The following is a 144,179-nucleotide window of genomic DNA, read 5'->3' as shown; positions in this document are numbered from 1 at the left end:
TGTGGTGGAGCGGAGATATACTCCGTGTCCCGGCACCATAAAAATTTTTGAAACTTGATCGGTTCTCCTTTGCCATCGATGTAGGGAAACCACCTGGTCGATGGCAAAAGTATTCAAAATCGGCCATAAACCATCGATGATTTGAAATCATTGATGGTCGATGGGCATCCCTAGAACTGGAGGAGGGTGGGGGAAAGTATGCAGTTCCTGGTAGTGGGTGAGCGTCTCCTCAAACTGGGAGGGAGTGAGGGTGCATGAGAGCAGGAGGCTGTATAATAGTGGTATGTGGGCAAGACATTGATAAAAGTTGTGGCGCTGGTGCAGAGTGGCGAATGGCGGAAGGGGGGGCGCGGGGACCCGCTAATCGCAGGAGGGGGCCTCTGGGGGGGGGGGGAATTGTGGGAGGGGGCGCCGTGAATCGCAGGAGGGGGCCGCGGGGGGTCCGCGAATAGCAGGAAGGGGGGCGCGGGGGGTCCGCGAATCGCGGGAGGGAGGGTGGCCTGCAAATCGTGGGAGGGGGACGCGAATCGGGGGAGGTTGGGTGCGGGGGGCCTGCGAATCGAGGGAGGGGGGGTTGCGGGCATCTGGGGTGGGGACCTGCCGCTCACCTGGTTGCTGTGGAGTAATGGTGGATGGTGGGTGTATACTGTAGCCCTGGCTGGGCAGGGGAGGTGATGTCAAGGGGGTGGTGGTGTGTAGAACACTGGTCTTTTCCCTAGGGGGGGGGTTTGTGTATCCCATTGGCGGGAACGTTATACGCATAGAACACTGGTCTTTTCTCTAGGGGGGGCCGGTTTTGTGTATCCAGCTGGACGGGAACGTTATATACACAGGGGGTGAGTGACAGATCTGGCTAAATATATAAGAGATGATTTTGATTTTCTGTCCCTGGTGAGACAATTGTTACACAAACAATTGTTACACTAAGAATTTTCTATACTAATTATACCTGTAATATACCTTCAGTTCTCTCTTTAACGCACACATGTATTTTTGTTTTTCAGTCACAACTAGCACTTCAGCTGCTGCACACCTCTGTGTTATGTTACTTTTCTTCCCAACATTGATGGTGAGATTATTGGGACAGGGGGCATGCTGCCCTCTGTGGTATATTCACTCAGCACGTCTGTCTACTCACTCTGGGCCAAATGTGCTAAGCCTGAAAAGTGAAAAAACTTGAGGGTGATAAACCACCAACCAGTCAGCTCCTAACTGTCATGTTACAGGCTGTTTTAAAAATAAAAGTTAGGAGCTGATTGGTTGGGGGTTTATCACTCTCCATTTTATCACTTTACCACAGGGGGGCGAGATGTAAGCCTTGAAAAGTGATAAAATGGAGAGTGATAAACCACCAACCAATCAGTTTCTAACTTATATTTTTAAAACAGCCTGTAGCATGGCAGTTAGGAGCTGATTGGTTGGTGGTTTATCACTTCGCCTGTAAAGGTAGCATAAACCTTTCCACAAGTCATCTTTGCCCAGCACTGACCAGGTGCCTCCTGATATCACATCATTACCAAGTAATCTAATATTGTAGGTCATCTTATGTTTACAATGTGACTTATTTTCTTTTAATTAATAAAAGAGCAGCACCCCTGGATTGATACCGCAGATTTAGCAGCACCCCATGGCACAAATGGCTCACCCCTGGAATGATACTGCACCCTTGGACTGATACAGCACACTTAACGAGATGTACTAAGCCTTGAAAAGTGATAAAATGGAGAGTGATAAACCACCAACAGTCCTTGCAGTAAAACATAAAATAACAAAAAACGGTACTTATGTATTATCTGGGCTCCCATGTTAAATGCACTCCATTTTTTCATAACCCTACTATCCAACTACGCATGGAGATGATTTTATATAGTGTGGCGAGCGCAGCGAGCCACCGTGCCCGAAGCGTGGCGAGCGCAGCGAGACCCGCGAGGGGACGCGGTCTCATAAGAAAAACGGGAGCCCAGATATTACATAAGTACCCAAAAAACACCTTGGACTGATACAGGACACTGAGCAACACAGCTGGACTAATACGGCACACTGGGCTATACAGCTGAACTGATACGGCACACTGGGCAGCACAGCTGGACTGATACCGGGCAGCCCTGCAGTAAAAATAAAAAACTTTTTTTTTCAGAGAGCCCCTTAGTTGTCCCTCACAGCAATCCCATATATCCGCCCCCTTAGTAGTTCTACCTTCAGAAGTTCCCCCTTAGTATAGTTTCCCCCACAGTTGTACCCTGGCCATTAACCCCTTCAGTGGTTATCCCGAGAATTTTCCGGACTATGCTTCAGTGCCCAGACTGGCAAGCCTGGAAAATTTTCGGGATTGCCACTGGTTAGAGCCAGTTGAAATCAGCTAGCTTCAGCACTGCCCGGCTCCCTCTGCTCGGCCGCGCCTCCTCTTCCACCCCCCACCCCCCCCCCTGGGCTGTTGTATTACAGTCTGCGACGGACTATAACGTTGCACCAGGTTGCCAGGGGCAGAGGCGAGTTGTCGGGGGCAGGGCTGGGCAGCGGCCGACATAGTGCTCAGTGGTGCTGCCCTGCCCTGGGAGACAGCCTCGTGGGCGGGTTTTAGGGAGCGCTCCCCATAAAATACTCGCCCAGTGGGGAGCGCTCCCTAAAAAAAACACCCCTGAAGGGGTTAATATAGTTTCCCACTCAGTAGTTCTCCCTTAGATTTCCCCTTTCCTTTTCCCCATCAGTAGTTGTCCCCCTTAAGCAGCCCCCATTAAGTTAGACAGCCTGTTCGTTCCCCCATTAGTTTGTCCCCCCGGCAGCCCCAATAGCTCTCCCCTCTGCAGACAGCACAGACACTTCCATGCTGTCTGAATATCACATTCGAACTGAAGATGGCGCCGGAATCCAGAATCCAGGTTCTTGAGAATCTGAAAGCAGGAAGTTGACTTCGGCCTAGTTTTCGGCTCGGAAAAATGGCGGGACAGAAGCGAAGAGCTTGGATGCGCCTCGGTTCAGGTAAGTTTGGGTGCCTCCAGATCTCTGAAGAAACCTGATATAAGGGTGTTGCAGAATAAAAGGTTTAAATGAAATAACAACACAGTTTACACACATGAAAAAGTTTTCTACTGTTGGTACTGGGGTTGGTAACCCAGCGAGGCCGCCTTGGACCACTGCAGTAGCATAGAACCTAAAATCATCTGAACATGTTTTCGTTTATCCTATGGGGAGCTTATTTGATACCTATACATGCTCGGGGCCGAAACTAGGGTTTCCGGCGCCCGGGGCAAGGCAGTAATTTGGAGCCGGGGGGGGGGGCAAATGACCGCCTTGCCCCTGGTGCCGGAGACCCCCCCTCCCCGCTGACAACATCGCCGTAGACGACCCCCCCCCCACTGACAACACCGCCGGAGATACACACACACAACCCCCTGCTGACAACATCGCCAGAGCCCCCCCCCCCCCTTCCCCGCTGACAACATCGCCGGAGACCCACCCCCTCCCCGCTGAAAACATCGCCGGAGACCCACCCCCCTCCCCGCGGACAACATGCATACCTCCTGTGTGCAGCCAGGGGTCCGGGGACAGGCAGCGGGGTTCCGGGTACAGGTGTAGCCGCTGTAGCGGCAGCGTGACTCTGTCCGCCTCCTACTAGCGCGGCGGGAAGCGCTGATGACTTTGAAAAGACTTGCCGGACGCTGATTGGCTGAATTCAGCCAATCAGCGTCCGGCAAGTCTTTTCAAAGTCATCAGCACTTCCCGCTGCCGCGCTAGTAGGAGAGACGGACGGAGTCACGCTGCCGCTACAGCGGCTACACCTGTACCCGGAACCCCGCTGCCTGTCCCCGGACCCCTGGCTGCACACAGGAGGTATGCATGTTGGCTACCCGGAACCCCGCTGCTTGTCACCGATCTCCGATGGCTGTCCCCGGACCTGACAGTGCCCGGACCTGACAGCGCCCACCCCCCCTCCAGCGCCCGGTGCACGTGACCCCCCAGCCCCCCCCCCTAGTTACGGCCCTGATATGCTATATATACGTTATACGGGACAGTAGAGAGCCTGGCTGGGCCTCTGTACTTTTCAGGGGGCGTGGTCTAATCACGGAAGGCTTGACCATGCACCGTTAGAATTAGACGCTGCTTCTATTCACCAGACAGAGGGGACTCCCAACTGCCCCCCCCACGAGACAATGCCGGCACCAGGCGGGACACGGGAATGTCCGCAAAAACCAGGTCGTTCCCACGGAAAGCGGGACAGTTGGCGTTCAGTCAGTAGCGTTCAGCCATCATTTTCTTTCATGAGTGATATAAAACATAAATGGTAGAAGGAGCTTCCACTCGGTAATGGAACATTTCTGGTCTGATGGTAATACTGTAATTACAGCAATGAAGTGGAGTCTATTATTGCAGGCGTGTGGATTGTCCAATGATGTGTTATTATACATGTCCCATGCCTCCTAGTATAATATACTGTAACTATTTCTGGAATTTTCTGTGTGATTATTAATCTTCTATTTATTCAATAATAACAATTACACGGCATTGTACAGCTCCCAGTAACCCAGGATCCCAGCCTCACTCACCTTTTGCTCAGGCCTTGTAAAACATGATTATTTAGTATTCTGGAATTACAAACGATCCGAATACATTTGTACATGGTGACTAAGCTTTGGCAGACATGATTACTTAAAGAAGAGCTAACATGCCTGATGTTAGTAATTATAAATAACTGACGTACCTTCAGCTAAACAAATATCATCCACTAAGATTGTGCCACTGTCAGTCTTTGGCCCTTATTCTGATCGGTGCGGCCCGATCAGAATATGCGGCCACGACCGTGCAGGCGAATCCCCGCCTTCCATACGGATCGCCACCTCCGTCCGTACGCGGATATGTGGCGATCCGCATGAAAGTGGACGGGGATACGCCTCCTCCGTCTTGGGAGCAGCCCCTGCATTCGATGGTCGCCGAACATCGAATGCAGGGCCGCACGCTCCACTAGGTCCCGCCACCCAAGACCACACGGACACTTGTCCGTGTGAAATCATGTATGGGGGCGGGCAGCTGACATCCGGCGATGTCAGATGCCCGCCCCTTACACACGCGTCACGGCTTCATTACCATGCATACGCCCCGCGTTTGCATGGGAACGCCCATGAAACGCGGGGCGTATGCATAGGGTAATGAGGCTAAGTAGCCCCTCTACCCCCCCCTGTGCGGCGTGTAAAGAATACGTGCGGCGAAATCGCCTGCACATGCGCAGAGTGACCTCTGCACATGCGCAGACGATAACCATCGGCGGGACGAACGCATGCGGAGAAATCCGCACCGATCAGAATAAGGCCCTTTGTCTTCCTTCTCCTAAAACAGACAATGACCATAATCACATTTAATATGGTCGCATATAGAAACATAGAATTTGACGGCAGATAAGAACCACTTGGCCCATCTAGTCTGCCCCTTTTTAAACATGTTACCTCAAACCATATTTGATCCTTATAGCTTTGTATGGATATCAATATGCCTATCCCAAGCATGTTACTGTATTTGCCTCTGCCACCTCTGATGGAGGCTATTCCTCTTAACCACTACCCTTTCTGTGAAGTAATTCTTCCTCAAATTTCCCCTGAATCTTCCTCCCTCTAGTTTCAGTGCATGTCCTCGTGTTCTGCTGCTCCTCTACCTGTGGAGAATGTCTCCCACCTGTACCTTGTTAAAACCCTTCACATATTTGAAAGTTTCTATCATGTCCCCCCTTTCCCTTCTCTGCTCTAAAGTATACATATTAAGATCTTTTAGTCCTGGTACGTTTTGTGATGTAGGCCATGCACCTTCTTTGAACAGTCTCTAATGTATTTATATGCTTCTGGAGATATGGCCTCCAGAACTGGACACAGTACTCTACATGAGGTTGTACCAATGACCTATACAGTGGCATTATTACTTCTTTCTGTCTTTCATCTGACTTGCCTTCTTCATTGCTTTGTTACATTGCCTACCTGCCTTTAAGTCCCCTGAAATAGTGACACCTAGATCCCTCTCTTCCTCAGTAGTTTCCATTATAGTGCCATTTATACTATATTTAGTCGCTTTTTGAGACCCAAGTGCGTGGTTTTGCATTTTTTTGGCATTAAACTGTAGTCGCCATGCTCTTGACCATTCCTCTTATCTACCTAGATCATCATTAATTTGTTTTACCCCTCCTGGTGTGTCTACTCTGTTGCATACCTTTGTGTCATCTGCAAAAAGATCTGCATATTTTAACCTCAATTCCATTTGCAATGTCTCCAATAAAGATATTAAAATCCCTGGTCCAAGTACAGATCCCTGGGGTACTCCACTTCTAATCTTTCCCTCCTGTGTCATTTACTATAACTCTCTGTTTTCTGTCCTGCAACCAAGATTTTATCTATTTAACCATTTTAGAATCAAATCCCAAGATTTCAAGTTTATTTAACAGTCTGCGATGTGGAACAGTGTCAAAAGCCTTACTAAAGTCTAAATAAGCTACATCTACAGCCCCCCCTTGATGTAATACTTTAGTCACCCAGTCAAAAAAGTAGCTAAGATTTTTTTGACATGATCTCCCCCCAGTAAACCCATGTGGTTTAGGATCCTGTATGTTGCTATTTTTTTAGATATTCTACAACTCTTTGTTTTAAGAGTGTTTCTATCAATTCCCTACTACTGATGTAAGGCTCACTGGTCGGTAGTTGTTTACCTCTTCCTTGCTTCCACTTTTGTGCAGTGGGATTACATTTGCTATTTTCCAGTCCTCGGGTATTACTCCAGTAGCTAGTGACTGGTTGAATAATTTTGTTAATGGATTTACCAGCTCCTGTTAAAGCTCTTTTAGTATCCTCGGATGTATCCCATCTGGCCCCATTTATTTATCCACTTTCTGTTAGGACTTTCTCCTCTGTAAATATACTTGTTTCTCCCTCATTTTTCTGACTATACTTGCAACGTAACTGTTCCCCTCTCTTTCAGCAGTAAATATTGGGCAGAGATAAATATTAATATGATCTGCTATTACATTGTCTCCCACAAGAATACTTCCACTCTCTGTCTTTAGTCTTATTACTCCACTTTTTGTTTTTTTGGTACAATTGTTGGGTGCGATGAGATGCGCGCTCCCGTCACACAGCTCAAAAAGTATGTGCTGCACCTACTTCTTGTACTAGATATCATCTCATTGCATTGCAAAACCTATGCAATGCGATGAGATGAAATGCGATCTAGTCCAAATTGTATACAATAATTGTACCGCGCACACCACCCAACTTTTCCATTTTCAGAAGAGGGACACTCGTGCGGCGGGGCTTATGCAAATTATGGCGTGGCTTATGCAAATGAGGGTCGCGTCCCTGTTTTCGCCCAGTGCGCATCTAAATAGACGCTGTGCGCGTCTATTCTGTCAGATTGGGGGGACACTGAACTCCCCCCATTCCGCAGCGGGACACTGCCGACCATGGGAGGGACACGGGAACGTCCCAAAAAACTGTGACGTTCCTGCAGTATGCTGTGCGCGTCTATTCTGTCAGATTGGGGGGACACTGAACTGCCCCCCCCCCTGCAGCGGGACACTGCCAACCATGGGAGGGACACGGGAACGTCCCCAAAAACTGTGACGTTCCTGCGGTATGCGGGTCTGGTGGAAGGTATGCCGTGTATGGGTACCTTAGAACCCATTTTATATTTGGCATGCTGCAAACACATGTCCCTGGCGACGTATATGTTGTAAATTCAGAGTCATTAATAGATGTAAACTGATTAGTTGGTATGGGCAAAGCCACAACTATCCTCTCCTCTGGCTTATTTATAATGGGTACAGTTTGTGAGGTGCACACGGGCACCAGCAAGGCCCCCATCAAACACCTTGCAACAATTTTTTTCAATACTTAAGGTGCCCACACACTAGAACGATTTTTGGGCCGATTGGCCGATTTTCGATAAATCGGCCGATATATCGGCCGATATTTACCGATAATCGGTCAAAAATCGGTCGAAAATCGGCCGATGCTCGCTCCAGTGGATCTTTTGCTAAATCTTCTGATCTTACGTGCTGCACAAAAGATCAGAAGATTTAACAAAAGATCCATAGGAACGCACACGGGATCTTAAGAAAAATCTTTGGTAAAGATGTGCGCTTGCCTGAAATCTTTTGTCCAGATCGGACAAAAGATTTGAAGGCTAATTTATGCGCACATCTTATGATCGCAGATCTTAGTCTGGCGTCAGCAGTAGCAGCACTGCAGAAATCACCAGCAAAATGGCGTTGTGACCATTTTCCTGTCCTTTCACACATGCGCAATAAGAAAATCATTCGGCAAATGGCTATTGCTCCGTTTTCCCAGAGACCTGTGCATGCACAGTAGACACTGAGACAGCACTAGGGTCCCCGAATTTACAGCAGTGCCGGCTAGAGAGGAGGGGATCCAGATGGAGACTGCACATGGGCCTCCAACCAGGGCTGGCAACAGAAATCTTGGGGCCCTGTACACTGATATTTCTGGGCCCCCTTCCCCCCAATCCAAAACCTTAATTTCTTCATTGCTTCTGGCCAATAAACAGGACATCCTTAAAATAATAGTTTATTCAAATTATCCTCTGTTTTTCTGCTGACCTAAAATCTGCCACCAGTCTTTTTTTGCCAGTAACCGTCCTCACAGCCACCACACCACCTGTCCAGATACAGGAGTTCACCATTCTCTCTGCTGCCAGTGCCGCCCTTCACAAAAGCGGGTTGAGCAGCCAAGGCGGAAGAGACTGGCGATCCACTCAGCTGCGGAGTACAGGCAGTCACGGCAAGGGTGGAACAAAGGTGTCCGCCACAGCCATGCTCTGCCTCTGGGGACCCTCAAATCGTTGAGGCCCATCACAATTGTCCCCTTTGTCACCTCGGCTTCTCCCCTTTACATCTGCCCAGCAAATGTCATAATTTTGTAAGTACAAGCTCCTAATCTGTGTACCGTTGAAGCAGTCAGTATAGAATATTGGTTTGTGGAATTTGGATGATAAAATGCATAGGAAGGGCATATAGAAGGAGTTTGTCATTGCATTATCTGAGGATGATGAGGGACAAACCATAGACCTCTCATTGTTCTCTGATGGAATCATGTACTTTGTTATAAACTGATGCGTATTGTGTCCTTCACATGCAGAAAGTGTCTGTTTCATGAAGCTGTCATTGTTTCTGGCCATATTTAGAGGAAAGGCCACTAGAAACTTGTTGTTTTCTGTTTTGATGCACTCACAGCCTGCAAAATGTATGATAACCACATGGGAAAGAGCAAGCGACATACCCCCTACCCCCAGGGGACACAGGTCAGAACTTCAGGTCCTCCTTGTTTGTCACAAATGAGTTCAATTAATGCAGTAATTATGATGATTGATGCAAATGTGGAGAACCAGCTTAATCCTGTTTGTATTCATGTTCAGCTTAGTCATTTGTGACAGGTGGACTCAAACTAATACCCCTTTCAGACCGCAGTTTTTAAAAAGTAAAATGCTGTTTTTTTAACATTTCAAAACAGTAATATGTGCAGTGTGAAAGGTCCGTTTTGAATTTACCGGTTCAAGAAAACCAGTAATTTAAAACTGTTAAAAAGCAGGGTCCTACCCGTTTCCGTGTCCCTGTGTAATAATGCGATGGGACAAAATGGCATTGAAACGGTAATACCATTTTCAGACCTCACTTAAACGGATAATATACCATTTAAGATATGCAGTGTAGAAGGGGTTAAGGCTGCCTGACCCATTTTTAAAAACGTTTTAAAATTACCGGGTCAATGCCGTTTATGCGGTGTGAAAGCAGCATAAAATGAAACAAGTGTGATGTGTTGTATATATATATGGGCTGAAACCACAGGCCACTGCATTCCACAGGACCAGCACATCCGTCTGCTAAAATATTATGCGCTGCTTTGTGCATACCGGTGACATGGTACTGCAGAGATGGCATCAGAAGGCCCAGGGCTGTGGCCCATGTAACCTCACTTGTGGCCCATGGCTCCTTCCTGTAAAAAGAGATGCACAGCTCCAGCCCTACAGAAGGGTATACTCTGTAAAGCGCTGCGGAATATGTATGCACTATATAAGACACTGATAAAAAATAAATAAATAAAGCAGACCTGTCAGTTACCATATTTATTGTCACATCTCTTTACTGTGTAGAGGTAATACAGTACCCCCCCCCCCCCCCCCCCCCACACACACACACACACACACACAAAAAGTAGATAAATATCATCATCATGGCAGCTTCTAATCAAAATACATGCATTATGCAACTCACTATTTATCATACTTGTGATGTGATTTGCATTTGGAACTAGGGCCCTTATTCTGGTTGGTGCGGATATGTCCGCGTGCGTTCGTTCCGCCGATGTTTTGTGTCTGCGCATGTGCAGAGGCATATCTGCGCATGTGCGAAAGGGACATACGTCCAAATTCCGCATGAATTGTTTACACTACGAACAGGGGGAGGAGAGGGGCGTGAAGGGCTGTTTGGCCTCATTAACATATGCATACGCCCCACGTTTCATGGGCGTTCCCATGAAAATGCTGGGCGTACGTATGGTAATGCGGCCGTGACGCACGTGTAGGGGGCGGACATATGACATTGCCGGATGTCAGCTGCCCGCCCAGATCCCTGCTTTTGCACGGAGAAATGCCCGAGTGGTCTGAGCTCGCAGGAGCTGCCTAACCACTCGGTCCTGCATTCAATGGTATGCGACCATCGAATGATGGGGGAGGTTCCCAGAGATGGAGGAGGTGTATACATGAGAAATCCACTCGTGCTCCGTGCGGTCAGCGGCTTACCGCATTCGGACGGAGTGAGCGATCCGTACGGAAGGCGGGGTTTAGGACGCACGGTCCTGGCCGCATATTCAGCTCCGGCCACACAGACCAGAATAAGGCCCTAGGTAATTGACGAGAAGTGTGTTTCAACTCAGGTGCTGGCAATCCTACATTACCAGGGAAGTTCAGGAACAGAGCATTGTGTACCGAATGCAATGGGTCATGTTGGGGGGTATGCTATACCAGAGCCGGCCCTAACCAATTTGATGCTCTATGCAAGATTTTTGCTTGTACCCTCACATTGTTCATCTACTACCCAGTACCCCTCTCCTAGCATAGCACCCATCACAAGCAGATCACAGTAACTCTCATTCCCCTCACTCCAGTGGTGTAACTATCAGAGCTGCAAGGGATGCAACAGCTATGGGCCCTGATGCTTGTGGAACCCCAAGGCCCAGCAGGCATTTTCCACTGCAATGTGCTGGGTTGGGTGCCGGACGGGGTCCCGACAGTCGGGTTCCCGACGTCCACCGGCTATTTTCCCTCGTGGTGGTCCACGACTCCCATAGAGGGAGAATAGAATAGGTGGCTTGCGTAGCGAGCCACTGTGCCCGCAGCATGGCAAGCGTAGCGAGCCCGCAAGGGGCTTAGTTGCGCTCACCATACTGTCTGAGTCAGGCCAGTCGGGATCCCGACTGTCGGACCCCTATATCACACCCGCTGAGTTTTGGGTGCCAGCGGTTTCCTTCCTGCGTGGTGACACTGAGCAGCAAACCATGTCAGTGGGAGAACTCATAAAGAGACCACATGGTAGGTCTGTCCCTGTCCCAGTAGAGCTCTTATCCCCTCCTGATACTGCACCTAAAACTAACATAGTTGCTGGATGCCTGAGCTCCCCGTGCTGTATGTGTACCTGCCTCGCAACTTACCCTCATCCCAACAGACTGATGAGAGTAATTATTTCTCCAGTCCAGTAAGTCTGACCCTTCCACAACTCTGCGACAGAGATAAGCTGATTGATGCTGGCGCTGATGTCACATGCCCTCCCCTAATACGTCTAGGCACCAGTGCAATATTAAGCCTTCGGGGGGCCCAGGGCACTTTAGACAGGGGGGCCCCTTGCACTTGTCATTACTGGCCGCAAACTGCATGGGAGAATATTACACTGTCAAAACACAGAGTAAAGGCAGTATAAACTTGGTCAATGGGTAACTGCAGGGGATATATATATATATATATATATATATATACACACACACACACACACACATAAATACACACACACACATACATACATACATACATACATACATACCGCATAAAAAGCCTGTTTGTCCCTCTGCACCTTACTCTGCAGGAGACCTCACAGTCCCAGTGCTGCCTCTGATTAAAAACCCTCCCATGACTTGGCTGCTGCTGTTCTTCATGGCCTGAGAAACATGTAATGAGCTCCACCAATCAGAGCTCAGCACAAATGTCTCAACCTCTGCCATCTGGTACAAAGTGTCATGGGACTTAGTCAACTCCCAGTAATGGGGTGCACTCTGAAAATATGTTATAGAAGACGTCCAACTAATAATGTCACAATCTCTAAAAAAAATGTTTTATTATCATGGTTAAAAGGAGGTGTATATTTTACATCCTCTCAACTAAGACGATAGTAGAGGTGTGCACAAAAAATAAAATAAACTGTGGTTACAGGCTACATTACTGATACATTGTATGAATTTAAGTACCCTGTATAAAGAAAATGATACAATGCATGTAATAAAATACACATGAAATTACATTGCAATTATAACCAAAACTAGCCTTGCAAGCAATTATAATAAGCCCTGGGAACATAGAAATTAATCCCACAGAATAAAATAGGGGTCCCACAGACATTAATGTATTAATATTGCTAAAATACCAGTATCCACATCCTGGTTTTAACCACAGTTTCTTTTCTTTTTTTTGCACACCTCTACTATCGTCTTATTTGAGAGGATGTAAAATAAGCACCCCAAGAATCTCCAATCTGTCTTCTTTTCTCATATCAACCAATTACTACATAGGAGAGGGGTAACACCATATTCTTAAAAATACACAAAAAATTTGAAAAAAAAATATCTTAAAAACTGGAAGCAACAAAGAAAATGAAAGTATGAAAAATAGGAAGACGAACAAGTAAGAGCACCCAGTGCGGAATTAAAAACCCCTTTCTCCAATTACCTCCCAGTAATGCCCTGCACACTTGTACAATCAGTGTGCCTTGGCTCCCGATGCTCAGCACCATTAATCATTGTCACATTGGCAGATAGGTGAAGCTGCAGCACTACCCCACTCCCATGCACAAAATCTTTAGCTAAAAAAAATAATTTTTTTTAAATACATGCCAACCACAGGGGGGCCCAGGGGTACTGACCCCTTGTGCCCCCATTATAATCCATCCCTGCTAGACACGCCTGCATTTGTTTCATGACACTCACAGAAAATGGCAAGTTACCACCCCCAAATGCTGGGGTAGAGCGGGGTAGACAGCTGCCTGCTCAGAAGTGATTGCAAGGGTTCCGTTGGTGTCTGGGAAGTAGCCGGACTTTACCTGTAGAACAGCAGAATCCCTGCAGCTCTACTTTCCGCTTCAACACATTACAGAAGAAGGATTGTAACTGAAACCATTTTCCTTTTAGGCTCCAATGCAACAAACAGACTTGTTCTCTGTGACATTCTCGGCCTAAGGCCAATCATTTCTGCTGCGTGGTCTGTTCTTCTGAAGATCTTATCAGGATGTGACACTGAAGTCTTCATGCATTTCTGGCCCTTCTTCAGTTTCCGAAGCTCTTACGTTACACTGCTGAAGACGATGCAAACTAAAGGCCCCTTACCGGCCCCATACACTACAATGATTTTGCAGGATTTCAGGCGATTCCGACCTTTTTGGGATGATATATCGCTTGTAAAGTGGCAAATTGTAGGTGTTTTCCATCCATCGCTCGTACGGCACCAGTGATTTATCAGAATAGGATGGAAAAAGGAATGTTTTTGTTCAAGAGATATATGGCCTGTGATGTATCGCTGGAAGTTTGACTGCATTTTCAGCCCCCATAACCCCCTTATCCAGCCCATCAGATATATCTTATGGTACAATTGTAAACCATAAGATATATCGCAAAAAAGACGCCAAAGTACACAATCGGATGGAATCACCCTGGGAAGGTCCATTGAGAGTTTAAGAGAAATCGCATGTGACTTCAGCGTTAGACATATCGTTGTAGTATATGGGGCCCTATATACTATGCCCAAATTGCATGTGTATGACATCTGATCCTATGCGTTGTCCCATGCACATCAGAGCTGGAGGTCGGACGGCTGCACATACTGTAAGATAAATCTAAACAGCACCCACGATGAATCGCATAAGATGTGGGGGGGGGGGGGGACTCCAGAGCTTGGCAGGGGGATGCTGAGAGCCTGGCGGGGGGAGGGAGGCCGTGAGCCGGTGAGGAAACACAAAGAGGCGGCCGGTGGGAGCCTGGCGGCGGACGAATGGAAAAAAACAAACCATACAAATGAATGGGCAGCCTCACATGCGATTTATCCCATGCAAAACTTAGCACATCAAGTACCTAATCATATTTGAGCTTTCCCGGGGAGCAGTCGTTGACAGCAGGTCCGACTAGTACTTTTTTTTCCCCCCACACTTTTTTTTTTATGGAAGTAGAACTGGAAGCCTGCTTCTTGCATGCACATATCCAACCTGGCTAGCCAGACATCACTGAGCTGTAACTTGCTTCTTGCGCACACATGTCCAGCCTGGCCAACCAGACACCACTCACACTTTTTTTCGTGGCTCCCCCATCTGGATAAGTGGAACCCCGATAGTCTCCATATATCAGATTGTTTGATTTTTTATTAATGTTTTATGCTTTTTTTATATGTTATTCCAATAAACATCTTTTGGTACGGAGGATTTGACTACACCAGTGTTTTTCTCGGATCCCCTGTTGGAAGGCTCCAAAAGATACCTTTCATTGCATATAAGGCCTTGTCACTAGGCGAGTTCCATATATAAGGGGAAGTGACTGGTGATTCTTTCTTGTTTGAATCCACATGGGTAATTATTGGTGGTATAGGTCATTGACACAGAAGATCAAAGAAACCTATATGTGCATATAGGGTACATTTAGAAGGTCAGTGTGGCATTATATTCAAGAGAAACTGTGGTCGTTATACACAGACACTGGAGTTGGTCTTGGGAAGATTCCATATACCATCCTACAAAGAAACCCCTATGTGAACATAGGGCTCTGACCTAAGGTCAGTTATCAGTTTCTGGGTTTAACGACCAGACAGACGAGAGGACACATTTGAAGTGTTTATCATTTATATTTATTTTGGTACTTGTGTATTATGACGTCGCCACTGCGCGCAACATAGTTGGCGCAGTCAGAGCTACGTAGTCAGCGTCAGCCAGCGTAGTCATAGTAAGTCAGCATAGTGTAAAGTAACAAGTAAAGCTGCCGGCGTCCACAGGGTTGGGTGCGCTGGCAGGCACCGGAACAGCATCGGAGTATGCGCTTCACATACAGCACGGGAACCGCCAGATCTCCAACCCTGGTGGACGCCAGCAGAGAGGCGCTTCATATTAGTTGAATGCATGAGCGTCTCAGGCACTCTGCGGCTGTGGACGTAAACCCTGCCCGTCTCCACTTCAGTGACACGGACAGGGTTACGGGGTGTGGCGCACGTGCGTCTTGTGCACAAAAAAGGGAGGCATTTGCCAGTGCTCCATGTCAAATTCTGTCAAACCCCCACTATCCACGTCAGCCCGAAGCGTGGCATCCTCCGACCTGTTCATACCCCCACTATCCACGTCAGCGTGAAGTTAATTTTATAAAGTGTGGCGAGGTCATTGAGCCCCGTGAAGGGACGTGTAAAACTAGCCCAAAGCGTGGCGAGGGGACGCGGATTACTTCACATGTATTCCGCGTGCGCTCGCCACGCTTTGGGCTTGTTTTCCATGTCCCCTTGCCACACTTTATAAAATCAACTCCAAGCCGACGTGGATAGTGGGGGTATGAAAAAGTCAGGGGGACGTGTTCCGCTGCGGTCGACATGCTTCAGGCTGACGTGGATAGTGGGGGTGTTTAAGGAAAACATTCACACCTGGCATATCATCCATCTGAAACAGTAATGACGACATGTGTTTACTGGCAACAGGATTTTATTGAACAATATTGTCAGTGGTTCAGCAGCCATTCCAAATTAATTTTAGCAAGGAGCTTCTGAAATACAGCCGCAGTCACAGTCGCTTCACCTTCACCTCTGACTGACTACGCTGACTGCGTAAGCGTTCTGACTGACTACGCTGACTGTGTAAGCGTTCTGACTGACTACGCTGACTGTGTAAGCGTTCTGACTGACTATGCTGACTGCGTAAGCGTTCTGACTGACTACGCTGACTGTGTAAGCGTTCTGACTGACTATGCTGACTGCGTAAGCGTTCTGACTGACTACGCTGACTGCATAAGTGTTCTGACTGACTATGCTGACTGTGTAAGCGTTCTGACTGACTACGCTGACTGTGTAAGCGTTCTGACTGACTATGCTGACTGCGTAAGCGTTCTGACTGACTACGCTGACTGCATAAGCGTTCTGACTGACTATGCTGACTGCATAAGCGTTCTGACTGACTATGCTGACTGCGTAAGCGTTCTGACTGACTATGCTGACTGCATAAGCGTTCTGACTGACTACGCTGACTGCGTAAGCATTCTGACTGACTACGCTGACTGTGTAAGCGTTCTGACTGACTACGCTGACTGCGTAAGCGTTCTGGCTGACTGTGTAAAGCTCCGTACACACAGTCGCAGTCAATGTTCCGCTATACACTACGCTGGAGGGACTGCCGCCGCCGTGCTGAAGGGACACTATGCTGAATAGGACAGTACGTAAACTACTTAACGGGCGCCGTGATAATAGACAAGTACCTTTATTTGTAATATTGTACATTTGTATTGTGTGGAATTGGTAAATCCTTGGATTTGTTCACAGGCTGCAGTGTTTGGAGTTTTTTTCTTGCGCGCGCATATCCAGCCTGGCCAGTGAGACATCACTAAGCTGTAGCCTGCTTCTTGTGTGCACATATCCAGGCTGACCAGCCAGACATCACTGAGCTGTACACATAGAAACCCTTAATATATAATAATCTAATAATGAATATGTTTTTTTTAAGAGCCTATGATATTGGGTGATGGGCTATGTAATGCATTTGGGAAGCAGAGAGATTGAGATGTGTATATATCAGAAACATATTATTTAAGGAATCGGGTTAGCTTTACTCCAACATCTACACTAAACCCCCATATATTTGTTTTAATATTTTTACCTAAATGCTCATTGCCAGGGGTTACATGCATGTCGCTAGGGGTTTCATGCTCATTACCAGGGGCTACATGATCATAGCCAGGGGTTCCTTATTAACTGCCAATGTTCTTTTGGTTATTACAGGGGCATATATAGTGTCACAGGGTCACTGGTATAGTAGGGGTAGGCAGGTATATTTCCCCCAGATTTATCATATATTTGTGTTAAAAAAAAAAAAAAAAAAAAAACAGGAGTTTTGCTTGTTCTGTTTGGGGCTCTTTATAAGAACCTGTATAGGGTCCTGGGGTTGGATGGTTGCAGAGAGGGAGGGTTTACCCATAGTTACCTACCCTCCTGCATTCTGCAGGAGACTCCCTAAAATAGCAGCAATCTCCCTCTCTCTCTCATTACTCCAGCAATATCCCTCATCTCACCTAGCCCACATTACACTGTTACATTTTTGGGGGAAAAAGAAATGAGAGACAGAAACATTTCCATTGAATCATCAGCACCAATTCCCAGCACTTTACCAAGTATAGTAGCTCTTACTAACTGCTTTGGGGCTCATCTACATTTGGATATGTCATTTTAAAAGATTCCTCACAGATGTAGCAGTACACACCTACACTTCTAGGTGCCACGTGCACAATCACTTCATATATGGAACAAGACACGCCCTTTGGGTGGAGCCTGACACACCCCCTCAATAGGGTGTTGTGCAAAATTCTACTACCAACTATAATCTCCCTGAAACTAGTTTTAAAAAGTAGGCAATTATGGGTTTACTATCCATTAGGCCTAATTCTGCTCTATGTGTTGTTAGCCTGACAGAAGGCTGCCAGACTGGGAGACAGAGGTCTCTGCTTGGGGAAAGCAGACACTGTACAGGTCTTTATGTGGGTGACAACCTTCTACCTTTAGAAAATACAATATCTTACTGGTATACCTCTGCTATTGTGTTCTAGTGAGTTAGGAAACTATCCTGTGCTTAGTTAGAGCCACACGGCAAGGATTTATTTTGATGCTCTGTTTCTGTTTTCGTTTGATTCACTAATAAAACTGGTTGAGGCCAGATGCATCAAAATACTGGAGTGATTTATGATCTGACCATATACTCGAGGAAATGGAATCTGTTCCATTGACCCTCTTACTATATATATATATAGGTAGGTGCAGCACAATTCCAGACAGCGATATATATGCTACCCAGTTGGACTGCCGGCATCTATCCACCTGTCCAGCAGGACCTCTAGCATCTGTCTTCTCCAAGACGGTGCCCATTTTTTCAAGAAGATTTTTAGCACATTCCATATGGATGGCCAAACACATTGGAGACTGCAGAGACCATGCGCCCCACAGTGCCAGCTACCCCAAGCCACCACTTGGGCTGCAGTGCCATTGTTACACCACTGACTCGTGGGTGTAGGGGCACACGTGCGCCCATGCTACATGTACACCAACAAGCTCACTCTGTATTTCTCTACAATTTCTTTCTCAGCCCTGGGCAAAGAGATGTGTAACAAGAAGAGTGTGACCTACTGCTAGTATCCAAAGTCTATTGTTAATGTTCCGTTCCCAGGCCATAGTGTCCTCTCCCTGTTGTTCTCATAACACGTGAGCTTCGCCTTTACCACCCTTGGCAAATACAGTCCTGGCACCAATTAGAGGACATCACCACTATGTGATTCAGCTACTGTAATGGCAGGATCACTCTTGGTCTTCTGCGCTGAAGCTGGGGACCTGTGCCACTAGTGACACTGCCACAAATCACATTTGTATAGATCCTTGGCTATCACAGGACAGCAAAGAGACTGTGACGATCTTTACAGACTTTCTGTATGAGATGTCAGCACCTACTGTTAATGCTGTGTACACACAGTGCGATTTGCACTATCAATTTTGACTATAGTCAAAATCGTATTTCACTATGCAGCACCCAATAACGGATTGATATCAATGCGCGGCCCAGCGGCATCGGAATCGAATGTAGAAACAGACTGCGTAGCACAGTCTTTTGCTACTATTTCAGAACAAGGGCCATGATGCTCAATGCTCAATACTACTATTTTATCTGGGGCGTGGTTCCTGATAATGGTAAAACTAGCCTTAGGTCACGAGGCTGGCCAAGAAGAGCAGAGAAGAGCCTTCATGGAGAGAGGAAGATGGGACTGTCAACATGCACCAGAAATGAGCTCGAAAAGGCAGGGGTTAAAGTGTGTGGGGGAACGAGATGTGACGGAGTTCTACCTACTAGCTCCGCCTCCATCATGGCCCTACACAGTATTTGCAACAGAAAAGCCCACAACCATAATCAATAGATGATGCAGGTGGAACTAGTGACTGAACACCTGCAGCCATCTCTCCCCTTCCCCAGGCCCTGCCAGCTTCGTGGTTTTCCACCTCTGGCACACCCCTCCTGGTACACCCACACACACACTGTGTCTGTCAGATGATGGTCCTGCCCTCTCCTGGTTCCAACAGCCTCCTTTTCTGGCATGGCGTATGTGATGTCATGCCATGACCGTTGTTGGAGTGCAAAACAGCAGCACACAGAAGCAGGCTCTGTGTATCCTGAAGACAAGGAAAGAGGTGGCTGGAGGGACCCAGAGAGACTCAAGACCTGCTAGAGGGAAGCTGCTGGAGAGACAGAGGTTATGGAGTTACAGGAGGGACATGGGTGGTGATTTACTGGAGTAACAGGGGCAGAGATATGTATAAGGGACAACTGTGGGCAATATGTGTGTTAGCTGCACTTTGTGGGCATTTTGTTTTTAAACTGCATTACTGTGGGCATTATGTGTAAGAGTCAAAACTACTGTGGGAATTGTGTATAAGGGGTACTACTGTGGGCATTGTGTATAAGAGACACTACTGTGTGGAATAACATGTATATGGGGTACTACTGTGTAGCATATCCTGAATAAAGGGCACTACTGAGTAACTTAAAATGAATAAGTGGCACTACTGTATGCTGTAAAACAAATAAGAGGCAATATGTGATGTAAAGTGAATCAGGGGTACTACGTGCAGTGTCATGCAAATAAGATTGTGCGACTGTGTGGCACAATTTAAATCATAGTAACATAAAGACAAAAAAAGTCCATCAAGTTCAACCTATAGATGATCTCCTGCGGTGTAAGTGACACAGATGAGGTAACTGCCTAACCCTGTATACTTTTTCAGCCAAAAATGTGTCTAACCCTTTTTTAAGTGTATAAATTGAGTCAGCCATCACAACCTTCACAGGCATTGTATTCCATAACTTAACTGCCCTTACTGTAAAGAAACCCTTCCTTTGCTGGGTGAGAAACTTCCTCTCCTCTTACCTTAGGAGGTAACTGCATCTCCTGTGTATAGTCCTCCTATTTTACAGATACATGAATCCCATTTGAACATCTGATGCTTTTCATTTAAAGAACAGTCTGCATTGTAAATTGTTTTGGTACTGGGAGCCTGCATCTTCCCCCACCATGAATTAGCTTGCTGAGCAATTTGTTCAAACACCAGCCCCACCCCCTGTACCAGCTGACTCAAACTTTCCTTTAAAATTGGAAATATTTGGAAGCCTACTCAAGGCTTGCCTGCATCTCAAGCATGTCATCTGAAGCATGAGTTTGGACTGGATTTGGACTTACACCCACACATTGCATCATTTTATTTTTATTTTTCACCAATTACCATCTCTCCCAGCCTCTAAGCCAGGGGTGTCCAAACATTTTGGGACGAGGGCCAGATTTGGTGAAGTGTAAATGTGTGGGGGCCGACCATTCAGCCTGACATTCTTTGAATCATTAATCACATCAGAATGGTCCCCCACTCTGCCCACATTCACTCTATGTCCCCCAGCCTGCCCCTTCACTATCTTTCCCCCAACCTGCCCCCATTCACTGTATGTCCCCCAGCCTGCCCCTCCTTCACTGTTTGTCCCCCATTTACTGTATGTTCCCCAATCCGCACCCATTCACTCTGCCTCCCTCCTTCTCTGAATGGCCATCACTGCCTCCATTCACTGTATGTCCCCAGCCTGCCCCTCCTTCACTGTATGTCCCCATTCACTGTATGTTCCCCACTCTGCACCCATTCACTCTGTCCCCCAGCCTGCCCCCTTCTCTTAATGTCCATCAGTGCCTCCATTCACTGTATGTCCCCCAGCCTGACCCTCCTTCACTGTATGTCCCCCACTCTGCCCACTCCCTTCTCTGTATGTTTCCCAGCCCCTTGTGTGAGCCAGAGGAAGGAGAGGCAAAACAGGCACTGCAAGGACAGGAGATGCTTGGGCTCCCGCTGCCGCCCTCTTCCGCACTGCATGTTACAGGAGCAAGCTTCCCCCTTGCTGCCCCCCTCCCCAAACACTGCTGTCACTGTGCTTGTGGAGTAGGGTGATATACGATTGCAGCAGCAGGGGTAGGACGCCAAACACATCTGAATGTGGCGGTCGGCACCTCCTCACTGCAGCAGACAGCAAGGTAAAGGCGCGCTCGCCGGGGCCCCACCTTTAGGGGCGAATTTATCATTCATGTGCGATGCCGGCGTGGTGACATCGCCGGGCATCGCATTGCGGTTGCTTTTAATACCGCCGGGATGTATCATTATGGGGACACAGTGACAGGGCTCCGAGAGGAGCACGTCCCTGCGATACCCAGAGCCGGAAGCCGGGGGGTCTGCGCATGCGCGGTTATGCGCTGACCCCCACGACCCCTGTGACCGCACTGCCCCGCTCGGCAGTGCGATCACGCAGCCATAGGCTGCAATGGGCTATCGCTATATCAGAATGGCGATAGCCCAGGGATGCGAAGCCGGGCTTCCCGATGTTAATACATCGGGCAGCTTCGCATCCCCCATAGAAGCCTATGAGGGATGCGGCCGGCGGCGGTACAGGGGGGATCGCAGCAGGGATCGTAGATCCCTGCTGCGTTCCCCCTTTGATACATTTAGGAGATACTTAATATTTGCGGCTAAACCCCGAAAACGGGTGTTTCGGGGATTTAGCCGCAAATATGGTTTGATAAATGGGCCCCTTAGTGTCCTGTGCTTCCCACATCTGATGCTCTGCCCATTTCCAGCTGGAGGTTGCGGGCCGCTTGAAATGACAGCACGGGCCGCAATTGTCCCCCGGGCCTGACTTTGGACATGCCTGCTCTAAGCTGATGAACGCTATGTATTGTTTACTGTTTCTTTATCATGATTTGTACCATGTACCTCAACCCCCACTGTATGCAAAGCCTGTATGCTAGGGTGACCAACTCATCCCTTTAATCCGGGACACATATTAATTATACAGGTTCTGTGGCTGGCTTTCACCTGGTTTTAAACTGCCACACCTCAAGACTCCAATTCACCTGGTTTTAAACTGCCACAGAACCTGTGTAATTAATATGTGTCCCGGATTAAAGGGATGAGTTGGCCACCCTACTGTATGCTGTACCATCACTGGATGCACACCCTGCCAGCTATGGAAGAAAAGTGCTATATAAATAAAATTATTATTTTTACTTCTGCCTTTGAGCAGCATGATAAAGATGGCGCCGCAAATAGCTGCCTAGGAATTGTGCCACTAATCCATATGTACCCCTGTGTCTCCCCTGTCTCGCACACTCCATAGCAACCTAAAACTGTACTGTCCCTGCTTAACTGTTACCTACTGTACCTGGCTGTTGCAATGACCAGTGGCGCCGCTGATGGCTGCCTAGGTGCTGTGCAGCTCTGCGAATATATGTTCCCTGTGTCTACAATCCCCAGGGCACATCGAGCGTATACCTGTTTGTGTTATGTATATCTGTACGGTCACTGTTTAACTGTTACCTGAACGGCTGTTGCACAGCAATCCAAACCAAATTCCTAGTATACGCAAGTGTACCTGGCCAATAAAGCTGATTCTGATGACAAACAGATCACATGATAGTTCTCTGTATTGACCCGTTATGTTTTTATATATAGTATATTAATCATTTCCCCTCTTAGACACCTCTTTTCTAACGTAAAAATTCCTAACCTGGCCACCCTTTCCGCCTAACCAAATTACACTAAACCCTTAATTAATTTTGTTACTCTTCTCTGAACCTTTTGAAGTTCCAAGATGTATTTTTAATGGAATAGTGCCCAGAACTGTGCACTGTATTCCAGATGAGGCGTGGCCAGCGATTTACACAGTGGCAGGATTACTATGTCTTCCCTCGCCTCTGTGCTCCTTATAATGCGTGCCAATACCTTATTGGCCTTTGTCAGTGGTGTAACTATAGAGGGTGCAGGGGGTGCAGCTGCTATTGGGCCTGGGGTTTGGAAGGGGCCGAGGACCCAGAAGACAATCCCCTGCACCCTCTTGATTTTTTTTATCAACCTGTGCTGCTGGTGGTAGTAAGCTCGAGCAGGGCTGCAGTCCGTCCCCTCCCCCCACATCCGGCGCTGCTGACAGTCCCTCGTAAGCTGAAATGAAGACCGCCCACCCCTGGTGCTGCTGGACTGGAGATACCTGCATCCCGCTGCTGCATCCCCACTTCGGCATCGACGCCCGCACCCCGCACGCTGATCGGGAGCAGGAGACCTCCACATGGGAACGGACCCAACTCCTCAAGCAGCCTCATCAGTTTTTCCTCCCCCCTCGATTTGTACCACACAGTCGCCAAGCAGCAGCATGTGCATGGGCCAGGTCAGTGCTGCCATCCCCCATCACCCCAACCCAGTGTCCCGTTATCTAACAATCCCCTTTATTTAGCACAGTGCCCCCCCCCCCCTCCCCATCCCAGTGTCTGTCACCCTGCCACCTTGTCCCCCTCCTTCTTTTCCCATTGGGACAACTGACCCCATCCCACTGCCCTGATCTAACCCACAGCCACAGTTACAGTGCCCCACACACAGTGTCCCCTCCTTTCCAGACTAGTGATTGCCCCTCCCACCCCCATTTTACTGCCCCTCTTCCGCTCCAGGCCAGTGCCCTCCAAATATATTACCCCCTCCCCCATCCAGTACACTGGCCCCATCTGCTCAAAGACCCCCATCTGACTCTGCCACCCAGTGTTTCCTCTCTTCCCATTCAAACCAACCCACTGCCCCCCCGTATAGAACCCCATCCAGCCCAGTGTCCCCCTCATATATCTATATATCTATTCCCCCAACACACACACACACACACACACACCACTTTCCTGTCTGTCCTGCCTTCTATTCTGACCCTAACACGCCCCCCCCCCCCCATCATTCTGTAGGATTGCTGGGGGGCCCTTTCAAAAATGTTGCTATGGGGCCCACAAAAGTCTAGTTACGCCCCTGGCCTTGGTCACTGCTCAATGTACAGGGGCAGCAGCAAAGGGCCTGATTCAGGTTTGCTCTGTAAGCTGGAAACATCACAGCTTACCGAGCACCTGAGAAGCTGCCTTGCCGAATACCCCCCACCGATTCCCCTCGGTAACATGCAAAGGGATGTGTAAATAAAACACATCCCCTCGCATGCCTCCGCCAGCCACTGAATGATTTCTCCTGCCTTCGCAAATAGGAGTCAGGGAAAGCATGCGGCTGGACAAAGACAGGGCGGGCAGCTGACGTCCTGTGATACACTGAGAGACTGCCAGGCTGCTGCAGGGAGCTTAGGACAACCTGGGACCTATTTCCTAAGCCTCGCATGGAGACAAAGAGGGAAATTTACTAAGAATACAAATACGATTGTTCGTATTTGTATTCTTAGTAAGAATGAATATGACTGCATACAGCTATTTTAGCCGTATCCAAAGTCGTGTTCCGGAGGGGAATCTACAAAGCAGTCAAATAGGTTACTGCCGTAACCAGCACCAGGCTGAAAGAGCCGGGCTGGTATTAAAAATCATGAAACCAACCAGATAGGGGTTCCACGATTTTTTAAAACCAGCCCCAGGCTCCAGGTCCGGAAAATAACTAGGGGTCCCCCGTATTTTAAGAACCAGCCCCAGGCCCAACCAGCCAGCAGGGTAATGCCACAGCCGGGGGGAGACTTTTTATACAAGTCCCCAAAGCATTAACCCTACCGACCAGTCAGCTTGGCCAGGGGTCTTATTGTGTGTTTATTTAACTATTTATTGTACTGTGGAACTACAAGTGTCAGATATTTTTAATACCAGCCCCGGCTATTTCAGCCTGGTGCTGGTTACGGCTGGGGGGTGGACCCCACGCCGTTTTTTTAAATGTATTTATTTTTATTTCTATATTATTATTTTTTTACACTGAAGCCTGCACAGATCTGACTAATCCCTGCAAGCTAAAGCCAAATACGCTAGGAAAGTGAAGTCTATTTTCCTGGCGTATTTGGCCGACCAATACGGCCGCTTAGTAAATTAGGAATCACCATTCTTTTGATTAGTAACTCCTATTCGTATTTTCCGATGATGTACACATTCGTATTTGTAAATACAAATACAAATGTGCCAGAAATACAAATACGAATATGTGTATTTTTGGCATAGTAAAAGGCAAAAATACGAATATGCCTAAAAAATTCATATTTTACTATGCAAATACGATTTTTTTTAGGCGTATTTGCCATAGTAAAATTCCCCCAAAGTATCAACCAATCAACTACTAACGCCCCATACACACTAAGTGATATTACGGTATCGCTCATTTTGGGCCTTGTGAGCGATATTGTTTATACTATCATCCAGTGTATACGCTCAAAAGAGTTAACGATGCACCCTCCCAGGCAATGTTCCCTCTAATTTTACGAAGGCTGTGTGCGGCAAAAGATTGTGGCTGTGCAACTTTTGTGCGTCACTTATATATAACTGGAAAAGGACATTCAGCATTTGTGTTAACTTTACTTCAAACTGATATTAAACATTTAAACATTCAAAACACAGCACACAATGTAGTTAATGGGTGAAACACACATTAATTGAGTCCACAACTGCAAAAAGGGACCACTGCTGCTTTGTGCGCTCTGTTGTAATGTCTGTGCGCACACTCGTCGAGTTGTGTGCGCGCGCACGCGCGCACAGCTTAGAGGGAACACTGCTCCCAGGGGTCATTAACAATGTCCTCCAATGACTATACATGCACTATATTGTCAATGACTGAATGTACAAAGCGGGGACCGATGACATCACTGAACAATATCATTAATGGTAATGTGTGTATCTGCTATATCGTTCACCTGGGAGTTCAAGGGAAATCGATAATGATATTGTTTGTGATATCATCTAGTATGTGGTGTCACTATACCTTCACTCCATCTCCTTCTAAGGTTTAGTAAATAGACCCCTATGAGACAGGAGGAGGAGTGGGAGTGTGGAGAGCGATGTGACTGGGGGAAGAACACATCCATGTGGTGTCAGTCATAGATCATAGCTCTGTGCCACAGAGTCTTATTGCTATGTATAATACAATACATCTAGTGCTGCTTAAGGAAATACTGAGAGAAGAGTGGGACAGAGCATTTGGCTGTGAAAATGGAAATACGCAGATGGCAGCCATGTAACTGGGACGGAGCAATAACAGGACAGGTGATGGGGAGTATACATAATAGGTGTCTATACTGGCTGCTATGGGCAAGGGCTCCAAGAGGGGGAGTGTACTAAAAACCTGGTAAATACCTGGGCCCAGTCAGGCTCTCTGCTGCCCTGTCTATGGGACAGAATGTGGGCAAGGGATATGTGCTGGAAATGCAGACACACCACATAATGCAAAAAGGTTTGATGTCAAGATATTGGTAGGGGGCTAGGTAGAAAGGAGTGGTATTACTCGAGCAGCAGCAATCGAAGGGGTGCCCAAGCCCTTGTCACGATCCGGGTGTTAAAGCAAGTCATCTTACCGGCTAAGTGCTTGCGCAGGCTCAGCTTGCGCTACAAGTCCCGATACAGCCGGCATCCTGAGCGCTGTGCGCCTCCATGTCAGTCATCCGTCAGTCATCTCAGCATTGCTGGGTCTGCGGCTGCGTGGTGCACTGCTCTCCTCACCCGCAAAGACAGTATCCTTTACTCAGCAATTCCGTGTCCGCCGCCATTGCTTCCGACCATAAGCATGGTGTTTGCAAATACAGTTTCCCGCCTTAGCCAGACATGGTGGCTGCCATCATGTTGTCAGTTACATGTCTGGTTCATCCAATCCAGCAATGAGTTGATCTCCCAGGTTACCTGCCTGGCCAAGCCATGGGTATAAGTATCCTGGGAGCTTTCATCTCATTGCTAGTGCTTCATTTGTCATTCTGCTAAGCAAGTGTTGTCTGCTGGTATTCTCTCCTTCCTGCAGTGTTCCATCCAGGTGCTCCAGTCGCTGAACCATCCGGGCCTACCATCGCCTGTGTCCATCCAGGCTCACCATCGCCTGTGATATCGGGTTCACCATCGCCTGTGTCCATCCGGGCTTCCCTGTGACATCACCTGTGATTCCACCTGCTGCATACCTACCTACCAGCTCCAGCCTAGCTCCGATGTTCCACCATCGATCCTGACCGATATTCCGGTTATCATCTACAGCTGTCTCCATCCATTCTATCTGGATTCCACAGCTCATCTTCACTTCAGTATCCATCCGATGTTTCACCATCGATCCATCATCAGTGCAAGTAGTATTGCTTTATCTTATTCATTCCATCATCTAAGCATACTGCTTGTACCACCAGCATATATTTCAATAAACCTGTTATATTTTACCAATCGTCTGCTCTTCTCTGGGTGCACTGTCGTGCTCATATGCACAAGGGTCTCCTACAGCCTACCCGGTTCCAATACCGATCCAGACCCCCACCAGAGGTCTTTGTCTCGTCGACTCAGACCCCTGGTGTGACAGCCCTTTTTAAACAATATAGTGAAACAAAAGAAAGGGGGGTATGCTGTGCTTAAACAATGAAAACTGTGTATAATAAATGTTAAAAATATTCCTTTTTAATAAACATACATGTATGATTGCATGTTAAGCATGCTGGATTATATTAAAACACATTCATATACATAAAAAAAGAATAGAAAAATGACAGCGGCGCATATAGTGTTTATAGTCACCAATGTCCTCTGACTTGTCCAATGTAAATGGGGAGTCCCATAGCGGAGATGGTTATAGGGATGTGCAAGAGTCTGTTGGTACCAACAAAATTGTAGATTCCTCAAGTTTGTGGCGAGGTGGCGTTCCTCTAGTAAGATGGCCGGAACTGTATGGTTGCAGCAGGCTGGATAAGCCGGTCTCACTGAATGCCCATATGGTGAGGAGGTACTTGTGAGTTATCCGGGCTGCCGATTTTTTCATCGCGCCCGAAATCGTGGGCATCGCGTCGGTCGTGGCCGTTATAAGGAGCCGCGACGCGATGCCCGCGATTTCCCATAGACAGTAATGTTAAAAGACACGATGGACCCGATTTCCGACCCGATTTCCCATAGACAGTAATGTTAAAAGACGCGATGGACCCAATTTCCCATATACAACAATGTTAAAATAAAATGACAATGTGAAATTGGCCAATATGGGCATTTCACATTGGATATGTTTTAAATGGCCCCCCACCACCGTTAACGCCACTCCGCTATTGACGCCAACCCGAAGCGTGGCGAGCGCAGCGAGCCCGCGAGGGGCAGCGGTACGCGTCCTCCGACCTTTTCATACCCCTACTATCCACTAGGGCGTGGAGTGAGAATAGAATAGTGTGGCGAGCGCAGCGAGCCACCGAGCCCGAAGCGTGGCGAGCGCAGCGAGCCCCGCGAGGGGACGCGGACACCTGTGAAGCCCGCAAGGGCACGCGGATACCTGTGAAGGTATCCGCGTCCCCTCGCCACGCTTCGGGCACGGTGGCTCGCTGCGCTCGCCACACTATTCTATTCTCACTCCACGCCCTAGTGGATAGTACAGGTATGAAAAGGTCGGAGGACGCGTACCGCCGCCCCTCGCGGGCTCGCTGCGCTCGCCACGCTTTGGGTTGGCGTCAATAGCGGGGTGGCGTTAACGGTGGTGGGGGGCCATGAAACATTTTTTTTTAAAACATATCCAATGTGAAATGGCCATATTGGCCAATTTCACATTGTCATTTTATTTTAACATTGCTGTCTATGGGAAATCGGGTCCATCGCGTCTTTTAACATTACTGTCTATGGGAAATCGGGTCCATCGTGTCTTTTAACATTACTGTCTATGGGAAATCGCGGGCATCGCGTCGCGGCCCCTTATAACGGCCACGACCGACGCGATGCCCCCCGATTTGGGCTAAATCGCGGGCATCGCGTCGGTCGGGTGTCCTTAAGTTAACTAAACTTAAGGACAAAATCGGCAGCCCGGATAACTCACAAGTACCGGTGAGGATAAGTTCCCAGATGCACAATCTCAGGGGTGAATACCTAATCACCGACGCGTTTCGCTGTATAAACAGCTTTTTCCACATAATGCACACACAGTACACTTTGAACTTTATAGCATGAACATGAGGCTGGGTCAACTGGCCTCACTCTCTCAGAGCGGGATGTAGTAACATACATCGCCGCCCTCGCCACGCCTCCACCGCGATACCAGCGCATATGTACTATATATGCGGCTGGCATCACGGTGCGGTGACACAGACCCCCGCGATACCTGTAATGTGGTTTGCGGGGGGTCTCCGTCACCTCCTGGGCTCTGCGGCATCCCCGGAATCTCCTCCTCCCCCCTGCAGCCAAAAGGACATCCCCGGCTGTGACATGCTGCTGGGGGAGGAGGAGCAGCACGGAGGACATGGGAGGGGGGTGCGGATGGCAGGCAGCGATAGAAGCTCATAGACTTCTATAGGGTATCCAAAGGTGGCGATACCCTGCCCGCTGAAGACGGTGCGGCCGGGTTTTAGTAAGTTTTAAAATGCGGTAAAACGGGTTTTACCGCATTTTCATCATAGTACATCCCGCCCTCAGGGAGATAACTCTGGCTGGTACTAGCGTACGTCATTGACCGTTGATGCTTTAAAAACATTAATGGTCTATTACCAATGGTGACTACTTTTTATTTTTTTATTTTTTACTACTCTGGCCGCCAACCCCATAGTCCAGTGTATGTCTCTGATATTGGTGTGTTAATGTCAAGGGATTAAAAATGTACAATCATAAAGAACTTGGGACAAAATAGTACACTGATCTTCATGTGTTGGCCAATGAATGGAGCATAAAGTAATCTATTCATGCAAGACCACGCCCCTTGCAGCGAGGACATGCCCCATGCAGCAAGGCCATGCCCCATGCAGCGAGGCCACGCATCCTCTAATGAAGTCATTGTTTTCTAACCCCTTGTGGACAAATCCTGGTTATACAGTGAAGCTTTAAATACTGAAATTGGGAACCCCCCCGTGAGGATATATAGTTATATACATCCAATGCAGTGGTGCTAAGAGAGGGGGAGGGGGTGCTTCCCGGGCCCAGTTCTGATGGAGGGGCTCAGTTTGGCAGCAGCACCTTCAGCTGCTCTTCTCTAACCAATAAGTGCTGCTGTGTCCTAGTCTGCAGTGTGGCCTGGACTAAATCCAATTATTTATAGTGAATGTGATGGTCAAAGCCAGTGTTGGTGGCTAATGGAACCTGGGGTGACAGGTGAGGGATGCGCTCATTTGGTCTACAGCATGATGGTCGACAGTCATTAGGTCGACACCATTAGGTCAACATGGAAAAAGGTCGACATGGGTCTAGTTCGACATAGGAAAAGGTCGGCATGGTTCTAGGTCGAAAGGTCATTAGTTCGACAGGTCATTAGTTCGACAATGTCTAGGTCGACAATCAAAAGGTCGACATGGGTATTTTCACTGTTTTTTGAGCCGACATGTGCCGACAGGCGGTATTTCATGCCCTACCATCCACTAGGGCAGGGCTGGGCAACACCGGCCCTCCAGATGTTAGTGAATTACACATCCCAGGATGCTTTGCATTAGTTTTGCTATGTGGCCATGCTGAAACTGATGCAAGGCATGCTGGGATGTGTAGTTCATCAACATCTGGAGGGCCGGTGTTGCCCAGCCCTGCACTAGGGCGTGGCGGGAGAATAAAATAGTGTGCTGAGCGCAGCTAGGCACCGTTCCCGACGCATTGCGAGGGGATGCGGTGCACTTGAAACTGTGTCCATGTCGACTGTGTTGACATTCAGGTAAAAAAGTGAAAAACCACATGTCGACCTTTTGACTGTCGACATACACATTGTCGAGCTAATGGCCTGTCGAACGACTGACCTTTCGACCTAGACCGATGTCAACCTTTTCACTGTCGACCATCATGCTGTAGATGTAGACCAAATGATCCAAACCCACAGGTGAGCACAATTTACTGAACTTTGTATTATTGGTACTTGTGTACAATCACGGCTCCCACGTCCATCGCATAGTAAAAAATCGAATCGCATGCGATCGCATACGATTTTTAACAGAAATGCATCCAAATGCATTGAAATTAGTATCAAACATGTTCAATGGCCCCTAAATGCAATTTTTCAGGCTGTACCACCCCCACTATCAACGCGAACCCGAAGCGTGGCGAGCTCAGCGAGGCCGCGAGGGGCGGCGGTACGCGTCCTACGACCTTTTCATACCCCCACTATCCAGGTCGGCGTGGAGTTGAGAATAGAAAGTGTGGCGAGCGCAGCGAGCCTCCGAGCCCGAAGCGTGGCGAGGGGACACGGATACCTTCACAGGTATCCGCGTCCCCTTGCGGGCTTCACAGGTGTCCGCGTCCCCTCGCCACGCTTCGGGCTCGGTGGCTCGCTGCGCTCCCCACACTTTCTATTCTCAACTCCACGCCGACGTGGATAGTGGGGGTATGAAAAGGTCGTAGGACGCGTACCGCCGTCCCTCGCGGGCTCGCTGCGCTCGCCACGCTTCGGGTTCGCGTTGATAGTGGGGGTGGTACAGCCTGAAAAATTACATTTGGGGGCCATTGAACATGTTTGATACTAATTTGGATGCATTTCTGTTAAAAATCGCATGCGATCGCATTCGATCAAATCGCATGCGATTTTTAAAAAATGCTTAAAAACTGCAAAAATCGCATGCCATCGCATGCCACTACATATGGCATGCGATGAGAGCCGTGAAAGTACACAAGTACCGTATTATTTATCAGAATTCCTCAAAAACAAACTTTTGACACATGGTGGCTGCGAATAAATGCTGATACTCTAGTTTGCTGCCAGTCAAAAACGTTTTGTTACCCCCACACTACACAATAACCAGGCCAATCACCAAATTATTGGTAAATCAGCCAAATACTTGCACAGTGTGTACCTAGCCAACAATAGTCCTGTTATCATCATTACTCCCACCACGCATCGATTTGATCCTAATCGCATATACACTAACATGCAATTATATGTATGGCAAAGGACAGCTCTTCCGATAGCCCTTTGTGATAGAAGCATGTCCTAAGCGGACTATGTAAAAAGCGGACCGGACTAGACTCCGGACCACCGGACAGGACATCAAAATCTGCAGTCCGGAGCTTGTAGGGTCCGGTCCGGGGGGGGTGTCCTGTTCGGGGGGTGTGTTGTCCGGGGGGGTCCCTGTGATAGCTATCACCAGGGACATGGGAGAGGGGAGATTACAGCTTCCCCGTGTGGTCCGGACCGTCCGGTTTTTGCTACATGCCCGGACCATACAGGGAGGCTTTATTCTACCCCTCCTCCTCTACCTGGTAACAGGTGTCACAGGCAGAACCCCCAGACAGGACACCCCCGGACAGGACACCCCCCGGACCGGACGATAAAAGCTCCAAAATGCAGAGTTTGATGTCTGGTCCGGCGGTTTTGTCCTGGTCCGGTTTTTACCCATACCCTGTCCTAAGACTTCCAAGTCTTGGAAGCAAGAGCCCCTCTTAGCCGGCATTTGGGACCTTGGGGCATGCTGGACAAGTCTATAGGCTTCTATGGGGTAACACCAGCTTTACCCTCTGCAACAGAGACCTGTCAGAGGGGCTTTAGAGCAATTCTCCTGCCCATTGAGAGAGGCATGACACAGGCCAGCCAAGCATAGACATGACAATACATACATAACAATAACATGCATGTATTCATGTAATAATGAGGCACGTGATAGCACTGCAGAGAGATGATAATGAGACATATGATGCAGATAATAGGATGAATCACACTATGAGATCAGTAGAATTATTATTATTGCTGCTGCTATAGGGAAGAGGCTGCTGCTGCTGGCTGCTCCCATTGTCCACACTGACTGAATTACCTGTTAGGAAGACGTGGAGACTCCTCCCTGAAGAGTGAGGTCACATAGCAGGAGGGAAGGAGAGGGAGCTGGGGGGAAGGGAGGAGAGAGACGGCACCAGCAGCCAGTGCACCTGAGACAGCTGGATTCGGAAGGAGGAGAGACTGCAGCAGCACTGCCCGGCCGGCGCCCCCCGCACGTCTCACCTCCATGCGGTGCTGAAGGACAGCTCTCCGCCCGCAGCCCACCTACAGCAGCCGAGGAGGGGGCTCAGCCGGCCCCCGGGCACCGCTCGCTGTCGGTGCAATCCCCACCTCCCTCTGACATCAAAGCCTCTGCCTCCCATTCATATCTCTCAGTCTCCCATTCTTACCCCGCATTCATACCCCCTCTCTCCTGTTCCTACCCCCTCTCCCCCATTACTGCCTCCTCCCCTGATGGATCTTCTGCACTAGCCCGGCCACCACCGAGGGGGGTAATAATGAAAAAGAGCTTTTTGGTGCCAGAGATCAAGCCTTTGGATGTATATGATGTTCAGCAGGCCAGGATTTCTGCCTCCCTCAGCTGGCTGATCTACAAATGCTATGGGAAAGGTAAGGGAGGGCCTGCATGCTATTGTACTGCACTGGCTGCATGTAACATTGTGTGCCGTGGTGTCTGTATAGTCACCTTTGTGGAATGGGAATGAGGGTGGGATCTGCTTGTTTTTCCTATACATTTTGATTGTCATAAATATATTTTGATGTTTATTTAACTGCCCTGGTAATGCTACAGGAAGCCGGTCTCCCATAGGACATGTCATGCAGGTATGGTGTCTACCTGCACCTCCATCTTACTCCTGTGGGATCTATTACACCTCACCTTGTGTCACTCCTGCAGCCTGAGCCTAATCGCAGCATTCCTACATCTCCCAAATCCTGTGTATATTACACCTGTAATCCTGCCCTGGCCAATCCCCTCTGCTATGTGACACTATGGCAGGACCTCTGACTCCATACAAACCCTGGACACCCACCCTATGTAGTTACATTCAGCCATATTATCACTGTGCTCCTGATAATGTGGTTCCATTAATGAGGAGATGATGTTTAACCATGTGAGCCTGCCATCTGCAATTCCTCATGTTCTGTAGTGTAGGTGTATATACACAGTATATGTATGTATGTATTTATAATATTTGATAGCACCTATACAACTTGTGTATCAGGCCTGGCCATGTTACCTGTCAATGGGTTCAGCATCTGCTTTTATGAAGCCTTCAGTCAGTGTATGAGAAGAACCTTTGGTTTTATTACGGAGTGTTGATCACAAATATCACATTCCCAGCCTTTATGAACAGATGTGCTCGCTTATCGCACCCAACACAGCCATTTACAGGGGGTGGGGAAGCACCGTTTAGGTTCCATGGGATTTATGAGGGCCTCTCACACCTTACACAACGCCCCCAGGGTTGTTTACAGAAGCCATAGTTAAAATTTAAGATTTTTTTTTTTTTTTTTTTTTTAATCCACCCACCTCTCTCTTTCTGATTCTATTGTTCCTGCTTCTGGGTGTGTCGCAGTAATGGGGTCCTGTCTTTTTATGTAAGTACTGAGAGCTGTCATGTTGACAGACAGATGTGTGTGTTAGAATCTGAGCATCCATAATCTATTCTGTATGGGATGAGTGGAGTCTGTGACTGCTGACCCATTGCCTTACATCAGTGTTCTAAGCATGTGTATTGTCCTACTACTAGGGACTGTGTGTGTGTGTGTGTGTGTATATGTATACTGGCTCCCTCCCCCAATGGCACGGTTAGCCTGCTCTGCAGGACCTGTCCAGGTGTGATGTCACCTGTCACAGCTGTGACTTATGTCATTCCTGGGGCCTTTCAAGTATTACACCTGCCGACGAGTCACCTGAGCGACACTGTGCCACGTACATGCACCTGTCCCTGAATACAGCAGAGGATGTGCTGTCCATAATCCTCCATGCCTGGGACCTTTCCTGTATTTGCTATGTAGAATATCATATTTTAATACAGACCACAGATGTGCTTGGAGTAACCTATGGAAGATAAATCAACCAATCAATGCGCTTTTACTTTCAAACACTGGGGCAGATGTATTAAACCTTAACAAGAGATAAATGCAAGGGTGATAAGGAGAGATAAACACCCAGCCAATCACCTGCTCACTGCCATTCTACAGGCTGTGTTTGAAAAAAGTCAGTAAGGAGCTGATTGGCTGGACGTTTATCTCTCCTTATCACCCTTGCATTTATCTCTTGTTAAGGCTTAATACATCTGCCCCATAGTTCTATATAGATGACAAGTAGATACTGATTGGATGCTTTGGGCAGCTGCTCCATGTCTTGCTACATCTCCCCCTTAGAATGTATATTGTTGAAGTCACAAGCTGTAATGGTTTGTGGTGGTGTAGTCCACTGTGTCCTTGTGTGACCCCCAATAACGTTACTGAAATGTTCTCTAATAATCATTAGTACTCTGTAGAATTCTAATACAGTGGGATACACAGGGTTTCTTTACCAGATTACTTATGAATTGGGGTATGAAAAGGAGTTTTTTCGTGTGTAAAACCCCACCCGCCAAAACACACAAACCGCGTTGTGTTTATGGGTACATGTCTTTTTATGCATTTACAAATGTGTTAAGCCTGTATTTCTTTGGGCGGTCTTTTGTTTTAACATTCCATGGGCCAGAATGTGACAGGACGTCAAACGCAGGTAATTGCCTCTTCCACACACCTGATCGTGTTTACAGTAAGTTTTATATAGAACTGGGGAGGTGTGTCTGTCACATGGCGACTGAGTGAGACTGGTCTGAGGTCACACAATGCAAACATATACGGTATATTGTTAAAATATTTACATATGTTCACGTGTGCTTCATTTCCATTAATGAACGCTTCTTTAGATATATTATATAAATTAGACTCTTAAATGCCCCATTTATCAATGAGTTTTAGCTATTTAAAACTGTGTGTCATAAATTGCACTCCAGCCAATCAGCTCCTAACTGTCATACTGTATGTTTTGAAAAGTTAACAGGAGCTGATTGGCTGGAGCACAGTTGAACATGCATAGCAAGAATATAAGATATATATTTTTTTAATTGCACTGGCAGCTGAAGGGTTAACCTACATCTTCCTTGACCAGTGCTGAGCATGCGTGATCGTGCTAGCTGCTGCTTTGCGCATGTGACATTTTCACCATTGAAAATCGATGATTAAATAAGAAAACACGCTTTCTTTTCTGATCCCACCATCCTGAGGCGGGGGTAACAGAACAAGCATAGCAGCGGTACATTTACCACCTGAGATACCTGTTACATTTGGATTGTTTTAGTAGTGAAGCTTAAAGCAGTGGGAGGAACGTGGGTACTTCTTTTGCAATACAGACCCCTTGATTTAACTGTTGAACCTTACTGACCTACCAGACTGTGAATAATCCTTCCCTGCCTGTATAATAATCAGTCAATTCTGCGTTTTGACGATGATTGCGTTACAACAGGTTGGCTTTTGCCATTTTTTTTTTTAAACTCACTGATCGCTGCTGATAAGTTGTCGGAATCTTAAGATGACGTACACTAGTGCGATTTGGCACGTTTTCAAAGCATTCGGCTCCTGTGAAAAGAGTCAAATCATATGTAATTTACTTACAATTCCGGTCCAATGCTCATCTGTTCGGATCCGGAGATTGTCAGTGCTGAAATAAGGATTTATTATATTCTGTAGCGCTGAATGGGATCGCATGCAATACAGCGTATGCAAATTGATGCTATACGATGTATTGCATGCAACCCAAGTTGCCTGGTCAGTTGCCAGGTTACCGTATGCGAAGACACTACGAGTCCGTATTCCGAACATGTTGGATTTTGAACGGAGAATGGGGACCCGGGACCCTTGACTCCCTCCCTTGACTTTCTTACAGCTGGCTCTGTGTAGAGGTAATGTGTTGCAGTAGCTTCTCCCCACCAGCCTGCACCTATGTAGAGATGCTGAGTAGTCCTTATGTACTGCAGTAACTCCCATTATTGTGTAGGCAGAACCTGTGTGGCGATGCAGCATACATACCTTTATATATAGTCAGTGCAGCCTGCCCTTTATCCGTATTAGGTAGTGTCCCTGATCAGGCCCTGGTTGTTGTCACTGATACTTTGCCTCTCCCTCTTTCTGTCCCCCTTTGTTCTGTGCCCATGAATTAAACATTGCAGATCCGAGCTTCTGTGCGAGGAGAACCCTCTGCCGGCTGCAATCCCACCATTTGTCTTCCTAAATGACTGACTGTAGCCTTTCTCTGTGCCCGTATCTCCTTATCGCTGATACATAGGTTCCGCCACACGGGTAGGACAGTTGTGGATCCTGCACATCTGTGTATTAGGTTACCAGTCCTTATGCTGGGGCCTGCGTATTGATGAGAGTTTTAATTTGAGTTTCCTATATTAAGAGCAAGGCGGTCAGCACCCCCACATTAGGGTGAGGTTTACCTGTTCATGCCCTGACCTCTATGGGGTCTACGTGTTAAGGTTTGGAGAGGGAAAATAAGAGAGTTAAAGTACCAATGAATTGTCTCCTAACTGTCATTTTTAAAACACATCCTGTAAAATTGAAAATTTGGATATGGTTGGCTGGTACATTATCTCACCACTTTATCTCTCTCCATGACTTTGCACATAGCCTACTATATCTCAGAAGGGGATATAGTCTGTGCATTATGAGCAGTGATAGAGCAAGGAGTCACAGCACCCTGTACCCGGCCGTGCCTCTGTAAGGGGCCTCCCCTAGTGTGGAGCACGCTGACATCTCTCACTCTCCCTCTTGTGCAGCAGCAGAACCAAGCAGCCAAAATGTAAGCAATAAAGCAGGCATGTCCAACGTTGGCCCTCCAGATGTTGTGAAACTACACATCCCAGCATGCTTTGCCACAGTTTTGTTATTAGAGAATGCTAAAACTATTGCAAAGCATGCTGGGATGTGTAGTTTCACAACATCTGGAGGGCCAACGTTGGACATGCCTGCATTAAAGTATGCAGTGCAGGCAGATGCTCAGGATTATCAGGTTTAAGGAGATACCCCTGCAGCTTCCCGACCAGAGGGGAGACAGAAAGGGGGGTGTGCTTTTAAGTTACCCAGTGGTCCCATCTTCTCCTCCTGACTGGGTGTTTTGGCCCTGTGTACCGTTATCTAAGAGTGTGTATGTAGTACAGAGACTGCTGCTATTATTGCATGTGACAAGATAGATGATGGATTCTATTTTTGAATGTGTATTTTAAGGTAATCTTTGTTCCAGTACAAAAAAAACTTGAAAAAAATAGTGGTTTCTCGATTAGGTGGTGCTATAAACAGTACTCAGGCATTATTAAACTATTAGTTCAAATCTAATATACACCATTGGTTTACATTTAATATAGGCAATCCATACCTTTCAACATGACCCATACCAGGAGGGTGAAGATTCTCCCTACCTGGAAGTCCCCCTTTAATTATGATTGCGTTCACCTGTGTTGAAATACCTTTCTTATCAATTACATAGTTCAACACAGGTGACGCCAATCATATAATAAGCGGGAAGTCTGGGTCATGCTGGGATGATCTATATTGCATCCTGTTAAGGTTCCCACAGACGCATCGATCCTGGCGTGCGTTCTGTGCTTAACTAGCACACATAGCATCGCATCGTGTGCCTCGTGCATGCGATGCGATGCTATGCAATAAAAAGCTAGTACAAAAAGTATGTGCAGCACATACTTTTTGTACTATGCGATGAGGTGCGGCGGGAGCGCGCATCCCATCGTACAGCATCGCACCGCCGGGATCGATGCGTGTGTGGGCACCATTAGAGTGGTTCTCAGGACCCCACACAGTTCATGGTTTCCAGGTCACCTGACAGGTGCACTCATTACTCACTGACATTTTAAAAGATCCACAGGTGGAGCTAATTATTTCACCTGATTCTGTGCAGAAACCTGCAAAACATGCACTGTGTGGGGTCCTGAGAACTGACTTTGAGAACCTGTGTCCTAAAACATGATTACTACATCATTTTTTTTTTTTTTTTTTTTAAACTTTAGTAAATTTACCCCACAGTTGGAACTATAAAACGGAACAGAATAATATAAATAAATTCTCAGAGTTCTAAATGACAAACACCCCATTGTCTGAGAAGATACAAATTATCAAATGTGTCAAGTCTCCAGTTCCAAGGCTGAGCTTCCCCATTGCCATGCACGGTGTTTGCCTGGGTAATGTGACCTGCACAATGTACTGTAGCTGTCTCCCAGCTGTGTACAGGAGTGCAGTGCCATTAGTCACACAGGTGGATCTGCCACACTTTGTTCCCTCCCTAGGTATACGGAAGCAGAATAAACATACAGGAATTTGTATGGACTTTGAATACAGGCCAGAGTGCCTGCTCAGTACTGTTGGCAGTATGCACACATACACAGCACTGTACAGTAACCGTTCCTCACTCATACATAGGGTGACAGCTCAGTCAGTTACAGCTCAGCACATGAAAGTCTGCTGCATGATCATTAGCTCTGAAACTTTCAACTCGCCTGATCTTTGTAATATGCACATATCAGTATGTCTGTCTGTCCTGTGAGCGTGTCATTCAGCACTGTCAGTATGTCTGTCTGTCTGTCCTGTGAGCATGTCACCTAGCCCTGTCCGTGTGTCTGTCTGTCCTGTGAGCGTGTCATTCAGCACTGTCAGTATGTCTGTCTGTCCTGTGAGCGTGTCATTCAGCACTGTCAGTCTGTCTGTCCTGTGAGCATGTCACCCAGCCCTGTCAGTGTGTCTGTCTGTCCTGTGAGCGTGTCATTCAGCACTGTCAGTATGTCTGTCTGTCCTGTGAGCGTGTCATTTAGCACTGTCAGTATGTCTGTCTGTCCTGTGTGCTTGTCACCCGGCACTGTCAGTATGTCTCTGTCCTGTGAGCGTGTCACCCAGCACTGTCAGTATGTCTGTCCTGTGTGCTTGTCCTCCATCATTGTCAGTATGTCTGTCCTGTGAGCGTGTCACCCGGCACTGTCAGTATGTCTGTCCTATGTGCTTGTCATCCATCATTGTCAGTAATTCTGTCTTGTGAGCATATCACCCAGCACTGTCAGTATGGGGAGGGGGGGGTATTCAATTTTTGGAGTTATTTCCGACAGGCGAAATAGCTCCTCCCCCCCCCCCCCCCCCCCCCATCTGTTCAATGCTGCTGTTACTGACCGAATTGATGGCGGATTTTGAAAAAACAGATCCAACTTTGAAACCAGTCAGATCTGTTGGGCCATGGATTGTCAAATTCACAGCCGTTTCTCGACAACCCACGGCTGTTTTTTTGCAGACGGGCCCCCTTTTCGACACTCGACAGGCGGAACATTGAATTCCGCCTGTTGATTTGCAGGTGAGCTGGCCGAAGACGGAAGGGATTCTGTCTATCGGGATGTTCCGACAGTCGGAATCCTACATTGAGTACCCTGTCTGTCCTGTGAGCATGTCATCCAGCACTGTCAGTATGTCGGTCTGTCCTGTAAGCTTGTTTCCTATTGCTGTCAGTATGTTTGTCTGTTCTATGAACCGGTCTACTCTCTGTCCTTTGTACAACTGTCAGTATGTCTCTGCCCTGTATGCCTGTCTCCCAGCACTGTCAGTGTTTCTGTCCTGTCAGTGAGTCTCTCTGTCTTGACTTTTGCCCACTCCAATCAGTATCCAATGCAAAGGGTGATGCAAATTTGCTGTTGGCCACAGAACATCAGAATGTTTAATGTTCATATATATTTTCTGAGTTTAAAACCATAGCCATTAGATACAGGCCAGTCAGTTGCATAGACCACGTGAAGAACACAGCAAGAACTCCCATCTCTGTTGTACCTATATCTTGCTGTATACTAACTGCAGTACTGAACGTCCGTAAAACATTCAATGTGTGATGGATACAGCTAACTTCCCTGCAGGCACAATGTTATTTAATAAACTGTAAAAACTATTTTATTTGGTACTTGTGTATTATCTTGGCGCCGGATTTTAATCTAATTCGCGTACGATATCACATACGATTTAGCAGCCGATTCGATCCGCGATGCGATTTCCTGCGATTTGCATGCTATTCCATCCTTGCACACCCCCACTATCCAAGTCAGCCGAAGCGTGGCGAGCAGACGCGGTCCTCCCGACCTGTTCACTATCCACGTCGGCGTGGAGTTGATTTGATAAAGCATGGCGGGCGCAGCGAGCCACCGAGCCCGAAGCGTGGTGAGCGGACGCGGAAAACGATCCCAAAGCGTGGCGAGCGCACGCGGAATACACGTCAAGTAATCCATGTCCCCTCGCGGGGCTCGCCTGCTTCGGGGTCGTTTTCAGCGTCCCCACGCCACTCTTTATAAAATCAACTCCACGCCGACGTGGATAGTGGGGGTATGAACAGTTTGGGAGGACGTGTACAGCGTCCCCGCTCGGGGCTCGCCACGCTTTGGGCTAACTTGGATATTGGGGGTGTGCAAGGATGGAATAGCATGAATATCGGCCGCAAATCAGCCGCTAAATCGCATCCGATTTGTGTGCGCAATTTGCGTCTGATTTCGCGGGCGCCGTGATAATACAGAAGTACCTTTTTTATTCTTTCAAATATACTACTACTACTAAGACTTGATTAGGCAAAACTCTGAATCTACTAATACTTATTTATGTAGTTAAAACAATCAAGTTTCAAAGAAGTGTCTTTGTTGTTCCTAAATCAAGCATTTGTAAATCCCCTGTAGAAATCCTGTGTTTGCACCTACTCGGGGGACGTGAATATTGTATTAGGCCTGAAGTGATAAAATGGAGAGTGATAAACAACCAGCCAATTAGCTCCTGCATGACTTTTATCAAACATTTTATGACATGGCAGGTAGGAGCTGATTGGCTGGCTGTTTATCACCCTCCATTTTATCACTTTTGAAGCTTAGTGCATCTGGCCCATTCTCATTGGTTCATCAATGGTATAGGCCCCCATACACTAGCCGATTTTGGTCAGATTTCAGCCAGATCAGTCGGATCTGGCCGAAATCGGACCAAAATCGGCTAGTTTTGATGTCCCCTCAGATCCGATGCGCGGTCCCGTGCGCATCGGATCTGCGTCGGGTGGTCGGACCTGCTGCACGTCCGACCACCCGACTTGGGACCTAGTGGGGCGGTGGAGGGAGCAGGGGGGGCTGGGGACGCTGCGGGGGACACGTCTGTGTCCCCCGCTGCTGGGGACAGCGTCTGTGCGGCGAGAAGGTAGAGGGAGCAGGGGGGGCTGGAGACGCTGCGGGGGACACAGGCTGCATAGAGCCGGGCAGGGGGAGCCGGCCGGGAGCCGTCAGTAATGAATAAAAAAAAAAGCCCATACAATGAATGGGCGGCCTGTGATTGGCTGAGCGCTCTCTCAGCCAGTCAGCAATTGGCTGAGAGAGCGCTCAGCAGCCAATCACAGGCTGCCCATTCATTGTATGGGCTTTTTTTTTTATTCATTACTGACAGCTCCCGGCCGGCTCCCCCTGCCCGGCTCTATGCAGCCTGTGTCCCCCGCAGCGTCTCCAGCCCCCCCTGCTCCCTCTACCTTCTCGCCGCACAGACGCTGTCCCCCGCAGCGTCCCCAGCAGCGGGGGACACAGATGTGTCCCCCGCAGCGTCCCCAGCCCCCCTGCTCCCACCAGCTCTCACCTCTTAGCCCCCCCCCCCCCCCCCTGCTCCCCGGGTTTTTTACATGTGATAAATCGAGACGATTTATCACATGTAAAAAGCCCCCCCCCTGCTCCCCGGGTTTTTTACATGTGATAAATCGAGACGATTTATCACATGTAAAAAATGGCACATCAAGTGCCAATCTAATCAAGCTCCCCCGGGGAGCAGCCGGGGAAGCTCAGGGGGAAGTCGGGGGCGACTTGTCCTAAGGACAAGTCGCCCTAGTGTATGGGGGCCTTAAGCCTCCACCATTGTTGTCTTGATTGGTGCCTGTAAGAACAAAGAAACCATATTGCTGAACAGTGGATGTTGTGAACATATTTTATTTATTCCCCCCCCTTTTTTTTTTTTTAATATAGATCTATAGAAACCAATTTTTACTTTAAATATACTACGTTCATATTCTGACCACAGAATGTTAGAATGTTTCCCCTTGCTCACCCTTCTTATGCAATCTTTTTTATAGCGGGAAAACCTGTTTGCACAGTGACTGCACTTACAGGCTTCTCGGGTAATCAGTGGGCCTGTGTGTGACAGAGCCGCTGGGCAGCCGAGTGTAGTCCGGCTGAATGACCTGTGCAGTGTTTTGGGTGGCTGGTTCTTGGGCTGCTTTTAACCAACCCTGCCTTGTTCCGGCTGGCAAGTAATACCCATGGAATGAGAGGGCAGATACCCTCGTGTAATACTGTTATGACTAAATTGTCAGTTACAGAATTCAAAACAGAGTGCTCATATGCAAAGGTATATGCAGAGGGATGTATATATAGTGGAGGTTATGTCCCCCCTTTCAAATACACTCACAAAGTAACAATTCAAAATTCGCTTTTCATAAACCATAGATATGGTCACGCAGAGACTTCATAAACCGATTGTGTTAGGGGTGGGTCCCCCTACCCAATGTACTCACTCAGTCAGGCAAAGATTCGCATATCACACAGATCTTTAATCCCCGATGTCCTCTGTTTCTGGATGCTATGATGTCATGAGCTCCCAAGGCAGAAGAAAAAAGGGAAATGACAATGCGAGATACTGTATATTTGTAACAGATATCTCTTTATTTGAAAATTACAGTGTCATTAAAAACCTATATAATATTAAAACAACAAATTCCACTCTGGAGCCACTGGAACTAATAAGGACCGGTGCGACCTGAAGTCCTGGGATGTTAAAGAGGTGGGCAGGGTACGTGGGGCCCCGTTTTTTACCTTACCACTAGAGACTTTCAGGTGTTTCCGTCCACTAGACCATAGGCATCCAAGAGGTCAAAAAATGTGTTTAAGAGAGGATCGTCCACCGACGCGTTTCGATCCAGACTGGATCTTTTTCAAGGTGTATCCTCTCTCTATAACCTCCTTATATAAATAGTGGTTTCACTGGTGCTAATTAGGGGCGAGTCCTCTCCAATTCCCGCCGTTTCTTAAAGCGCTGTATGATTCATAAGAGTCCCATATTCCTTTGATGATGTTATACGTTTATACATGGTTCTCCTGGGCGATGTATGGTCACTTCCATACATGCATAATTGAAACATATATTTACTAAATATACACTGGCCACATAATTCGGTATACATTCTAGTAGTGGCACGGATCCCCTTTACCCCAGAACATGCGGCTGCCTCTAAGGCTCCTCCCCTGCTACATGGAGCTGGGACTATAAGCCTTGTGAAGCAGCTGGTGGGGCAGTGATACTGCGGATCAGTGCATTTTGTGCTGCTTGTATCGCCCTCTTTTGCTCTGTGCTTGGGCGGCTCTGGAAGACTTGCTCACCTCTTTCAGGTGGCTCAGAGCACTAAACGATTTTCAGGAACCTCCTGGCTGTTCTGGGAGTGTAGGCAAGTCTGATTATCCCACTGCTGGCAGCCTGAACCACTGACACATGGCAGGGAGGATCCTGGGATACATATTCTCCCTGCCAAATTCTGACCCTACCATAAGCTTGTAGCAGCAGGAACCAAGATCCTTCATACCAGGTGCTGATTTTCCATTCTGCAATTGTCCAGTGTTGGCGAGCATGTGCCCGCTCTAGTCTTGCCTTGCGGTTCTAATCTCTGAGGAATGGAACCCTGGGAGATTCACTTTAAGGTGTGATGGAATACATATGGATGACCGGTGGTGGGGATGCCTGTGATCAGAATACCGACCATACTTGCCTACTTTTATTGTCACCACATGTCAGGGGGGTGGGGATATGGACGACCTCACTAGGCTCCACCCCATGACACAAAATTATGTGATTCAAGGGCCAGCGGAAAGGGGGCTTAAATTACGCAAAATGCCGCTACCCTCACCATTTTATCATCGCCCCCTCCCACGGACCCACAATTTGTGGTAATTTAATCAGCGGGGAACGGGATGCGGGGTCTCTGGGCAGCAAGCAGGATACTTGTCCACCTTCCCAGGGGACTGGGAGGCGGGCCTGATTTTTCGAGAGCCTCCCGACCATTCCGGGAGGGTAGGCAAGCCGGATACCATCCCTGGCATCCCACTACCCTCCCTAACCCCACCCCCCTAATGCAGTCTACCCCTCCCCACTACCTACTCTATAGCTGAACTCTAACCACCCCCCTCACTTCAGCCCAACCTGCCTTGCTTAGTGCCTTACCCTATGCTACCTACCCTGCAGCCCAACCCTATCCCTCCCTCTCCGCAGCTTAACCTGAAGTCCCCTATTGCCTAAATATACCCACCCCTTAGCCTAACGCTAACATGACGTATGTTGTCATTCCAGCATCAGTATTCAGCATCCTCGGGATTCCGGCACTGGTCTTGTGGCCACAAGTCGGGATGGCGGCGTCTGTATTCTGATTGCCAGGATCGTCACCAAATCTGATCTGACATGCTGTGTGTTTAGAGATGCTTTCTGCATACTGCACATGTCATTCCTCTTATGGTTACCTTTCCTGTCTGCCCAGTCCCTCTGCCCCTGTCACTCCCTTATGCTGACCACATTGCTGCGTAGGGTGGCCAATCGCGGGATCCTGGGATTTGGCCCCAAAAAACACTGGGATTTCAATCCCGGGATTGGAGTTTAATGCTGCCTGAGCACTCGGTCAGTTGCTACCCGCCTGTTCCCTATGCTTGGCCTGCTCTCTCTGCGCAGCAAGACGGTCAGAGCTCATGCTGCTCAGACCTCGCAGTCACTCTGCCTGCCCACAGCCTTGCGTCGTCGCTCCCCAACCCTGCTCCAGACGCCGCCTGCCAGACGCGCTTCCACAACTCCGCCCAGCCCGGCTCCCAGAAGCTATGCCAGCCTCACAGCCTCTCGCTAGCACAGCTCCCAGGTGGGGCAGCCGGGGCATTTTTCTTTATTAGGGAAGCCAATCCCAGGAATCCAAGGATTGAGCATTTTTCAATCCCGAATTCCGGGATTGAAAAAAATGCCCTGGGATTGGCTTCCCTCTTGCTGCAGTATCCAGTTCCTGGGTGGAATGTTTAGGATGACCACTATTGGTCGACAGTGACTAGGTCTACAATGACATAAGGTTGACACAAACTTATGGTCGATAGGAGTTTTTCATATTTTTTTGTTGTTGTTGTTGTTTAGACCGACTTGTTTCATACTTTACTTACACCACACACACACACACACACACACACACACACACACACACACACACACACAGTATAGGGAAGGGTGAATGAACACACACACACAGAGATAGGAGCGCTGGTTCTGCCAGGTATAATTATAGTTATGAATCAGACTACTCTCTACAATGAAAGCCGGTAATTATGAATGTTTTTCCAACTATGAAGATCAACTTGTTGTTTCATCGGAACTACTACTTTCTCTATGCTGCACAATCTATGTAGAGGATTACAAGATTATGGGATGCTCTGCAAGAAAGTAGTTGTGCAATACTCTGCAGTGGGACTGGAGCAATTAGTAAAATCACTGACCTGGAATTAATACTTCAGGAATGTTGGTGTGATTATGTGATGGGGGAGGAAAGGGTGTCTGGTGTAGATGCACAGTGCCTTATTGCTTTGTCCTCTTCCACCATAGAACGCGGGCGGTTACTGTGGTGTAGGGTGTGCAGCTCGTCACCGCCCCTTTAAGGCTCATATTGTGGTGTTTGCTCTCCGCCTCTCATCTGGGTTACGTCTAACAAACATGTCTGCACTCATCCGTAGCAATATTCTTACACTCTGCTGGTGTTGTGTGAGAAGCTTTTTCCATGCTCAGCCAGCCCAATCCCTGATCTCACACACTTTGTTAATCCTCTCTCTATGGGGGGAGATGTATCAAATGAATCTTTCTTCAAGGCTTGAAATCCTGGCTTTCAGTTTAATAGAAAGATGCTGGTTACAGCTGAGATGGACTTAGGGCCAGATATAGCAAGCTTCAAAAAGTTGGAGAGTGATAAACAGCCAGCCAATCAGCTCCTACCTGTCATTTTTCAAACCCAGCCTATAGCATGGCAGGTAGGAGCTGATTGGCTGGCTGTGTATCACTGTATTTTATCACATTTTGCAGCTTGATACATCTGGCTGTAAATAATGTAGAACTCAAGAGCATTCAATTAGAATTTTGAAGTGGACCCATCGCTTACAGCAGGGGTTCCCCACTCCTATTCGCGTGTACAGGTCATGCTTTCTGGATTACTTTGTTCATGCACAGGTGAGTTAATCTATCCCGCTAGGTCAGCCATTATTCCATCTGTTACCTCAGACATGTCCTGCTGTGGGTACAGTACTTGCTGACTGGATTTGGAAACCACTGTTTGGCACAATAGAGACTGTCATTATGTGGGCCCAGACCACTATTTGTGAATATCATAGTGAGCCACTAAGAACTAGTGACAACACTGAGGTGTGAAGGACCCATTTTGCACCTGGCTACTGACCACTGCATTGAAAGAATTCAATTAAAAAAAAAAAATCCTTTTTCTGCACATGTGCAGCCACGCATGTACAGAAGCGCAGCAGCATGGCTGGCTAGGGGGGCGGGGCAATCAACACCCCATCAAATGTTTGCGAATGGTAAAACCACTACGATCGAAACAAAAACATACATGGTAGTGAAACATCGGGATGTGATGTCCATCCCTAGCTCTCTCGCTCTCTCTCTCACACTACTACTCCACACCAAATGACCAAATGATTCCTCTGTAAGTTTTGCAGGGACACTCATCTGTTTTATACTTGCTGGACATGGAGAGAGGGAGCTGGGAAGACAGAGATTGTGGGTAGGAGCAAATAGGCACTGGAGATGGGGTGGAGAGTTTGTGGTCTGTCACAGCTCAAAGTGAAAGTACATGGCAGAAGCTGTAGTTTGGCAGGCTTTTACCTAGTGTGTACAGGACTCCTCTTCCCTAATGTGCTGTATCAGAATACATTGTATTGGCCATGTAAACAGCCATATATCATTCATTTAATTATGGTTTGCCATTGCATCAAGTACTCGCATAGATAAATGGGATACTTAAGGATGACCAGTGGTCAGAATACAGAGGCAGCTATCCCATAGGAGAAAATCCTGACTGGGGACAGATAAGTATACATGCCCTCACCCCTAGCACTCATGTCCTAACCCCTTGATGGCTAACCTTGACACTCCAGCTGTTGTTAAACTACACATCCCGGCATGCTCCGCTACAGTTTTGCTATTTAGCCATGCTAAAATTGAAGCAGGGCATGCTGGGATGTGTAGTTCAACAACAGCTGGAGTGTCAATGTTAGCCATCGCTGTCCTAACCCACACACACACACACACACACCTTCCCCAGGCCTGGCACTACCGCTTTCCAGTTACTCGCAGTTCAGCACTTTGCCAGTTTGTATTCTGGCTCCAGCATCCTCACGGTTGTCGACATTCCGACGCAGGTCTACAGACTGTAGTCAGCATGTCGGCATCGGTATTATGAATGCCGGCATCCTGACTGCCGGGATGCTGATGGCATCCCAGTTAAATGAACAAACATGCAAATACATAATAAAATGAATAGTACCATGCATAACAATTTCTATAATTAAAACAACAGATTACACAGATGGTATGGCGGAGCTCTCAGCAAGCCCATTAGACTGTCAGTTGTCAGGGTGGGAAGGTATATTATGCTGTATCCAGGTCACATTTAGCTGGGAGGTTTCATTGTCAATCATTGCGGTTTTATTATCCTGACTTGTGATTGTCTGTTGGTGACATCATGCTGGGTGTGATGCGTGGAGGTGTCAGCCGCAGAGTGGGGCTTGCTATTAATTAATATTGCTGGAGGGGTTGGCGTTTAATTTATTGTGCTAACCAAAGGGCTTGTTTAAGCTTGCCAGGAATATATTACCTCAGACATACAGTAGTGGTGGCAATGTACAAAGAGAGATTGAATTCTTTATTATTTAAAGCATGAAGGCTGAGTTTGCGGTTTCCATGTTTTTCAGGGTAAGGCTGTATTATTATTTGTAGTTGGGGTGCATTGGGGGAGATATAGCAAACCTTGGAGGGAGAGAAAGTTGTTGCCACAATCGGCTTCTAGCTGTCAAGCACAGTCATTGAAATAACCCTGTACACATGGGCCGATTTATCGCTCACGCTGAGCGACCCATCGCTCGGTGTCCCATTTGCATCAGCGACCAGAGATGGTCGCTGATGAAAAAGAAACTGCCGGTCAAGCTCCTGTGACCAGTGATCACAACAGGCAGAAAACGGGAGAGCGCACCCGGCGATTTATCGCCGTTGCACACTCCCATCATTGGCAATATGGTCGCTTAGCGACCATAATTCCAGCGATAGTTGCAATAATCGCCCCCCCGTGTGTACGCACCTTTAGAAGCCGATTTGGTGGAAATTTCTCCACATCATCTCTCTCCAAAGCTTGATGCATCTCCCCCAGTGTGTCCTGAGAGTGACATCCTGTAGAAGGGAGACACCAGATAATGTGTGCAACTGATGGTATGTTTCATGCAGAAAATCTGGGAAGACATTTTGCAACTAGTATTATCTATTTCCTAAGTCCTAATGGTTTCCTAGCAACTGTATCTCCCCAGAGCGTCAGTAAAACTCCTGGTGGTCACGGAGTACCTGGAAGCCTAGTGTGATGCCATACTGGTTTATGCAGTCGGAGAACCCATTTAAAAATACAGCCATTGCATGTACTCATTCCCCATACTCCGATTAGACTGTAAGCTCCTCATCCTACAGTACGCAGTATTCTCAGTCTCTTAATATGAGCAAATTAAAGAGAGCACTAGGTGCAGCCTATGGGTACGATCCGATAGTACCTCTCAGTGGTACACGAATACCCCTTTCACACCAGCCACCCGGCAATTACCCGGCATTTTTAAGTGCCGGGTAATTTTGCTGGGTGCAGCCGGACCCCATTCACACCACAAAACAAATTACCGGGTTAAAGCTTTTCAACCCGGTAATTTGCCGGGAAACCCGGGTTTTTTTGGTGGTGCCAAAGGGTCAACACGGGTCTTAAATTCCGGCACTCCGACCCTGGTCAAGAGCAGTTGAAAAGCTTTAACCCGGTAATTTGTTTTGTGGTGTGAATGGGGTATAAGTGACTTCCATTCTATTCACTTTCTCAAAGAAGGTCATAACGTCCATTGGTGTAGTAAAGGCCACATCTGCAGCCTTTTAGGATGTACATGGGCCCCAAGGATGTAATCGCCCTGCACTCAAAGTTTACCTTGTGTCGGCCATCTGCCATATCTCTCTGGTACTGTATATCACCAGAATATGGCGTCGGCAACATATTTAGAAAGATAATGCTGGCAATAGGTTCAGAAGACACCCCCCCCCCCCCAAAAAAAAAAAAAAATTCTGCCAGTGCCATTATTATTTCTGTAGGGGGAAGAGGCCCATGAAAAGCTGCACATAGGTCCCATCCTGGCAAGCTTGGATAGTGTAGTGGTCCGCATTACTGCCTCACAGCACTGAGCTCTTGGGTTCCAGTCCCACTGCGGCCCTGTGTCAAATTTGTGTTTGCTATAAATACTGTAATAAATCCTACAAAGCCCCGGCCTTGTAGACATATATGTGTTCTATGTGCTGTGTGCATTTATGCTGCTCTGTTCTGGGATACTATGCACCACTTTATGATCTCATAGTCTGGCTTAGGATATTGGATGCTGATGTTTGCATTATTACTCTTGTCAGGATGTACTGTGATTATTTATTTATACAGCTTGTTTATGCAAATTATACCTTTAGGAAAGCCAGAATATGTACTAAGAAGTAGGCTGCATACCAACTGAATTAGGATTGTATTACATTATTTATTACCTAACCGGTAACACTATTACCCCTTTTACACTACACAAATATCCTGGGTCGGCTCTGGTCACTGTGTGGTGTGAAAGGGCCTTTTGAAAAATCCAGGGTCCATCAAACCGGCAATCCGACCCAGGTAAAAGAAGGGTTTTACCCAGGTCAGACTCTGGTTGCTGGGCAGTGTAAATGGATAACCCGGGTTGAGCGCCCCAGGTCCCGTTCACACTATAGGGAGGAGGCAGCATCAGCTACAAGTGCTGCCTCCTCCCCCTGATGATGCCCCGACTGGCCCCTGATGACATCAGTGACCCGGCTTATTGCCAGGTCGCTGCGGGAAGCTTCACCTCTGTCCAAATCACAGGTGAGACCATGTGAAATAGGTATAATATACAGGGCTGCAAATAAGGATTTGTGAGTGGAGACACTGTGCCGGACCCTCCAGACTTAACCAAATAGTCTGACCTGATTTTCTATGTTTGGGAGCAAATGGTTGATTGTCATGTGCTCCCATTCATTACCAAATTTTCTTTCCACCCAACCAGATTGGACAGATGGTCTGCCACATCCTTGTGCAGTGTATGCCCATCTTTAATGATACAGAGGGTTCCAGACTCTGGATAGACAGTGTCTGGTTAGACAGTCCAAAGGCCGACATGACAATGGTCGACTTAAGTTTTTTGTTTTGTTTTTTATCCAAGGTTTACTTCATTTGCCATCCACGTGGACCCTGGGTGTTATTCTGAGCTGGTCACTGCTGTACAAATTTGCATGGCTTTCTATTATCGAATGGAAATTTGGGGTATCCCTTCTGCCTATACACAACAGGGAAGAGAACCCTCAGGGGCGCAGTGAGCTGAACTGTTTTGCTCAGTAGCAGCTGCAGAATATTAACATAGAAAAAGAAACAAAACATGCAGCGCTGAATGAAAAGCCTTAAACTGTTGGATTGACTTTACAGATTTTTATATAGTATAACAATTGAATAAGCCATGCACATACTAATACAGTGAAAAATAAAATTCAAAAATACACTCATGCATTAGATGTTAAAGCTCTGTCCTTACTGTCCGTTCCTATGCTAGTTCCATGCTACCTTCGAAAAAGTTTTACAGCGAAACGCGTTAGTGGAACCTACTTTCCAGTAGAAGCGGACCAACCGCTCCAGCAATACTCAGATTCCTTAAACCTGCCCGAACCAGCCTGGACGGACCGGAAAAGCCATTTACACCTGCCGACACCAGTGGTGCTTTCCACATTGATATTGGATGTACAAATAAGGGACTCTGGGCCATAAAGGGAAATTCCTTATTCCATCAGGATCCATTACCCTACAAATCCAACAAGGTGGACGGTAATTATATCTACTCTGAATTCACAGAGTTGGTCCGTATTTCCCCAGGCATGCATCGGAACGGACAGTAAGGGCAGAGCTTTAACATCTAATACCCTGCATGAGTGTATTTTTTATTTGTCACTGTATTAGTATGTGTAGCCACATGGCTTATTAAATTGTGATTTCATTTTAATACTATATAAAAATCTGTAAAGTGAATACGACAGTTTAAGGCTTTTTTATTCAGCGCTGCATATTTTGTTTCTCTTTCTATTATTGAATGATTGCGCAGGCGTATGGATAGCAGTATGCATGCACGAGGCTAAACTGCGACAAAAACTATGAAGAATCTAATTGCAATCCCCTCGCAACTTGACTGACTGGAAGCCTCCGCGGCAACCTGTCATTTTCTGGGGGTGTCGGGAAAACAAAGCATATGTGTCCAGGCCGTTTGACATGGAGGTGATGTCCTGCACCCATCCAGTCAAAGTTCTGTGCTTTGACGCCAGTGCACCTACAGTAGATGGACCTCCCAGCATTATATCAGATGCTACTGAAGACACAGGCATTGGCTATGACACTGGGGCCTGTGCATTGCTAACGAGCCATGTGGTTTGTTACTCCTACCAGTGTCTGGCTACTGAGTTATACATTGGCTGTCTGCAGTAACCCCCACTGTCATCAGCTAGTTTGCAGCTGGGAACCCTGTATCCATCATTGCTGACAGCAGAGATCTGCTTGCGAGTAATCTGTGTCCTATAACCTCTCATTGGGTAGTCCACAGATGTGTGCTTCTGTATCTGGAAACATGAGCCAGAACGTGTCTCCATGTAATGGCAGTGTTATCTGCAGATAAGGCACTTGCAGGACGTGTAGTAGTAGGGTAGCTATAGTTATGGGAGGTTCAGTCTAAGTCTAAACTTGCAGGTAGGTAGATGAATAAAGGCTTCTTTATTGTCAAGATTAACGAGTTGCTTGAAAACCTTATGCAACATCATTTCTTGTCAGGATGACATATCGCTAAATCAGAAGGTACCACAGCGTGTATATTGTGTTACTACGGTCTCCGGAACGAGCACATCTGCAACCCACCTTGCCTGTGTCGGCTTGTTATGTACAAACCGGTCTGGGCGGGGGACACAGCACTTGATTAAGATCTTGCGTTTTTTTAGCTTAATTACGTGCCCACCCAATATTGTCATAATTCAAGACTAGAATTAAATGAAACTGCAGCAAAAATATAAATCTATTAACCATGCAGGGGCGCTGACAGCTGTGCCGGGCCTAGGTAATGGGAGGGGGTGTGGCCAATGCAGGGAGGTGTGGCCAGCCCCCCTCCTTAGGAAATATAATGTTGTAACAACTGCCAAAGCAATACTCCGTGCTATTCTAATCTATTTGGCCGTTGGGTAGAAGAGTGTCCAGTCTGTACACCGAAAATAAATTGCCACCAGATCTCGAAAAAGTGTCACCCAGTTCAGATGCCAGGCCAGGACAGGTTAATATTCCCACTTTCAGGCTGCTTTGAATGTGTAGTTCCTCTTTTTTTACTCAAATATGCATGGTCTCATTTTCCACCGAAGTCCCAGTGTATCCCAGTGTATGCGCGTGTCTATCTGGCACCCTGCACTGAAAGCTGCTGTTGAACTAACCTGTCACTCTGGGGTGACTGGCATCTGGGTCAGGTTTCTTATATTTACTTATGCTGACTTGTCCTGTTCACCTCTCCAGCTAACTTGCTGCGGTTTCATGTTCAATAATATTTCTCTACATCCACAAATGCATCTCTTGATTTAATGGATTTTCCCTCCCAGTGTTTGGATATGCCAACACATTTTCAAGAAAATGAACGAAGTAGATTATCCCCTGTAATTAACTCTTTAACCTTTGACCCATTGTCTTTGTGGATGCACAGCCAATAGTTTTAAACATCATTTCTTTGGTTTCTACATTTTGTATATGACCATATCCAACCTACATAAACCTTTTGGTATCAGAGGTTTTGTGGTTTCTAATGCTTCATATATTTGTTTTTATGCTTATTGTGTGGAAATATCAGTTCCAGTCTGTATCTCTTTATATAACAAATGTGTAAGACTACCTTAACAAGTGTGTACACGGCATGAAAGACTACCTTTAAAAAGAAGGCATCCAGTAATACTGACAAAAGTCCCGGGTCCAACCTTGGTTGTTAAAACCGTGCTCTCCCTGCAAGCTGGTCCTGGTTGCTGTCATGTTGTCTGGCACTATCAGATGACATCATCTTCATGCAACATTGATCTGTCTCACTGCATACTTCTTGCATGACTAGGGTCGTGCTATCACACTGAAGACCACCTGGGTGGGGCTCAGGTTCAATTCTGCTTGTGACCATGGTCAAGACCCCGGGATACACAACCTGGGTTGACCCTTTTACCTCAAGTCAAGAACCTGTTGCCTTGGAAATATTCCTGGTCAGGGGCTTGGACTGAAAGGGGTATAATAAAAAATTCCAATATGACCTCTGCGCCACATTGAGTAGCCAGCAATGTGTTTGTGCAGAGAAGGTCACGTGATGTGAAAACCACACTGTAGACATTGAAAGTATTGACATTATGCTGCTTGCATTCTGAATGTTGATGTAATATCTCGCCCCCATAACCCTTTTTCTCACCCTGATCCTGGAGCGCTAGATACTACTAGAGCTGCAGGGGAAAAGAAGCACCACAGCCCTGCAACCTGTGGTCAAATGTCTTAATGTCTTACATGAGTCTCCTCGTCAGTTTGGGCAAGCACAACCTAGAATAAGTCCGAATAGGGTCACAGAGCTGATGGCCGCAGGTAAAGGCTGATAGCGGCAAAAGCCTGTTTCTTTGAAGTGTTCCTTTATTTGAGCTTTTGCCATGCAGGTTACTGTGGGACGGCTCTTTACAGCGTATGAGCTGCCAGTGTCTGCAACTGAGACCCAAGTTGTATAAATAGACAACAAGATACCGTTCCGAGTGTATTGTTTTGCAGTAGATGTGCATCTTTGTGTACACCCCCATGTGGAACACCTCTGCTAGGAAAGCACACGTTTTTTAATGTAATTATAGAATTATAGCTCTGGTGTTTGTGCGATCTCTAATGCTTGGTACCCCCCCCCCCCCTCAGGACAACAAGGGTCCGATCCCATCAATCTAGATCCAATTCCGACCGATTGGATGTAGATTGTGTGGTGATTGGGCCCTTTTCTGTCCTGCTGTGGACCGATACCGATCCGATGCGCGGTCCCTCGGGTCGGTCGGTCCTAATTCAGATCCTACCTGCAGCAGGTAGGATCTGGAAACAACCATACTCCTGGGTGCGAGTCGCCATCGGATCGGACCCGCTCACGGTGTACATCGTGAGCGGTTCCTGCCCCCCGCGTCATTGTGAGCGGGTCAGAAGAAACACTGATGACCCGCTCACGATGTGCATCATGAGCGGGTCGTCCTGGTGTGTACCCCGCATTAGATGTAGGGTGACTAACTTGTGTCATGGCAGTTCCTAGCTTGTTGTTTTTGTTTTTCATATACATCTGTGTTGTATAGTGTCTGCTTTATGCTGGCTCACTAGCGGCTTCACAATGCCTAATGTCTACTCCTCTGCATATACATGATCCATATGTAAATGCAATTCAGCCACAGTGCTTATCTGTATACTGAATGCCACACATGGTGATATCACCCACCCGACATTATTCTGGGTGGGGACGTAGGTGTGAAGGGGCTAAAAGCCGGGTAGCACCTGGGTTAGAGCCAGGTCCAAAAACCCAGATGCAACCTGGCTTTTTGGTAGAAAAGGGGTGTGATTAGGATTCCCTGTCCCCTTCCGTACCCATGTACTTACTGTCCCATGGCCTACTGCACCATACATTCCAATGCCTTCACATCCATTGTATGCTTCTGCCTCTCTGTACCTCTTTGCTGTCTTTATTCTACTTCATAACTTCTGGTCTTATCTATTGATTAGTTTATGTACTGTATAATTAATGTTGTATCTACTGTTCTACTGCTGCGGTAGTGCATTTTGCTTTATTTTTATTTTTTTTGCTATCTGATCTTCACTTAAAACACTCTCCTTCCCTTCTCTCTCTCTCCCCCCTTTCTTAACCCATTACCCAGATCCTACTTACCCCCTTTAATTCAAACCCAACCCTTCTATCCTCCCCCATATCTTCCTTTCCTCCCCTTTCCCTTCCCCTCCCTCCAACTCCATGTCTGTGCCCTCTACAATAAGCTGACCCTAACCCATGACCAGAATCCCGACAATCTCTTATGGTGCCCATACATGGTGTGATTTGATCTTTTTAGTTCAAATCGCACCGTGTGTATTTGCCTTGTGATGCTGCTGTGTAGTCCATATCACAAGGCTAAATAGTATGTGCAGGCAGGTATTTTTGAACTAGATTGCATGCACCCTGTAATTGTCAATTCTCACCTCATTCATATCTCCTCACTCCCTCCTAGACTTTATGAAATTTGGCTTACGTTCTCTTCATTTCACCAAACCGCTATCTCCAGGGTCACTGACAAGCTTCTCAAAGACTGTTGACCAACCCTTGTTCCTCCATGGCTTCCCCTCCATTGGGACTCTTATGGTTCTCTTGTGGTTTGGTCCTACTTGTTCTGCTACGATGCTCTGAATCCCATTCCCATTGGGGTCCTTCAAGGTCCTGTCCTTACCTCTACAAGCCTTCCCTTGATGAGCATATAAATGACTGTAAATATTTCGGTATCCAGCCAGTTCCATTACCTATAATTAGCAGAGATTATTGATCCTTCCAGACTTTTGTCATGACTGGGTTCAGTCGAAGATGCGTGTGATATCATCGTCGGCCTCCATCACATGCTGAGAGCACAGACTGACAGAGAACCTTGGTCCATACAATCAGTCGCGATATAGGGTAGGCTAATTAGCACAGTGTTGCAGTGGGCACAGATCTAGGAGATAAATGCAAACTGTAATCCTGAAACACTGTAACGCTCTCCTTTTTCCTTACATTATACTGATATTTCCCTTCTAAAATACCAAATGGAATGTCTGAGAATTTGCATACATTGAAGCCGTGCTTGTCATTTGATACAATTTCCCTTTAAGGCATATTTAAAAAAAATAACTGTATAGTTAGATGCCTGTGCGATTCTGTATTATGACAAGAGTAACCATGTCTCATTGCACTGTAGCAGCCAATCAGTACGAAGCAAGAAACACAGGCTCTGGCCATCTGACCTAGGAATCTGTTATAGACCATCCTAATATAATCACATGGTCTGATGCCTGATGTTGCTTTTAGCCTATTTTGCCACAACTCTGCATCCTAATATGCCCCTGATTTGTGCCAAGTCCTCGCCATCCGGCCCCTCCATTCCTAGAATGTTGCTTGTGCCATTTATGTATGTAGGTCTGCAGATGTGCGTATTTGTATGTTCACTTTGTGAGGATACGCATAGAAAGATCTTGCAAAATGGCATCATGATTCCCCTATATCAGCCCCACTGTGTCTTTACTGGAGTCCATTGCTCTATTTATCAAAGTCATGGTAGATAAAACATAACTTGATTGTACCAATTAATACTATCGTGGCCAGTGCCTGGGTTTGTGACATAGAGCAGATGCTACAGGGGCAGGCTAGATGACTGGACATTATCTTGTTATTGGTTGCTTCCTACTCAGTGCCATATTCTCTTCATGTGTGTGGCAATGATTTATTTGGCAGGTGATATGCTCTTACTTTGGCTTCAATATATCCATTGCTGGTAGTATTTCTCCAGGGGTTATTCCATCTGGAAGGTAATGCAGGTATTTTACTCATGCAGAGAAACTGTAAATGCAGGTCAGAGCACAACCATTGCCTGCAGCTGCTATTTGGTGTGTGTGTGGTCACCGCCAGGTGTCACTGACCATTTCTGTCACTGGAGTTCCCACAAGGGTGTATGAAAGGTAATTGCTGCAGCCAAGGGCACTGTCTCTCTGTAATAACTGGTTTATGTAAATGTGTGTTCTGCACCTGAACCCTGTACTCTCTCTCGCTAACCATTACTTGCTAGGGGCACTGGCCGCTGACCCCAAAATTCTGTCAGCTGCTCCTGAGCAGAAGTGTACGCCTTCCCCTGTGTGCCAATGACCTAAATATTTTATAGAGTTCTCAGATTTATCTGTGCACAAATCTCCTCTTTTCTGCATATTCCTACACTTGGGGCTGTGTACATGTTTTCAGAGTGATTAACAATTCATTAAGCTTAGTCAAGTGTGTGTGTATGAATTAGTGACCTGAGTACAAGTAGAAATAAATGTCTGACGTTCTCCTGTAGATCGGTAATGGAGACTGCTGTGATCTGTACTATTTGTATTTGTTGTATGTAAGGCTCCTAGTCCTGAGTTCTCGAATTATAAATAATAGTGTTCATTCTAGCACCCCTGTGTGGGATGGGTCACAAAAATGTCCGAGGAAGCCATCCCAATTGTCCTTAATACAGGTGGCAGATGTGGAAGACGTCACCTCCACACTTTTGCTGGAAAGTGGGTATTGGTGGCAGTGTGGGGTTGGGGAGGGACGACTGTAGATCTTCTGTCTAGGGTTCTGAGAAGCCTTACACCAGGCCTGACTGTATGGGCAGCTGTGCATATGCCTATGGCATGTTGGATGTAGTATAGGAAGTAGTATAAGCAGTGGCGTAAGTTCATCCCAGTTGCCCGCAGGTAAGATAAATATTGGTGCCCACCAAATAACTCAGTCAGTAATGCTGGCCACACATCAGACCAACTTTCCTCCAACCATCCAACTAGTTGCTTGGATGGAATGAAAATATGGTACTAGATGGGAGCAAATGTAATATGTACTTCAGAATTTGCTCCCAAAATCACGGTACTGTAGTTGAACATTTTCCTGGGTCTGTGAGCACATTTCTGATTGTCCTTTGCTCCCATCCACTACCATTCTGTTATTTAATCCAAGCAACTAGTTGGATGGTTGGAGGAAAGTTGGTCTAATGTGTGGCCAGCATTAGATGTCTGTCTCCAGCAAGACCGATCATAGGTTCTAACACAGGGCGCGACACTTGCAAAAATGATGTTAGGAGAGGGAATCGGCTACAGGAGTGATATCAATTAAATGATTCAAACTTTTAGGGGAGAAGAGGTGCCCCTTTGGGAGCAGGAGCCCAGCGGCAGATGACCACATTGCCTCCCAGAGTTACACCTCTGGGTACAAGTGAGAGAATAGGGTTATAACAGACCTGTTCTGTACAATCCATGACCTGTGTGTGATGTAGAGGAATTGGACTGATTTAGGTCCTGTTTCATAATACCACGTTTAATGTATTGGGCATGCAAACAATGTCTGTTTACTTTTTAAAGAGATGCCCGGTTACCGCCCTTACATGTGCAGCGGACTCCTCGGTAATTACAGACCCCGCGCTACCTCCTGTAGGTGTGCCTGCTAAATACGGAGTTTAAAGTGAACGCCTAAGGGACAGGTGCCTGCTTCTGACATTACACCTGCTGTAAAATCTGACATCCTGAGAAAACGCAGAGCAAACAGTAATTATGGGACCGTCGTAAAAACTCTAGAGATTTGTAAAACATATTTAAGAGCCATTAATTTCAGCCTTTAGTTGTTCTGTTCAAACATGTAGTTACATAATGAGGTCGACAGAAGATGTTTGTCCATCAAGTATATATTAAATAAACCTTTTGGAATTTGTAAAGTTCTACTGCCAGCTATAATCTTCCTGAAACTAATTCCCAAAAGTATGTGTAACGGTCATGAGGTCATGGGTGTGGATAAAAGCACAGACCATGTCTAGGTAGACAGTCAAGGTTTCATGGGGGTAATGCCTCATTGTGGACACCGGAGCATGTAGACCCCCAATTAGTGTAGCGTGTAGACTCTCCATGCTTCAGGCCTGGTGCCTTGCTTGGCTGTGTGCGGTACACTTTACCGTTCCTAATCGGAGTACACATGAATGGTAACAGCCTGAAAAGGGGGGGGGGGGGGGGAAATGTCATGCCAACCTTTTCACAGTGTCAACCTATGCATGTCGACCTTTTGACGTTCTATCGGGACATTCGGCCAAATTTAATGGCTTACGCGAACTCAGAGGTTTTCTTAAAGGGGCAATCATTCACAGGGTCAAAGTTCAGAGTTTTTCCATCATCCCGCTCGGCCACCGAACTCTGAGGCTATTCCTTTCGGAGCGATTGTCTGTAGGCCAGCTGGCTACTGCATGTATCATTAGGGTTTAGGTGGAGAATGCCTAGGTTTATGCCTACAGCTGGTATGGGAAATCTCTCCGGGCAAGCTCCAAGCTGCTTGACAAACTTCTATTGCACGCGCAGTGTGGTTCATATAAATGTAGACATGTATTGTAGGATTACTTATACCTGTTACTTGTATACTGTATTTAATGTAATTCGCTTTGTAAATGACGGAGAGGTCTAGGAGACTGACTGACTGATTATGTGACCTGTGTGTGGTACAAGGAGTCCTGTTAATCCTGTAGGGAGAGGACTGCCTGGTGGTGGGCAGCCGGGGACACACCGGGCCATGGTGACCTAGTTTGCCCACTCTGTTACCATGGTGACTAATAGCAGAGTGGAGGAGAGAAGCCCCACCTAAAATACAGTCCTAACCAAGCTCCTCACACCCTTCATTAGGGGGTCTAGTCATGAAGTAGTGACCAGGGAGGGGGCGGTGCCCATGGCAAACAATCAGATGCTACGTTTATAGAATGCACATGACAGAGGCCTACAGCTTTAAATCTTTATTTGCAGCAGGTAAAATCTCCAAACGACCAGCGGGGACGCGCATCGGATCAGAATCTTAGTGGTAACATGCCCAATTCAGCTCTTTGTACATACAATCGGTCAAAATCGAAATTTAGGGAATTGAGCCCAATCGTTCTGGTGTGTACCCAGCATTAGATGGCCTCCAATAATCTAATGTAGTGGTTCTCAAGCTCGGTCCTCAGCACTCCACAGTTCACGTTTTCCAGGTCACCCGACAGGTGCACTCATTACTGACTGACACTTTTTAAAAGATCCACAGGTGGAGCTAATTATTTCACTTGATTCTTTGAGGAGACCAGCAAAACGTGCACTGCGTGGGGTCCTGAGGACCGAGTCTTATCTAATGGTTTTGGCTAAAACCACTGATGTTCCGAGACACACACAAATATGTATGTAGTGGCCAATTTTCCTGACAATGATGGTAATGGATGTGCCGGAGGTAACACTGTGTGCAGTACTTTCTGGCACATGGCTGGATGCAATGTTAGGGGTCCTTGCAAAGCAGAGTATACAACAGTACAGTCTGTGCACAGGGCTATACAGTATGTATTCTATACAATCACTGCTTGTACTAAAATCAGATTGCACTTGTATAACGGGGTGGGGGAAGGGGGCAGTTGGATCTCCCACAGAAGTCAAGATGCAAGATCTTACAGACATGACAATTTATAGGGGGCAGTTGCTGTATGGCATATTGCAGTGTATAGGCAGCTTGCTCCAGGTGGCATTGATTGGCAGGTGCACTTCTCATTGTGTTGTGTTGCTCGTGATTCCATAATCAATCAGCTGGATCTTCCTAATTGTATGATTAGAAAACACCACTCGGGGGAGGGTGGAGCTGTGAGACGCCTCTCCGTCCCATAGTTGGGTGCGAAGAGTTATATACAAGCTGAACTCCGCTCTTATGCTCTAGGAAAAGGAGATCATGGCAGCAGCACTAAGGGGTGGATGTATCAAACCTTAAGAAGGGTGGAGAAGTTGCCTACAGCAAACTCGGCTTCTATCTATAATTTTGGTACTTCCTCATCTTAAGCTTACGGTACGGAACTTAGTTGTGGTGAGCCACCGAGCCTAAAGCATGAAGCAAGCCCACAAGGGGACGATGGTGCTCCTTACGTAGCAGTTAACATAATTGGTGTAGCTGTGGCCGCAAAGATGAGAAAGTACCATCATTTTCTATATTGGCTAGAAGCTGATTGGTGGCAACATCTTCTCTTGTTGTTGGAAGGTTTTGTACAGTTTCCCCCTGGTCTACTTTGCTCGGTAGTTACAGTTTTGTGGTCGCAGACTATTAGCGCTTATAGGAAGTGATGATTTTAAAATGATGCCAGTGCACCTGAGTGATGCTCCTCTGCCTCGGTGATGTGGGCCCAGGGTGGTAAGAGTTATGTTACCACTTCAACAGACCAAGCAGAGGGGAAGTGTTTATGCGTTCCTTGGCTTTTCGGTTCATGAAAGAGAAAGCATTCACCTTATTCTAAAAGACCTGTCAGTTTTAGCTTTGCGGGTGCTGGTTCTGAGGCCCTGGTCAATATTTTATTTAAGAAGACTGTGCACAGTACAGTCACTATAACCAATACCAACCACCCACACCTCCACATATATACCATTTCAAGTGTTCTCAGATGAATGAAAACCGATGTCTGGGTAGTTGCTGCAATTTCTGTTTGCATTACTTTATTCGGCTAAGCGGCCTTGCAGTGTGCAGGGATTGTGAGTGCACACTACACTCCCATCATCCATTGCAGTGTGCCAGCATCAGAGCAGAGAATGGTTGGAGCAGATAGTGCCTCTCCTCTGCTTTCCTCACATCTGGGGACAGATTTGAGTGTGACGTGGGATGGAGAGGGCATGATTAAAGCTGCATAGAGTTCATTATATGATATATATTGGATCAGTATGTAAAGACCATGCCCGAATTACAACTGTAGGATTGGATAGAACTTGCTCTTTCTAGTAATTACTATCTTTGTATTATGTTAGTTTCTGCCAAAAGCACAGTCACGTCCAGGCCATAGATTGATATAAATATGGAGTGACTTGGTGAGCAGGTTAGTTGGCTGGTGTGTGTTTTGTGCTGCCAGATACACTATTCCAGTTTTATTTTTTTGCAGTCTGACGGGGTGGGGGGTGAAAAAAGATTAAAGGGATAATCTTTCGGCACTTTCTAGGTCAGATTTCTCCTTTTATTTTACCTCTGGCCAGAATTCCTGAGACTGGGGCCTTCAGCCAGCTCTCCGGCACCAAACCAGTTTGTCAAGTCTTTCCATTGCCAGGATAGAGAGAAACAAAACTACACCGCTCCAATTGTTTCCTTTGGGAACTTTAGAATTTGATCGAAACCAGTTTCACACGGCAGAACATTAATTGTGAAAGTGGGGGAAAAAAAGCTGATGTCTCAAAATGTTTCTCGGTATTTCTTTTTAAATTTACATTTTATTTTTTGGCTACATTTTTTCTCTGTGTTGTTATATATTATGCTTACTAGTGTATCAGGTCTGAAGGCAGCCTATATTTTGCCTGAACTAATGCCTTCTCTTACGTATGCAATAAGCAAACTTCTGGTTTTGATTCAGCTGCCTCTACCGTGCATACAGTTTATTTAGGCTGTGCCATAGAAAACCTTGGAAATACATTTGTAATTGTAAAAAAAAACCTAAAACATTTAAGAAGTTAATTAATTTTTTTAATGCAATTTCACGACTATTTTTAAAAGTATGTACAAACATTATTAACATAAACTGTGGCTCACAAAGTGTAGAACACGGTGATAAATTAAATAAATGCTTTTGGGTACAGTATTTGCTTAACATCTGAAAGGATTTATTTATTTTTTAAAGAAAAAAGTTGTCAGGCTGGTTTTTCTGGTTACACTGGTTTGTTTAGGCCGCAGCCTCGGTTTTATTTTCATTCATGTTTAAGGACCCAGAAGTTCCTTGTGCATTCCTGTTATAGAATGGGCTCCTGCTCCACACTCTCCCCTCCCCATCCTGTGTCAGTCTATGGGAAACAGAGGAAGGGGGTACGTTCTTAAATGTGGGATATTTTTGGGTGGGAAGGCAAGCTGTGGCACAGATCCCCTTTGTCGTCTGTCACTGGTTTGGTATTTAATGAGGTTTATAAATCAGTAACTCAGATTATCCTCTTTCAACAATTTTCTGTTCTGTAAATCCCGGTGGGATTATAAATTCCTAGTAGTTAACTATTTTGTTGCTGACATAAATCACTGATGTAGATAATGGTGGCAGACTGCATTACCTGCTGCTCTCTATGTGCATATCACAATTTCCGATATAAACCCCTCTTATTACGGACAGATACTAGTGAACTGTCCAAGGGCGCTGTGCTATTTATACTGGTTTGATGGTGGCGCCATGTTTGATTTGATGTATTTGGAAAGATGGCGCAGGTAAAAGTATAAGCCCACAGACCTAATGGTGCTGCGAGCCGCCAAATGATAACTCGCCTAGTGTTGATTCTCGCACCCGCTATCTTTGAAAACCCATGCTCCTCTTCCCTGCCTGGGGTGTCTCTGTCTGCTGTAGTGCTTCTAGCACAGTGTGGTCTGTATATCAGCACTGATATGCAAACCAGACATGTGCTAGAAACACCACAGCAGACAGCAACACCCCAGACAGGAAAGAGGAACTGCATGTGTTTTCAAAGATAGCGGGTGTGAGAATAAACACTACTCACCTCTGTGTCAAGGTCCAGAAACACACTGGCTTATCTAGGAAGCTACTGAATAAATGATTCAAGTTGCTGTACAATACACAGCCTTCAATAGCTACATCTTTTATGCTCTACCTTTTCCCTAACATTAAACCATGTTACGCTGATGTTACGCTGGTCTGTTTTGATGAACTTATCTTTGGTGTTTATTGCAGTGTCTGAAGTGCCTGAGTATAGTTCCCTATGCAACCCTATGGAAAATAAATGGCTTGCTATCTAACGGGGCCCATACATAGGAGACTGTTTTGATCAGCGGATTGCATCGCAGCATTGCGGTGCGCCGGTGCTGATGTCTGTCCGCACGATGTACTGCCCCGTTCCTCTAATGCCATAATTCTGATCATGGGTTCGGCCATTCTGGGATATTTAACATGTGAACTTCCCTGTCGACACATGCAGTAGGCTGATGTGGCTAAGGTGGACACAAGCATTAGGTTGACAATGGGAATGTCGATAGTCAAAAGGTGGACATGAGTTTTTTTAGCCGACTTGCACCAACAGTTTGTATTTCATCCACTGGGGCATGGAGGGAGAATGTAATAGTGTGCAGAGGCACCGTGCCCGCAACGCAGCGGTACACAGATACGGCGTTCATGTAGGCATACGTCAAAATTCAGGACAAAAAAAAAAAAAACATGAAAAACTCATGTCGACCTTTTAAATGTCGACATTCCTATTGTAGACATAATGCTTGTGTCAACCTTAGCCACGTCAGCCTATTGCATGTGTCGACCTTCATAGTGTCATCCCTATGTCCCATACCCAGGTAGGTGAAGCTATCATTAGTAAGTGCATGGTGTTACATTATAGGGTTAATATCGCACTGTGCTCCTTACCTGCAGCGAAATGTATCCAACCTATCCAAGGAGTGGACAAGTGTAGTAATTGTACATGGCAGCAAATGAGCTTCTAGCTGGCATTTATCAAGGGCATACCATAATGATAGATTGAAGCTAATTTGTTATTATGGGCAACTTCTGAATTCTGTAGAAAGTTTGATCCTGTTCCCCCCCCCCCCCCCCCATAGACATGATATCTAGCTAGCGGGACCAGTGCAGTGTTCTATGCCTCCTATTCTATATGGTTCCTGTGTGTAGCTGTCCATCTCTCTGACCCTGCATTGTCTCTGTTACAGAGGTGCCTGAGGAGCTGTGCTCCCCCTGCTACACCGACCAGTATGAGCAGGAACATGTGAAGCCAGCTGTGATCAGCCTCCTACTGACGGCAGATGTGTACTGCAGGACGTACCGGCGGGCACTGCCACAAGAACGCTCGCCTCCTCTTGACAATGCGGCCTTGCTGCTCCTCCTGGCTCGCAAGGACTCCACTCCCATGCACCAGGGGGAACCCGTGAAGACGAGTGATCTGCGGGAGAAGCCCATTCGTATGGTAAGATCATAAACATGGAGTTTTCTGATGAAGAGCGGTGTTTACCCAATGTAAGCTGTGTATAGGATAGAGCATGACTGATGCATACATAATCCACTCAGTCCCATTCACAGTGCTTGTGCTAAGGAATGGGAATTCATAAAGCATCTCTGGAAATCCACAACAGGAAGTTGCCCTGCATAGACAATGAGCATCAGCAGAGGCAACACAGGAAGGAAGGACATGTCCCTGCACCTTTCCTACCAGCCAGTAACCCTGGAAGGTCCCTGGACCAACCCTGGTAGATACCAGGGTTGATATCCCGGGGCACCAGTGCCTGGATTTTGGCCATTGACACTTTCACACCAGCACTAGTCCAGGGTTGTTCCAGGGACCAACCCTGGAATTTGGCTGGTGTGAAAGGGGTATCAGTTGGGGAGTCCCGGCCATCATCCTCCCGTGTCTCCATTACCATAAAAAAAAAAATAGCATACCTCCCAACATGTAAGGAGACGGAGGAGGGACAGATAGATGCGTGCGTGGCCTATACGCGCTGCTCTCCCATGAGGCCACACCCCCATTTCGACACCATGGGGCATGACCCAGAGGCTCTGTGAGCCTCTAGCCATGCCTCCAGGCCCCCAGTGTTTATTCCCTGCTCAGCAGCCAACAAGGGGACTCCCAACAGCCCCCCCTCGCCGTGGGACACTGCCAGCCGCGGGAGGGACGTGAGAATGTCCCTGAAAACCGGGACATTCCCATGGTAATCGGGACTGTTGGGAGGTATGAAATAGGGTTGTTCTTGGATGATGTTAGTACTATAATACATATTGGATATGGCAGGGTTGAATTTCTGGGGTTGTTGCAGTGAAGGGACCACATAAGCTGTAGCCAACAGACAATAAGGTTCATATTACTTAGTATTGATAAGGGTAAAAGGTAGAAATATGAGCTAAACCATCCTGTAGCCCAGTGGTTGCCAATCTGTGTGCTTAGGCACCTGGAGGGTGCCTTAGGACACTTGCAGGGGTGCCTTGGCTTGGCAGTCCAGGCCCAAAACTAATTATTTATTCTCCAAGTGATAGACTAAACTTGCGCTGGTGGCTTCCAATCATAAAATCTGTGGACAATTAGAACCACAGCTATGTCTTCCACCACATAACTTAACTTAAGGCTGACAGTTAATCACACTTTACTTCATTTCATATACCTTTGCTTAACCCTTTGGGTGCCAACATTGCATTTAGTGCATTGTTATGCTTTACCAGAGGCGACACTGGACTGGTTAGTGGATGATGGATATAAGGGTAATATGTACAATGGCGTGTGAGGACCACAATGACTGGTCCCCTCTATCGCGCTGTCTATCGCGCTGTTTTGCAGGATCACAGTGCCCGATTACCGCTAAGCAGCGCTGTGCAGTTACACATACAGTATTCCCAGTGCTGAGCAATACCAGCACTTTTCATTTAGTCATGGAGTCATCTGTTGGAAATGTCACTTTAGCCCAGGGGTGGGCAATAAGCGGCCCTCCAGCTGTTGATGAACTACACATCCCAGCATGCCTTGCCTTAGTTTTGCTATTTGGCCATGCTGAAACTGATACAAGGCATGCTGGGATCTGTAGTTCCCCAACAGCTAGAGGGAAGCTTTTTGCCCACCGCCGCTATAGTCACTGCTGTGTATTAGCAATGATGAAAGACCAATGCAGGCTCTGTGCCACATCATTTTCATTACATATACCATTTAAAAGGCTTTAAAAAAGGAGAAATCCTGGGTATCTCCATATAAATAACTGCGGGTAACTGTGCTTAGTTATCTCCTATAGATAACATGATCTTTTACTTCCGGGTGTTGCTATAGAAAACAGATAGAAGCTATTTTTTTTTTCAACCGAAGTGTTTGTTTATTTCTAATTTTATCCATTTAAGGAGACCAAATCTATTTCAAGGTCTTCACTTTCCTGCTGATTGAACAGTGCAGAATGTAAGCGATTTAACCATTTGTGCCAAGTGAATTTGTCAAAATAGGTGCGAAACGTCCTACGCAAACCTTTTTAATTCATCATAATGACCTGTAATGTTTACCTTAGATAGGAAATGGAATCTTCTCTGCTCAATCAGATTAGTAATGCCTTGCGTTAGTTTGCATTTCCATTCGCCCATGAGCGGCTCCGCCTCACCTTGTGTCTCCCACAGTCCCCTGTGCCTGTCCCCAGCCGGATGAAATGAATGTTGGTTATTTGGGCGAGTGCGTTTGTTCCTGTGCACACATGCATTCTCCGGCAGTGTCTCTGCACGTTCTATCTGCTGCTTTGTACAAGGGGAAACAGGTTCTTTTGTCTCCGTTACAGGGGGATAGCTCTGTATGACAGTGGAGTTTATTTATGTCATTGCGGGTACACCCTAGTCTAACAGATTATTATATCTAACACAACACGACTGCCGGAAACCATCTGATGTATATTTATTTAATTTATTTATTTATTTACAGTTTCTTAAATAGCGCAGCAGATTCCGTTGTGCTGTACAATAGTAAACAGTGATAATACAAACTGGGTAACAGACAGACTTGGAGGTTAAAGGGCCCTGCTGCAAGCTTACAATCTATAGGGATATAGCAGGGAAACACAAGGATAGGCACCAGAAATAGCATAGCAGTCCCACCCAGTTACAAGTCCAGAGGGAAGCTATATAATACATAGGTGCCTCAGAGGGTTGTGCGTGTAGAACTTAATTGGCTTGCCTGAAGAATGTGAATGGATGTTTTTCATAAACATCCATTCACAGATTGCGTGCAGGGCAGAAATCATTCGATGGTCGGTGACCATCGAATTATTTCACTAGGGCTTTCAGATCGAAGACACTCCCACGGTGAATTACCATTGGGAATGCCCAGTGTTTTCACAGAAATATAATGAGATTGGTCTATGACCAATGGTGAATACTTTTACCATCGATGGGACAAACCATATGGTTTCACGCCATCGATTGTACAAAGCTGCCAGATGTATTGTCTTCAAGTGTCGGGATACGGAGCTTAGTACCGCACCCAAAACAAAAATGTTTAGTATCGTGGATTCTTTATTTGTCACGGTTATCCCTTAATAAAAATTGATGCAAAAACAATAACAAAAATAAAGATAGACAACAATTGGCCAATGTTGAACGAAAAACAAGACACAAACAAACGGATTACACTGATGTGACTCTAGTGATTAGTCCTGAATTAGGAAAGTTTGGGCAAGCAAGATGCAGTCCTATAATTATGGTAGGTGTTATTTGTAGTTGATAGACGTTAGTGAAGCTGTATTAGCAATGGCTGGATGTTAGTACAGTCTATTACTGTGGATTTAGTTACCACTCCTGCTGTGATCGTTGTTGCTGGTCTGGGCCGGATGCATTGAAGTGTGTATAGGGTGGCCACCCTGATGGTGATTGAAAAGGTTAGTGGCTCCCGAGTGGTTTGCGCTCCATTCCACTGGATCTGGATCCGCCTTTGTAATGGTCACCAAGGGTTGGGAATTGGTACCGAAAAAGTGCAGCAAAAGAGATTCTGTTGCGCGTTTCTCCGCCTAGAACAATCGGTGGCTGCCTCATAAGCAAGTAAACCATACAATATGAACAGGTTCAAACAGACAGTACTGGATCGCAGCCTAATGATCCAACTACAGGGACAATTCTCAACCGTAGCCCTCAATGGCCCAATGCCGTAGGAAAAGTGGACAGTAGAGATCAGGATAGTGCAAGGTGGAGAGATCTGCCCTAGAGAGCTTACAATTCAAGGGATTTGTGTCCGCACCAGAAGCATAAAAAGTTAGATGGCAGCCTGTGGCTTTAGGCATACAAAATGTGTTTTAAGTTGTATTAAAACTTTAAATATCTTTAAGGTCCCAATATTTTCAAATGGTCAAACATTCTGTGAAAGTTTCAGGAGTTTATCAGAACTAAAGATATTTGTAACAATTTGGGACTGTTAGAGGTTGGGTTGATATCGGTACTCCCATATCACATGGCAGCCAGCCGGGGGAGAGGAGGTGCTCCAGTATTTCAGAAGGAAGGATAGTTGGGGAGGAAAGAGAGATGGTGGGACCTCACCCAAATGGGCGACTGTCCATGCAAACGAGGGGCACTTATGAACTGTGTGCTAGACTATACTGAAGTAAAATGGTCTCTCCCAGGTGAAGATGGGACCTTCTCAGAGTTTCGCTTCCTCACCAAATTCTAGTGAAATAGAATACTTATTTATTGTTGTTCTAATAGTATTTCTTACATTTCGCCATTTGCATTGTTTTCTCACCTTCCAGGCTGCCCATCTTGCTGTGATCGACTCTCTGATTATAGTATATTCCGGGCACTGCACGGAGTCCCTACCTCCCAGCGCGGAGCCTGGCCTGGCCGGATTGGAGATGAAGCTGCTTTCTTGGGTGGACCAGGTATGCCGGTTCACCTGACAATTTGCCGTCTCGTCAGCTACCCTGTTGTGCTGCAAATGAAGTGTGGCATTTTCTTTATACTTAATTTACTAAGATTTATGTAGCACCAGCATACCTGCAGCAATTTACAACTGGGAGCCATCACTATAATGAAACAAGTTGCTTATTGAATATGAACAAGTTTCAGTGGGAGAGAATTCGATTATATTTGGGGTTGTGGTATTGCTGACTAGCCAATGATCACATTTCATTAATGGCATTAGACCACTTTGGCATAGGCATGTGTCTTCCCAGTGTTTATAAATGGTAGTAGGCTTACCACAGTACTCTACATCTCTCTCCCAGATAAATCAGCGGCTGCTGGAGGAGGCTGAGAGGGAACAAGGCCGGAAGCAGCTTTCTACCCCAGAGGGTCCAAACCAGGCCGGAGTAAGTAGCCTATGATTTCCCCATGCACACCCTAGTTAGGCCATCAATTCTTAGCTTTCCCAGGATTCTAGTCATTCCAGCCTCTCTGGTTTTGTACTTGGTCTATATTTATAGATACTTGGAGAGAGATAAAGTGGCAACAGATAAGGTGCCAACCAATCAGCTTTTGTCACTCTTTAAGCATAGCCTGTACAATGACTTGAGCTGATTGGTTGGCTCTTTCTCTCTCCAAAGCTTGATACTGTACACTCCCCCATCTTTTTGTGATAAATACTCAGTCCAGTCTCAGAGAATGTGCATGTTCCCCTCATGAGGTAACCAAGCTTTGAGCTAAATATAATTTCTGTTATTTCTCCGGTTCTGTAGATATCTGACTGAATGGACAGTATGTATTATAGGATATGCTTAGATTGCAGCCTCTTCTCGTATTCTTGTCCGTTTTCCTACTGCTTTTTCTCGATGTCTGTCGTCTCTTCTCCATGTCGCCGCTTCTTCTGACAGGAGGCATCCCTTTACTCTTGACACAATAGTTATATCTTTACCTTGCAATTTCTAAGCAGTCCTCCTACCCTGCCCCCAGCCATGCTCCCTTCCCATTCTCCTATAGGGCGAGATGTACAATGCCTTGACGAGCGATAAAATGGAGAGTGATCAACCACCAACCAATCAGCTCCTACCTGTCATTTTTCAAACACAGCTTGTAACATGGCAGTTAGGGACTGATTGGCTGGTGGTTTATCACTTTCAAGCTTAGCACATCTGGCCTATAGGGAGAGATGTACTAAACCTTGGAGAGTGATAAGGAGGAGATAAATAAAGTACCAACCAATCTGCTCCTAACAGTCATGTTACTCTGTGTTTGAAAATGACTCTTATCAACTGGTTGGCACTTTATCACTCTCTACTTGATCTCTCTCCATGCCTTGGTACATTTACCACATAGTCTGCTCGCTTCCATCACTTTGCTTTCTCTCCCGTTCTGCCATCGCTCTCTGACTTTCTCCAACCAGTCTTCTTCACTAGATTTTCTTCCCTCTAACATAACCTCTGTATTATCCTTGTTGAATTTGACATTTTATCATTCTTTCCTTAAACTGTAAACACAGTGGCATCAGCCATTTTACTGGGAATCTGTGGCCCCACTGAGGCCTGACAGAAAATGGCTGCCATCACTGTCTGTAGGCGGCGGTTATGCTATAAATCTCCTTGTTCTTCTTTTCTTCTGTCCAGTATGTTGCTTTGTTATTCCACCCCTCCATATTTTTCTCTTTCTCTCCAGTGCCCCTCCCGCTGGTACTGGAAGCTGGTCCCTGTAAGTGGCTTTTCTTGTTTCCTGTCCCCTTGTTTCTTTACTCCTACCTGCCAGTTACGATCCCTATCCTGGTGTACCACTGATATATTTTCTCCAAACCAGTGCCTGTTTCTGTGCAATTGTCCCGTTATGCTAAGAAATGCATGTGCAATGCTACTAGACCTGCATCATGAGCAAAGGGTTATGGGATAAGCGAATATATATTCTATATATATATTTTTTTTTTTTTACGTTTGTGTGATTTGGCCTTAAACTATTTTTAATTTGATATGTATACTCCGATTTTTTTTTTTTTTTTTTTTACGTTTTTTTTTTATATTTTCCCTCACGATGTTCTTTATTTTTATACCAATTAGTAACTCTCTTTAGAACTTCTTAATGATATCCCAGAATCCTTTGCACCCCACCTCTTCTCTTAGACCCTGGATTGTGGCAAATTTTTCTGCTGCAATAAAATGTTATGATTTTTTTTTTTTATTGCCTCCACAAACTCTACATTGCCACATTTTTAGATAATGGGCACTTGTTTTGTTTCCACTCATTCTATGGGCTAAGAGGTGACGTTGTGATAGACCCCAGTTGTATTTATATTGGATTACTTCCATCATAGCATGCCTGTCATTTGTACCTTCCTTATTTTTCATTTTACAAGCTCAATTTCCTTGTACTTGGTGAGAGTGACGGTGCAGTTTCAGGGTTTAAAGCAGCAATGTCCTGTTCAGTTACTTTTTTTCTTTTGTAATCTTTAAAGTCAACGTGACTACATGTCTGTAGCTAAAACATTGAAGTAAAAATACATTTTTGAAGGGTTTTCTGGTGCCATTATAAATCAAACCCCTTTCTGTGCGACCGTGTTTAATAATTCAGGAGTGGCGGGCCACGTCAGCCAGCTTGTCCAACGACCTGTATAATGCCTAGGATTGATAATGCCTGGTTAATGTGTTGCTTATTAGTAGAGTTTTAATCTCATATGGAAACCTGATTTAGCCTCCAATATATGTTGCTCTCCTTGGGGGCAATCTAATTCTCTAAATAGTGTGGTCACAAAGTGCGGTATCGCACAAAATTGATAATTACCATATAGCAACAGTAACATTTTTCCTGTTCACCTCTATAGGGTGTGAGCAGAAATATGCGCTGTTTGCTGTGGCAATCATGCCCATCGCCTGGATAATTGTGTTGTTACCTTTTATATGAAAAGTAACTAGTACAACCATAATGCAACCAGTCTGTCTCCACTTTCTCTCTTTAAATATGTATGTGTGCATATAGTAACACCTTACACCAGCGATGGGGAACCTTCGGTCCTCCAGCTGTTGTTGGACTACACATCCCAGAATGCTTTGCTACAGTTTAGCATGGCCAAATAGCAAAACTGTAGGGATATGTAGTTCAGCAACAGCTGGAGGGCCAAAGGTTCCCCATCCCTACCTTACACCATACCCTTTCCAACACACAGTGAAGGCAGCTGTTCTAACATGTGAATTGATGTTGCTGAGGTTGTTAATTTATCGACCTGCATACTCTGCGGTATTCAACCTTCAAATACAAAATGGCTGCCTCCACTGTGGGTAGATGAATAGGGTTGTTTGGGGTTTATATTGTATTTGAATAAAGCAGGGTCTCGTGATATTAGGTGTACAATGCCGTATGACAAGTACAAAATCACCTAAAATGAATACGCTTCATTATTATTCTCCCAGTATTTGGTCACGCTGTCAATTAATCCTGGCTTTGGATGTCCCAGGCAAATTATTTCCTGAGTTGTTCAGAGATTGGTCACAAACCTCAGGGCAATTTTAATTGTCACCTGACAAACATTTGGCACCAGTAGTATGTTAATTGAATGATATGGAATTGTATTCTATTTCCAGGTAATATATCTTGTTGCTTGTACATCCCTAATTAAATATGCTAATTGGCTCAATTAAATTATCCAAAATCTTAAATGAGGTGCTATGTAAAAGTTATTTTTCCTGTATGTCAGTGTGTGCGCTTTATCCTTGGTTTCACTGGCAGCCATTTTACCTCCGCCTCCATTAAAATGGCAACCTATCCTCCCACACAAGTGTTGTTTCCGCCTGAGAAAAGGACACGTCTGCTATAGGTCCTTCTGCCCGGCCTCTCTGTATGTCTCTGATCTGACGCTGCCCTGACTTTCTCCGTTGCTCTTTTCCGTTGCGTTTAGCATGCCATCGCTTTTTGTTTAAAGGAGTCTGGGAATAAGCCTCCTGTGGTAAAGTATTGTGCACGCCCTCATTTCCAAACGTCTGAATTTTATATTTAATTTTAAATCCATAAATTATGATTATTTTTATTCTTTGAAATCAGATCTGTATTTCTTCCTCTTACACCAAAAATAATAAAAAACCTTTTAAGCTGTTTCAAAGTGCTCTGTGCAGCCCAGGTTTATCCAGAACTTTTAACGTTGGTGCACCGAGCTGTTTGCTGGCCGAAGTTTCTCCAAGAGACTTTCTGCTGACTTCCTTTATAATAAGCACCTCCCACATAGGCCGTTCTATGCTCCAATGTGGATCTTGATCAATGGAATCATGATTAATCACTTGGGCTGTTCATTGTGTGTATTTGTCTGAGGTTCTTTAGACCTCTTCTATCTGGTTCAGACGTCAGGGTGTGGTCTAGCACTGGCTATGCCACTGTATCTGTCCTCTGCTCCAGGCGCTGAGAACCCAGTACCAGCCCTCGGAGCCCATTTATCAACGAGGGATAAGACTAGTTGTGAATGATAGCACCCGTTATGTATGATAAGTGGTGCTCCAGCCAATTAGCTCCTGTCATGTGTTCAACTCCTAACTGACATGTGTTTGAAAAATGATAGTTGGGAACTGATTGGCTAGAGCACTGTTTATCATAAGCAATGACCATGCTATACATGCATAGACTGCTGCAATGCCCAGTACCCTGGTGTCCCAGAAAATGAATTGCAACTAGTAAAAAATGCAGCTGCTAAGCTATTAACTCACCAGCCCCATTCCTGCCGCATAACACATTCTCAGGGGTGTTTTAAGAGAGGAGGAGTCCCGAGTACAGCCTCCTCTGGCCGCCCCCTCCTCTCTGCCTGGAGTAGCTAGGTCTGAGCACTAGCATTTAGACCCTACTTCCACTGATTTCCGTACTAGCAGCAGTGGGGAGTCTGAGCCCTAGAGCACTTCGACTCCATTGCACATGCACAAGTAAAATGTTGCGGTGGCCATTTTTACATCAATTTCTCTGCTGCCTTCGTCGCTGGACTGTGGAGGGTAAGTATTTAAACAGTGGGTGCAGTGTTTATATAGTGGCCCCCCCTGGGACTCGGGGGCCTGTGCGCACTGCACCCATTATAAATTTCCCACTGACCATTCTCTACTCCTGCCCCTGGCTGCCTAGAGGATGGAGAACCTTTTTAAGATTGAACGACTGACATTCAAAGTCCATCATAAACAGGGCCTAAGGTGCCTGAAGCAGCGTCTAGTATCAATTAGGGAAGCCAATCCCAGAGCATTTTTTCAATCCCGGAATTCGGGATTGAAAAATGCCCATTCCCGGGATCCCGGGATTGGCTTCCCTAATTAAAAAAAACCGCCCCGGCCGCCCCGCATATTTACTTACATGTGCAGTGCGGCCGGGCGGGTGTTCGGTGAAGCTGGGAGGGTGGGCGGTCCTTTGCTGGAGCCGGGCGGGAGGCGGCCACTTCACTTCCGGAGCCGGGCAGGGAGGTGTGCAGGCGGCCGGGTGATGACAGGACGGGGCTGCGCAGCTTCTTGGCCTGCGCAGCGTGACCTCTGGCCTCGTCACGCTGCGCAGAGCCACAACGCCGGGACGGGAGTAGCCGGGCAGCGTCTGAGCACTTGCTCAGACGCTGCCGGCATTAGACTGCGCATGCGCAGTCTAATCCCGAAATCCCGGGATTGGAAACTCCAATCCTGGGATTGAAATCCCGGCGTTTTAGGGGCCAAATCCCGGGATCCCGCCGATCCCGGGATTGGCCACCCTAGTATCAATAGATTACTGAGATCTGTAGATGACGGACTATTTGTACGTAGAGTCTCCCTGAATTCATCTGGGGTCGAGCTCTCAGCTTTGTGGGTCTGACTCTATGGAACTCCCGCAAAGTGTGAGAGGTGCCCAATCTAGAATCCTTCAGAAACAGACTCAAGACTTTCCTGTTCACTCAAGCATTTCACTAATGTCTCTTTAGGTCCTTAAAACAAATATTTTTTAGTAAAAATGTAAGGGTTAGCACCATCCGTCCGAGATTTCTCAGGACAGTCTGGTAATTAAGACCGGCGTGCGGATGGGTGGCATTCCCGGACTATACAATGTCTGGGAATAGGCAGCTAGTAAATTGTTTAGTCCGGCGACGCCACCCCTTCAGAAGACGGTCTTAATTACCGGACTGTCCGGAGTAATCCCGGACAGGTGGTAACACGAGCACTATCTGAAGAAAAATGAATTATTATTACTATGTATAGCCCACTCTCAGAACAAAGAAACCTATATAATCCATTATTGAAATGGATGCTTTTGTTGGCAGACTCTAAAAAAAAAAAAAGTGTTCTCTAAAAAAAAATATCCCCTGCTGATAATTGAGGAGAGCCATTAATATGCTAATTGCGCTGGCTAGCATGCTAATGACTCTGCTCAGCACAGAGAAGTCCGCCCCTGCAGCACGTCCTCTGTGATATAGAGCGTGGAAGTTGTGGGTGGATTGAATCCCTAACATGGAGACATGAAGCCTGCAGATGCCACAGTCCTGCCCAGTGATTATTGTGCATGCATCTTCCCGCTCCCTCTCCCAGGCAAATGGGTGATGTTTTACCTCTAGCCTTCCTTAACCCAATGACAGGGTTATTGCTGTTGTATCTTGCATGTTTCATTCCTCGGGAAAAGTATTGATGTTCCTTCACTAGTGATTACTTAGTGTGCATCTGGCGGACCATCTAAACAAAGACCATTGTAATGTGCATCCAGTGGACTTTACAAAGGTTTCCCATGGAGGACTATATCACTGATGCAATGAGGACACCCGGTGGCCACTGTTGGAATTGCAAGTGTGACACTGCATAATAGTAACATACAGAGCTGATTATAGTTATTATACTGTACGTATATGGGGATCTGGGCCTATTAATGTATGTGGCATTGTATCTCATGATGGGATAGGGCCCCGCACTGTAAGTTATTACAGAACCTTGCAGTACAGTATAAAACCGCACCGCGTTCTTCTACAACAGAAATGCTCTGTATCCTCTTATAGCATTATAGATTACAATAAGTACATTATCTCATATATAATGTAACATACATATTGTGGAAGATGTTCCTCCACTGCAGGATGGTGATGAAATATGTATGTTGGCATTACTGTAAGAGTAATGCGCTGAATAAAGCTATGCTTGTTCCATGGCATGAAACCAGTGTGCTGCTCACCTTGTGGGGTGCTGCCTGCAGTGCATTATGGGAATACATGATATGTGTCAATATCTGGGGCAAATGGATACGCGTTAAAAGGAAATGTTTTGTAGCCTTCAAAAACAGGTCATAAGTGGCTTCAAAAAAAAGAGAAAAACAGAATGCACCATCTATTAGGTGCACAAGCAGTATTTACAAGATAGGAAGTGACCCTTCTCCAGTGTATTAAGTAATGCGGGCTATACATCTATGGCCTGATTACCATTTATCCTGTTTGGGGAGCAGCCACCCTAATTCTATTGAGCAATGACTGCGAGAGAACAGATTTTCTGATCCTTTTTCTTGTGCGGGGAAGTTTTTTTTCAAGCCATGTGCGTCTCCCTGCCGGATGGTCACATTCAACTTTGAACACGTATTATACACAACTCAACTAAGAAGATCCCTCATGGGTTTGATAGTCCCTATCCCTCCCAAAGCCGGCCACAAATGGCCATGTACCTGTGAGATATTCAGTTGTGACCATGGGTAAACATTTGTAATGCTCGGTAAGGCTGTACGTGACAAGGGGGCCGATTCAGCTGCAGTTCCAATAGCACTTCTCAAGTTACCTCTGGTTGACCTGAAATAAAATACATGTTTGCACTTGTAGGTTAGGCAGTGGTATGATATGTTGACAGTCTTGTCGACATGAGAATATTGACAAAGTAATAATCCTGACGTTTTCCAGGTTGATAATCAGCATATAGACAGTGATGAAATATAGATATGTTAGAATAAGGCCATATTGTCTCTGGTGGTACAGCAGGGACTTATTTACTCCTGGAGGCTGCAGCCGCTCCTTTGCAGCTTCCAGTTCCTGATGGTCATGTGACCGTTATTTCCGTGTCAAACCTCTGATACTCCAGTCAGAATTCCCCTTTCCAGAGGTTCCTGAAACCAACGTAACAGTCCAGGGGCCGTGATGTAATAGTGTGCGATTTTTAGTCATGTTTTAACATCCCGATTTTAGCTCTTTTTTTTTTTTTTTTTTTTTTTTTTAGACGCTTGATTTTTAGTAACAATAATGTGCAATTTTTTTAGACCCGGATTCTTGGACCGATCCTCGTTCCAAAAATATGGGGGACAAAAAAACTGGGGCTCCCCTGTATTTTGGAACCAGCATTGGGCTCCAACAGGCCGCAGTGTTATGCCATAGCCAGGGGAAACTTTGTACGTAAGGTCCCCTGGCCGTACCATGCACACTGTGGCTGGTCAGCCCTGGACGATGCCCACTATATATAATGATATATCAGCGCATTGTGCTGTGCATATAAGCGATCTGCCAGCCGCAGCTACACCAGTACAGTATCGGGTGATGATTGACTGCTCACCAAGGTGTGCACCACCCAGTTGTGTTGTCAGGCAGGACAGATTGGGCAGTGTGTATGGATATATCTAATAGTGTGTACCCAGCTCTAGGGTGTCCTGAGGACAGCACTTCACTTGTCGACATTTACCATGTCAACAGCCAGGGGGGGGGGGTGGAATTTGGACCCGATCCCCAAGTCCAGCAGACTACATTGGTACCTCAGTACCTCCTCCTCTGTGTATTTGAGGTCACATTCTAGGCTAATCTCTGGTCCTATGAGAGACACCTGTTGGCTCTGCATGTACTAGTGTAAAGGGAAGAAAACCAGGTTTGTTGAATGCCTCTATTATTTCTGTGGTTGTCCCATTAAACCCCTTTTAACAACACTCCCCCCCCTCCCCCCTGTGTATGCCACGTATTTGTTTGTTCTGTTACTGTGCCTGCAGCTTGCGGAATGTGTATGTGTATTGTGCACGCACCCTCATAGTGGCTGCATGTACGTCCACACGCCGGCCTGTGGTGTATGTGATTACCGTGTATAAATGAAGGGGATACAGCTTGTGATAAAGCAGCTACACCCTCCGCACAACGCTGTAGCTTTTGTTTTCTAATTGGCACCTTTATAATGATGGAGAGGGATTGCTAGCTGTAGTCTCTATGTACAGCGTGATTAGGGGGTCTGGCACTCCGAGCCGCTATGCACACGTAGCTGTAAGCAGTCAGAGCGTATTGTGCAGTGCTAATTCTGTGTCCCCTCCTGATTCCTCTGCTAGATCCGCTACCGGAAGGACAAGGCCCTCTCCAGGCAGACCCCCTGCTTTACCTCCGTCTCTTCCATCAGAGACTTGTCCAATGGGAGCGCGCTGGCAGCCACTGTTCACTATTACTGCCCGTCACAGCTGAGACTGCAGGGTGAGTATGTGTACAGGGGCAGGGAGGTTAGAACAAAGCCATAAAGCACATGGAAACCATAGTAACCTTGGGGCTTATTTATCAATTGATTTTATCATACGCAATAGGATTTAGAACACGTTGCCTGCGATAAATGTTGTTCCAGCCAATCGGCTCTCATCTGTCATATTTTTTTAATCAGCATGACAGTCAAAACTGATTGGTTGGAGCACCAAAACGAGTTTTAAAACTTGTTGCAAATGAGAAAACTCTTTCAGACATTTGCATTCAGGGCCTGAAGCCATGTGTGTACCTGGGAATATTGGCAGAGGCGGGGACCCGGCTCAGTGCTAGCATTGGCAAGTGCGCATACACAGTTGCCGATACTGACAGGGGGTGTTGTTAATGATGTTCTCCGTTGCCTGTACACGCAGGATGACTGAGGGCATCGTCAATGACCCACGGAGTGCACATCCATGATTATATTTAGCGTACACACCAAGCAATATTTAAATAATGTACTTCTGTATGCTGATGTGGTTATCTGCATGGCTACATTAGTTTGCTGCCCCACTGTCCTCCATGATCACCACACCTATTACACATACCTCACGCAGGGTGCAAAGGACCCTTCAAAACCATACCCACAAAATACCTCTGACGTGGTCTCTTGCATGCACTCACAACGTGGCCAATGTTAAGCACCCATTACATGCACTGGCCACGCATGGATCCTCTGGTGTCTATGCATGGTGCGGTGCATTTTGCTAAAGATTGCCGGATGCAGCCACTTCTGGATTTATGTAACTAAAACTCAGGCAGTCCTCTTCTACCCTTCATTAGATTAAAGCCAATTACTAGTTTTCCACTTACAGTTTTCCTCTTGGGACATTGGGAACAATTGGCAATTCCAGCATTTGACCACTGACTCACTGTTTTTAAAGTGAACCTTTCAATATCTACACAAATACCCCAACCGCTATTGATAAATCCTATCTGGTCTTCCGTGAGTTCCAGCAGTCATGAGAAACACAGCGCCGCTTCTCTCCGAGGTTCTGAATGGTTCTCGTTTTTGCAGATGTCTGTTTGAAGGAGACCATGTCCGTGGCTGACAGCATCTATAACCTGCTGCTACTAAGAGACTTCTATGCCCAACATATACCTCCATCCTGCCCGCTGTCCCTGGAAGACCTGCTGTATGTGCCCACCACTCTGCGGGTGAGAACATGTGCTGCACTCGCTCTTCCCTGTGTACAGTGGAAACAGTCACTTATAATGTTCTCTCTCTGTCTTCTGCCCTGTCCTGCTCACCAGGTAAATCTCGTTGCTCTCTTAGCCGATCTGTATTATTGCTTTGAAGTCACCAAGCCGGAGTTTGTCCAACCTAAAGGTATGTCCGCTCCAAAACACCTGACTTTTAGTTCAATGCGGGTAGCCTAAAGGGTGTATGTTTCCTAGAGAGAGGTGCTATAAATTTTGCATTGTTAATGTTCTCTTTCAGACTTACAGCAAAGCAATGACAGTACCACCCCTTCCAGCGCAAACAGTGGCGGGTATGTATGCAATATTAATATTATGCTAGTGTTCCTTCAAATAGTTACGTAATGTATTATTGCTATCTCTGAGTCAAAAGCGTTTTACGCCTGCTTGCATGACACCCTGTGTAACTTATCTATCCACCTGAAGATTTACACCTATAATTACTCTCCTGTCCTGTTTTGTCAGGGGCTCCCCAGTCTTCAACTTCCGGCCAGGTAAGTCTGCCTCTTCCACAGTTGCTAAAGATTTATATGTGCTATTGGCAGGGTCATCTTAATATTAGTAAGGACTCCCGGCAAACATTAGTGAGGGCCCCCGTGAATTAGTTTGCCAGGACACCCCCCCCCCCAGTGAATTAGTTTGCCAGAATCCCCCCCACCCCTTGTCTTCCCCCAGCAATCCAGCACAGCGTCAATCCTCGGTCCCCCGCCTTGTGCGCTGCGGAAGTGGGAGGGCTGCTCGTCGTTTGGGTGAATGTGCGGCGCTGAGTCCACCCGCAAGGCACCTCGGGAGCTGTAGTCTTGGCCACTCCCCCTTGCGGCTCACGCTGCCGGAAGAGCAGCCAATGGTGTAGGAAACTACACCATTCAAAAACAACAAGGGTATGCGCCTGGACCTCACCGTCCGGATCCCCGCCGTCTTTCCCATTGGTGCCCAATGGGAAAGATGGCTCTAGTTATTGGCTCATTGCAGATTAGAATATGTTCTTACAGCAGGTAGTTAAACAAGGCTGTCATTGTTAATTTTCATCTTTGTCTCAAAGGATCTCTCCCTCACTCCTCATCAATGTCTCACATGGAAGGATTTGGAAAGACCTGGTCGAAAAATCCTCTAAGGTTTGTTGGTTTGGCTTGCAACCGTATAGTTATGAAAACAATGCGTAAAGAGGAATCCATTGATTCTAGAGAATTAAATGGATGTATTAAATAAATGCACATGGTCCTATTTACTTTTGACTTTAATATTCCTTATTTCACAGTCACCCACTATCACAAGCAGTTTCCTTCAGCATACCGTTTGGCCTTGACAGTGATGTTGACATTGTCATGGGGAATCCTGTGAACATTCATCGTTCAGTTAGCTCAGACAGCCTTACGCCTCCAGTGTATCCTCCATCCTCCCCAAAATGCATTGCCCGGGCAACTTATACCCCTACTGGGGATGCTGCTGAATTTCCAATGCAACCACGCACCTTCAAGAAGGTCCCATTAACTTGCAAGGGGACGGCAGACCCAGTACAGGAAAAACCAGCTGGTGGACAAGCGACACAGACAGATCTTCCCACCATCGAAGAAGCCTTGCAGATCATCCACAGTTCTGAGACTAGGCTACACCCAGAGGGAGCACCAGATGGCTTCTACCTTCACTCACCAGAGGAACCCAAGCCATCAAAGGTAGAAGAGGAGCTAGTCCCAAATCTAGGTGTCTACCGAACACATGACGGTTCTAGGAGACTCTCCAGGGATGATGACTCTGTGCTGAGGGATAATAGCTTGGATTCTGATTTGGAGGAGACTAGACCTACTCAAGAATCCAGTCGAAGCTCCCTCAGTTCACAGGCCGATTCCTCTGCTGGATCTGGTGCAAAGATGACGAGTTTTGCTGAACGCAAGAAAAAACTTGATGCCAAAGTAGATGCTTCCCCAACTTCATCACCTAATCATTCCAACAATACAACCACATGGGCTCAAAAAGCTGAAGAGTCTCCTGTTAAAAGCCCAGCCTTGAATTCAGAGATGAGCCAGCTTGGAGCCAGGCTTGAAGAGAAAAGGAAGGCCATTGAGGCTCAGAAGAAAAGAATAGAGGCTATATTTACAAAGCACAGACAACGCCTTGGAAAGAGTGCCTTCCTCCAATTGAAAAAGAGGGATGGTGATGAAGATGGTGAAGAGGAAGGTCTGGGTGACTATAAATTGTCTCCAGATTCGGACCCGGAAGAAGGACAGAAGAAACCTGGTGAAGTAGAAGAGAAAAATGATAGAAAGCTGCATGATGTATCAGGGAAAACCCGAGAAGAAAAACAAGTAACCTTCTCTCCGGATGTTACAAAAGATGGACTTGAGAACAATCTTGGAGACTACAACAAAGCCGTGGCTAAGCTTAATACAGCACTATCCTCCCTCCAATCTGACATGAAAAGGCTATCAGACCAGCAGGATAAGCTGATGAAAAAAGAGAGCAAGGCCTGGATAATACCAGCACCAAAGTCATCACCCCCACCTCACCGACCGAAGTCTTCTCCACCTGCTAGAATTACAAGGGAGTTTCAGTCTTCTCGCTCATCACCTGCATCTCCTGCCCAGTCGCCTTCACGCCTTGCTCCAAAATCTCCCCAGCCCAACACCAGGAGGTCACTGCAGGTACAGCCTGCAGCCCCAAAGAGTCCTAAAAATACTCGCCCAGTGGAGCTTAAAGTTCCACCTCTCAATAGAGTACTTACCCCACCACAGAATGTGGACACAATCCCACACTTGCGCAAGTTCTCTCCCAGCAAAGTCCAAGTCCAGACCCAGTCCTCTCTGTATTTCTCACATTCAATGGGTGGATATGATGAAAGTGAGGAGACACAGCTAACCAATGAGGTTCATGGAAACTTGCGCCCTGTGGCCTCTGTTGTTCCTCAGAGCAGTGGCATTGGGTCACTGGCAGGGGAAGAGAAGGAAGGGAAAAGGAGCAGCCTGATTGAGATCCCATTGTCTGAACTGTTGCCCACAGAAGATTCAGAGTTAGAGGGGATGGACTCCCTAGAAGACAGCCTGGGAGAGGAAGGAGTATCGCACAGAGGGCTTGGATTCTTCTTTAAGGTAAAGTCCTCACTTTAGCTGTTTGTCTTATTCAGCTCTGTACTTGCAATGCTGTTGGTGTAGTAGTTGTAGTGGTGTTTTTGCTGCTGTTTTATTTACATTTTCTCTAAAAGGACATTTATTTTCCCCTCAAAACTGTTTTATTGCTCATTAGTCATAATAACTTGAGTATTGGGGTGGGTTTTTTTTCTATTATGTTCACATTTACCGGAGAGATCATACTAATATGAGCTTTCATGTAAATGGCAATGCATGCTGAGCATCTGTGGTGCTGCTGCTGTAAGACTTATTCCCACCTATCCTGCTCTTGGGGGGAGGGCCTTTGAAAAGAGATTAAAATAGAGACAAATTACAGTTAGGAGCTAGTTGGATGGTTCTTTATCACTCTTCATTTGATGACTTTTCAAGGCTTCGTACACCTGGCTTAGTGAGTCATGACTACAGATGCCTGAAATGTGCCTGTAAACACAAGGTTTCCTTTCATTGCTCATTTACATTTTTAATGCAGCACGACTGTGCCTGTTAGCAAGTACGGCCATCACAATAGATGTATTGTTTGACAAGCATAGAAAACTGTATTTAACATAAATTTCTGAAACGCATCTGAAGGGTATAGCATCTGTTATACCCATTTCCCTAGAGCAACATGTATGAATTGTTGCGTTATGTGTTTTGTATTGTCCACATATTGGACTATGTTACATAAAATTGCATATAGTGTCCTGATTTTTAGTCCCAATATGTCCTGTGCATTACTTCTATATCCTTGCTCCTTTATTTCGTATCACAGTAAGTGCCATTGGTGGCTCCAGGGGAGGGGCTGCCACAGTTTAAAATTCAAATAGGGGAGCTACTTTAACTGCCAGTGAGTTCGGAATGGCAGCTGGTGTGGCTCCTCCCCTATTTGAACTTTGAACTGTGCTTCAGCCCACCTCTGGAGTTGCCACTGCCATTGGCTGAATAATGTATACCTGTCCTCTTGATTTTAACTTCTAATAATCCACATTTATCTTCTATGCTGCTCCTGGTTGAAACTCTAACATTAGTTTAGCTTCTGGAGCTTTCCAAACAGGAGTGATAGAAATGACGTAATAGCCATTTTGTCACTGCAGGGTGAGGAGCGGACCGAGGATGAGATGGCACAGAGGAGGGCAGCACTACTGGAGAAACAGCAGAAGAGGGTGGAAGAAGCAAGAAAACGCAAGCAATGGCAAGATGAGGAAAAGGAGAAAAAAGAGGAGGCCGGGTATGTTTAGTGTGCATGTGGTGAGATACCATGAGAACTTCATCCCTGCAAGTAGCATCTAGTTAACGTTTTTATCTTTCCCCAGTCGCCAGCTGGAGGAACAACCCGCCAAGGACGAAGACACGATCCTACGCCGAGGCGACTTTACCAGGAAGGAATACCAGTGTCGGCAACAGCTGCAGATCATGAAAGATCTGGATAAAGTACTTCGGCACAAACCCATGACCGTCCGCGCTGTCAAAGCTCGTCCCAAGACTGTCTTCCATGACGACTCTGTCATTTCGCGTAGTCCTGTGAGAGGATTGTTGGGTAACTTTGGGGACTGTGGGAGTTGGAATTTGTCTGAGAGATACTGGAGGACTAGAATTGGGTTGTTGGGAAAGGTCTGAGTAACAATCTTTGATCTGATTTTAGGTTCCAAGCTGAGTAAGGTTTACTCTCAGTCCACCATGTCCCTGTCCACAGTGGGGAATGACATGGGCAGCGGAACAATGAGAAAATCTCCCCGATCACCGAGGTAATGTGCTTGCCAATCTACAGACAATGCATAGTGGAAAATTAATATGTAATGCATTTCTAGATTAACTTCTGATTGCAAGTCAAAACTGAATATGTACTGACGTAACTGATTGGTACATGTACAAAACAAACCACAGTAAACGCATCGGCACAGCTGTATGGAGACCATTACAACATGAATTGGAAACATTCCAGCTCGTATACTATTAAATAACTGAGATTACATAACGTTATTATTGGAACATTCAAATTTGGGTTGGAGCGCCTTCGTTATCTTCTCAATTCATGACTTGTGAGCTGCTAGTGACATTTACAGGGGACATTGTTACGTATAGTTGCTCACTTGTAACATGATTCTCCTCTTATTAATATTGTGACCTTTTTCTTCAGAGCCGTCTCTCCCTCCGGCCTGATGTCACCAAGTCGGGGTCTGTTTACTCAAAATGGGGACAAGGATTGGGACACTGGTTCCACTGCGTCCTCCCCAGCCTCCATCCCAGAGTATACAGGTAATCTACACATGATCTCGCTATGTACCTACTGTGAAGCATCTGTGAGAGTTGGTTCCATCTTGATCTATATGAGTGAAGCTTTACAGGCACATTATTAGTCATACCCACACATCTGTAAATATCTAATATGCCAGCTACATCTCAATGCCCTTAAGCAGCCATGTCCAACCTGCAGCCCTCCAGCTGTTATGAAACTAGACATCCCAGCATGCTCTGCCACAGTTTTAGTATTCCCTAATAGAGAAACTGTGGCAAGGCATGCTGGGACTTGAAAGATTCATCGCCCCAGGTTAGCCAGGCCTGCCTTAAAGCATGCAGACATGGTCAAGAGGTTCAGTTGTTGTGCCCAATTGAATATCAGAATGCAGAAGAAATTTGCTTAAAGTGCATTTGATGAGGGAATGATTGTTGGGATGGTTGTGTATCTGAGAAGCTGCTAATCACCTGGGGATTTTGCACCTCACAAACCGTAGTGTTTACAGAAAATGGTGTACAAGACAAACATCCAGTGAGCAGTTCTTGGGGGGGGGGAAATTGTCTTATTAATGAGAGAGGTCAGAGGAAAAAAGGAAGACTGCTCCAAGCTGATAGGAAAGTGAAGGTACCGCAGATGGCCATTACATCAGTGCTGTGCAGAAGAGCATCTCTGGAACACGCTAGTAGTGGGATAATGGTGAGGGGAAAGTATTCTTGTCACATATTAGATCCCTTAATACCAACTGAGCATTGTTTAAATGGCACAGACTGAGTAATTTTGCCTACCATGTGCCTCTTAATATTACCATAGTCTACCCATCTTCAAGCATTAAATACACACTGTGGTTCAGCTGACATTATCTCATGCTGGTTCTACTCCAGTGTTCTCCACAGTCACTGGTCTCAGCCCAATAGAGAACCTTTGGGATGTGGAGGAGCAGGAGAAGTGCAGCTAATTAACCTGCAGGAACGGCGTGATCCTGTCACATCCCCATGGGCCAGGGTCTCTAAGCAACGCTTCCGGCACCTTGTAACATCCATGTTTGTGTATTCAGGATGTTATGAGGGCAAAGGTGCTCCTAGCCAGTTATGAGAAGGTGTCTACCAAGTGTATGTGCGCATGTATCTCCTTGTTGGTGTGTATTCCTGTCCATGTGATATTCTATCACCTTCCTTCTAGGACCTCGTCTGTACAAAGAGCCGAGTGCAAAATCAAACAAATACATCATACACAATGCGCTGTCTCACTGCTGCCTCGCTGGCAAAGTCAACGAACCGCAGAAGAACAAAGTCCTAGAGGTTGGTAGATGATGGATATGGTCATTTTGCAGCTGTACGACTCGCCCTCATACACGTCCAGACATAAATGATTCTACGTAGGGCTGAATTATGTGCAGAACCGCATCTTCATGCTATTGATGTGTCCAGACTTGGTGCGCCAAGATGGCATTGTACCAAGGTGGCAGGTGCAATTTCTCCATCTGAGTATGGCCTCCTGTGAGAGCAGTTATCTATCTTTGGACACAGATGCTTCCAGTGACACGCATGCATCTGCATAGCCACCCCTGTAACCTCCAGGGTACGCCTATTGGCCATGCACCTGGTTCTGTACTGCATCACTGAGCACCAACAATTGGGCTGCATTCAAAGGCAGGTATTCAATGCTGTGGGTGAGTGGTGACAGCGAGCAGAGTTTCCTGTTTGCGGTCACCACTCACCCTGACAGTATTCAACGCAGCCCCCTCATACGCCAATTCCCCCTCGCTCCATTTTTTGAGCGAGGGGGAATTGGCGTATGCGGCTCCTGAACCAGCGAGACTCGCGGCTAAATACAGCGAGTTTCCTGCAGCAGCCGCGGGTCTCGCTGTTTTGGGGAATTCTCGCCATCCTGTGACAGCGAGGATTCCCCCGGAACATTGAATAGAGCGAGCGGCCGGCGCGGGGGTTAAACAGCGAGGATCGCTGGTTTCTGCAATCCTCGCTGTTTAACCCCCTCGCTGGCCGCTCGCCCACTGACTTATACCATTGATAAATTGTGAGTCATAACCAGACCCATAGTGTAGAGCAGGCATGGCCAAAATAAGGGTCTCCAGCTGTTGTGAAACTACAAATCCCAGCATGCCTCACCATAATTTTGGTATTCCCTAATAGTAAAAGTGTGGCAAGGCATGATGGGACTTGTAGTTTCACAACAGCTGGAGGGCCATAGTTTTGCCATGCCTGGTGTTGAGGAACAGCAGCGCAGCTGGGTACTGTCCTTTTCCAACCATCCAGATATATAGATTGTATCAGCTGCCATCCTATGGGCACACAATTAGTGACACAGGTAAAGCACCCATAAAAATATACTAATACTAAACTTTTTTTTTTTTAATTAGGATATAGAGAAGAGCCAATCCAACCACTTCCTGATCCTGTTCCGGGACAGTAGCTGTCAATTTCGAGCAGTTTATACCTTTTCGGCGGAGACGGACGAAATGACCCGTTTGGCCGGCTATGGTCCGCGAACAATTAGCCTGTCCATGATTGAAGAAATTTACAAGTACAGCTCTGACCGAAAGCGCTTTACTCAGATACCGAGCAAGACTATGTCTATGAGTGTTGATGCTTTCACGATCCATGGCCATCTGTGGCAGATCAAGAGGCCCACAACACCCAAAAAAGCCAGTACCCCCAAATGAGTGCTCACCTCCAAGCTGCAGGACTGTACTAATATGCCCAAACTTCTATTCAGCTTCTGTCTTCTACGCAGCTGCGGCAGGGTCTGTTTCCTCTCTTTCTGGCTCTGGGCTGTTTATATCTTCAGCCTGCCTCTCACATGGTAGCCTGGAACTCCCATCCATCGTGTCAGCTAAACCCTTCCTCCGGCCACAAGCCGTGGTTTATAATGCGACCATCTGAACCGGTGTCTGATTTTGTTCACCTGCACCCATGGAAAATAGCTGGTTCTCTTTCCACTTACTAGTCCAAGTTGTATAGGTCTCACCTGGGAAATATCTTTTTGTATTTGCTCTTTCTAATGTGCCAAGCTGGTGCCCACTGCCCATCTGCCACCCATTAACTTGGTGTTACCTTTACCAATCTACTGTAACTAATGCCAACTTCTTCACCAGTGCCTTCTATGATATAAATAGTAGGACATGGTTGATATCTGCCCACTGAATAACGTCCAAGATTGTGCCATCTTGGCCTTTGTGTTTATTTGTCTTGCTTTGGTAAAATGATGTGTGCTCAGCTACTGCCGATTGAAGACTGTGGGCCAATGCCATTGTTTCACCACCAGCTACTGCCGGTTGAAGACTGTGGGCCAATGCCATTGGTTCACCACCAGCTACTGCCGGTTGAAGACTGTGGGCCAATGCCATTGGTTCACCACCAGCTACTGCCGGTTGAAGACTGTGGGCCAATGCCATTGGTTCACCACCAGCTACTGCCGGTTGAAGACTGTGGGCCAATGCCATTGGTTCACCACAGCTACTGCCGGTTGAAGACTGTGGGCCAATGCCATTGGTTCACCACCAGCTACTGCCGGTTGAAGACTGTGGGCCAATGCCATTGGTTCACCACCAGCTACTACTTGTAGTCTTTGTAAGATTAAGTTGCTATCCTGCCCCATTTAAGTGCAAATGTTTCTGCACTTGGAACATCGCCACTGTCTGCCCTTCCTCACATCCATCGCTGCCTTGTTTGTCCAAGCCTCATGCTGCCGTTCCACATGCTTTGTGCTATATCTTGTACCTTGCTTAAACCATGCTTTATTGCAGCCACACCACACACATTTTTTTTTTTAAGCGCTCAAGCGTGAGCCAGGTTTGTGTTTTTCTTTTTAATTAAGCCTATGTTACAGGGGCTGGATCCTAGTAGCCTAGGTGCCCCAGACCTTGAGACAGTGGTGGAGACATTCGCTTTGTTGCAGGCTCCATAACAGGCCTCTGGCACCTCCATAACTTTGCTCTTGTAAATGTCGAGGAGCTGTGTATAGTGTGATATCCAGACCAAAACCTGGATGAAAGTTGTCTCTATTTATGAAGTGTGTTGGGAATGAAATAAGTGTTTGGTGGTAAATGTCAAGTTCATTTTAATCAAGGCCATTCTACTTAATTGCCGAGGCTACGGTTCTTGGCTATAATTGAGCTGTGGTTTTTAATATCCAATAACGTTCATAGGGTTAGAACTTACTCTTGGCCTAACCAATCAGCCAGTGTTAGTGCATTGCAGGTGTATAAAGAATCATTCTTATAAACGGTATTGTCTAAGGCAGGGAAAATTCAATCTCATTTGCCTAAGTGACATTAAAAAAAATGAACCTGTGCAAGGTGATATAGCCTCCTGCACCCATCGCCCCTACTGAGAGACTTGTCACTATAGCGTTTCTCATCTTGATCCATACTTTTATTACAGACCTGTTTCTCCATAACTGTTCAAGGACTACAAGCCCCAGCAAGGTTGTGTAAAAATGCACAACATGACTGGATGTCTGCTTTTCTCATGGGCCCCAATCACCACCCTCCTAACAGCACAATTCCTAAAATTGGGTGGACTCTCATTCCTAGAACAATACTTATGCAACATGGGTACTAAGTCAATCAACACTGTAGAGCTGAATTCTGGGCACTGATTGGATATTTAATACGGTGGTGTCATAAGAAAACTTTTTTCCTTGCTGTCTTTTCTTTCCTAGACCTATATATGTTTAATAAATTGGAAGGTCTAGATAGATTTGCATCTTTGGGCCATGAAAAGGGAGGGGGAATTTGACACCTGTTTATCTCTAAATTTCCAATGTGAGAATGTGTTGGCTGTTAAGCCCCACCCCTGCAGAACTAAGCTACTCCCCCACAGAACACAAGTGATACACTATTTATAAATATGCTACAGATAATGAAATTGGATGAATTGTTGGTGGAGCTGTCTCAGCGAGTCTGGACTCCATAGCTGATGACAAGCTGTTCCGCCACATGTTGTATTTATAATATACATACAGATTTATTATAAATATCTATATTAAATGATTTTGCAATTATTTGTATATAAAAAGAATCAAGGCGAATGAAAAATTGTGGTTTGTCTTTTATTGTGTGCTAAGTAATCTGTTGGGATGGTGGGGTTGGAAGAATCTGGGAAGCAGGAACTCAGTCATCACCAAGGCCAGAAAAGACAGATGCAGGGATCGATTTCTGCTCAAGCTGCACCTCTGCAAGTAAAATACAAATAAAATAATCAGTACATTAGAGCAGTGGTTCTCAAACCTGGTCCTCAGGACCCCACACAATTCACGCTTTCCAGGTCACCTGACGTGCACTCATTACTGACTGACATTTTAAAAAATCCACAGGTGGAGCTAATTATGTAAAAAACTGCACTGTATGGAGTCCTGAGGACTGACTTTGAGAATCTGTGCACAATAGTTACACTACACAACAACTCTCTATAACTTCACCAGACTTATGCTGCTTTCCCACTGCAGACCCTTTTAAGTTACAGGTAATCTTAAACGGTATTTAGCATTCCCACTGCAGCAGATTACAGTTTTAAATGCCATTTAAGTACCATTCCCATTGCAGGTAAAACGTTTTAGCTCTTCAAAACGTTTTTACAGCACAAATGAGTGCCTGTGACTTTAATGGGCTTTTCAGGGTTGTGGGGAGTGTCACAACACAGGCAACAACCAATCTCTTGAATTGTAGCCTGATTACATTAAGAATACCGTCTAAGATGCATTCCCATTGCCTCTTAAACGGTAGATTACCGTTTAAAACACTGCTTTGAAAACGGGTTGAAATACCGTTTAACTTTAAACGGTATTTCAACTCTGGCGCTTTCCCACTGCAGCCTTAAATGGTATTTTGCCCTCAAAAATCGGCAATATACCGTTTTAAGGCTGCAGTGGGAAAGGGGCATTAATGTCCAGATTTGTAAAGATGATAACACACCAGCCAGTTAGCTGTGTTTAAAAAATGACATTTAGGAGTTGATTGGCTGGCACATCACCTTCCACTTCATCAGGCTTACTAAATCTGCCCCAATACTAGTCATTCATAAAAACATTTTATACTAATGTGCACAAAAATATTTTTGCATAAAAAAAAAAAAGGAAGCAATTAGGGGAGTGGTATAACAGATCAACAACGTCTAGGTAGACAGGTAGTCCGCAACATGGTCACCATGTCCTACGTTTACATGGAGAAGAGCAATGTAGTCTTACCATGCCGGGGACAGGGTTATTTATCCCAAATTGGAAGTAGGCTTACATCTTTCCTAAGGGGCACTGGTCCCTTGTGTCCTATGAAATGACTACTTCCACAGTCACAGAAATGTCACCTTCCAATCTACAGTATCCTCATGATGGATCTGCCACACTGACATAGACTGAATAAGGTGACCTTCAAATTACTGTATTTTCCCAATATTTGCATGATTTATTATCCAAATGGACACCTACTGTTAGTAGTAAGTAATCAGTAGTGAGTGGAGCAAGTCACCTTACCCCAAGCATGAGGAGCATACATGGTTGTACTGATGGTGGTTATGTAACATGGACTATACAAGTGTCACTCACCATCAGGTTCCAGCTCTTCTTCTGAATCCTCATCGCCTATGTTGATCTCATCTGGGTTTGTTTGAAGCGTCAGCTCTGCTAGCTCTGTACGGGAAGCATCAGACCTGAAGGGGGGAAGCGATGTACCGTTAGCGGGCATGAAGCTAGGCAGAGGGGGGTGAGGACAATATCCACAACCTACTGACCGGACAAAGAGGATCTTCTCCTTCATCTGAGGTTTATCCTTCTCCGCCTCCGCTGCCACCACTGCCGCTCTCTGCTCCAGCGCCTGCATCTCGTCGGCTGGTTCTGTTGGGGGAAGATACATAGATGCTTAATCCTTTTGAGCATGGATCCTCAAACTGTGGCCTTCCAGATGTTGTGAAACTACAAATCCCAGCATGCCTTGCCACAGTTAACACTCCCTTATAGCAAAACTGTGGCAAGGCATGCTGGGATGTGTAGTTTCACAACATCTGGAGGACCCATGCTTTTGAGTATCAACACCTCTGTAAGAAAAGATGTGCAAAATGTCGGCTACAAATGCCATAAATTGCATTTGTTATATAAATGCAAATACAAATGAGTGTAAAACAGTGTTTCCATTATATAACAAGGTAAACATTACAGGTAATTATGAGGATACAAATATTTGCGTGCAAATTTTCACAACAATTTTGACAAATTCAATTGGCACTCAAACAGATAAAACGTCATCCTCTCTCGTGATAGCCGGTATACACATTCCTTATGTACAAGGACAGTAGTGCACCTGGGGTCAGCTAGAATATCTGATTTGCAGTAACCCTCATGATTCTAACTATATGGTTATAGATTCAAATCTGCAATTCATTTAAAGGCAAATAATTGGCGCTTTAAACATAGTTAGTTTCTCTGAATTGCGGCGGCTCCAGCAAATCACAGCCGATTACTATTGGACACTGGTCCCGACATGTGGGGATAGCACATATATTATGCCCCTATTCTTGCATAAACAGAATACCAGGGAAAGGTTCTCCACTGATTGAGGAAAGCAGCAGATCACTGTGCCCGACGCATCGAACTCTCCTATTAATGGGGAACACAGCATTTATCAGGCCATCAAATATTGAAGGATATAATACTACTTATTTATTCCTTATGCTTCACTTATTTACAAAGCTGCCGCAATGTGGAGAAAACAGGTTTCTAAAATGTGTTAGCAAAATGTTTTATATTGTGCATGATGGCATACCCTTCAACAATTAAAGGGCAGCAATTGGTACAAATTCAGAATAGGGGCGTGGCCACGGGTAAAGGGTGTGACCCTTTTTTGGCTGGTACAGGCCATAAAAACCATTACTGTAGCGGCCAAAAGGGTACAGTTGGAGGGTATGTGATGGCCATCAGCCCCCACTGGTGCTGCAAACACTGGTATCACTACCATCAGGTTATACACCGTTTTGTCCAGCAGGTCAGTTTTATTACATCTCTCTATTAATACATACCCTCCAACATGACCCATTCCATTAGGTACAAAAATGCTCTGTTTCTGGACTTCCTTTCCAGTGACAGTAGCAGAGGTGGGGCTGCAGCACAGTCCAATATTCAAAAAGGTGAGCCACACCCATTGCCACCCCAAACATCACTGTCCTGGACTCACTGCCAGTTGATGTGACCCCCCTCTTTGAATTTTGGACTGCGCTGGAGCCCCACCTCTGTAACTGCCACTGGCAGGGAGGTCCAGGAACAGAGCATTTTGTACCTAATGGAATGGGTCATGTTGGAGGGTATGTTAATATGGCCAATACATATTGGTGTGATAGAATCCCCTTCCTAAGACCAGCATTTGTACTGTCTTTAAAGTGCAAATAAGGGCACTCGGACCTTAAAAATGTTAATTGTGTTAAGGTGGCCATACACACGCAGATTTATCTTCAGATCTGGCTGGTTGGCACAAAAACATGGTTATGGATGAGAGCAAATGACAGTTGACCATTTGCTTGGAAATACTGGAAAACTGACAAACTGTCACTCATCCATAACCATGTTTTTGTCCCAACCAGCCAGATCTGAAGATAAATCTTACTAGTTTATGGGCACCTTAAAAGGCACTAGGGGATGCTTATTATACACCCAGCTGTAATATCCAACTCGGGTGTAAGACAGAGGTAACAGACATAAAGCTTCCCAAGTCCCCAATGATATACCCATATCTGGCCTCTATATTTAGGATTATGTGAAAGACGTAGTATAAATGAGTATATGAGAACATGTAGTACACATATGAATATAGGAGTAAATGGGTCACAATAGTGCCATATAGTGAATTACCTCTGGTATCATCACTGGCAGCTCCTCCCTCCGCTCTCAGTCTCTGCGATACCAGGAAAGTTCCCTGCGTGTTGTACTTGGCCTGCACACTCCGCTTCACACGCAACATCTCCCGTAACGTGTCCTCGTTACCGTGCCGCACCTCAAAGTCTCTCCACGTCTGCCAGAACCCTGACGTCAGCTGTACAGAGAATGTAGGGTTACAGCAGTGATACTCCCATCTTAGCTTGGTCCAGACAATATGATAATGTACACGTGGGCCCGGCCTTTAGGGATACTCACCCGAGGATCACATATCTGAGAACAGTAGGAGTACACCGCTCTCGCCCGATCAATCTCACCCAGCTTACACTCCATGTCTGCGAAACGTACACACATCTCCCGGGACTGCTCGTCTGACAAGAGCTGAGGGTGAGGAGACAAAAAGGAGATTCCCTATGTGCCAATCTCTGCCAATCAGGAACATGCAGGCTATTCATTCATTATTAACCATCGCCATCTCTGGGGCACAGATATCTAGTGACCTGTCTGCCTCCAAAACCAATATTACATCATTGATAACAGCAACTTGGCTAATACTGCTCAGGTTTAATGTGGGCAGCCCTCTTCCTGTTAAATTTGCACCACTGGAAATGTTCAGCCGTAGCGCTATGCCAAGGACCCCTTGTCAGCGTGGTTCACCATGGTAACCTGGACTGATTGCACTCCTGCAGGAAGCAGTAGGTTTCCAGAGGGGGCCATATAAACACGACAAGTAGGGTGGCCAATCCCGGGATCGGCGGGATCCCGGGATTTGGCCCTAAAAACGCCGGGATTTGAATCCCGGGATTGGAAGTTCCAATCCCGGGATTGGCCTGCGCATGCGCAAATCTAACGTCGGGCTTCTCCCAAACCCCGGCGCGCTGCTCTGTGGCTGCGTGCAGCGTGACCTGATGTCAGAGGTCACGGTCTGATGCTCCGTGCACGCTCACCGCTAGGTACCTGTGCATTCACTGCTGCCCGGGTACTGCGACGTCAGTCTCCCGCACATCTGCAGGCCTCCAGACCACCGCTGCCTGGCTACCGCACATCTGCCCGCCTCCAGACCACCCGCACACGGCCCCCAATGAAAGCCGCCGGCCTCTGAACATCACTGCCCGGCTCCCGCAGCAATGGCCAGGTGAGTTAGACTGGGTTTGGGGGGGGGACTAAAGTTCGTCATATTGACGAACTCAATCCCGGGATTAGGCATTTTTCAATCCCGAATCCCGGGATTGAAAAATAGCCCCGGGATTGGCATCCCTAAAGACAAGTGTGTTCAAATGTGTAACCATTGTAAAGGCTGGCATCCAGTGTCCTCCATTGGACTGAATTACAAATGCCATTTTCTACTTCATTAATGGGAGAAACGTTCAGCTCTGGCAATATCCCCAAATAGTCTCTAAACAAGCAGCTGTGTGCGCAACGTTACATGCAGAATTGGCATCTTTGAATGCAAAAATGTTGAATAGAAATTTGGGAACAACCAGTTATCTGGCTGGCACAGGTGCTCAGCCAATGACCATGCTGTGCGGCACAGAGGGCATTCGCCCATCTGATGGAATGTACATCCCTGCTCCGATGTAAGGCCCCGTACACACCAGAAAGATTAGCTCACGATTAGGGCTAATTTCGACCGTTGTAACGACGGTTGTGCATGCATTGTGGGTCAATCGTTCGTTTTTCACTCACAATCAGGATCGTTTGCGACGGGATGCGCGCTCCCGTCACGTCGTGTGTCGCATTGGAGATTTTGCCTCCTGCAGCAGAATCTCCAATCCGACCGCAGGTCGGGTGCTGATTGTATGCACATCTGAAGCACATTGTGTGTGCTCCCGTCGTACGGACCGTCGTTCCAATCCGGCTTGTTTATAAAGACACTCCCACTGTACTCGCGATTTACTAACGATCCGCACATCCGACGGTCGTACGACCATCGTTACCGATGTCGGATCGTTAGCTAATCGTGTGCACCAGGGAACATGATCGTTCCCTAGTCGTTTACCGGCAGCGGGAGAGCGCACCAGGAAAGTGCACGCCAAATCGGTAGCCGATCGTTAGACGATCCTGGTCGTTCTGGTGTGTATGGGGCCTAAGCCTGGAAAAATACCCAATTATTACACAAAGCTGTGGTCTGTTTAGGGGGCCACATACCTCTCGTGGGCATCCTAGAGAATTACATGATCCTAGGGTCGTACGTCATCAAGACTGACCACATCCAGAAAGCCCACTTACCTCAGAGACGTACGCAAGCCTAACGTTAAGACCACAACGTCCTGATTAAGATGACCTTTGAGATATAAGGGGAGGACTTTCTTTCCTCATAAGAGAAGCACTATACAGGGCCCCAATGCTACAAACGCCAGTCACTTTATAGAGGGAGGTGCGTTACCTCAATAGCGTGCTCATAAATGCTGCGGGTGTGCGTCACTCCATAGATCTCAGCTGCTCGCTTGATGTAAATGTTGAACATCTCGTACTGCTCCGCTGGTTCCACGGCCTGTGTCGCTCGCTCATACAACGCCATAGCGTGCCGGGCCAGGCCGTGCTCCTCCTCCAGCTTTGCATACAGGAGAAAGATATCTATCATAACGAAGACCAGCAGATATGGGATTATTACGAGACTCTTCTACAGCCCCCCTTCCACCCGTCCACTTTATGGATTTCCCATACAAACTTTTTGCAAACTTCCGTGGGCAGCCGTCCAGAGCCTGCTCGAAGAGATCGCGAGCTCTCTCCAGCTTCTTTCCTCCATAGCGAGCAATGAACTTCGATAAGTAGGTGCTCCAGATATCATACACGTTGGGCCAACGGAACAGGGCTATCCCGCGCTCATAGGCCTGATGGCAGAAGGAAATGGTGCTAAGTCCTCATATACAGGTCTACTGCAGTAACTTGCTCACACTGTGTCTCTCCCCACACCTACCTTAAAGCTTTCCTCAAAGTAGTTGTGTTCCTCCAGGAAGAGGGCGTAATTGATGATGATCTGCGGGGTGGCTATATGAAGATCAATAATCCGATCGTAGACCGCCTTAGTTGACTGAGTATAGAAGTAGGGGGGTGTTAGCTCCTTACTACAGACCAGACCATAGCACATACAAAAAGGAAAGAACAGTAGTAATACAGGCATATCATACCTTGAACGTTCCCAGACTTTCTTCCAGGTCAGCCAGCATGGACCACACTCGCAGGGACTTGAATAGCCGGTTCTGGACAGGCTCTGACGCATCAAAATATTCCGCCTTCCGGGCAGGCACAGCCGTGGCTTTCTGTGGATAGGAGGCAATGTCAGGCACCGCTTAGTAGGAGTAAGGAACACATCGCTGCCATGGATGCATTAGCACTTTTCCTCACCCTTAAAATAGCCAGCGCCTCGTCATGGTTTTCGTGTCTCAGCTCCATCTCTCCAAACTGGCACCACACCAGGGCCAAGTCATCCACGTGGGAGTACTTTACTTGTGTTGCCCTCTGTAGGATCGCCCGGGCCTAGAAATCACCCAGTATTATTCACATGCAAATCCGCCCTTTAAGCCATGCATTAAGTAACCTGGGGTCTGGCATGGATGTACAAGAACAACATCTGTGCATGGGTGTATAGGTCTCTGTATATGTACACAGGGGGCTTTATAAAGGTATTCTATAAAGCAGTGTTAAATAACACCCCTATATACAATAGGTACGTAACATATCCTGCTATACCTTCCAGTTACCGCCGATGCACATATTGTAGATACGTCGGTTTACTCTGTTATTAAATAACAGCCGTCTTAATGCACAAGGCATTCTGGTGTTCTATGCTAAACATAAGTCAGTCACATATCCAAAACATAGACCTCATAAAGGCATTCTTATACAGCATCGTCCCTTTGGCAAACTATGGCCATATAACCAACTGGACAGATGCTATAAGTACATTGACTTCTACATATAGGGCCTTATTCTAGTTCACTCTTTCTGACAAAATCCTTCTTAGATGGACAAAACCATGTGCACTGCAATAGGGCAGATGTAACTTGTGCAGAGAGAATTAGATTTGGGTGGGGTTTTACTTCAAAGTGAGATCTATATTGCATTGTAAAAATAAAGCAGCCAGTATTTACCCTGCACAGTAACAAAATAACTCACCCAAATCTAATTCTCTCTGCACAGGTTACATCTGCCCCCCTGCAGTGCACATGGTTTTGTGAGAGTGAACTAGAAAAGGGCCCATAGTGCATCCGGAAAGTATTCACAGCGATTCACCTTTTCCACATTTTGTCATGTTACAGCGTTCCAATATGGGATCAATTTATTTTTTTCCCCTCAAAATTCTACACACAATACCCCATGACGACAATGAGGTACCTGGCGTTGCTCGGGTTTGGTACACAAACTTCACATTAGACAGAGGCCACTCCAATACGCATCCCAGACCATTCGCCATCCCTCTCTGAAGTTCTCATCCAAATCTGTCCAGTGAAAGGCCCTGAACATGCTTCTCATGGCCATGGTGTGCCCGGCACACGCCTCTCTGTGGTCGGGTCCTGGATCTGACAACATTTTTTTTCTTAAAACCCATGTCCTCTGCCCCCTCTATGTTATGCCATATCCTGCTTCTCTGACCCACTTTGTGTAGTGGCTGGACCCCCACAGGGTTGAGATTGGGGGGTCTTAGTGGCCATGAACCTAAGCTGAACCCAAATCAAGCCACCTTGGTTTCGACCAAATCGGTCTAACGATGTACGAATATATACTGGACAATATGAGGCAGACATTTCATTATTCTATTTTGGAATAAGTCTGTAACTTAACAAAATGTGGAAAAAGTGATGCGCTGTGAATACTTTCCGGATGCACTGTACAGTGGAGGACCTAGAACTTAACCATAAATAGGAAGAAACTACTATGTTTATCATTAAAAGGGCTACAAAAGCCCACAAAAAAACAACAACTGTAGGTAATATAAAAGGTAAGCCCCTCCCTTCATTGCATAATATACTCGCCCACTTGAGCAGCATTTTCCACATATAGTCTATTACTGGACAACAACTGAAAACAAAGTCCAGCATGTATGTAATGATAGATTGCTGCGACTCACATCCTCTATTTGTCCATTGTCCTCATAGAATTTAGCGAAGGATACCCAAAGTGTGTGCGGTTTCCCAGTTGCCTTTGCTGGATCCACAGTCTGGACAGCCTCTGTGTAGGTGTTAATGATCTACAAGGAGTAAATATAAAGGACACATAAGAAGAGTCCGGTAACCAGACCTAGACTGCAGCCATATTCCCCAACCATCCAATCATTCAGCAGTAAGAGGATCACATGAGGATGCTGCAGGGGAAGAGGGGATGTCAGGGATGCTACAAGTATGTCAATCAGTGATTACTACATTTATTCAGCTTTCTCTACTATGCCTCAGCCTTAATATTGGGAAACCTTCCTTCAGGCGTTAGAAGCACAGACTATAAAGCCATGACCATATACCTCACGCGGTTTGTCTTTATACAACTGGACCCTCTTGTGCCACTCATGGATATTGTGTGGGTTCTGTCGCAGTAACACGCCATTAAGTAAGAGAGGTCTCCGCTCCATCAGCTGCTCAAAGCGAGCCAATCGCAGCTCTAGATCCAAGTCATCTGTCAAGAGAGGAAGACAGCATGAAGACAGTGACAATACGTGACAGCAGATAACAAGTACCACGCCGAGTCTCACCGTCCTTCTCTTTCCCCATCTCACTGACTGTCTCCATTTTGGCAGCAATCACGTTCTCTTCAAACTGAGCATAGTTGTCAAACACTTGTGTGAAATCACGTACAGTGGTGACTGTCTGAATGGCCTCCTCATAGACATCCCGTGCCTGGAAAAAAGAGGACACATGGTGAATACCAATACTATGGTGAGAACGATCTGTAACTGCATATGCTGGGAAAACATTGTCAGGACAACAGATATTTTACCGGACAGCCTACAACCCATAAGATACTGCGGCCATACATAGTAAGTTCTCTCACAGTGTATGGCCATGATCTCTGGGCTCCTCCCCCGCAGAAGAGACATTTCCCTGTTCCCCCAGTGTACAATAACAGGTGTTGGTTGGTCAGCCATTATGCTGCCATTTGTAATCAGATCAGTCGGACATGTGGTAATATTTCTAATGCCGGACTGTTCTCTCTGCAAAAGGTATACCCAGCATTTGTCTAGGCTAACTGGGAGGGTAGTAGGCCAGCAAGTTGCCTGTCATATGTCAGACTGCACAAGGGATAGCTGTAAATCTGAGGAAGATGATGAAGACGGCAAAGAACTGCTTACCTTTTCAAAATGTCCGCTGCGGGCATGATACTCAGCAAGTGCACACCACAACTTGCCCCTCTGGTCTGTAAAGCGGGTTAGGCCCCCTCGTATAATGGCTGCAGAGTCCAGGGAGTGGACAGAATTTGGGTTGTGGGAGAGGAGTGTGCACAGCTCCTGCCAGAGCTACAATGGGAAGAAGAGGCACCAGTTTTTAGACATGCTCTAAAAATGCCAACCAGTCTATGCCCTCCAGCCCGAGCACTGCACTATGTTCCTGATGTAGGTCTATTAAAGTACTTACAGAGCAGTTACAGTAAAGTCAGTAAGAAAAGACAAAGATTTGGCGAATATCAACTTAATAGGCTGCTAGATATGGGTTCAGGGCACAAGGTGAGGCCTCCGCCGTGCAGCAGATGCATACTACCCCCTATGCTCCAATCGGGATCAGTATGAAATCCCGGCGGTCGAAATACCGGCGCCAGAAACCCGACCGCCGCAATGCCGACAAGGGGGGGGAAATCACCCCGCCCCCCCCCCCCCCTTGCGGGCCTGGTTTCTCCCTCTAAAACCTATACATAGAGGGACAAAGTGCCGGCATTGCGGGATTCCGGCGTCGGTATTTCGATCGTCGGGATTTTGACCGCATCCCCTCCAATCTTATTCCACATCAGTCCACTTGGTAGAGGCTAGTTACTGTCACAGAGCAACCTTCACTCCACTCTCCATCTCCCAGCTTGCTCCATGGGTCATTCTCTTAGCCTACTTTCTCTGCTACCACCTCATCCTCACCTTATAGTTAGATTTCCCCTCCTTGGACACAAAATCATCCTGATTTACAATGGCTGCAAGTCTGGAAGCCGCCTCATCTAACCTGTCCACAGAGCGCAGGTATTCTATATACTCCTCGGCATTCTCTGGTGACAGCTGTGATGGAAAGAGGTGTTAGACTAAATGCCCCCAGGTTACATCAGCCACTACAAGGCAACAGGACTGACTCCTACTTTCAGGTATCTCCTGTAGACCCTGATGGCGGTCTCTGGCACAGAGTGTGACCGGACAAAGCGTAAGTAAAGAGGCCAGATGCGATAGTGCTGTGTGATGGGAAGGGCCCGGAGAGCCCGGTCAAAGGTCCTCCTAGTGCGGGTAATTTTACACTGATCCATAAGGAACTGGCAGTAGTCCAGCCAAATGCGGGGCATCTGAAGGCAGAACAGAAGACACAGGTGAGTATAGATGAGAAAGACAATATAGGAGACTGCAAACTCCAATAGAAAATCACGTGCTTCTACCTTGTGCATGAAGACGAGGGCTCTTTCGTGGCAGTTATTCACCTCCTCAAAGGCCATATCGGTGAGACACCTTCTCTTCACCTGCTTCCTGCGCTGCTTTAGGTAGGCATACCACAGCTTGTAGCTAGGAGAACACATGGAGAGAGTGGACCATGGTGTGCATATAAACGCATGGACAATTACATGGATCTACGCAGATTGTACCGAGTGTGGTTATAAGGAAACTTCCAGTATTCGTAATGTAATAAGAGCCAATCAGAACCAACGGCTTTTACATTCGCACAGCTTGTTAGCAGCGATAGGTATAAATGTGTTAACCCTTTCAGGTCCAACATCTAGTCAGGCTCAACAGCCCTAGCGCTAGTAGCATATCCAATGGTGAGCCACTTTACATTAAGAACATTAACTTCGTTCAACATTCAATATAGACCATTTTCTGAATTTAAAAAAAAAATACAATTCATTGAAATTTTTTAAAACAAACTGCTTGAATTGCAAAAAATTATAATTTGGACTGCAAAAGGTTAAAGTTCTGTAGACTAAAAGTCAATCAATTATTTATTACGGTCTATGATGTCTTCATATCTAAATGTAAATATATTCTTCTAGGTATGCAACCTTCCTTACATCCCACCAGGTGACTTGTGAACCTGGACATGATGTCCAAAGCCGTCACCCCCCCCAACAGAAAGCCATAATTAGCTGAAACCCAGTGACCGCTCATATTATTATAAAAGGTTAAGCTGGGTACATATAAAAACATATTGCTTGTACACAGCGGCCTATCAGCCATTCAAATGAACGGCCTATATATCCGCCAGTGTGTACCCAGCAAAACACTAGAGTTTCACTGCACCTAGAGGACCAATCTCTCTTGTCTATAAAGTGGGTTGGGCATTATTGAACAGTGAGAGTCATTAAACTTCTGGTAACCCTGGAAGAGCAAAGGCTTAGCGACTCTTCTCTATCCAGGCGGCTCCAGACGTGGTGCTGTAACAGTTCAAAAATCAAATAGGGCCGTTCCCACTGTGAGTCAGGTTGGAATGGCAGTTGGCGTACCTTCCCCGATTTGAATTTTGACCTGCACTGGAGCCTTCCTGGTGCCAGCACCTTCATTTTTACACTCACCTTCCTGGCAGCTCCTTTAGTGCTCTTTCATAGACTAGGTTAAGTGCGTGCACTGGCCCGGTGAGCTTGCATTCAAGATAGCGCATCCAGCACTTGACCGAGTATGGGTTCCGCAGGATCTCCTCCTCATACTGCAAGTCATCCTCCTCCTGTATATATATATGGTGATAATTATGTATTTTACAAAGATACAAAGTTAACAACTGCTACCTTCTTTTGGCTTACACAGCACAGGACAAAATGTGATGTTTGTTGTCATTCTGATGAAGCCAGACAGGCAGTATATTGGTTAAGGTACATGATGCTGATGCAGGAAGGAGGTGCCCAATCCACAATACTAGCACAAAATAATGATGACCCCAATCTGACAGCCAAGATGAACAGATCACATGGCATTTTCATCCCATGTAACCTAACACGCCACACACACATATACATGTATGCTAGCTATTACAGCAAGGTGTATTCTAGGATTGGTTAGACATGCATGTATAGCAATACCTATCTCACAGTCACTGATGTAGTAACAGGAAGCCTGCATTCTGCACCTATAGCTATAGAGACTTGTGTACTGGCTGCACAGGTGTACATGTACGCACTCAAGGCAAGATGTACGAAGTCTTGGAAAGAGAGAAAAAGGGTCAGTCAATCTGCGTCTAGCTGCCATGTTACAGGTAGTGTATGTTACAATTTGTGTTTGATTGACTGTACGTTAGCTCTCTCTCACCAAGGTTTAGAACATCTTGCCCCCTCCCTGTATGAGTGCCAGGTTCACTAAGCTTCAAAAGTGATAAAATGGAGCGTGATAAGCAATCAGCTCCTACCTGCCATGTCACAGATTGTGTTTGAAAAATGTCAGGCAGTAGCTGATTGGCTGGCTGTTTATCACTCTCCATTTTATCACTTTCAAAGCTTAGTGCATCTGGCCCTCAGTGTGCTACCGCGGCTGGGGGCAGATCAGTGGTCACATACTGCTGCTGAGCCCGTGCATCTGCCGTGGCACTACAAGCCCCAGCATCCCCTGCATAAGTAGCTACACCACTATGCAGAGTCCGGGGCACGGCGCTCCCGAGCGTGACGCCTCCTTCCCCCCCAGACACTCCCGGGTGACACTTACGATCGCAATCTCTTTCTCCGGCATTTTGTACGTAGTTGTGGCGGCTCAAGATATCGTCACTACCGGGAACTGTGTCCACAAGAACCCATGCCGTAGGCGCGCACTCATGTGACGTCTCCAACGTGTGGACGCACGGAACGCTTCCAGCGGTGGGATGCCATTTTGCTTGTGGGCACTTGGCTTACTTTACCAGTAGTTGTCAGTCAGCCGTGGTCGCGTCTCGTTCACTGAGATGATCAATTGCACTTGCCAATACTACCTACAGAGCCGGATTATCAGCAGGGCGGCCCCACACATACTGTAGCTGCATGGCCTGTGTGATCTCACTGGGGTTTCTGTTTGGTGTAACGTGACCTAGGGCCCAATTGGATGATTCAGAGTCCGTGATCACTGCTGTGTGAAGTTGCACAGCGGCCTATTATCGATACACTGCGCATGCGTCGCCTGCTAGCGAATAAATCTTGCTACTTTTATAAATTGTTTCATATGAATGTTCATCAACCTGGGATTACTGCATTTGTGAAAGGAAACAACATGAGATTAAGAGGGTAATTCAGACCTGATCGCATATCTGCAAATTTGCTGCGGCCAGCATTCACTTAAGATGCTGCTCCGTTAGAGTGAAGTCACGCCTAGTGAATAAATGTGATTGATGTGCGAATAAATGTGTACAGTCGCCAATATATTCGCAGCCCTGCGAATTTGTCCAAATCCTGTCGTAAACCGCCCACCATCTATGATTTTTACACTGGGTACAACTCACTGCAGGGCCCAGAGTAGCCAGAGACTAATACCCCGTACACATGGGGAGATATATTGCTCAGCAATATATTGCTAGCAATATATTACTGAGTAATATATTGCTCAGTGTCTCCTTTTCATCAGCGACCAGAGATGGTCGCTGATGAAAGGGAACCTCTGTCAGCGGTGCCACAGAGGTTATCAGCTGGTCGCAGGAGCAAGCTCCTGCGACCAGCAATTAGAATGGGGCTGAAAACGTGAGCGTGCACCCGGCGATTTATCGCCGGGGCACACTCCCATCACTGGCAATATGGTCGCCAGCGACCATATTCCCAGTGATTTCAGCCCCTATCGCCCCCGTGTGTAACAGCCATTACTCAGCAACTGCGATGTAAACACCCTACCAATACCACTCAAACATTTCACCACTTCCCCGAACAGCAACACCTAAAACCATTATAAAGTAGACCAGATCAGTCCGCTCTCAATCTTACCAACTTAATGTACCTTTATAACCGTTTTAAAACTCAGCCTGAGCCAGATATTTCATTGTCACGGGCCTTATCAGACCTACATAAGCTGCTGGCTGTTCTGCTACTAGGAACTTTCAGTCAGTGACAGGAAGGGTAGTAGGGATGTCACAAGCCATCTTTGTACACTACCTAAGCCAAGTCCTTGATACACTCATGACCCCACAGACTACCTAAAGCAGGCATTCCCTACCACGGTCCTCAAGGCACACCAACAGTGCAGGTTTTAGTGATATCCAGGCTTCAGCACAGGTGGTTGAATCAAATTAGCTCAGGTACTAATTAAGTCACCTGTGCTGAAGCCTGGATATCTACAAAACCTGCACTTTTGGTGTGCCTTGAGGACCATGGTTGGGAATGCCTGCCATAGAGCAAGAGCTTTTATCCCCAGTCATCCCTGTGTGCTAAGTTTGAGGCTAGACAAATGCTGGAGGGACAGCTTTATTGGTATTCCTCTGGAATCCTGAATACTGTCTTATAGCAGAGCATATATACTGTAGATGATATTTTATGGCGGGAAGTAGATGCCAAATTGGCATAACTGCAGCTTACTGTGCCAGGAACCCTCCACCCAGTTACGTTACCTTAATTGTCAGTCACAGCTTTATGGTGGGAGAATGCTGGTGCAATATAAATACATTTTCATAAATAGTACATCCTAAATGGGCAGAAGTGTGCAGCCATTTCCTCATGTGCCCTATAGTTTGCAATTCCTTGTCTCTTATTTTTACTGACAAGCAAAATGGAGTTTGGTAAGTACGAAAAAATGAGCACAATATGTGTAAGACCATGTGTTAGTACAACAGTTCCAAACCTTTTTTCTCTCCCGTATCCCATATCATTTATGAGTACCCCCTCCCAGTGATGGACTGAGCCGCCAAATCGGCCCTGGCATTTGTGATGCCCCCTTCTTTCCTGGACCTCAGTGGCGCACAGAGAGAGCTGCCGAACCTGCCACAAGTCAAGCGGCTCTCTCTGTGCGCCAATGTGGAGGTAGAGCCTCCACTTTGCATGAAGAAATCGTCCCGTCTTGCATTTGCCAGAAGTGCCAGATGGCCAGTCCGGCCCTGCCCCCTACGCTGAATTTGAAATATCCACAGTACTTACGAGTGGCAGGGAAGTGAGGGGTATGTGTATCCTTATGCATGCCTTATATACTAAGGAGTAGCAGAAGAGTAGTGTGCGGTCAGGAATAGGGTCCCTCTATGTTTGGCCGCTGGCTGGATACTGTCTCTGGGGTTCCTGCTAATGCCTGTAGGATTAATGCTGCTGCTTCCTCCTCCCATGCCAGTGTAGGGCAGATGATCGCTGATGTTTGAGGGGCAGCATGGTAGCTCCCAGTGGATTGCTGGTCAGGCAAATGCACAAGAAGCTGATGACGTTGCAGATGGAACCAGAAGTGACACAATGTGGTCCATCTCCCCGACAGCAGGAGGCTTCTTCCTCTTCTTCCACCATTATTAATATTATTTTCTAGTACCCCCAACTGGTCTGCAGCATACCCCCAGGGGTACGAGTACCCCAGGTAAGGAACCACTGCATAAATATGAATCCGGTCAGCATTACCTCCATGCCTTGATAAAGAGCAGAAGCTCGAAACGCGGTGGGCGGAGGAAGGTGTCTTTCTATCTGAAGGTGTTTGTGAGGTGATGGTTGGAGAGCAGGTAGGATCCTATTTTTAACATCTTGGTGCACACAGGTGGATCGAGGCCCTATCTCCTTACCTCCCTCACTACACAACAGAGGTGAAAGTCACACATTTTAGACCAAGCTTTTATTTGTAGTGTGTTTTAAATAAAAAAAAATATTTTTTATTATAAGAGAATTGTACACACTTTTATATTCAACATTTACCTAAGGAGGATACTCGAAAGAAACTTTTTGAGGAGTGTCATCATCGAATACATCGTGAGTACGGGTACACAGCCACCCTTCACAGATACCATTATATGTGTCTCATATGACATTCTAGTGTAAGTGAGGTACGCCCCCTTACTGACACCGGATGTTTCATAACCTGGCATTACATCGTTCTATTCCAATATCTTATCTTTACATGTATTCTCCTTCAATGAGATGAACAAACAAGCAAGGCGTGCTACCAACTAGGAGGAATTCATGAAAAGATAAGTATACATCTGCCACCTATTCAGCGCCACTTTTTCAAAAACCCAACCCCCTTTCTATGCAGTGGATTATTTTGTTAGTGCTCCATTAGCATTAGTCTGTCCCTTAGCCAATACCCCTCCATCCCTTATACACTGGTGCACACGGAGCACAGAGCCCTCAGATTAGAACCGCCATGATAAAACAGTACAGTATCAATGTCATGATCAGTTTTGAATATTTTGTTACTTTAATAGAATTCCCTATGTTCCCGGACCTCTTATAGTTCCTCATACCCTCAGCACTGTCCAGGACGGTTATGGTCAGTTCCCCAGACACAACATTCTCTGGATTAAAGAGGAGGTCATTGACCCTCAGTGGGTTCCTCCCAATAGTAAATAGGTTTACCACTGATAGAAACATAGAATTTGACGGCAGATAAGAACCATTTGGCCCATCTAGTCTGCCCCTTTTTAAACATGTTACCTCAAACGGTACTTGTTTCCTAGCAGGGCGCCCAGTACGCTAAATGCTTACTGGGCTATTCTCCGTAGTGAAATCGCATCACATCGCATGACGCGTTATAGTAGCATGCGATACATGTGATGCGATGTCCATATAAAGTGCACAGGAGTGCTTATACAATGAAATATCGAATCCGATCTCAGTGCACTAAATGCGATGCAATGCAATATTTTATTGTACAAGCACCCATGTGATGGGTGCTTACAATTGTAAGCACCTATGCCATCGTTTTGCGTCACCCCCAGAATCAACACCACCCCGAAGTGTGGCGAGCGGCGACGGAATGCAGAATACATGTAAAGTAATCCGCGTCCCCTCGCCACGCTTAAGGCTCGTGACTCGCTGCGCTCGCCACACTATCCCAAGCATGTTTAAATTGTACTACTGTATTTGCCTCTACCACTTCTGATGGGAGGCTATTCCACTTATCCACTACTCTTTCTGTGAAGTCATTTTACCTCAAATTTCCCCTGAATCTTCCTCCCTCTAGTTTCAGTGCATGTCCTCGTGTTCTGTTGCTCCTCTTCCTGTGAGTAATGTCTCCCATCTGTACCTTGTTAAAACCCTTGATACCGGTATATTTTAAAGTTTCTATCATGTCCCCCCCTTGCCCTTCTCTGCTCTAAACTATGAATATTAACATATTTTAGTCTTTCCTGTGATGTTTTGTGATGTAGGCCATGCACCATTTTAGTTGCCCTTTATATATTTTCTAATGTATTAATATCCTTCAGGCGATATGGCCTCCAGAACTGGACAAAGGGCCTTATTTTGGTTCATTCTTTCTGACAAAATCCTTCTTAGATGGACAAAACCATGTGCACTGCAGGGGGGCAGATGTAACATGTGCAGAGAGAATTAGATTTGGGTGAGTAATTTTGTTTCTGTGCAGGGAAAATACTGACTGCTTTATATTTACACTGCAATATAGATCTCACTTTGAAGTAAAACTCCACCCAAATCTAATTCTCTCTGCACAAGTAACACCTGCCCCACCTGCAGTGCACATGGTTTTGCCCATCTAAGAAGGATTTTGTCAGAAAGAATGAACCAAAATAAGGCCCAAAGTACTCTAGCCTACCTGCCTTTAAGTCCCCTGAAATAGTGACACAGAGATCCCTCTCTTCCTCAGTAGTTTCCATTATAGTGCCATTTATACTATATTTAGTCTTTGGATTTCTGAGACCCAAGTGCATGATTTTGCATTTTTGGCATTAAACTGTATTTGCCATGCTCTTGACCATTCCTGTAATCTGCCTAGATCATCAATCATTTGTTTTACCCTTCCTGGTGTGTCTACCCTGTTGCATACCTTTGTGTCATCTACAAAAAAGCACATTTTACCCTCAATTCCATTTGCAATGTTTCCAATAAAGATATTAAAAAGCACTGGTCCAAGTACAGATCCCTGGGGTACCCCACTTGTAACCTTTCCCTCCTTTGACTGTACTCCGTTTACTACAACTCTCTGTTTTGTGTCCTGCAACCAAGCTCTTATCCATTCAACCATTTTAGAATCCAATTCCAAACTTTCAAGTTTATTTATTTCTGCGATGGGGGACAGTGTCAAAAGCCTTACTAAAGCCTAGATAAGCTACATCTACAGCCCCACCTTGATCTATTACTTTAGTCACCCAGTCACAAAAGTCAATAAGATTTGTTGGACATGATCTTCCCCCAGTAAACCCATGCTGTTTCGGATCCTGTAAGTTGCTGGTTTTGAGATATTCTACAACTCTTTGTTTTAAGAGTTTTAAGAGTGTTTCCATCAATTTCCCTACTACTGATGTAAGGCTCACTAGTCGGTAGTTGCTTACCTATTCTTTGCTTCCAATTTTGTGCAGTGGGACTACATTTGCTATTTTCCAGTCCTCTGGGATTACTCCAGTAGCTAGTGACTGGTTGATTAATTCTGTTAATGGTTTTACCAGCTCCCCTTTGAAGCTATTCAGGTGTAAGTACACACGGCCGGTACAGTAAAACTGAGAATGGCTCATTAAATCATGGTTCCTTGGATGTATCCCATCTGGCCCCATTCATTTATCCACTTTCAATAGGTAAACACCATATGGTCAATAAATAAAAGGTTGACAGTGGTTAAGGTCAACATGACAATGACCGATAAGGTTTTATTTTGGCCACATCTTGTATGTTTTGTGTTCTGTGATCATCATCAATACAAATATATATGTATGCCTGGCAAGGTTACTATTTCCACTAGTAGACCGTGTGGCTAGGAAATCATGCAAATGCTGACAAAACATGAAAAAAACAAATGTTTATCATTCTCATGTCAACCATATGGTGTTAACAAATTGATGGTCTAACTAGACAGTGTACTGTAGATCTGTCATCCTGACAGCATGTCATTGGCCATCCATAAACGTAATGAATGCATCAAATAATACAATTCTACTATCCAATAGGACGGCACGACACAATCAAGCTGCTGTGTTCATTAAAGGAGCCTGTCACACCTTGTACAATGATAATCTATAGTAATCTATCGTGACACACATCAGTAACATATCACACATTTATTTTCATTGTGTATTATTACCTGACATATATATACTGTATAGGAGATGCTGTGTTATTACTTCCAGCAGTGTCAGTCCAGCATCATGACATAGGAGTAATAGCTGGTACCACGGGTTTCACATGTTTCTGAAGGGACTCATTTACTTGTTACACTAGTGGACTGTAAGCACAGTGTGCGGTCAGTGTGCACAATGTAATCATGTGACAGGAGTAAGACATGTCACAGTACACATGCACAAGACCTATGGCCATTCTCTCAGTTGAACGCATCTTGCACTTGGATGGACCAGTTAGAGATGCTCAACTGCACACTCAGGACAGTCGGCATGTGCACATCACACAAACCTTGGAAAGGTGCTTGATTTCCATTTTGACATGTCTGTAGGTTGCACCTGACAGGAGGGGTATCTGTGCACTTCCCGTAGGTGCTGGGCAAGCTTCCTAGTTGATGATGAGGACAGATGCATCTTTGTACCCAATAGGCTAGATTTGAAGTTCCATATCTTAATATACAAGCAATTCAAAATACAGCCATAGATATGTAAGTTTACTGACCAGAGACGGTTAACAACAGTTGCCTGCATGTGGGGGCCCTACAGTCTGGTGCTGGTGGTATTAGCACTTAATTCTAACATCACAGCATATCGTATTGACAATTGTATTGATAGTGTCCTCCACAAATTGTCCTGACACACAGGAACCATAATCTGGCCCTAGTGCGGGACCTATATGTTCCACATAAGTCCCCATATATATATATATATATATATATATATATATATATATATATATATATATATATATATATATATATATATATATATATATATACAGGACTAGTATGTATACAAATGGACTTAGGTACAGGTCACACTTTGACAAGAAGGGCATGCTGGGACCTGTGTCCTGCAAGAGTTGGTTGACTAAAGGCTGGTCTGCAGGATATATTGTTAGAATTACCATTATTTCTATGTTATCTAGATACTCTTAGAGAGTAAAAACAAAAATATGTCTCCTCTCTGTTTCTTTTTGTTGGGTTTGGGCCAATTAAATAATACTGGCTCTGCTGCAGATGGCAACACAGTCAGCACTCGTTCTTGTTCTGGAGTAATAAAGTTTGTCCTACTATGTGATTAGTATATAGTCATACTGATCAGGGGCTGGCTGGCAACTTTTAGCCTGGGGGGCAAGTCCAGAGCACCGGCCCATAAGCAGGGCCGGATTTGTGCCTAGGCCCGTGAGGCACCGGCCTCAGGGCGGCACCAATTAAGAGCGGCAGGCAGGCTGACCTTCTGTTAAATAGTAGCATTGGACAGCGGGTGGGCAGTGACGAGCGCCACCACCGCAGACATGAATTATCATATGTAGGCAGCAGCGCCACTCGTCACCCGCCACTGCCCACCCACTCTGCCATGCACATTACATCACCGCTTAGTGGCTGGGTCCGACGGTCCCCCTGCGCGTCCGGAAATGGCTCAGGCTCACTGCTGCTGGCGCCCGCTCATTGGCTACTCTACACACACACAGTCTATTGGCTGCTGTCTATCTAGCAGCTGAGCTGAGCAGCGCGCAGATCCTCCCTGCACTCAGTCAGTCACAGGGCGGTATTCAATGAGCCAGAATCGCCAAGTTTTATGGCGATTCTGTGTTTTTTTCGTGTCTGACGGTGATTTTTGGAGCTCCTAATGCGAATCACCCTATTCAATGACCTATAATCGCCGATAAGGACCGGTGAATGAAGCACCAATCGCCAAATGTTATTCTCTACAAATCGCCGTTTTTAGTCTATAGGATTTTGCATGGGGAATCGACGGTAGTCGAGGGGAATCGCCAAAAGTGTATTCAATGAGAAGTTGGCGATTCCTTTTTCTTGTTACATATCGCCGTTCCTCACCGAGTGTCCCTCGTCATCTTTTTCTGGTGAACTTTTATAGGAACATGTCAAATAATTGGTTTTAAGTGTTCTATTTAACTGTGCAAGTGTAATGTATTATTATTTGCTGCCCTTGTGTGATGTGATGGTCGTAGAAGTGCTATACAAATATATATTTAATTTTTTGAGGTATTTTTTTTTTCTCCCACAAAGCACTGTTCTTACCCATGGTGCACCTCACTTACCCATGATTCTCCTCCCCACCTCACTCCTTCGTTTGGCCTTTGTGCAGATTACCCAGATTTTGCCGTCTGCTGTATTGGAAGCGTTTATTCAGGGTAATTTGCATTTTTCTTGCATTTCACTGCAATTTTTTAAACACTGACGACATTAATGAAGCTGTTTAGGGAAACGCAGGGTTGGCTGAGAATCGCCGTTAGGGCCGGCGATTCTCAGCCACGTTGAATAGGGTGACTCGGCGACTCCCCACGAATCCCCATGCATGGCGATTGGCAGCAAAAAACCGGCGATTGGCTGGCGAATGAAAAAACTGAATCGCTGTGACCAACGATTCAGCTCATTGAATACCGCCCACAGTGTGAGAGAGACTGACGGAGACACTGTGCTGCTAATCACTGTACTAATAAGTGCCTCCCTCCCTCCGGATCCTCCATACAGTGAGCAGTCCAGAGTGCTTAAAAAAATATTGAGGTGGGCTACAGTTAAATTTTAATGAAATATATAAATAACAATGTTTATACATATATGATTACATTAAAATAGGGGGGGGGGGGGGAGACACAAAAATGTTGTGCCTAGGGGCAGCCTGACCCCTAAATTCGCCCCTGCCCATAAGTAACAGCGTATCGTTAAATGAAGGTTTTTCGTATATGTATTAATAAAAAAAAACAATATTAGGACACCACAGGCTGCTCCCCCTGGCTAGTTATGCCAGAACCAGTGGCATTGCTAGCCACTTTGTTACCCTGTGCCAGAAAGGAAATTGGTGCTTGCCCCACCACCACACTAAAAATAGGAGAGTGTAAAAATGTAGGATGTAGGAGCGATACTTCATGGGGAAGAGGCGTGGCCCTATAAAAGTACTAATAACATCGTAATGCCCATAACACATTATACCACACACAGTAATGCCCATTATGTATTATGCCACACAGCACAATGCCCCTTACACAATATGCCGCACACCATAATGCCCATATGATATCACGACACACATTATGCTCCACGCAATGCCCCGAGTACACCTGCATATGACTACATAATGGCCCAGGGTTACCGACAGTAGTAGCGCTGTATATATATATATATATATATATATATATATATATATATATATATATCACACACAGTTAACGACAGTAGCAGTGCAACTTATATTGTACATAACGTCCACATCAGTTGCTGACAGTAGTAGCACTGCTTATACGTAACACCCACACCAGTTGCCGACAATAGTAGCGTTGCCTATACATAACAACCGCACCAGTTTCTGACAGTAGTAGTGCTACTTATACGTAACACCCACACCGACACCAGACGCAACAGCAGTAGTGCTGCCTATACATATGCCCCCACCAGTTGCCGACACTAGTAACGCTGCCTGTACATATGTCCACACCAGTTGCCGACACTAGTAGCACTGATTATACATATGCCCACACCAGTTGCCGACACTAGTAAAGCTGCCTGTACATATGCCCACACCAGTTGACGACACTAGTAGCGCTGATTATACATATGCCCACACCAGTTGCCGACGCTAGTAGCGCTGCTTGTACATATGTCCACACCAGTTGCCGACACTAGTAGCGCTGATTATACATATGTCCACACCAATTGCCGACACTAGTAGTGCTGCCTGTACATATGCCCACACCAGTTGCCGACACTAGTAGCGCTGCATGTACACATGCCCACACCAGTTGCCGACACTAGTAGCGCTGATTATACATATGCCCACAGCAGTTGCCGACACTAGTAGCGCTGCTTGTACATATGCCCACACCAGTTGCCGACACTAGTAGCGCTGCTTGTACATATGTCGACACCAGTTGCCGACACTAGTAACGCTGCCTGTACATATGTCCACACCAGATGCCGACACTAGTAAAGGTTCTTGTACATATGTCCACACCAGTTGCCGACACTAGTAGCACTGCTTGCACAAATGCCCACACCAGTTGCCGACACTAGTAGCGCTACTTGTACAAATGCCCACACCAGTTGCCGACACTAGTAGCGCTGCTTGCACAAATGCCCACACCAGTTGCCGACACTAGTAACGCTGCCTGTACATATGTCCACACCAGTTGCCGACACTAGTAGCGCTGCTTGTACACATGCCCACACCAGTTGCCGACACTAGTAACGCTGCCTGTACATATGTCCACACCAATTTCCGACACTAGTAGCGCTGCTTGTACATATGCCCACACCACTTGCCGACACTAGTAGCGCTGCTTGTACACATGCCCACACCAGTAAAGTACACTCACATTTTACATACCTGGTTCAGGGCACTTCAGGCTGGCAGCTCATCATCTCCTTCACAGTCGTGTAGCTCCGCCCCCTCCGGACGTTAGCCCCGCCCCTTTTCCTATCCCTACAGGGACGCTGACCCGGAGCAGGGAGGGATCCTCTGTGCTGTCCGCGCTGCTGCCTGTAATGCAGTGTGATACAGGCGCAGCAGCTGCTGGCAGCCACAGAGGTCTGAGCTCCTCAGAGAGTCCACAGCCCCTCTCTGTAGCGGCCTCCTGCACTAGACGTCCTCAGTGCAGGAGGCCGGCGGCCATGTTTCCGAAGACCAGTCGGAGACTGGTTAGCCGTGGCTGCAGCAGCAGCCTCAGAAACAAACAGGCGGCCCGCACACATTAGATTGAACGGCCCGGGGGGCACATGGCACCCTGCCCCCCGGCCCAGCCCGCCCCTGATACTGATAGCCATATAAGTCATGCTGAGTACCATACAAGTCATACTGATAGCCATATAAGTCATGCTGAGTACCATATAAGTCATGCTGAGTACCATATAAGTCCATTCTCTGGCCAAATGCTTCTTCTGGCAAATAGAGGTGAAAGCAGAACATTTTTCTGCAGTATGTTTCTTACAACATAGTTTAATAAACCCTTCCTCTGGGCCCGGTCGGCGGTGCACCTTCTACAATCACGTTAGTCCCACCAATGCTTGCAAGATGTGTCAGTGTTTCCCAAATCTGGACCTCCGTGACTGATAACAGTATCTCCTAGTTGGGGCACAGGTTTATCAATGACTTTCTGATTCATGTTAAAACAGACATAGGTGGTACTAGTTATTTGTGATTATGTGGAGAACACGGCTTGTTAGCAGTCCCTGAGGACTAACATATGTGACTATTGCATACAACAAGTTTAATGCTCAGATCAGGTGTGCAGGTGGCCTCTAGGATTTCTGGTTTCGTCCCCCCGGATTCTTCATAAGTTTCCCAAGATGCCGACTGTGGACTTGATTGATGAAGCTGAAATAATCATCCCCAGATGAAATGGGAACACCCGATCCGGGAGCTGCAGGGACTTCGACTTCCTGAGGAGAGAGGGAACTAGTGGCAGTGATAGGTGGACAAGACTGACACCAGGAACCTGCTGCTGGTTTTCTACTAGCCCACAGGCTGGAAGTGGTCTTCACAGGCTCATCTGAGGGTCAATAGAACCCTGAATACGTAACTAGTATATACACTGACTGAACTATTTTGTGGATAGAATCAATATTCTTAGCAAATGCAACTTATCAATTTATTAGGAAGCAGTGATATCACCAAGGCTTGTAGCTCCGATGGCATTAGTGACCGATGAATAAATTACATCACTTTCACACCAACTTGCCTCATGTCTGTTATATCACTAGTGCTCACTGACTTATCTCACATCTCAGTAGTGTCACTAGTGCCCATTTAACTGTGGCAAGTCTGATCAATGTCATTGATGTTGCCTGTACCTACTGAATTGGCTTATGCCCTAGTGATGTCACTAATCCCCACTGAATTGCCTCATGTCTTAGTGATGTTGTCACTAGTACCCACTGAATTGTATCATGTCTCATTGGTGTCACTAGTGCACACTGAACCATCTCATGTAAGTGATGCCACTATTTCCTAATTAATTTAATAATTTCTCATTGATGTCACTAGTGCCCACTTAATTACCTTGTCTAAGTGATGTCAATAGTGCCCACCTAATTGTATCATGTGACATCACTAGTGCTCACTGAAATTCCTCATGTCGCAGTGATGTTGCTGGTACACACTGAATTGCCTCATATACCAATGATGTCAATAGTGCTCACTGAATGGTCTCATCTCAGTGATGTCACTAATGCCAATGAATTGCCTTGTCTCTGTGATGTCACTAGGACCCACTTTATTGAATCATGTCCCAGTGATTTCACTAGCGCCCACAGAATTTCCTCTTGTCCCAATAATGTCGCTGGTACCAACTGAAAGGCTGCATGTCCCATGCACTGGAGTGTCTCATGTAATTGATGTCATTTGTCCAAACTGAATTGCCTCATGTCTCAATGTCATTAGTGCCCACTGAATTGCCTCATCTTAGTGATGTCACTAGTACCCACTGAATTGCCTAATGTCCCAGTGAAGTTAATAGTGCCCAGCGATTTGCCTCATATCCCAGTGATGTTGCTGGTATCAACTGAATTGCTTCATGTCCCATCACTAATACAAACAGAATCTTCTGATATGTCAGTGATATTACTAGTGTCAACTGAACTGCTTCATGTTCTAGTGATGTCACTAGTGTCAACTGAACTGCCTCATGTCAAAGTGATGTCCCTAGTGCTCACTACATTGCCTTATGTCAAAGTGATGTCCCTAGTGCTCACTACATTGCCTTATGTCAAAGTGATGTCCCTAGTGCTCACTACATTGCCTTATGTCAAAGTGATGTCCCTAGTGCTCACTACATTGCCTCATGTCAAAGTGATGTCCCTAGTGCTCACTACATTGCCAAAAGTGTCAGTGATGTCACTAGTGCCTACAGAATTGTTTCTTGCCCCACTGATGTCAGAGTGCTAACTAAATTCCTTCACACCTTAGTAATGTTATGAGTTTACAGTGAATTGATTAATTGCATTTCACGAATACTATCCTTGCACCTTTATTTCTTTCAAGGAGGCCTCATGAAAAGCTAAATTGCTATTGGACAAAACACAGAGGACTCAATGTTGATATTTGTGTGTTTGAGAGGCCGGTGTCTCTGTATAGGTGTATTCCTGTTATGTAAAATATTTTGTTTATTAGTCTCAACTGCATACCTCCCAACAGTCACCATTTTTGGTTGTGTGAATGGAGTAGCCTATTAAAGAAGGCATGGCCTTAGGGAAATGAGGTGTGTCCTAAATCATCCCAATAACTGTAATTCATTGTAATTGAGCCACACTTTTATTCGAGCCAAACAATATTTATTTACTAGCGGAACAGACTACTAAAACTGGGTAGATACTGTGTCCCTATCCTCAGGCTTCTTAAAAGATTCAGAAAGCCATCTGAAACGATCTTGATGATTCATATCTTCTTCCCAGAGGTGGACATTGAGGAACTCTGATGATGAAGAGGGTTATGCTTTGTTCTGAATGGAGACATAAACGATGTAACATACATACATTACATATAATACACACGAGTACAATGAACAAGTAATCAGTGGATAACGGGAAAAATAAAATCGCCGTTCTGGAGACACAGGAGCTGTATATGATGCCATAAATGCATGTGTATGGACTGGAGGCTTGGCAAATCTTAGCATTACACCCATCTATACCTGGAAAGGCTGGCCAGGGCAGAGATATTTGTGATAAAGCCTTACTGCTGGGGAGGGGGGGTCAGGGCCAAGTGTAGATATACACCCCCTAGTGAGGCTTGTGATTGGCTGATGTAAATGCATAGCTGACGCAGAGCTTTCTTCTTTGCTCTGGCAGGACTGTAACTAGGGGTGCGCGAGTGGTTCTGTCATGGAGCGCACAGGGCACTGGATGCTATCACAGCCAGTATCGCTTTTGCGATACCCCTCCCAAGCACCCTTTGGATGCTCCAGATATGCAGCTTCTACAGCACTGTGCACTGTGGCCCCGAGCTAGAGATGTCCACATCAGTTTACAGCAACCACCACCGCTTCAACTGTTATTCACTGGTCTCTTCCTGCTCCATTCCCCTCTCTGTATCCTATCATATGAGACCACTACAATGTTTCTTGTTTTTATCTTGTCCTGTGGGGGCCAATGTGTTTTTGCCTGTGGGTGTCTAATGGTGTGCCTTGGTAATTTTTGAATCTTGTTTGTGTGCCACAATTTGAAAAATGGTTAAAATCACTGCTCTACAGCCTCCCGGAGCATCCTGAAGAGTTGCTTGTATTGGCACCGCCCCCTCAGCAACACATGACATCATGAGGCCATAGTGTTTAGCTGGCACAGTGCGCAGTGTCACCATGTTAGACAGTTTTTAAGATTTTATTGATGCCAGGAAACATGGGTGTACATATATTTTATGTCTGGAGCGAACCTGGTACATTTTTTGCTGATGTAAAGCTGAAGAAATCTTGACCAACACAGAGTCAGCCACTGGGTGTTTGTATCTCAGATAAGGGTGTGCAAGGCTGGTGGAAGAGTAGCACATTCTATCATCAGGGCTACCCCTCTCCACTCATCAATAGCAAATGAAGGGGTTGTCAGGGCTAACTATATCTCATGTTTATTGGTTATACTCTATGTCCCAGGGCAGGGGCTTACATGCAAATTCTGGAGCTTATGCAGAGCAGGATGGAATGTACACCTAAATTGTAAGTTCAAAATACGAGTGTAAAATGGCACTTTGTACCTATCATGCAGAGGTGGGGGCATCACATGATGTATCCAGCCCAGCAAGGTTAGTTTATGTGCTTGGCTTATTCCTGGAGACAACAGTAGTGTATGCGCCTGGCTTACTCCTGTAGACAACAGTAGTCTATGCGCCTGGCTTACTCCTGGAGACAACAGTAGTCTATGCTCCTGGCTTGCTCCTTGAGACAACAGTAGTCTATGCGCCTGGCTTACTCCTGGAGACAACAGTAGTCTATGCTCCTGGCTTGCTCCTGGCTTACTCCTGGAGACAACAGTAGTCTATGCGCCTGGCTTACTCCTGGAGACAACAGTAGTCTATGCGCCTGGCTTACTCCTGGAGACAACGGTAGTCTATGGGCCTGGCTTACTCCTGGAGACAACGGTAGTCTTTGCCCCCGGCTTACTCCTGGAGACAACAGTAATCTTTGCGCCTGGCTTACTCCTGGAGACAACAGTAGTCTATGTGCCTGGCTTACTCCTGGAGACAACAGTAGTCTTTGCGCCTGGCTTACTCCTGGAGACAACAGTAGCATATGCACCTGGCTTACTCCTGGAGACAACAGTAGTCTTTGCCCCTGGCTTACTCCTGGAGACAACAGTAGTCTATGCGCCTGGCTTACTCCTGGAGACAACAGTAGTCTATGCTCCTGGCTTGCTCCTGGCTTACTCCTGGAGACAACAGTAGTCTATGCGCCTGGCTTACTCCTGGAGACAACAGTAGTCTTTGCGCCTGGCTTACTCCTGGAGACAACAGTAGCATATGCACCTGGCTTACTCCTGGAGACAACAGTAGTCTTTGCGCCTGGCTTACTCCTGGAGACAACAGTAGTCTATGCGCCTGGCTTACTCCTGGAGACAACAGTAGTCTATGCTCCTGGCTTGCTCCTGGCTTACTCCTGGAGACAACAGTAGTCTATGCGCCTGGCTTACTCCTGGAGACAACGGTAGTCTATGCGCCTGGCTTACTCCTGGAGACAACGGTAGTCTATGCGCCTGGCTTACTCCTGGAGACAACGGTAGTCTATGTGCCTGGCTTACTCCTGGAGACAACAGTAGTCTATGCGCCTGGCTTACTCCTGGAGACAACAGTAGTCTTTGCGCCTGGCTTACTCCTGGAGACAACAGTAGCCTATGCACCTGGCTTACTCCTGGAGACAACAGTAGTCTTTGCGCCTGGCTTACTCCTGGAGACAACAGTAGTCTTTTCCCCCGGCTTACTCCTGGAGACAACAGTAGTCTATGCGCCTGGCTTACTCCTGGAGACAACAGTAGCATATGCACCTGGCTTACTCCTGGAGACAACAGTAGTCTATGCGCCTGGCTTACTCCTGGAGACAACAGTAGTCTATGCGCCTGGCTTACTCCTGGAGACAACAGTAGTCTATGCACCTGGCTTACTCCTGGAGACAACAGTAGTCTATGCGCCTGGGGGACTAAATTCTGTCATCAGTCGCCCTTGGAGCATCAACTTGTGTAAGAGGGCAGCAGAGGGAGGTGCAAGCAGTTGGTGTGTGTGTATGTGTGTGTGTGTGTGTGTGTGTGTGTGTGTGTGTGTGTGTGTGTGTGTGAGGGGGGGAGGGGGGGAGCAGCTTGTTGGGGGTGTGGTAGACTAACAGTACCCAGACATTCCGACACATAGGAAAGTAGGAGTAGTAATAGATTAAAAATACAGTACAGAACTGATAGTACACAGTATACTACATGGCTAGACATTATTATTGATAAATAATAAAGCCTCTGTACCATGTGAAACAATTAGAACAATATGCAAAAGATGGAATGAAAGAATTAAAACAAGTTCTAATCAATAAACACATCCCTCACCTGACTCTCAAATATGATATAGAAGCACAGTATGCACCATTACTGTGGCCCAAGTTCTAATGTTGCTGCCATAGGGTGAACAGCAGCCACATCACTGTAAGCATAAGTGTGAGGGATTCATACACCCCCAGCTAATCATCATTTTGCATTGTTTGTGTACGATATGTCTTAGTGTGTGTATATGTATAATTTTACATATATATATATATATATATATATTGTACATACACACACTAAGACATATCTTTCGCAAACAATGGGGAAAGAGAGATGCTAATTACATTTACATCCTTCGGTGCTATGGACAACTTCTCCACTCGAGTTCACACTATGAGGCCATGCCCACTTTTTGCCACACCTGCTTTCCATAAAGCCACGCCCCATTTCTGTGACATATAGCTCTGTGACAGCAGCACTGGATGTCATAGGGGCGTGTAACTCCCACCCACACCTGCTGACTGTATCAGTAAGGGATTACTAATCTGGATGCAGGTACATTTATTAATTGGCCCTTCCCTAATTAGGATGAGAACAGTAGTTCTGCAGACTTTAGTGATGGGATTTACTTTTGCTGTAGGGATATGTCATATTTTGTAGTTAAAAAAATTGTATATTTTTTCAATTAATATGGTTTATTTGTGTTTTGAAATGTGAAGTTTAACAACCGATGTGTGGCCTGAAGCATCACAGAGACGCGTGTGAGTGCCCCCTATCTGTGAGTGTTAGGAGGTATGCAGTACACCGCGAGGCTACCCACTGACACACTGCACATAAACAGTACTCAAAGCAAATGCTTCGAAAGCAACTAGATGTAGTTTCACTTGCAGCCAACAGATGGCAGTGTTTCGGTCACACACGGACACTAGACTATATATATAATGTGTGACAACAATGCAACAAGCAATACGGTGGTAACAGAACGATTACACATTAATGGTATCAGTGCAGCAGTGTTACAGTAAGCACGGTACATAGTGTTCTAGACTGCTGAATGGAGGTGCCATAATACAGCATAATACCCAGAAAAGACCATCAGAAGTTCAGTATCACACTCTCATTAGGTGAGAAACCAGTGGCACAATAATAACATTTTACATTGGAAACGGCTGTGTTATTTAGGGTTAAATGCAGGCGCTGACAGATTATTAATAATTATTATGTTACAGTTAAGTTGATTATTACGGTTGACGACTGGATAACACAGTATGTCATGGTGTTATTACAAACTCATTATCATCATTTAGTTGTAAGGGGACACAAATTCCCACAGCGCCCAATTGATGTCACACAATTTAAAGCTTCTTGAATGATCTACCTGCACTTATCTCACATGTATCCATAGGCGCCTGCAGGCTCATAGCAAAGGGTCTGTGAATCCCTTCTCCACACATATGGGCCCATTTATTATGCTATATTTGCGGCTAAATGCCCGAAAACACCAGTTTTTGGGGGTTAGCTGCATATATTAACTATCCCCTGAATGAATGTAAGAATCCCTTCTGCGATCCCTCCTGCTCTGCCGCCGGCCACCTCCCCCATAGATATCAACATCGGGCAGCCCAGCTTCGCATCCTTGGGCTATCGCCATTCTGAGATGGCAGTTTGGTCAGAGGGGCTTGGCAGGGGTGTCAGCACAAACCGTGCATGCGCAGACCCCCCAGCTTCTGGTTGAGCGCATCGCAGGGACGGGCTCCTTTTAGAGCTCTGTCCCTGCGAGCGGGGGATGATACATCCCACTGTTAGGAACGCATTTTACAATGTGATCATGGGAGGTAATATTCCGCCCAGATCGCATTGTAAATGTGATCATTGATAAATGGGCCCCATAGGCTACACTTCACCGCACAAGACATACATTACCCTAACCCCCTCCCTCCCACACCGCTGGGGCATCCACTGCTCATTGGCTCAGGTAGTGGTCACTGCTGCTCTTCTCCTCCCTGCTCGGGACAGGCTGCCTCTTCCCTGGAAACTTACAACAGCAGGAAGCAGACACTTTAGGTTCACCCCATGTGCTGACCTATGCACACATTTCTTCACACAACCTACTGGACCCATCCAGGGCTGGATTAAAGAGGGGCACAGGTGGTCAGAACATTTTTTTTAAAAATCTATATTTTTTTTAGCTAAAGTTTTTGTACATGGGAGTGGGGTAGTGCTGCTTCCTCACCTATCTGCCAATGTGACAATAACTAATGGTGCTGAGCATAAGGGAGCCAAGGCACACTGACTGCACAAGTGTGCAATGCATTAATGGGAGTTGACTAAGTCCCATGAGACTTCTGACCTTTTGTGCAGAGAGGCTTGTGCTGAGCTCTGCTTGGTGGAGCTCATTACATGCTTCTCAGGCCCATGGAGGACAGCAGCAGCCTCGTCATGGGAGGGTTTTTAACTAGAGGCAGTGCTGGGCCTGTCAGGGCTCCTACAGAGTAACGTACAGAGGGACCAACACAGGCTTTTCATGTGTTATTTTACATATATATTTATGTTTATATTAATCCCCCCCCTTGCAGTTATCCATTGACCAAGTTTATACTGCCTTTACTATGTTTTGACAGTGTAATATTCTCCCGTGCAGTTTGCGGCCAGTAATGACAAGTGGGGGGGGGGCTGTCTAAAGTGACCCCAGGTCCTTCGAAGGCTTAAACCGGCCCTGGGCCCATCATTCCCAACACTCCAGCAGCAAGGCCGAGTGGGCAGCAACAAGTGACAAGCAGCACCGCCGCCAACATTATTCATGATGACGGTGGAACTTGTCACTCAGCGCTGCCTGCTCAGCATGCATATGAATGATATTTGCGGTCCATCATCCCGGTCCGGCAGCTCCAATGCTCAGCTCACTGAGCCACTGCCACCCGGTGTCCATTGGAATACACCCAGCCTTGTGGGCTGAGGTTGGGGAACACTGATCTAGCAAACAGAAGTAGTTGTACACCTACTGTTTAGCGACAGGCCATGGAGACTGAAGGAAAACTACAGTGATAGCAGCTTTAGCTCTAGAGAACAGGGAAAAATAATCCAATAGTAAGGATGGGCATTTTTATATGTTCTTAAACCATACTGTTGTTCCAGTTCCCAGCGTGCCTCCCACATCCCACCGCTTACTTCTGATGTGGGCAGAATAAGAAGATTAACAAGGAATTCCTAGGGCTGAATGGAGGGGGAGGAGCTAGAATAAGCTAATATGCATCATTTACCTGCGGCCCAGTGCATTCTGGGGGTAGGGCCTTGTTATGTGCAGACAGGTTGCGTCTTCCAAAGCGGAGATTCTTAAGGCAATATAGAGGAATGATAAGTGACACTGTGCGCTGACACCTTCCAGATAAATGAGTGACCGTTTAAAACAAGTGCAAAGAAGAATTATATATATGTGGGTGAGAGGTAGATAAATGTTACTTCCCGTATTTTATATATCTTCACCTCTCAAATGAGGCTCAGCAATATAAGGGATATATATATATGGGGAAGACAGAAACACAAATAGTGTAATATTGCCAGGGATAACAATTTATTACAAAAAAGATACACTCCAATAAACACAGTAAAATTGTTTGTACACACAGTATAAAACCACTTTTTATGGTATCCTTAAAAATATGGTTGGAGGTTTACCAGATTCTGGCGGTTTTGGAAGCCTATAGGATAGTTCTTTAAATCCTTAGAGGGCCCCTCCTTCAGTTCATATCAGAATCCAGAAACCCCAACTTGTTTATTAAACTTCTATCATTAGGAAGCACATGCAGACACCCTGAATGTAGCAACTAAAATCTTTTAGTTGCTACATTCAGGGTGTCTGCATGTGCTTCCTAATGATAGAAGTTTAATAAACAAGTTGGGGTTTCTGGATTCTGATATGAACTGAAGGAGGGGCCCTCTAAGGATTTAAAGAACTATCCTATAGGCTTCCAAAACCGCCAGAATCTGGTAAACCTCCAACCATATTTTTAAGGATACCATAAAAAGTGGTTTTATACTGTGTGTACAAACAATTTTACTGTGTTTATTGGAGTGTATCTTTTTTGTAATAAATTGTTATCCCTGGCAATATTACACTATTTGTGTTTCTGTCTTCCCCATATATATATATCCCTTATATTGCTGAGCCTCATTTGAGAGGTGAAGATATATAAAATACGGGAAGTAACATTTATCTACCTCTCACCCACATATATATAATTCTTCTTTGCACTTGTTTTAAACGGTCACTCATTTATCTGGAAGGTGTCAGCGCACAGTGTCACTTATCATTCCTCTATATTGCATTGTTCAGTTACTAGGGAAGTAACTTTTAGTGACTAGTGCTGCAGACATTCAGTGTTCAGCGCCACAGAGTATAGACTCAAAATCACAATACATAGGAGATTCTTAAGGCCCCCATACACGGTGCAATAGCACCGTGCAATGCGATGCGCGCTCCCGCAGGCATCGCACAGTACATAAAGTATGTGCTGCACATACTTTTTGTACTGCCTTCAGATTGCATCGCACGCAAATCGCATGCGTGCGATCCAATGCGATGCGATTTAGTTCGAACCGCACGGGTGCTGTCGCACCGTGTATGGGCACCTTAAATGTTGTGGCTTCCAGTTGGTGTTCCGGTGCCGGGATTTCAACAACTGGCATCCCATTCACCAGCATGCTGTTATCCTTTCATGATATTTTTGGAAAAAGCATGTGAGACAGTAACGCTATCCATTACAACATCCATGCTCATTAAATATGGCTATCCTCAAAACCTGGCTGTTAGCGTGCCTTGAGGACAGTGGTTAGGAACCATTTTTGGCTGCAGCATCCGTACACCACTTCTTACCCCTAAACGTCCCCCCCCACTGTACTGTGTTTAGGGAACCATTAGGGGGCACTTCAGAAAATGAGCCTGGTATTGGCTTACTATTACCCTCTGTGGATGCTTAGAACATAGCTTGAATCCAGGTGTATTTATAGTAGGATTACTGCTCTGGGCGGGATGCACTAAAGCAAATGTGCGTGAAAACCCCCCTTATTGGGTTTTCCCGCCGGGTTTCTGCTGCGGGGGTATGATATGCTCAAACCCCACTAGCTGCTTCACAAAGGACAGCTCTTAGGACAAGCGCCTTGAGTCCTGTTGGAGAAAGTGCGCTATATAAATAAAACTTAGTTACTTACTTACTTCTTATCGCAATATGTTAAAGCATATGCGATTAGTATGATTGCGGTAGCCTGCAGATGGGGGTGGTATGGGACGGCGGATGTTAGTGCATCCCGCCCACTGTGTGAGCAGTACTCAGCTATAGCGATGTATAAGTGCACTGCACAGGGTGCAGTGTAACAGTGGTCCCAGCTGTTGCAGTTACCTTTAGGCCCCCGTTGTCATGGGACTGCCTGCGGTTGGGCATGGTGTCAGGGTACGACGCAGACTGATTTAACTCGGCTCTCTGGTCATCCAGTCTCCGGCTTTGTGACTGCGCCAACATGTCCATCAGAAGATTCATCTCAGGTGGTGGGGTGACTGGAGCTGTGCGGGTGACATACCAATTGTCATTGTATTAGCCATATAAGAATAGGAGACGTCCAACGTAAAGGAAGCCATATGTAATGTCAGTTCCATGAGACATTCTATCACTTCATGTTGTCCTCTCGGGGGAGGACTATATCGTCCCATGTCACAGATTTAGTATTTCCTTCATTCCTTGGCTGATTTCCCTAAGACTTTCATGCCAGTACGACCCACCACGGGTGGTGTGCAACACTGTAGGGTTTGCCAAACGGGCACCAACACTTGTGAGGCCTGTCTCTGGTATTGGCAGTGATAATACGGGGCAATTGGGCCTGCCTAGCATATTTATTATTGAATGACTGCACATGCATGACCTATGAAGACATCTGAGTAACATTAGTAACATCTCTCTGTCCTTGGCAGTCTTTGCTGTGAGACTTGCACCCTAATAATATCAGGCAGTACAAGACGCCATTAGTGTTTCAATCCAGAGGATGTACTGGAGCTAAGTGGGAGGAGTTACCCAGCACAGCCGGCAGCTCAGCACCATACAGTAACTTACCACTGTTCTTCCTCTCCTGCTCCCCTTTGCTGTGCACAATCTGGATGTTGCATCGCTGCTCATCCATCCTTGTCCCCTGGACATGCGTAAGGAGGTTGAAAAAACCTTCCTGCTCCTGAGTGATTTCCTGCAAAGGGACAGCAGTGGAGGCTTTAGAGAGTATGAAGACATACACAGTGCTGCAGTAATTGGCTTATAAGGGTTGCAATCACTAGGTAGCTATACAGGTTTTACACAGTCAGGCACTCGGGACAGACTGATAACTCCCCATTATTCCTAAATAACCACACAACCACACCTTAGGGATGGACATCGGAAGCCCATCACTGAATGGTGGACAGGCTACTCACACTGGATCTTGATGCAATGGTAACTAATCATAGCATCAAAAACATTAGAAGTAGTATCGCCATGGTTCAAACATACTCCATGTGTAACAGAGATATCTGTATTAAGCTGTATTTGATCATTGGAATTCCATGGCTTGCACACCATTCAATGGTGGTTGTCCTCAGGAAGCCGCCATCGAATGGAATACAATAGGCCCTTTCCTAGATCTACAATTGGGAGTGGCTCTGGCCAGGAGAGAGTAATCAGTCACATAGATGCTTTATTTAGAGTGTGATGATGTACTGTAGAGTGTAGTGTATGCAGCGCAGATACTTGGTTTCCGTTTGGAACATAAACCGACAAGAGTTATGCTGGGTCTAAGTCAGGCGATGTATTGGACAATAAATCAATCTGACATGGATCAGACATATATAGCATCAATATATTGCACAGTATGTACCTGCTTTTGCACACTCATAGGGGCATCAGCTAGGTGGCTCCATCTGGTGTGCTGCATGTCAGATGTGCCAACTCCGCTGACAGCATGTAGGGGAATGCGGTGGGTCACAGTATATCATGCGGCTGTACAGAGAATTATGCAGTGTTCAACCCAGGCTTACATTGTTGGGTGGTCCACCCGGCAAGAGACGCCCTGCCACCCATGGATCAGAGTCCCCTGACACCCTCACCAATTAGACCTTGTTGCAGGCGGATGCCAGATGGGAAGATAATGTGACTGTGACATGGCCGAGCTACGCCAACGTCAGCATCACATAATCTTCCGCTGGGGCGTTCCGTCCGGAATCAGTGTCCGCTTGTAACAAGGTCTAATTGGTGAGAGTGCTGGGTGTCGTGAGCAGCAGGGGGTGGGTGTAGGGAAGCCAATCCCGAGGCACTTTTTTCAATCCCAGGATTCTGGATCTAATATTGCTCAATCCTGGGATTGGCTTCCCTAATAAAAAAAAAAGCCGGGTGGTGCATAAGAGAGTGAGGTGGGCAGACGGTGCAGCCAGGAGCAGGGAAGAGCAGAAGAGAGTGAGGCAGGTGAGCGGGTGGTGCGACCTACACAGCGTGACCTCTGACCATGTCATGCTGGGCAGTGCCACACAGTCGGTAACAGGAGAAGCTGGGCAGCATCTGAGTGGGTGCGCATGCTTAGCATCCTGTGGTCAAACTAGTGGTAGCATTCTAATAATAATGACTTTATTATCCTGATGTGTGCCCAGCCTTAGTGACAGATACATGTCATAAGCAAAGGTCAGAAGAGCAAGAGCTAACTTCAATCTTCATTGTCAGTATGAATACAGACCATGAAAGCGAGGCCTCATAATCCTGCTGATGTTTTGGCTCTCTTATAACTACTGATTAACTACTGGCGCAGAATTCCTGGTTCATTGACGGTTTTACAATTTCCTGCCCAATTCTTTAAATGATCTAAATTATCTTATAGTAATATAATGTCCATGTTAGTAACATGACATGCCTCTGGAAGTATGGACACCTTACTAGCTTCGACTCCATCAACAACACTGTGCCTCCTATCCTTAGCCAGTAATCCACACCACACACCCAGTGGTGATCTTTACCTATGGACTGCAGGGCTGCAGCCCCCCCAGGTAAAATCCGTCACTGTGTGAAGCCAGAAGCAGTCTGGAGACTGCACTGGCTTCACTGTGACTGGCAGACAGTGACTTCCTATAGGAGTCAGACCTTCCAGTTACACAAGGCAGTCCCTCCTACCAGGATGCCTCTATGGGCTTCTGTGCCTGCAGCCCATAAAAACAGCTTCTGTGCATGTGCAGTACCTAGGATGATACTGCGCATGCTCCGGACCCAGGGCCATGAATAGGCCTCTATGGACTGCTGCTGAAGCAGCCCATAGAGCTGGGTGTCAGCGCATGTGCAGTACAAGCAGGGCCAGCAGACACCAGCTCCAGCAGGGACCAGCAGTGGTGGCAGAGGAAGGGGAGCCTGGCATTGTACCAGCCCCCCTCATCCACAGAGGTAAGCGCCACCACTGCACACACCTATTATTTCTCATGGTCAAAATGTTCATGTGTAAAGTGTCAACTGGGAGAGAGATTGCCTGTCATACATGGGTAGGTTCTGGTGTTGTATGAAAGTTCTAAGTTTGGGAGAGCATGGCCAGGCAGGGTAGGGAGTTTTATAAGTGGGGAGCAGCACAGGAGAAGTATAGGATGTAAGAGAGTATGAGGTTACAGGCTGGAGGCTGAGGGAGAGTTTTTGGTAATACGTATGTGGGGTTAGGTGTGGTGAAGGTTGGAGACGAGAGTGATCAGAGGAGTGAAGTGTGTACAGAAGGCGAGGGTGATCTATAGTGTAGCACCTATCAAAGAGCAGAATGTTGGTGGAAACCCAATTGTGGGGTGTTAGAGAGGGAGTAAGAGACTATGGGGAAGGGGGGGTGGGCATTTACTGTATGTATCATTGTATATGCAATGCTCTCAGGGCCCAATGTTAGCCAGAGATGCCATGCCAATCTCAGGAATGGAGGAATCTCAGCAGATATGGGAGATATCTGTCACAATCCCTCCTTCATATATGCAGGTGATACTAAGTGCAGTATTCAATGCTGGTTTTCGAAATGTGCAGCGAATCCTGTCAAGGATTCGCTGCACATTCGCAGGGTTCCGGGGGGCTGGAGCATTCACTGCCAGTCCTCCGTGTCACCCTATTCAACGCGTCATGGGCAGCGAGCCCCTGGCGGCAAATTATAACCCCTGCGCTGGGTGACGGCGGCAGGCAGGGAGATGGAAGCCTCCCTGCCTGCGCCGGACACTGAGGGGGTTAAGGGGGGATTGCAGGGACACAGGGAGAGCCCCAAGAGCTGGCAGGGGGCTGGGATAAGGAGCCACTGCACTCACTGGTCCCGATCCTGCATATGTAATGATCGGGACCAGAGTGAATATATGAATATTAATGAGCGGCTCCCGGCTCCCGGTCCCCTGCTGGCGAAAGTGTAAAAAAAATTGTTTAAAAATAAATATATATTCATGTGCTGCAAGCACATGAATACAAGTAGCATGCCCCTTCACAGAATAAAAAATCTGATTTTTTTGACACCCTAAATAAACAAAAAACTTTATTTTAAAAGATCACTTTCCAGTTCACCTAAAAAAGATAATGAATGCAAAACGGTGAAACATGGCGAAAATCACTGGAGAAAGCAGTTCTCCATTTGAGCATTGAATACACTATCGGTGAATTCCACTAAAAACCCCATTGAAAACCACCGGCGAATTGCGGCGAATCGCCAGACATTCGCTGTTCATTGGCAACGAATTGTCTCCATTGAATAGGGCGAATTGTTTTTACTGAGAGAAAATTCGCTGTTATACCGGCGAATTGCCAAATTTGCAGTAAAATATGGCGAATCAGAGGCATTAAATACTGGCCTAAATATTTATTGTTAGTACCCAACAAATTTTCATAATTGGCTCCTATTTAAAGTGTTTATCCGTATGGATAAATGAGGCTGTTTTGGTAAATAGAGGCTGCATATCAACAGCGTAAATTATATTCCCAAATAGCATATCCTTACATAATAGTATAATAACATAATAGTATCATATATACCCAAATAGCATATCCTTACATAATAGTATAATAACATAATAGTATAATATATTCCTGAATAGCATATCCTTACATAAGAGTATAATAACATAATAGTAATAATATATACCCAAATAGCAATAGCATATCCTTACATAATAGTATAATAACATAATAGTATAATATATTCCTGAATAGCATATCCTTACATAAGAGTATAATAACATAATAGTATAATATATTCTATAATAGCATATCCTTACATAATAGTATAATAACATAATAGTATAATATATTCTATAATAGCATATTGTTACATAGTAGTATAATAACATAATAGTATAATATATTCCAAAATAACATATCCTTACATAATCGTATAATAACATAATAGTATAATATATTCCCGAATAGCATATCCTTACATAATAGTATAATAACATAATAGTATAATATATACCTGAATAACATATCCTTACATAATAGTATAATAACATAATAGTATAATACATAAACTCCACACAGACATAGGCATTCATCCACACTCACACCACTTATCTAAGAAATAAAGACGCGTACAACTGAATGGGCTTAAAGGGGACGGCTTATTTATTTTGAGCAGGGGCGGCCTATTTGAATCTAACTAAAATTTATGTCCCTGCTCTAACTAAGGTGGCGGGCAAAGAACGGCATGCAAGATAAATAACATTGCTGGAAAATAACAAAGTAATAAAAATAACAAACTCCGGATCTAAGGGCCACCTGCCCTTAATTGCCAAGGACCGGCCACCTGCCAGCGTCCAAGACAACGGCTCAATTACGAAGCGGACTTTTCAAAAGGGGCCAATTGCCCTTAAGGTCAGGGGGTTGACCTTCTGCTTCTGCCCCTGACCTCGCAATATCACTAAGGCAGAGCTCACCACTCTGCCCGAGTCATCAAAAAATTGGGCCACCTGCCCCAAACTACAAATGTCCGCAACAATTTACGCTATCCGAAGTAGATGATCGTTAAGGTCCAGATGTGGGCCCACCTGGATCGGTGATGCCCACATCTCGACAGCAACCACCAGCTAAGTGTAAATACAGCTCTAATTTAACTACCGTTCTTTCCGCCATATCAGTTCAACTTGAACTGACCCGCCACCAACCTAATTCCAAATCTCCCTCAGCTAAACCTCTAAACTTCTCAATGCGTCTATTAGATTCTGAAAAAACAAATCCATCCCGACTAAAGAGAGATGCACCCCATCCGGCCTGTACAGGGTCTCGTTTCTAAAGGATATGGCCTCGTGCCTGACGACCACTCCGCCCTCCGTTACTATAGCACTGCCGACTACGGAATTGATCCGCCTACGTACCAAATCGATGGCACCCGGATTGAGTGCATCTCTCCAAACCCTCCTAGGTATAATCTCTGACCAGAAGAAACGGCAAAATCTCCATTCTCTGATCAGGTCCAGCAATAAATTCCTAATCTCAAATCGAATATTGAGACCGGAATTATGCGTGAGGTCGTTGCCCCCCAAGTGGATGATGACAAAAAGTGGGTAACCAAACGCCCTAACTGACTCATCCAAAAGACCCCTCAACGCGGACCACCTCATACCTCTACGCCCCAGCCAACGGATAAATCGCGTCTCAGGGAAACGTTCCGTATCCGTGGTTACCTGGGACAAGGACAACCAATAAATAAATGAATGACCCACCATCCAAATCATATTGGTGTCCAAGCGTTGACCTGTAAGTTGAAATGATATATACTGTTAGAAAATTTGAAATAAATGCAAACATCTGGCAAAGTTTTAAAGGGGGGCCCGGGAGATTCCCTTAAAGGTGATTTTGGAGTTCTATATTAAATTGTTGATAACTAATAGGACTGTGATTTGGGTGATCTATTTAAGACTAATTGATTATTTGACCCACTTGAATTACGTATAATCTCTACCTGTTGTTTCTTATTCCATGGTGGGGGAGGGGGGGGTCACCCGATTTGACTTGAGGCAAAAAACACAAATCTTCCACCAGTTGGCTAGAGCCTAATTTAAGACTGGTGATAACACAAAAAATTCCTCAAGGCCCCTCAAACACTAAAGCGTGTTTGGGCGAGCGGCTACTCCTCAAATGGGCTCACTGGACTATGTCGGCCTGATGTATCGCTTAAATGCACCAGACCGCCATCTTCCGAGTGCTCGTATGTCGACCTGAGACCAACCCGCCGCAGCGGCTGCCGAAGCGGCGCCGATACGGAAAGAGTGTGTCCCAAAGTCGGCTAGAGAAAGACCCTGATGCAATATACAGCGCCTGAAAACCGACCTAAACTGGAAGTTAGTAAGGGGGGACCCGTCGATGTGCATCAGCCAGGCCCCGGGCAATTGGGGCCGTAACTCCACGTAAGCCAGAGCCGCCGCCACCGGACAGATCCGGCGGTCGCCACTCCGACCCAAATGGACCCACTGCCCCCTGCCCGCTACATCGGTCTTTGAGCGCTGTATCTTGCACCATAAACCGTCGTGGTGCACGTCGACATGGCCGAACAGCATAGGCGAGGGAGATGCCCTGGTTGCGGACACCAGTTCGCCTACTCTGAACGCCCCATGGAAAGCCATGGCAAAGGCCAGCCTGAAAAGTCGAACCTCGTAATCGTTTGAGCAAATTACTCTTAGGGACCTCGAGATTCGACGCAACAGGCCGGCATCAATCGGCCGTCGCCTGTCGGGCAAAACCGGCCTGTCTCTGGCCCATCCTTTTAGCATCCTGGAAAGTATGAAAGACTTGGTGATGTCTCTCTTCCCACCTAGACGCAAAAAGAATGATATGCCTGCCAGAGAGCGTCCAACAAAACTTCTGGACTTACCCTCCGTGTACAGGTTCCATACATAGGCATTAATAAACGTTTCCTGAAGCAAGAGGCAGAATCTTCTGGAAGCAAGAACATCACCCCATCAATCTCCACCTCTGACCTCAACCAGCCTATCCTGAACCGTCATTCAAATCAGCCAACCCGTCAATCAAGATAAGCCGAACCCCCGGGCCCAGATCAAGTGTGTGAGCTAAAGATTCCTGCCAATAGCCAGGTGAGTTTATGCTGTTTTCAGCCAGACAAGCTGGCTTCTACAGTCTTTCCTGAATAACATATCCTTACATAATAGTATAATAACATAATAGTATAATATATTCCCGAATAGCATATCCTTACATAATAGTATAATAACATAATAGTATAATATATTCCTGAATAACATATCCTTACATAATAGTATAATAACATAATAGTATCATATATTCCCGAATAGCATATCCTTACATAATAGTATAATAACATAATAGTATAATATAAAATAGTATAATATACTTCTGTATAGCATACCCTAACATAATAGTATAATATATAATAGTATAATATACTTCTGTATAGCATACCCTAACATAATAGTATAATATAATAGTATAATATACTTCTGTATAGTATATCCTAACATAATAGTATAATATATAATAGTATAATATACTTCTGTATAGTATATCCTAACATAATAGTATAGTATACTTCTGTATAGTATAGTATACCCTAACATAATAGTATAATATATAATAGTATAATATACTTCTGTATAGCATACCCTAACATAATAGTATAATAATATAATAGTATAATATACTTCTGTATAGCATACCCTAACAAAATAGTATAATATATAATAGTATAATATACTTCTGTATAGTATATCCTAACATAATAGTATAATATATAATAGTATAATATACTTCTGTATAGTATATCCTAACATAATAGTATAATATATAATAGTATAATATACTTCTGTATAGTATATCCTAACATAATAGTATAATATATAATAGTATACTTCTGTATAACAAACCCTAACATAGGCGTGCGCAGCACATTTTATTAGGGGGTGCACTGCCAAAGCGTTGTGTCTCGCACCACCTATTGGGCATGTCTAACACCACCAATCAGGCGTACACTCACTACAATATAAAACGTCTCTCAGCCACACCATTATATCCTGCCTATTTCAGTTTTAATCTTCTAATTACTCTGTGTAACAGTAGAAACATAGAAACATAGAATTTGACGGCAGATAAGAACCACTTGGCCCATCTAGTCTGCCCCTTTTTTAAACATGTTACCTCAAACCATATTTGATCCTTATTTTTTTTGTAAGGATATCAATATGCCTATCCCAAGCATGTTTAAATTGTACTACTGTATTTGCGTCTACCACCTCTGATGGGAGGCTATTCCACTTATCTACTACTCTTTCTGTGAAGTAATTCTTCCTCACATTTCCCCTGAATCTTCCTCCCTCTACCCTGAATCTTCCTCCCTCTAAACAGTATACGCAAATAAAGTCAAAATCATATCTGGATGACACAGATATGTAGTGATATGACAATGGTGTAATACAATTAATAATGCAAAACACACATAATTGATTGATGGGCGCTTATTTTAATGGAATACAGGTCTACAAAGCAAAAGTCTTTGGTAAAAGGTATTGCTGGTATTACTAGCCACAATAAGTGTGGGAGTGGGGGCACAGCATTAGGGGGTGCCTGTGCACCCTTAACACTCAATGTGCACACGCCTATGTACCCTAACATAATAGTATAATAATATAATAGTATAATATACTTCTGTATAGCATACCCTAACATAATAGTATAATATATCATAGTATAATATACTTCTGCATAGTATATCCTAACATAATAGTATAATATATAATAGTATTACTGTATATACGTCTGTATAGTATACCCTAACATAAAAGTATAATATATAATAGTATTATATACTTCTGTATAGCATACCCTAACATAATAGTATCATATATAATAGTATAATATACTTCTGTATAGCATACCCTAACCTAATATTATAATATATAATAGTATTTATATATTTCTGTATAGTATATCCTAACATAATAGTATAATATACTTCTGTATAACATACCCTAACCTAATATTATAATATATAATAGTATAATATACTTCTGTATAACATACCCTAACATAATAATATAATAATATAATAGTATAATATACTTCTGTATAACATACCCTAACATAATAGTATAATATATACAGGTCGAGTATCCCGTATCCGAATATCCGTTATCCGAATTATTCCGAAATACGGACATTCCAGAAAGTGAAAATTTTTTTTTTTTTTGCTAAAAACTCACTGGGGACATATGTAACAGCATCACTGGGGACATGATATGTAACTGGCACTATATATGTGCAAGACAATGATTGCTTGGCATTCAAATTCAGTGCTGAGATAGTACACACATTTTGTTTCACGTTTTGAAACCTTGTTTTTTGAACAATTAAAATATGTTTGTGTGTATTTTATGTGGTAATAAAATATATTTGTGTGTATATTATGTGTTTATACAGCATAAATGCAAGATACTTCAAAATACATCATTGAAATATTAAAATATTCCGAAATACGGAATAATCCGTTATCCAAAATTCTCCTGGTCCCGAGCATTTTGGATACGGGATACTCAACCTGTAATAGTATAATATACTTCTGTATAGCATACCCTAACATAATAGTATAATATATAATAGTATAATATACTTCTGTATAACATACCCTAACATAATAGTATAATATATAATAGTATAATATACTTCTGTATAACATACCCTAACATAATAGTATAACATATAATAGTATTTATATACTTCTGTATAGTATATCCTAACATAATACTGTAGTATAATATACTTCTGTATAGCATACCCTAACATAATAGTATAATATATAATAGTATAATATACTTCTGTATAACATACCCTAACATAATAGTATAATATATAATAGTATAATATACTTCTGTATAACATACCCTAACATAATAGTATAATATATAATAGTATTTATATACTTCTGTATAACATACCCTAACATAATAGTATAATATATAATAGTATAATATACTTCTGTATAACATACCCTAACCTAATATTATAATATATAATAGTATAATATACTTCTGTATAACATACCCTAACATAATAGTATAATATATAATAGTATTTATATACTTCTGTATAACATACCCTAACATAATAGTATAATATATAATAGTATAATATACTTCTGTATAACATACCCTAACATAATAGTATAATAATATAATAGTATAATATACTTCTGTATAGCATACCCTAACATAATAGTATAACATATAATAGTATAATATACTTCTGTATAGCATATCCTAACATAATAGTATAATAATATAATAGTATAATATAGTTCTAAATAGCATATACTAATATTAGTATAACATAATAGTATATTATATTCCTGGATAGCATATCCTAACATAATATTATCTAAAACATAGAAATATAACATACTTTTGAATAACATAAACTAACATAATAGCATAATAATATATATTCCAAAATAGCATATCCTAACAATAGTATAGCATAATAGTATAATGTCATTTTCTCGCAACTTATCCAAGATGATTTTGTTCCCTTTAGAACCAATGATGACATAGGACATACCCTGCTTTGAAGTAATGTGTAGTTACCAAATGTTGGTCTATTACTGAGCCTATGTAACCACTCTTAGCTGATGCCAATAAGCCGACCAGTGCTTGGATGTGTCCCTAGGTCATCCTGAATTAGTCTATGTACACACTGGCTTTCACATACATGCCTTGCAGTAACATGAAGATAAACATAGGGGTAAAATACTACAGCTTCTAAAAGTGAAAAGAGGTGATATTGCCCATAGCAACCAATCAGATCTTGTCCATCATTTCTCTATTGCATGAAAGAAAATGATAGACAGATCTGATTAGTTGCTAACATGTGACATTAGTTGGCAACATCCCTCACTTTCATTTTTAGAAGCATTAGCAAATATACTCCAGAAAGTTATTGGCAGAATCTAAGACACATCATATGTCAGTGTGTGCAGGTGTTAGTACTGCACTCCGTGTTTTCTAGCATATTGTGAACACTGCTGATAAGTTTGTGGTTAGGCTGTCCGCCTTCTCCCGTCTCTCCCCCATGTAATCCCCTCTGACTTTCAGTCAGTGCTTTTTCTTGGATTAAATTTCCCGTCTTTAAGTCTTTGCTTCTCAGTTCCTATCTGCACTGTTCTGATTGCCGGGCCCCAGATTTATAACAGCCCTGTTACAAGAACGCCATTATCTTGTGTTGCCTTTTTCTGCACTATTGGCCACTTCACACAAATCCTGATAAGCGCATTGATGGCGTCTGCCTGGTAATAGTTCAGCCCATAGGGCCCTTACATTTGCTATTTTCTCAACTACCCTCCCTCATATAAACCCCTTCTTCCCAACTATCCTCAACTATCAGCCAATGGGAGACAAGACAGCCAGAGATCACCACTCTCCTATTGGTCACCTTTCCTATCATCCCTATGAATACCTGAGTGACCCTGCTCTAATTCATTCACCAAATATTACTTCCCCGGGATATGTGTCTTTTCCCCCATAAATGTAGCAGTTCCAGTGCCCTAACCACACCTGGGAGTTCTGAGGTTCTGGGATACAGGGAGACAGAGCTAGGCCTGCCAACGCCAGCCCCAGGTTATGCCCCTTTCATTGGAATGCAGTCACATAGGGGATAGCCTTAGAATTTTCCCTGAGACAAGGGTCATCCCTGCCAAGCTGGGTCACTTTGGGGATATAACTTGATTGGTGTCAGTAATGTGAACTGACAGGCTGCTTTCTCACATAACACAGTCTACGCAATAGCACTGTATGTTGACGATTTTTTCTGCATCAAATAACACAGGTGGCATTATACTCCTGCATTACTAGTACTGTCAGCAACTCACAGTTTGGATTGTTCCTCAAACAATAACGATCCCTTCTGAATGAAGTGCTGGCATTGTTAGTAAATAAGGTCTGGCATAGAGTCACCATGATGGTTAGTGGGTGCTCTCACTGATGTATGACTCTAACACTGATGTATGACCATTGTTTGATCAGATCATAAAATATTCATCATATATGACACTGTCCAGGATACGGAATCATTGCTATACTGCACTGATACCGAAGTAGCAGTGCAAAATGGCACCCAAGCAGTATAACAAACTTTTCACAGTATTGCATCCTTTTTCATGAGCATGTGTATACTTCTGTATCTCTGTAACAAGTGAGGCCTAATTATTCCTAACCTGACCACTACTCATGCCTCCCATGCACAGGACCATTCTCCTATAAAATGACGTGGCGAGAGCCATGCATGAGGCATTATCTTACTGGGTTCTCCTCTCACCACCATCTTCAGTGTCCGCTTATTCAGCCGCACTCCTGTCTGTCTTCCTGTAGCACACTGACTGACAATGGAGTCATTTACTGACAGACATTACAAAATAGAAAGTCACATGTGCACACTGAGACAAATGGTACTTATGTAGTATCTGGGCTGCCGATTTTTTGATTGTATGCCTTAAGTTAAGGCATACAATCAGATGCGATGCGATGCGATATCGCATCGCATCGCATACGACCATGCGATGCGATGCGATGCGATGACCCGATTTTTCCATAGGATTCAATGTTAAAATGGACTGAGTCCATTTTAACATGGAATTCAATGGGGAAAAAGGGTCCTTTTCATACCCCTACTATCCAAGTGGGCATGGAGTTGGATATAAACCTGTGGCGAGCGTAGCGAGCCACCGAGCCCGAAGCGTGGCGAGCGAAGCGAGCCCCGCGAGGGGACGGTATTCTGTGTCCCCTCGCGGGGCTCGCTACGCTCGCCACGCTTCGGGCTCGGTGGCTCGCTACGCTCGCCACAGGTTTATATCCAACTCCATGCCCACTTGGATAGTAGGGGTATGAAAAGGACCCCTTTTCCCATTGAATTCTATGTTAAAATGGACTCAGTCCATTTTAACATTGAATCCTATGGAAAAATCGGGTCCATCGCATCGCATCGCATCGCATCGCATGCGATATGGTCGGGTGCGATGCGATGCGATGGACCCGATTTCAAAATCGGCAGCCCAGTTACTACATAAGTACCAGACAAATTTATTTAGTTTTATTAAGATTAAAGGGGGTAGCCTGTGCTTCATCACCTGAGACCATTCAATTCCAGGCCCTATTTCACCCGAATACTTTTGTAACACCCATTAATTGGTATTGGCAGTTACTACATAGAATCCGTGAACAGTTCACAGATACATGCGTTAACAGGGTCCTGACACGCCTTAACCTGCTAGTAATCATGGTATACTTACCTACTTTTGAAAACTAGTTTCAGGGAGATTATGGTTGGAAATAGAATTTTTCAAAGCACCCCATTGAGGGGCAGTCATGCTCCACCCAATGGGCGTAACTAGTTCCATATATGGAGAGGTTGTGAAAAGAGATTGTGAACGTGGCACTTAGAAGCGTGGGTGTGTACTGCTACATCTGAGAGGAATCTTTTAAAATGACTTATATCCAAATGAAGATGAGCCCCAAAGCAGTTAGTAAGAGCTACTATACTTGGTAAAGTGCTGGGAAATGGTGCTGATATTTCAATGTAAATGTATTTATCTCGCATTCCTTTTTTCCCCAAAAATGTAACAGTGTAATGTGGGCTACATAAAATGAGGGAGATTGCTAGAATAATGAGGGAGAGAGGGAGATTGCTGTTATTTCAGGGAGTCTCCTCCACTTTTATGTGTCTGTTGAGACTCCCGTATGAATCCCCAGTAAGAGCAGTGCTGGGGCTAATTGAATAGCTCTGGGGGATAAATTAGCCCGCAGTAATTATAAACGTGTGGAATTGACACCCCCCCCCCCCCCATTGGCAGCACTTCTGAGACCAGTATAGAAGCATGCTATTATATGATTGCATGTAAGCTTAGTTATCAGACATATAATACAGATTTGAAAACAACACCTTTAATATAACGGTTATAAAACTACATATTTAAGAGCAATATACGATTAAATATATTTTTGTAAGATTTATTTGTGTTGACAAATAAACAAATTCTAGTGGCAAAGTTGGGTAAAATAAAGAACTTACACATTCACTAAATATATCTAGATAGATGGATAATAATGTTATTCCACCTATAGAGATATTCTGAGAATCCAAATACTTAAATGAAATAGCGGCATCTGCACATCCACCATCGCTAAGCCCTTCCGCCATGTATGTAATACCCCTCTCACCACAGGCTCCCCTGTAGAGTCCTTCCTGGCCTGCTTCTCCTCAGCTCCAACTACAGGATCCATGCTGCTTGCCCCGTTCTCTGCTCGTGGCGAGCAGGTAGCTGTGTGCCCATCTCACTTGTGCAGCCCTATAAAATGCCCTGCGGGGTCATCCAGCCCTCCCTCCTCCTGTACAGATCATTAAATCATCTCATAATAAAGGAGGCCCCATCTGCAGAAAGGAGCTGGGTAATCCCCCATTAAGATTATCTGGGATAATTGTTAGTGGAGCAGAGGGTATATGTGTATCTGTGTGTTTACATATTTCTGTCTTCATAGGAATGCCAGTCCATTGTCACCCAGTGTATCTGTATAAATATCATGTATCCTATAAATAGGCCCGTACAAGAGTATCTGTGCACTTATATATAGGTACATTAATCCCATCTGCCCTAAGGGTAGGGGTGTCATGTGACAGCACTGGCCCATGTACATTAAGGATAGCACAGTGGATAGCATTGCTGCCTCACAATTCTGTTTCGGGGGATTACATTCAGTTCAGGCCAGGGCAATATCTGTGTGTAGTTTGTATATACTCACTGGGTTTATGCGTAGGATTCATTTCACAGCCCAAAAACATACCGGCAGGATAATTGGCTGTACTTGGACCAGTGCTTTTTAATATCTTTATTGGTGATATTGCAAATGGAATTGAGGGTAAAACGTGCCTTTTTGAAGATGACACAAAGGTATGCAACAGGGTAGACACACCAGGAAGGGTAAAACAAATGATTGATGATCTAGGTAGATTAGAGGAATGGTCAAGACCATTGTATTAATATGCATCGCCGCCCGGCCGCCGCGATGCTAGCGCATATGTATTAACAGATGCGGCTAGCATCGCACTGCGGTGATGGAGGCCCCCCGCAATACCTGTAATGTGGTATGTGGGGGGGTCTGTCACCTCCTGGGCGTCTCCTCTTCCCCTCACGCCGGGACAGCTAAGCAGGCTGTCCCTGGCGCCTCCTCTTCCCCACTGCAGCCGGAAAGACTGCCCCAGTCATTAGGTCGACACAGTCATTAGGTCGACACCATTAGATCGACATGGGAAAATGTCGACATGGTTCTTGGTCGAAAGATCATTATTTCTACAGGTCATTAGTTTGACAGTGTCTAGGTCGACAGTTAAAAGGTCAACATGGGGTTTTCCACTGTTTTTTCTCAGCCGATATGTGCCGACAGGCGGTATTTCATGCCCTACCATCCACTAGGGCGTAGTGAGAGAATAAAATAGTGTGCCAAGTGAAGCGAGGCACCGTTCCCGAAGCATTGCAAGCGCAGCGAGAGATGCGGTGCACTTTAAACTGTGTCCATGTCAACTGTGTTGACATTCGGGTCATAAAACAGTCGACCTAGACACTGTCGAACTAATGACCTTCGACCTAGAACCATGTTGACTTTTTCCCATGTCGACCTAGACCCATGTCGATCTAATGGTGTCAACCTAATGACTGTTGACCATCATGCTATAGACCAAATGATCCCAACCCTTATGGATAGCCATATTGGAA

The 144,179-nt window shown here is 45.7% G+C and overlaps 3 protein-coding genes across 6 annotated transcripts; 1 reads left to right on the top strand and 2 right to left on the bottom strand.

Moving 5' to 3' along the window:
• Nucleotides 1–33,196: 33,196 nt before the first annotated feature.
• Nucleotides 33,197–91,815, top strand: CAMSAP3 (calmodulin regulated spectrin associated protein family member 3). 3 transcript variants are annotated; one of them, XM_083184911.1, is made up of 19 exons: nucleotides 33,197–33,807; nucleotides 66,120–66,373; nucleotides 70,659–70,787; nucleotides 71,133–71,216; nucleotides 72,496–72,528; nucleotides 74,717–74,764; nucleotides 80,062–80,200; nucleotides 81,258–81,397; nucleotides 81,494–81,569; nucleotides 81,681–81,732; nucleotides 81,905–81,933; nucleotides 82,482–82,554; nucleotides 82,698–84,522; nucleotides 85,635–85,768; nucleotides 85,854–86,077; nucleotides 86,183–86,285; nucleotides 86,678–86,796; nucleotides 87,956–88,074; nucleotides 89,154–91,815. In XM_083184911.1, the coding sequence occupies exons 1-19, from the start codon at nucleotides 33,696–33,698 to the stop codon at nucleotides 89,454–89,456; spliced, it is 3,996 nt and encodes a 1,331-aa protein (XP_083041037.1). In that variant the 5' UTR covers nucleotides 33,197–33,695; the 3' UTR covers nucleotides 89,457–91,815. The 3 variants fall into 3 exon arrangements, with proteins under 3 accessions (XP_083041037.1, XP_083041038.1, XP_083041040.1); XM_083184912.1 differs by lacking the exon at nucleotides 74,717–74,764; XM_083184914.1 differs by lacking the exons at nucleotides 72,496–72,528; nucleotides 74,717–74,764 and having other exon boundaries at nucleotides 33,198–33,807.
• A 12-nt stretch (nucleotides 91,816–91,827) lies between these two features.
• Nucleotides 91,828–105,603, bottom strand: XAB2 (XPA binding protein 2). The gene is made up of 19 exons (XM_083184915.1): nucleotides 105,450–105,603; nucleotides 104,333–104,481; nucleotides 103,205–103,328; nucleotides 102,917–103,114; nucleotides 102,705–102,839; nucleotides 101,934–102,098; nucleotides 101,337–101,481; nucleotides 101,109–101,260; nucleotides 100,722–100,841; nucleotides 98,999–99,130; nucleotides 98,782–98,913; nucleotides 98,571–98,684; nucleotides 98,322–98,484; nucleotides 98,037–98,227; nucleotides 95,909–96,031; nucleotides 95,627–95,807; nucleotides 93,520–93,622; nucleotides 93,335–93,438; nucleotides 91,828–91,969 (listed from the first exon to the last, which is right to left on the bottom strand). The coding sequence occupies exons 1-19, from the start codon at nucleotides 105,471–105,473 to the stop codon at nucleotides 91,908–91,910; spliced, it is 2,517 nt and encodes an 838-aa protein (XP_083041041.1). The 5' UTR covers nucleotides 105,474–105,603; the 3' UTR covers nucleotides 91,828–91,907.
• An 11,202-nt stretch (nucleotides 105,604–116,805) lies between these two features.
• PCP2 (Purkinje cell protein 2) lies at nucleotides 116,806–142,739 on the bottom strand. Of its 2 annotated transcripts, none has more exons than XM_083179879.1 (4): nucleotides 142,630–142,739; nucleotides 128,510–128,636; nucleotides 127,805–127,965; nucleotides 116,806–117,344 (listed from the first exon to the last, which is right to left on the bottom strand). In XM_083179879.1, exons 1-4 carry the CDS (start codon nucleotides 142,690–142,692, stop codon nucleotides 117,204–117,206), a joined length of 492 nt encoding a protein of 163 aa, XP_083036005.1. In that variant the 5' UTR covers nucleotides 142,693–142,739; the 3' UTR covers nucleotides 116,806–117,203. The 2 variants fall into 2 exon arrangements, with proteins under 2 accessions (XP_083036005.1, XP_083036006.1); XM_083179880.1 differs by lacking the exon at nucleotides 116,806–117,344 and adding an exon at nucleotides 119,224–119,401.
• Nucleotides 142,740–144,179: the final 1,440 nt, after the last annotated feature.

Source organism: Crinia signifera, chromosome 4 (assembly GCF_055691185.1).
Source record: "Crinia signifera chromosome 4, ASM5569118v1, whole genome shotgun sequence".
In the NCBI taxonomy this organism is placed as follows: Eukaryota; Metazoa; Chordata; class Amphibia; order Anura; family Myobatrachidae; genus Crinia; species Crinia signifera.
The sequence above is the reverse complement of the archived record's forward strand: the minus strand, read 5'-3'. Positions and strand labels throughout refer to the sequence as shown.

Excerpts from the sequence above, each read along its gene's own strand:
- CAMSAP3 (XM_083184911.1), top strand. The coding sequence starts at position 33,696 with ATGAAAAAGAGCTTTTTGGTGCCAGAGATCAAGCCTTTGGATGTATAT. Across the intron at positions 81,934-82,481 it reads AGTCTTCAACTTCCGGCCAG|GATCTCTCCCTCACTCCTCA; the intron begins GTAAGTCTGCCT and ends TTTGTCTCAAAG. Across the intron at positions 85,769-85,853 it reads GAGAAAAAAGAGGAGGCCGG|TCGCCAGCTGGAGGAACAAC; the intron begins GTATGTTTAGTG and ends ATCTTTCCCCAG.
- XAB2 (XM_083184915.1), bottom strand. The coding sequence starts at position 105,473 with ATGCCGGAGAAAGAGATTGCGATC. Across the intron at positions 102,840-102,916 it reads TCTACAGGAGATACCTGAAA|CTGTCACCAGAGAATGCCGA; the intron begins GTAGGAGTCAGT and ends TTTCCATCACAG. Across the intron at positions 98,914-98,998 it reads AGGCGCTGGCTATTTTAAGG|AAAGCCACGGCTGTGCCTGC; the intron begins GTGAGGAAAAGT and ends TCCTATCCACAG.
- PCP2 (XM_083179879.1), bottom strand. The coding sequence starts at position 142,692 with ATGGATCCTGTAGTTGGAGCTGAGGAGAAGCAGGCCAGGAAGGACTCT. Across the intron at positions 128,637-142,629 it reads ACTCTACAGGGGAGCCTGTG|GAAATCACTCAGGAGCAGGA; the intron begins GTGAGAGGGGTA and ends GTCCCTTTGCAG. Across the intron at positions 127,966-128,509 it reads GCAGGAGAGGAAGAACAGTG|CTCCAGTCACCCCACCACCT; the intron begins GTAAGTTACTGT and ends TCACCCGCACAG.